The sequence below is a fragment of the Rhinatrema bivittatum genome, chromosome 2 (genome assembly GCF_901001135.1).
Source record: "Rhinatrema bivittatum chromosome 2, aRhiBiv1.1, whole genome shotgun sequence".
NCBI lineage: Eukaryota > Metazoa > Chordata > Amphibia > Gymnophiona > Rhinatrematidae > Rhinatrema > Rhinatrema bivittatum.
In genome coordinates this window covers 764,193,613-764,315,508 of record NC_042616.1, presented here as the reverse complement: position 1 = coordinate 764,315,508, position 121,896 = coordinate 764,193,613, and the positions used below count along the sequence as shown (strand labels likewise).

Here is a 121,896-nt window from a genome sequence, read left to right as displayed (position 1 = left end):
GCCTGCACCTTTGACATACCTCTCACACTGATCAAAAAATAATTCAACCAGGATAGGGTACCATGGGCTCTCGAGAGATGTCCCGTTCACCCGGGTGCAAGACTCACCACATGTCTATCAATTGTAGGGAGCGTTCCAAAACTAAAAAGTATTGTGATAGTTGTGGAACAGGATAAACTAATTTAGGTTAAGAGGGGAAATAACATTTTATTTATTTGTTTAGCTTTTATATACCGACTTTTGTGCTACATCATGCCGGTTTACAATATAACTGAAGGAGGAAAATACAAAAAACTAGGGTGGGGGGAGGGGGGTGCAGCTAGGAAGAGAGAAGGGGCGAGAGAAGAACATAGTTGGACTTTTTAGAAAACTGATTCTGTAGCTATCCCATCTTCCTAAGTTCAGCCCCTTTTTCACCATATCATAATCATAAATGGTTTTCTATGGTATCTTACAGTTAAACAATATAACAGTTATGGTTTGTAAATGGAAATTTATTTTTTTTTTTTTTACACTAGAACCTTCTATGAAAGAGATATTGGGAAGCCAAAGCATGGCTGGAGGCACACAGCGAGCTACAGGAGTTAAAAGAACCAAGGGAAAGGCCCAAAAGGGTTTATGGAATCAATTTTATTGTTCCAAAACAGCAAAAAATTCTAATCTGTATTTTCCATAACCGAAGAATGAGATTGTAGAAAAGCCATGCAAAAGGCTTCATAAGAACAAAAGAAATTGCCATGCTGGGTCAGACCAAGGGTCCATCAAGCCCAGCATCCTGTTTCCAACAGAGGCCAAACCAGGCCACAAAACCTGGCAAGTACCCAAACACTTCCCATGATTACTACCATGATCACAGCATTGAACTTCCATATTTTTTGTTATAACTGGAATCAAAGAATTGCCCTCCTGTATTAGTATTTGGAAATAATGACTTGTATGTCAAAAATACCATTGCAGAAGGTGCTAATATATTTATAAACACCATTATGTATGTTAACACACACTGCAATTACAATACTAATGATGCAGACAAAAACTGCATACAACAGCAAGAACCTGGTAAGCATATTCTTTATTGTACTGGACATAAACAGCATCCCTTCCACTGCCCTTTAACACACATCTGCAGGCTCTATGAGGGGCGTTCCCGGGGCCGAGTCACATACTCCCACCAGAGAGGGGGTAAATCGCCTTTCTTACGAGCAGGAGGTAAAGCTTCAGTTTTAGGGCCATCGGGTGGAGTTTCTGCTTGCAGCTGTTGAACCTGAAGGAGTAGAGAAACCAAAATCTGGCTTATTTGTATCTGCTGAGTGATTCTTTTGAACAGTATCAATCCCTGTCCAGAACGATTTTTTGTGTAAAAACATGACGATGAAAAAAGTAAAACATTTTTCCCTAAGTGTTACAATGTAGATAACAAGTAGTTCAACTTTACTCTTTGGTGGATGCAGATGAAAATCATAAAAAGGAAGAGAATGAAACATTGCACTGCTGAATGTTACAATCTTGAATTTGTTTGATAACTGAGTGCCTATTTTACTTTCTAGTCACAAAGTACATTCACCATTTTAGAGTAAGGAATTGGAAAATCTCTTCAAAATGCTGATGTCTTGTATGTAGTGTGTTTATAGCACAATTAAGGCCTAGAAAAGCAGTAAAAGATAAAGAGTACTGAACAATACAGGCAAACTACTTTTAAAATTCTTTGAGAATTACTGCTCCTCTGGGGAGGGTTTCCTAGGCCCCATCAGCATGAGAAGCAGCAGCAGAATGGTACTTGGAAATAAAACCATTGGCAGGGAGGCCAGGCTCCACTAGAATGAGAAGTTGTGGGACCAACCCTGAGGATAGCCACTGGTGGGGAGAACAGAGAGAGTGGGAACAGCCACCGATGGACACCACCGCTTGAGGGTGAACAGGGGAGGGGATGAGATAAAGGAATGAGAGTGAAGTGAGAGAAAGAAGAGAATGAGTGTGACTTGACTAGAGGGTGGGGGAGGGAATGAGAAGGAAGAGAGAAACAAAGGAGTTAGTGATATGAAAAGGGAGAGGAGAGTGGTGTAGAGGAGTGAATGAGAAGGGAAGGCTGAGTAAGAGATGGATGTGCAAGAGAGGTGGAAGAAGGTATGTGAGAGGGAAAGGAGTGGGAAGGTGAAAAGTAAGGGAATGGAATGAGAGTAAAGGGAAAGCAGGAGAGAGGGGAGTGGGAAGCAAGTGAATGACATGATGAAGGGGGAGGGGAAGGGGTGAGGCAAGAGAAAAAGAGGTGAGCGAATGAGCTGCAGGGGAGAGTTGAGATACACCTCAGTGGGTAGGAGAAGGGGAAGCTAGGATGCAGGTTTGCCAACTTCCACTGGCACTATCTGTCATACCACTGGGAACTCTGTCCCCTCTCTTTCCCTGCATTTGAAATCATCAAAAGGCCAGAGATGCATCCTCCCCACCCCCCTCCATCTTAGCAAACTCTGATGGGACTTATTTTCCTCCCCCTTCTGAAAACCTCAAATTCTGAAGGGGGCCAGACCCTTTCTCCCCCCAGTCCTCCTGGTGATTTGAAATGTCTTATATTGCCCTTCCCTTGAAAAGTGGTAGACTGTTGCTCTCTAGCAGCAGTACTAAAATATACTCGTATTATGTTTTAATATCTAAGGCCACCTCTCTCCCCCACCATCACATTTACTAAATGATCCATCCACAAATCTACTCTGGCTGTTTGTACCCCATGCCTCATTTTCTGAGTGTAGGTACATCAAGTATTCTTATGCCACGTGTCTGTCTGATCAGCAGAGCAGTACCTAGATTAAATTACATTAATTAAAGCTAAATAAGAGGGGCTTCCAAAATAGTTTCCCCCCTCAGAAATGAAATAAGTAGAACATAAAATTTGCCATACTGGATCAGACCAGATGTCCATCAAGCCCAGAATCCTATTTCCAACACTGTCCAATCTAGGCAACAAGATCCCAAAAGGGGTAGTTAGATTGATTCCATGTTGCTTATCCCAGGAATAAGCAGTGGATGTCCCAAAGTCTACCTTAATAATGGCTAACAGACTTTTCATCCAGGAATTAGTCCAAACCTCTTAAATCCAGCTACACTAACACCTTTCATGACATCATCTGGTATCGAATACTTGAGTTTAATGAGAAATTACTAATTACTAGATAATTTCCTTTTCTCTAATGAAGACAGGTTAATGCACCTCTACCAGCAGATGGAGACTGAGCAAAGCTGACATCACAGTATATATATATACCCCTGCTCTGATATCAGCCCACAAGTATTCTCTGCAAAAGTCAATTGTGGACAAACTAACAATACTTGGATTATAACCATTAACAGACAACCACTCAAGCACTCAGCAACAGGAAACACTGAGCTCAGCCTATGGGCCAGATTTTTAAACCTATGTGCGCGCAACCTGGCGCGCACAGAACAAATTGCCACCAGAAAAACCATCTTCAAGATAAGTAACTTCAAGGAGAGGGTACACAATGGGACCCATCAGAAAATCAATTGCAAGGGAGGATTAAGATGCTTCACCCCCTTCAAGAACCGGGCCACATCCGGATGGGCTGACAAGGTTCCACCATTCATCTGGCCCCGGAAATAGGCAATAGCTGCCACCTGAACCTTTAAGGAATTAAGGGCTAAGCCTTTAATCAACCCATCCTGCAAAAATTCTAAAATGAGTGGGATCTTAACCGAACGAGGATGAACCCCCTTGTTCCTCACACTAAACTTCAAACACTCGCCAAACCCGAACATAGGCTAAAGAGGTTGAGAACGTCCGAGCTCAAAGTAAGGTGGAAATCACAGCAGTCATAAGACAAAATAAAGTTGGATCCTCGTGACGAATAGGCCACTGAAGCAACAAACTTCTTTAGAGCAGAAACCAGAGAGGAGAGCTGGCCAAGAATCTCCACAGATCTGCATACCACAACCTTCTGGGCCAGTCGGAAGCCACCAGAAGCACCATCTCCATGTGCCTCTCGATCCTCTGAACCAACCTGCCCAACAAGGGCCATGGGGGGAGAGGGAATACAGAAGCTTGCCCTCCGGTCACTCCTGCATTACAGCATCGATGCCCAGAGACTTTGGATCTCACCTATGATTGAAGAAACAAGGAACCTTCGCATTGTGTGATGTCACTAGCAAGTCTAGATACGGTAGGCCCCAGCGGCCCACTGTGAGCTGGAATGCTTGTCTGACAATTCCCATACAGACTCTGCTGAGAAAATCGGTTCTCATTGTCTTTTCCCGCAATGTGGAAGGCAGAGATCTCCTGGAGATGTATCTTCACCCATACCATGAGCTGGTCTATTTCCCGCTACACTTGACGACTCTTGGTGCCTCCCTGACAATTGATATAAGCTACTATCGTCGCATTGTCTGACATCACTTGGACCACATGACCCTGCAAGTGTTCGGCGAATTGCAAGCATGGCAGCCAAAAGGCATGCGCTTCCAGACTATTGATGCTCCAGATAGACTCCTCTGCACTCCAGTGCCCCTGAGCCATCTACTTCTGACAGTGAGTCCCCAACACTGGAGGCTTGCATTCGTCGTGAGCACCAGCCAGTCTGGAGCTTGCAAGGAAACTCCCTTCCTTAGATGATCCGCCTGCAATCACCATTTCAGTTGGATGCCGATCTCTACCGGTAACTGAAGCAGTATCCTGTAATCCCGAGACTGTGGATTCCACTGAGCAAGCAGTGTGCGCTGAAGAGGATGCATATGCACCCTTGCCCATGGAACCACCTCTAGGATGGCTGCCAAACCAAGCACCTGCAGGTACGACCAATCCGTCGGGTGAACTGCTTCTATCACTAGTCTCACCTGAACCATCAGTTTCTGAATGCGGATCTCCGGCAGAAAAACTCTGCCTTGCTTTGTGTTGAAATGAATACCGAGATACTGCAGCATCTGTCACTTTGGAACTCGCTCCCTCCAGACCTTCGCCTGGAACCATGCCACGCTACATTTAAAAAGAAACTTAAGACTTGGTTGTTCAAACAAGCATTCCCCTAGAGATAAGAACAGGAAGAATAGTCTCTCACTTCCACTATGATATAATCAGATCATTCATATTCTTCCTTTATACAACCAGATATACACATATTCATGCTGACTATATACATATTTCATGTTGACTAACATATTACCATGTTATTTATTTATTTATTAACTGCATGTTTAGTAACGGTTTTACTATTTTATACTATTTGCTTACTTTGATTAATTTGTTCAAGATAAAACTTGTTTACCTCGTTTTTAATTATGTTCTATGTAAACCGCTAAATGTAGCGACAGTTACTGTTCCTTGTAAACCGGGGTGATATGTATATTATACAGGAACCTCCGGTATATAAATTATTTAAATAAATAAATAAATAAATCTGGGATGGCTGTAAATTGCTCTTGACCAAGTTCACCACCCAACCTAGCTCCCCTGCAACAAGTTCACATTGTGTGAGGCTTTAAGACTCTCTTCCAAGCTTTTGGCCCGAATTAGCCAGTTGTCTAGGTACAGGTAGACCAGAATGCCATCCTCTCAATGCTGCTGCTACCACTACCGTGATCTTGGAGAAGGTTCTGGGTGCGGTGGCCAAACTGAAGGGGAGCACTCAAAACTGATAATGTTGCCCCAAAACAGCAAACCGCAGAAACCGCTGATGCTTCAGACAAATGGAAATATGAGATATGCCTCTGACAAATCCAGAGACATAAGAAACTCCCCAGACAGTCAGCCATTATCCGCAAGTGTACTGTATCCATGCGGAAATGAGTCACTCGCAAAAGACGATTGTAGCCCTTCGGGATGGGCTAAAAAGAACACTCCTTTTTGGACACAACGAAATAAATGGAACAACGGCCTGTATTTTCTTGCGATTTGGGCACTGGGATCACGGCCTGCAAACTTAGAAGCCTCGACAATGTAGTTTCCACTGTATGCCTTTTGCAGGGAGACTCCATGAAGACATCCCGAGGAACGTTGAGAAATTCCAGAGCATAGCTATTCCTTATCACCTCACGATCCCAGTGGTCTGATGTGATCCTGACCCACCTCCGATGAGAGATATACTATCCCCTATCTCCTGATCTGGGAAGTGGGTCATTGCATCTTCATTGGGGGAGGGGAGGGGGGGTCGGGAGGCATCGCTACCCGAGCCTACACCATGTCTGGGCTGCCTGGGCCAAAAGGACTGAGACCTACCCAAAGGTCTAGCTCTCTGCAAAGCCACTCCTCTGTAGGGCCAAAAACTTCTAAAACTCCAAGTATGGCTTCTTGCACCGAACGAGCATGGTGCCTGCTTATCTTCTGGCACCCCGCTTATTGGCCATTTTTTCCATTTCCCTCCCAAACAAGAGTGATTCTTAAAAGGCAATTACGTAAGATTAGACCTTGAAATTGCATCGGCAGACCAATTCCGCAGCCACAGCTGACATCTGACTGCTATCACCAAAGCCACCACTCTGGCAGAAGTATGGACCAGGTTGCAGCCCGCATCCACCAAAAAGGTGGCTACCGGTTCCATCACAGCCCTGGAATTCAAACCAGTCTCATCGACCTCCTGAGATAGAAGCAAAAGAACACAAGCCACCAGGGAGCAGCAAGAAGCTTTTTGCAAATTCACTGCCACTGCTTCAAAGGCCTGCTTAAGGATATCCTCAATTCTCCTATCATAAGCATCCTTCAATGCTGCTCCTCCTTCTACTGGAATGGTTGTCTGCTTGGTGACAGAACACACAGTGCATCCACTTTCGGAAAATGCAACTACTACCAGGGCGTACAAACCTTCCAAGGCTTGTTCCTCTTTAAAATTAGCTTCCAGAGCACCCCATTCAAGATCAATCAACTTTTGAATAGCATCCATAAAGGGGAAGAAACATAATGCTTCAGGCAAAGTACCAAAATACGAATTTTCTTTGGCTCAGACATGGGAATCTGTACCCAGTACTCCCACCATCTTCAGTGTCTGAGAGATTAGCACCGGCAACTAAACTCTATGAAGGAAACGCAACGTTGTTCTATAAGGTTCCAACCTTGGAGAAATGTCCTTATCTTCCAGGGAGTAAGGATCACCTTCCTCATCAGTACCATCTGGGTCCACATCAGTGTGACCTGCAACAGCCTGAGACATATTCCAAGGTTTACCTGTGGCATCAGCCTTGCAGGATTCTGCAGCTTGCAATCCTGAACTTTCAGGTTTGGCCAGCTCTGTCGAACATGCCTGTAGAAAGGACTGCAGCCCTTGAAAAATTCCATCTAAGAGAAGGCAGAAGGGTTCATACCAAAACTAGGGGTCATTAGTCTGGTGCCCACTGAGTTGTCCTCCACTGCTGATGAACCAGTTAAGAGAGTCTCAAAACCAGGTGAAACTTCCTGCTGGGAAGGGCTCAGCAAGAGTCAGTTGGAGAAAACTCACCCTGAGTCTCCAAGCAGTGCTGACAAAGATTCGAGGGGAACCATGGCTTAGACTTTTTTTTTTTTTTTAAACTACCAGCGCCATGGAAAAAGGACGTCCAGAGGCAGCACGCGCAACACCTCAGCATTGAACAATTAAGCGTTCAACAGTGCATCCGTACTTGGCAAGTCCAGCCAAGACACCCAGTTATAAGACAGGTTGGAGAGACAGACAGGCAGATAGATATCAATATATTCCGTTGAACGTTCTTACTGTGCACGCCCAAAACTTGGACGTCCAACCATGCGGTCCAGTCAGACGCTTAGCCTGGATGCGCAGGCGTGAACCAACGTCAAGCACTGCTTTCACGAGCGACTTAAGCAGAAAAAGTGTGCAAACATCATCGCAGCCTTCCACGTAGCATCCCAGTGAAGCCTGAGAGAGTGGGGCCTAGCCCAAAGAGCCGCTCAATCCGCCAAAACAACGGCAACTCCCCAAGTACCCCACAGAGATGAGAACGTAGTTCTGATCGTCACACAGAGGTTCGGAGACCAGAAACAGAAGAGGGGAGAGGAATCCCTAAATCTCTCTCTTCTTACTCTTTTTTTTTTTTTTTTTTTTTTTTTAAGCTCTTTATCTGAGCTCAGCCTGTCCTAGCTGAGTACAGAGATGATCTCTGGAAGCAGGGGGAGAGGGCTAATGCCTTCACAGCCGTGCTTGGCTTCCTGCACCCACTAGACTCTCCTGGCAGCTAAGTCCACGCCTGGAACTGGCTACCAGACCAAGGCACTCAACTGAGGGAGTGTTCACCGGATATCACCTCAGGAGAACTCAACTGAGGGAGGGACCATAAAGGTATCACCTCAGGAGAAGCAGTGCGTGATTAAAAAAAAAAAAAAGGATTAAACAAGCAATCCCCAGTAGGGAGATGCTTGTCCATCTGCTGGAGACAGCTTTGCTTCGTTTCCATATGCTGGCAGAGGTGCATAACCTGTGGATTAACCTGTCTGAATGCTGAGAAATTGTGTTAATCAAAAAAATATTTTATCCTATTTGTCTTATATGTAACCTAGTAACTTCATTAAATGTCCTCTAGTCTTTGTCCTTTTTAAGAGTAAAATGGAGAAATTACTTACATAATAATTTCATTTTCCTTAGTGTTGACAGATGGACTCAGGACCAGTGGGTTTATGCTCCCCTCCCAGTAGATGGAGACTGAGCAACTGACGTTACAGTATATATAACCCTGCAGTGACCCCAGCCTGCCAGTATTCTCTTCAAAAGCAAATGTAGCCAGATTAGCAAAAAACTTGATTAGAAAACATGATTAAAAACAAGAAACCAGAACTGTACTCAACCAACCATAAACACTGAACTCACATAAGACTCTAGATACCCCAAGCTAGAGACTGGATGTACACTTACTAGTAATCCCTTGGGACCCAGAGCCCCACAGGATGACTATTGGCACACTCATGCAGCAGCTAAGGGTGGGAAGCTGAGTCCATCTGTCTACCCTAAGGAAAATAAAATTATCAGGTAAGTAATTTCTCAATTTCCTGGTGTGTAGACAGATGGACTCAGGACCAGTGGGATGTACCAAAGCTACTCCTCAACAGGGTGGGAGGCTGCCCACGGTCCAGTCAACACCGCATGTGCAAAGGCTGCATCCTCCTGGGCCTGCACATCCAGACGATAAAACCTGGAAAATGTGTGTAAGGAGGAACAGGTCGCAGCTCGGCATATATCGACAGGAGTCAGACACACCACCGCCCATGACACTGGCTGAGCACAAGTGGAATGAGCCCTAACTTGAGTAAGCAATGGCTTTCCAGCATCCACATACGCAGCCTTGACCACCTCCTTAATCCAACGAGCTATGGTAGTCCGCAAAGCGAGAGCACCCTGCCTACTCCTACTATGGCAAACAAACAGGCAATCAGTCTTCCGAAAAGACTCAGAGACCTCTAGATACTGCACAAGACACTTAACATCCAAGTAGCACAAAAAGCAAAACTCCTCTGCATTCCTGATCTTATCCACGGATGGCAAGAAAATGGACTGATGCAAATGAAAGTCCGAAACTACCTTGGGCAAGAAGAATGGAACAGTACACAGCTGTAATGCCCCCGGAGTCACCCGAAGGAATGGCTCAGGGAAAGATAAGGCCTGCAGCTCAGAAATCTGACTTGAAGAACATATAGCGACCAGGAACACAGTATTCAAGATCAACAACCATAAGGAAAGGCTACGCAATGGTTGGAACTTAGGACCCGCCAAAAGCCCAGCACCAAATTAAGACCCCACAAACAGAACTGGTAACCTCAAGGGAGGCCTATGATGCTTCACTCCCTTCAAAAAAATGGGCCACACCAGGATGAGATGACAAAGAAATACCATTCACCAGGCAAGAGCCACAACCTGTTCCTTAAAGGAATTAAGGGCCATTCCCTGTACGTACCGGATCAGTCTAGACTCTGAAAAAACCGCGAAAATCCAAGAAACGCTAGTCAGGAGGGAGGGGGGGAGGATCGGGTAAAAATCGCTACCGCGCAGAGTTCGGGGGATCGTCGCAAAAGAATATATATATATATATATATATAATTATTTTTTTAACCTCGCCGGCGCTGTCCCCCGACGAGTGCTGGATCGGTTCAGCTGGAGTGAGTGAGCCGGGCTCCCCGGTATCACCCCAGCTGGGTTTGGATAAGTGGGGTCCTCAACCCCTAGCCCCAGCGATCTGCTCGACCAGGGAGGATGGCCCTCTCAGGGCCTGGCAACCCCATGGGAGCACAGACCATTCCTCTACTAACCTGTGAGAAAAAAAACCCAGAAGACTAGAGCTTTATTTATTTTTTTTGAAAACTTAATTGAAAAGAGCAAGTAAACAGTAAGAGAAAAGCACACTATCTATTCTCAATCCCTAGTCCTCAAACCCTCTTATTTTTTTTTTTATATATCCAGGCTGTGAGCTATGCACCCATACCACTTGCTGGAAACAGAGAAATACTGACAGGCCATATATACCAGGTGGCACCCTGGTATATATGGCAGAGCTTGTCAAGTTTTGCTCTGTTTCCACCTGCTGGTGCTGGGGCTTCCAAGTCTCGTCTGGGTTCCCTTCCCTTTAAGGGCAAACTGCTTTTTGGTAAGGAACTGGATGACATGATCCAGCTACTGGGCGAGAATAAAGGGTACCATCTGCCGGAGGACAGGTCGAGGTCTAAGGGATCCTTTTCGTCTCGATCCAGGTTTTGGAATAGTCGTAAGCCTCTGACCTCTCGTCCTTGTACCCCTTCTTCCTCCTTTCGTTCGGGAGGCGGTAGGCAACAGTCTCAGTCCTTTCGAGGAAGACGCTTTGGTAGACCTGCTTCCAACTCTTCAGCACCGAGCGGTAAGTCGACTCAATGATGGCCTGCTGGTCCATCCCTTGGTCCCGAAGGTAGGGGGCAGGCTGTCCCTCTATTACGAGGCTTGGACCACAATCACAACAGACCAGTGGGTACTCTTGGTGATAAAACACGGCTACGCTTTAGATTTTTCTCGCCTTCCCCACCCGAGATTTTTTCCCTCCCCGTGCGGACGCGCAGACAAGCGGGAAGCGGTTCAGACGACGTTGGTCCAGTTGGCAAAGCTGGGGGCCATCGTCCCAGTTCCCACTTTGGAACAACAAAGAGGACACTACTCCATATCCTTCGCCGTTCCAAAGAAAGAAGGCTCTTTCCGTCCCATTCTCGATATGAAGGAGGTCAATCGTTGTCTCTGGGTCCCACGCTTCCGCATGGAGACCCTGAGATCCATGATTGCGTCAGTACGACCGGGAGAGTTCCTGGCTTCGCTGGATCTCACAGAGGCATATCTGCACATTGGGATCCGGAAAGAGCATCAGAAGTACCTTTGATTCTTTGTGCTGGGGAAACACTATCAGTTCCAAGCGTTACCGTTCGGGCTAGCAACGGCTCCCAGAACTTTCACCAAGATAATGGTGGTGGTGGCTGCCCAATTGCGCCGGGAGGGACTGTTAGTCCATCCGTACCTGGATGATTGGCTGATCCGTGCAAAGTCAGGGGAGCTGTGCCGGTCTGCGATTCGACGAGTCCTTCAACTGTTGCACTCGCTCGGCTGGGTGGTCAATACGACCACCCAACCCTCACAGTCACTGGAATTTTTGGGAGCGTTCGACACGTGGCAAGGCAAGGTTTTCCTCTCAGTAGACCGCTGTCGCAAGCTACGAGGGCAGGTCAAGGCTGTTCTGCAGATGCAGCCACTGACAGTCTGGGACTACCTACAGTTGATTGGTTCCATGGTTCCATGGCCTCTATGCTGGAATTGGTTCCGTGGGCTTTTGCGTACATGCGTCCCTTGCAGTCGGCGTTACTTTCCCGCTGGAGCCCGGTATCCAAGCAGTTCCAGCTCCCGTTACCTCTGACGACCGCGGCCTACGTGGAGGCAGGGAAGCCACCACCTCTACAAGTAACGCCGACACCCAGCAACTGTGGGTGTCTTGAACTAGAGGTAATAACTGGCTTACCCGTGCTTGTCTTGTTCTCGGGGTTTGTCACCTGAGGTTCCCGGATTCCGGGGCAGCCGTGTGCGGCATGCTGAGTCCATCTGTCTCAGGACTCAGGACCAATGGGATGTACAAAAGCTACTCCCGAACCGGGCGGGAGGCTGCCCGTGGTCCACTTAGTACTGCCCTTGCAAAAGGTTGTGTCCTCTCGGGCCTGGACATCCAGGCGGTAGAACCTGGAGGTGGTATGTATGGAGGACTACGTCACCTCCCGACAGATTTCGGCCGGCGAAAGCATCTTGGTTTCCGCCCAGGACACTGCTTGGGCCCTTGTAGAATGGGCCTTGACTTGTAGAGGTAGTGGCTTCCCTGCCTCCACGTAGGCCGCCTTGATTACTTCTTTGATCCAGCGGGCTATGATTGCCCGAGAGATCCCATCCCCCTGTTTCTTTCCGCTGTGAATGACGAATAGGTGGTCAGTCTTTCGCACAGATTCCAATCTTTCCAGGTATCGGACTAGGAGTCTGCCGATGTCTAGATGGCGAAGAAGGCATGAGTCTTCAGAGTCCTTATGTTCGTCTGGAGATGGCAGCGAGACGGTTTGGTTTAGATGAAACTGAGAAACCACTTTCAGTAGAAAGGAGGGGACAGTGCGTAGCTGTATGGTTCCCGGTATGAACCTGAGGAACGGTTCCCGACAGGATAGTGCTTGAAGCTCGTAGATGCGACAGGCTGAACATATTGCCACTAGGAATGCAGTCTTCAAGGTCAGGAGCCGTAGTGACAGAACGCGGATTGGTCTGAAGGAAGTTCCCGCTAGGAAGTCTAGTACTAGATTGAGATTTCATAGGGGCACCAGCCAGTTTAATGGTGGTCGGATTTGTTTAACCCCTCTCAGAAAGCGGGAAACATCTGGATGGGTTGATAGACTGATACCGTCCACTTTGGCTCTGAAGCAGGCCAGCGCGGCCACCTGAACCTTGAGGGAGTTGGGAGACAATCCCTTCTTCAAGCCATCCTGCAGGAATTCCAGGATCATGGGAATTTTGACTGTCCATAGAAGGATCTCGCGGTCCTCACACCAGGCTTCGAATACTCTCCAAATTCGTAAGAACATAAGAAAATGCCATACTGGGTCAGACCAAGGGTCCATCAAGCCCAGCATCCTGTTTCCAACAGTGGCCAATCCAGGCCATAAGAACCTGGCAAGTACCCAAAAACTAAGTCTATTCCATGTAACCATTGCTAATGGCAGTGGCTATTCTCTAAGTGAACTTAATAGCAGGTAATTGTCTTCTCCTCCAAGAACTTATCCAATCCTTTTTTAAACACAGCTATACTAACTGCACAAACCACATTCTCTGGCAACAAATTCCAGAGTTTAATTGTGCGTTGAGTAAAAAAGAACTTTCTCCAATTAGTTTTAAATGTGCCCCATGCTAACTTCATGGAGTGCCCCCTAGTCTTTCTACTATCCGAAAGAGTAAATAACCGATTCACATCTACCCGTTCTAGACCTCTCATGATATTAAACACCTCTATCATATCCCCCCTCAGTCGTCTCTTCTCCAAGCTGAAAAGTCCTAACCTCTTTAGTCTTTCCTCATAGGAGAGTTGTTCCATTCCCTTTATCATTTTGGTAGCCCTTCTCTGTACCTTCTCCATCGCAATTATATCTTTTTTGAGATGCGGCGACCAGAATTGTACACAGTATTCAAGGTGCGGTCTCACCATGGAGCAATACAGAGGCATTATGACATTTTCCGTTTTATTCATCATTCCTTTTCTAATAATTCCCAACATTCTGTTTGCTTTTTGACTGCCGCAGCACACTGCACCGACGATTTCAATGTGTTATCCACTATGACACCTAGATCTCTTTCTTGGGTTGTAGCACCTAATATGGAACCCAACATTGTGTAATTATAGCATGGGTTATTTTTCCCTATATGCATCACCTTGCACTTATCCACATTAAATTTCATCTGCCATTTGGATGCCCAATTTTCCAGTCTCACAAGGTCTTCCTGCAATTTATCACAATCTGCTTGTGATTTAACTACTCTGAACAATTTTGTGTCATCTGTAAATTTGATTATCTCACTCGTCGTATTTCTTTCCAGATCATTTATAAATATATTGAACAGTAAGGGTCCCAATACAGATCCCTGGCACTCCACTGTCCACTCCCTTCCACTGAGAAAATTGACCATTTAATCCTACTCTCTGTTTCCTGTCTTTTAGCCAGTTTGCAATCCACGAAAGGACATCGCCACCTATCCCATGACTTTTTACTTTTCCTAGAAGCCTCTCATGAGGAACTTTGTCAAACGCCTTCTGAAAATCCAAGTATACTATATCTACCGGTTCACCTTTATCCACATGTTTATTAACTCCTTCAAAAAAGTGAAGCAGATTTGTGAGGCAAGACTTGCCCTGGGTAAAGCCATGCTGACTTTGTTCCATTAAACCATGTCTTTCTATATGTTCTGTGATTTTGATGTTTAGAACACTTTCCACTATTTTTCCTGGCACTGAAGTCAGGCTAACCGGTCTGTAGTTTCCCGGATCGCCCCTGGAGCCCTTTTTAAATATTGGGGTTACATTTGCTATCCTCCAGTCTTCAGGTACAATGGATGATTTTAATGATAAGTTACAAATTTTTACTAATAGGTCTGAAATTTCATTTTTTAGTTCCTTCAGAACTCTGGTGTGTCTACCATCCGGTCCAGGTGATTTACTACTCTTCAGTTTGTCAATCAGGCCTACCACATCTTCTAGGTTCACCGTGATTTGATTCAGTCCATCTGAATCATTACCCATGAAAACCTTCTCCATTATGGGTACCTCCCCAACATCCTCTTCAGTAAACACCGAAGCAAAGAAATCATTTAATCTTTCCGCGATGGCCTTATCTTCTCTAAGTGCCCCTTTAACCCCTCGATCATCTAATGGTCCAACTGACTCCCTCACAGGCTTTCTGCTTCGGATATATTTAAAAAAGTTTTTACTGTGAGTTTTTGCCTCTACAGCCAACTTCTTTTCAAATTCTCTCTTAGCTTGTCTTATCAATGTCTTACATTTAACTTGCCAATGTTTATGCTTTATCCTATTTTCTTCTGTTGGATCCTTCTTCCAATTTTTGAATGAAGATCTTTTGGCTAAAATAGCTTCTTTCACCTCCCCTTTTAACCATGCCGGTAATCGTTTTGCCTTCTTTCCACCTTTCTTAATGTGTGGAATACATCTGGACTGTGCTTCTAGAATGGTATTTTTTAACAATGGTGGCTGAGATCCCTTGCAGGTTTGCTTCCGCCCACACCATGTGGGCGGAAGCAAAGTGTCAATCACTGCCTTAGAGTACCCACTTTTCTTCAGGTGAGTCCTCTCAAGGGCCAGACTGTAAGAGAGAATCGAGTTGGGTCTTCGTGGAGGATCAGTCCTTGTCAGAGAAGGTCCCTGTATGGGAGTAGGCACGAGGGTTCCCCGCAAGAAGTCTTTGCATGTCTGCGTATCATGGCCTTCTTGGCCAATTCGGGGCCACTAGCAGTACTAATCCCCTGTGGTGTTCTAGCTACTGCCAGGGAGGAACCAGAAGCCAACAGGTGTCCCTGGAAATAGACCCCCTCATGGTGTGGGCGGAAGCAAACCTGCAAGGGATCTCAGCCACCCACATCGTGGGAAAAGACAATGTCTCTGCGGACTACCTCAGCAGAGAGAGCCTAGACCCAGGGGAATGGGCCATAAAGGAAAAGCATATAGCAGGTCTTCCTGTGGCCAAGTCTGGACGAGGGCATCAATTCCCCGGGATTGCGGTTCTCGTCTGCGGCTGAAGAACTTGGGGGTTGGACTGGGTTGCCAGTAGATCCATGGCTGGGGTTCACCAGCGGTTTACTATCAACTGGAAAGCTGTGGTCGACAGTGTCCATTCCCCTGGGTCTAGGCTCTCTCTGCTGAGGTAGTCCGCAGAGACATTGTCTTTTCTCGTGATGTGGACGGCTGAGATCCCTTGCAGGTTTGCTTCTGCCGACGCCATGAGGGGGTCTATTTCCAGGGACACCTGTTGGCTTCTGGTTCCTCCTGGCAGTTGATGTAGGCAACTGTTGTGGCGTTGTTCGACATGACTGACAGACTCACTCTGGAGTCTGTGGCCGAATCATAGACAGGCTAGTCTGACTGCTCGGGCTTCCAGTCAGTTTATGTTCCATCCCGCCTCTTCCTTGTCCCATTGTCCCTGGGCCGTCAGTTCCTGGCAGTGGGCTCCCCACCCTCGCATCCGTAGTGAGCAAGATCCAGTTCGGTGGGGATAGTTTTACTCCCTTGCTCAGATGGTCTTCTTGTAGCCACCATTGGAGCTGGGTCCAAACCTCTGCTGGTAGCTGGAGGTGAATAGAGTAATTCTGAGACGCCGGGTTCCAACGTGACAGTAGGGAACGTTGTAGTGGGTGCATGTGGGCCCTTGCCCATGGAACGACTTCTAGGGTTGATGTCATGAGACAGAGGACTTGGAGGTAGTCCCATACCTTGGGGCGAGCATAGCTCAACAGTTTTCGCAGCTGACTCATAAGTTTCCTTCTCCTTGGAGGAGGAAGGACAACCTTGTCTTGCTTGGTGTCGAACTGGACTCCCAGGTACTCTAGCAATTGGGAAGGCTGCAGGCAGCTCTTGGCTGTGTTGACGACCCACCCGAGATTCTACAGCAGATTCTTGTCTCTGGTGGTCGCCTGGTGACTTTCCTCTGGAGATTTTGCCCTGATCAGCCAAATGTCCAGATAAGGATGTATGAGCAGTTCTTCTTTCCTCAGTGTTGCCGCTACTACCACCATGATTTTAGTGAAGGTCCGAGGGGCGGTAGCTAGTCTAAAGGGCAGCGCCTGGAACTGGTAATGATGATCCGGTAATGCAAAGCGTAGGAAGCGTTGATGGTTGTGATGGACCGGGATATGGAGATAGACTTCAGATAGATCCAGTGACGTCAGGAATTCTCCCAGCTGAACTGCCCTTATGACTGAGCATAGGATTTCCATGCAGAAGTGTGGTACCCTCAGGTAACGACTGACCGTCTTGAGGTCCAGGATGGGCAGGAACGTTACTTTCTTGGGAACGAAAAAATAGATGGAATAGTGATCAGTATTTTGTTGGTGCGTGGGCACCGGGGTTATCGCCTTTAGATTGAGTCGCTTTATCAGTGTGGTTTCCACTGCCATACTCTTGGAGAGGGAGTGGCACAGTGATCTCACAAATTTGTCTGGAGGGATGCTGTGGACGTCCAGATAGTATCCCTCTCGAATGATGGGTAGGACCCACTTATCCAACATTATCTCGACCCATCTTTGGTAGAAGAGTGGATGGGTCTGTTGATTCTCATTGTGGGATGTGGCCGAAGCCTGTACCTGAGCCTGCTCCCCTCTTGTTGTGTCTGTTCCGAAAGGACTGGGCCCTGCCTGCGGATCAAGGTGCTTGGTAGTATGTATTCTTGTATGGTCTAAAGCGCTGGGCTCCTCTGCCCTTGGTTCTTTGGGGGCAGGAGCGCTGGTTTCTTTTGTTCCTGTCTTCCGGTAGACAAGGTACTGGAGATTCGCCCCATTTGTTGGCTAACTTCTCCAATTCGCTTCCGAGCAAGAGAGATCCTTTAAAAGGCATTCTCATGAGGTTCGCTTTGGAGGTCGCGTCAGCGACCAATTTCGGAGCCATAGTTGCCTTATGGCTGCCACTATGGAGGAGACTCCCCTGGCTGAGATGCGCACCAGGTCTGAGGTCGCATCCGTGAGGAAGGAAATTGCCGGTTCTAATGCTTCAGCGGACGTGGTTGCATCTCTGGAGAGAAGCAAGCAGGCACGTGTCACTATGGCGCAGCAGGAAGCGATCTGCAGGGTCACTGCTGCTACATCAAAGGACTGTTTAAGGATGGATTCCTGACGTCTGTCCTGGGCATCCTTGTGTGCCACTCCTCCTTCGACTGGGATGGTCATGTGCTTTGAGATTGCGCAGACCATGGTGTCCACTTTTGGGAACTGTAGGAGTTCTTTGGCCATGGGTTCCAGGGGGTATAGGGCTTCTAGGGCCAGTCCTCCTTTGAAGTTGGCCTCCGGGGCATTCCATTCCAGGTCAATCAGTTGTTGTACGGCCTGCAACATTGGGAAATAGCATGAGGCCTGATGGAGGAACACCAAAACGGGGTTCGTCTTTGGCTCCGCTGTGGTACTCGTGCCTGGAATGGCCAGCGTTTTCAGGTTCAGGGACACGAGAGCTGGTAGCTAGTCTTTGGAGAAGAATCGCAGCATGGTTTGATTTCCCCTTCCTCCAGGGAGTCAGTCTCGTCCCCTGAGGTGTCTGTATCCCCTGAGGGGAGGCTCTTACTTAGATGGTGCACGTCTCAAGAGGCCCGAGAGGTGCTTGGAAGGTCTTGTGCTTCTGGTGGAGACTGGGACTAGGTCGCAGGCGGTACAGATTGTGCCTGGACAAAGGTTTGTAGCCCTTTGAAGAATTCCACCCAGGAAAAGGTCCCTGGGTCCATTCTGAATCCAGGCAGGGTTATGGTGGAGGCCCCCGAGGTGCCTTCCTGTGTAGGCGCCGAGTCGGAGGTACAGAGGTCCGGGGTACTATCATTAGTGGATCCGGATCCCTCTACTGGCTGGGGGGGGGGGGGGGGGGGGGGGGGGGGGGCCGAGCCTTGCTGAACTTCCCCCTGAGCCTCTTCGCACTGCTGGCATAGGGCGGAGGCCACTTCAGGTTGCGCAGCTCTCAGGTGGCAGGCTGGGCAGAGGGCTTGTCCCTTGGCTTTCCTGGCCGGCGGTGCCACGATTTGTGCGTGTGGAGTGACTCTAAACTCGTCTGTGCACGTCAATACTCATGCCGGGAGACTTAGTTGTGCGCTCCGGTTGCGCTGACGATGTGCGTGCGGGATGCGCAAGATGTGCGCGCCGCTATTTGTGTGGGCCACTATGTGCCCAGCACAGATGTGCACGCCCCTGTGTGCATGGCTCAATTGAGTGGACAATATGGCGGTCGGGAGGGGGGGGGGAATGGCGCCGACGACCATGCGGGCAAGATGGTGAACCCCCCCCCCCCGGAGGGTCTCCACGTGTGTGGACCCTCGCACCGGATCGGGGTCTAGCTCAGACGGAGCTGCTCAACCCGATTTAACAGACACCGGAAGGGATGATCTGTGCGGCTATTTGAGCCTCGGAGACCAGAGACTTAAAAGAGGTTTCTACCTTACCTGATCTCGGTGTTTCCCGGTCTTGTGCCGGGCAGTCTAGGGAGTTACCTTCACTGCCGTGCTCAATTCTGCACCCGCTGCCTCTCAGCCACTCAGGGGCTAAGTCCATGCCGGGAACCATGTATAGGACAGAGGCTTACCTCTGAGGGATCTCGGAAATCACCTCAGGAATTCTCGACTGGGGGAGGGACCCTTAGGTATCACCGCAGGAGAGCGGAGCTCGTCTTCTTGAGGTAAATTTTCTTTCTTTGTTTTAAAATTGCTAACGCTATTCTAGTGTGTGGAAGTGCACCTATCTGCTTTAGGAGACGGAGAAATACTGAAGAGCTAAGCTTCCTGCACAGGTATATATAGGCTGACATCAGCTTTGAGATCTGACTCCGTCTCCAATCTGCTATCAGGAGTACACTATACCCATCGGTCCTGAGTCCATCTGGCTACACGCTAGGAAATAGAACATTGCCTCCTATCCTAAGTTTTTAAAAATTAATTTTTCTAGCCCTGCAAAATGATTGTCTTAAGCTGCAACTAAATCATTTAAAATTATTTTGCAAGCACTGCCTGAGGTGGACTCTTTTGTACCTTTGCAGGAAAAAAAGTTAGGATTTCCTTCCTTCCTTCCCCACAGGATTCATAACCTGAACAGGTAAGTCTTTGAATCTGCACTAACCTCCTTGTCCCAGCTCTCAGCTTGCAGCTTCTTCCATTGCTCCCTTTTGGTGAAGTAATCAGGATACATTGCCTTCTCTGAAGGATGCCAGTAATCCAAGCACCACTCAGGAACCTGCAAGGCAGCACAGCAGCAGAAGGAAATTACTTCAGTAGCACATATACATAGACAAGGGGAAGAATGGTAAAAAGATAAGAGTCAGAGACCTAACATTTTATTTCCCCAAACCCCTGGTAGCCAGCACCCATCTCCCCCACTATGTAGGGGACAATCACCAACTGCCAGGGTCTGAACTGGCCCCATGGTTAATAGCAAGCAGAATTAAGTGTACGTTATCAAGGTACCATGTAATAAGAACAAAATTACATGGTGCAGTAATCAAAATGTCTAATTGATCGGTTGAAATAATTTTTTTTTTTAAGACATTCAGAAAAGGCATCCAAGTTCTTATGTGTATAGTCTAGTGTTAATTACATCTAATGATTTAATTTATAATCTGAATAGTCTCACAACACACATGTGTATAAGTGGACAGGTCCACACACAAATGTTTGAAAATGCCTTTAAAAAAGCAAACCCTCCAACAGTTTCTTTGTCCAACCATATTTTATTCAGCTGCACCAGGCTAAAGTGATGGGTATCAAAATGAGTAGTGCAAATAAAGGTTTTACAGTTTCTCCCACAAAGGCCACCAAGCCTCTATGAATTAAGGGTTTAGCTCAGGTTCCCATTTTGGACTATGTACTAAGCATTTGTCCCACTGACACAAAATTAAAGAAAACCTTTAGTGCATAAGCTATATTTATCATCAGATTTCGTTATAACATGCATATGTAAGCTTACAAATGGTGAAATTTACTCTGACCTGATCATTTTCTTTCCTTGATTCCTAGTAGATCAGTCCTTATGTATGGGATTTTTTTCCCTCATAGTTGACAAAGACAGAGGGGACACCTCTTTCGTGACCTCCCTCTGGGCTAAGGGAGATGTGGAGTTTGGCAGAAAGCTACTGGCAACTGCCTAAGTACTGTGACCAAGTACTTTGGCAGAAGATTTCTGGCAACTGCCTAGGACCCCTAAATGAAATATGATAAATAACAGGATCTGCCAAACCATTCTGAGTGAGACAAGAGAAGAAGAGAAAAAGTGAGGACATGCTTTAGATAGCAACATTGTTCCCTACCAACCCTGGATGGGCTCTGGACCGCGCTAGAAGGAATCAAGGAAAAGAAATTATCAAATTAAAGTAAAAATTTCCCCTTCCTTTTCTTCCTGCTAGACCAGTCCTTACGTATGGAAATTATCTAAGCTTCTTCTTACTGGAGAGGGCAGAAGGCAGGACTGACTTCAATATTCTTGGCCTGCATATCCAAATTACAATACTTTGTGAAGGAATGCAAGGATGACCGATTGGCAACCTTACAGATCTCTTCCAGGGAGGCTGAAGATGCCTCTGCCCATGATGATGCCTGGGCCTTATATGGAGTGAGCCTGAAGTGCCACCAATAGTAAGTAAGCTGATCCTAAATCTTCTTTAACCTATTATGTCCCAAATTTTTTTAAAAGGCTGTGCTCTAAATAGGATACTGAGACATAATGGGTTAACCCATCTAGCTCAAGTGGCTTTAGAAGCAGCCTCCCCTTTTGGGGGGCCACCAACAATACAAAAAGCTTGTCTATTTTCCTAAAGGTGTTCATCATCTTTAGGTATCTCAAAGGTAAAGAGCACACATCCAGCAGATGCAGGCTATTATCTTTCCCCTGAAACAGACTGGCTTACACGAAATGAAGATATCACCTTAGGCAAAAAAAGATGCTACTGGATGACAGATGACAGAGTTCAGAGTAAAAAAAAAAATAAGGGCCCCTATATCAGAGGGCCTGTAGCTCAGAGATGCACCTAACAGAACAGATAGCTCCCATTTCAGATAACTAAATGTTTTCAGAGATAGGTCCCTTTATAGATGCCTCCTTTATTAGTTCAAACTGAGATTTAAGTGCACATGAAAGTGCCTGAAAGGCGTAGGAGTATGTTTTACCCTTTTAGAAATAATATATCCTGATGAGGTGCTACCCGTTTGCCTTTCATTCAACTCTTATAGCATGATATAGCTACCACCTGTACTTCAAGTACTTGAGGGCTAACCCCTTGGTCCAGGCTGGTCTGTAGAAAGTTTAATATCTGAGATGAGTTATGCGTATAGGGAAAAATAACCCTTGCTGTAGTTACACGATGTTAGGTTCCATATTAGGAGCTACCACCCAGGAAAGAGATCTAGGCGTCATAGTAGATAATAAATTAAAATAGACAGCTCAGTGTGCTGCGGCAGTCAAAAAAGCAAACAATGTTAGGAATTATTAGGAAGGGAAGGGAGACATCTTACCTTACCTTCAGGAAAAGAATTAAGGCTTGGCTATTCAGACAGGTTTTTCCCTAAAGTCACTTCACAAACTGTGACAAAGACAACAAAAAACTCCATTCTATCACTCGGCTACTGGACGTTGATCATGAATCAAACCTGCCCGACTTCCTCTTGTTGACTCTTACTTCCCCTGGAATAGGTGCTCCACAGTTTTGGGGCATAGCAGCCGAATGCATGGAGTCTGATGCAAGTTAATCTGGCAGAAACCAGAAGGGGAGAGGAAAGGAGGACCATGTGGGAGGAACAAAGTTCTTTTGTTCTTATGGGAGAGATACTCAAAGATCATGTTTACACACCTAAAGACAAAGAAAAGAGTTTTGAATTGCATCCTGTATCTGACTTGAAGCCAGTGCAATCAAGATTGGTCTTATATGTTCAGGTGCTTTAGCCCCTACAAAGTACAGCTGCTAGAATTCTGGTAAGAGTTTGAGGTCTTCGAAATTATATTATGAGATGTCGTGGAATTCAGAATTACAGAAATCTATGCAGCTGGTTAATAATGTGTGTATCAAAGGGGCAAGATTATGTTTATCAAAATAGGGATAGGTGGCGATGTCCTTTCATGGATTACAAACTGGTTACAAGACAGGAAACAGAGAGTAGGATTAAATGGTCAGTTTTCTCAGTGGAAGGAAGGGAGTGGACAGTGGAGTGCCTCAGGGATCTGTACTTGGACCTGTGCTTTTCAATATATTTATAAATGATCTGGAAAGGAATACGACGAGTGAGGTTATCAAATTTGCAGATGATACAAAATTATTCAGAGTAGTTAAATCACAAGCAGATTGTGATAAATTGCAGGAGGACCTTGTGAGATTGGAAAATTGGGCATCCAAATGGCAGATGAAATTTAATGTGGATAAGTGTAAGGTGATGCATTTAGGGAAAAATAACCCATGCTATAGTTACATAATGTTAGGTTCCATATTAGGAGTTACCACCCAGGAAAGAGATCTAGGTGTCATAGTAGATAATACATTGAAATCGTCGGCTCAGTGTGCTGCAGCAGTCAAAAAAGCAAACAGAATGTTGGGAATTATTAGGAAGGGAATGGTGAATAAAACGGAAAATATCATAATGCCTCTGTATCGCTCCATGGTGAGACCGCACCTTGAATACTGTGTACAATTCTGGTCGCCGCATCTCAAAAAAGATGTAATTGCGATGGAGAAGGTACAGAGAAGGGCTACCAAAATGATAAGGGGAATGGAACAACTCCCCTATGAGGAAAGACTAAAGAGGTTAGGACTTTTCAGCTTGGAGAAGAGACGACTGAGGGGGGAAATGATAGAGGTGTTTAAAATCATGAGAGGTCTAGAAAGGGTAAATGTGAATCGGTTATTTACTCTTTTGGATAATAGAAAGCTTTGGGGGCACTCCATGAAGTTAGCATGGGGCACATTTAAAACTAATCGGAGAAAGTTCTTTTCACTCAACACACACACTCTGGAAATTGTTGCTAGGGGATGTGGTTAGTGCAGTTAGTATAGCTGTGTTTAAAAATGGATTGGATAAGTTCTTGGAGGAGAAGTCCATTACCTGCTATTAATCGAGTTGACTTAGAAAATAGCCACTGCTATTACTAAGCAACAGTAGCATGGGATATTCTTTTGTTTTTGGGTACTTGCCAGGTTCTTGTAGCCCGGATTGGCCACTGTTGGAAACAGGATGCTGGGCTTGATGGACCCTTGGTCTGACCCAGTATGGCATGTTCTTATGTTGACAAAACTGTCGTAGGTGCATAAAGGAGATCCCTTACCATCTTTGAGACGTCTGTTTCCATTGTAAGGCTGTGGGGTCAAGTTGAACTCCCAAACTTTGTATTGAATCTTTAGGCTGTAGAGGCACTCCTGATAGGGAGGGCAGAAATAGTAAGAGGTCACCTTGTTAGCAGGGGTGGCTCAAGACAAACTGCTGCCTGGGCCGAAGGATGAGATGGCGCTCCCCCGCCCCAGAAAAAGAATGGCACAGCTCAAAGTAGCTTGGCCCTTTTGATGATTTGAAATGCTGCAGAAAGTAGGGGTTCCAGAGGAGTTCCCAGAGGAGTAGCAGACTGAGTGTCAGCGATAACCCTGCCCTAAGTCCTGTCTTCCACCTTTTCCCCCCCTGAAGAGATGGGTGAGTGGTGAGGGACTGTGTGTGATGCACTTTCTGGGCCAGTCCAAGGGTATTAGTTGCCCTGGGCGATCCCCTCCTTCTGGCCCTCACTACACACAATTACAAATTCTGCATTTTAGAACAGATTTTCCAAGAAAAAGGACCTTCTGAAGTTTTCTGAAGTAAAACGATCACGTGTATATTATTTTTGTACATGCACTGCTATGGTGACAACCACTGTAGTGCATGCAGAAAAGACTCTTGGAACCCATATGGTATTTGTCATATTGTAAAGCATACCAAAACAGCACTATCTGCCAGCATGCAGACAGTAACAATCCTACCTATCAAAAGGCAATACTGCAAATAGTTCACCAAGCCCTAAAACTCCAATACACCTCCCATTAGGAAGACAGAACAAGCTAAACTGCTACAGAACCTTACCTTCTGTCACACATGCAGAATACAGACAGACATTCACCAAATATACAATACAGTGATCATAAAGTATAGACAAAAATGTGTAGACAAAAACTGAACTGGAAACCACAAGAAGCCAGACTCTATGCTGTGCAACACTGGTAAAAAAAAACCAGAAACAATACTCTTCCTCATAAAACATAATAAAATCAAGAAATATAACAACGGCAATCATAATAGTAAAAACATACTACTAAAAAAAATACATATTTCAAAACAGCTGACAAATAGATCATTCAATAAACTCATAAAAAAAGTTTTTAAAAGTTCTGAAAAAAACAATAAAATATTTGAAAGCAGACACTTCAACCACCCCCAATAATTAAAAGCAATAAGAATAAAAAATTGCATGCTCTCCATACCTGGGAACTTTGATTTCCAGTCACCCCGAGATTGTTGTGTTAATGGGAGAAGGGGACTGCACACAAACTTTCTAACACACATATGTACATTCTCACACATACACACAAGTGCTCGCAGTCTCTCAGATATTTCCTCACAAACACACACTCTTTTCTTCCCCTCTGGAGCTCACAAGCAGCAGCAGCAGTTTCCACCTTCCACCCACACAGCCAATAAGACTCCTCTTGTTTCCTGAGGCGTAGGCTGATGCAGCTCCTTCTCCTTTCTAATGGCCGTGCATGCTAGCACTACTCTTACCGCTTATGGCTGCAGTGGTTGTGCCTCCTCCTTTCCACCTGGGCAAGCCCATACAATATAATTTCCTTTAACAGGCCCCCGCAGGCAGGAAGAACAAGGAAGCACAATTATCACAGTCCTGGCACAGCAATGCTGCCTCCTAAACTACAGCAACGTAGGCAGCCTTGTACTCTCTATCCAACAAAAATACCCCCATACATTCTTGCTCCCTCTCTAATTCCCACCCTTTCTAATCTTTCCCTTTCACTCACCTCTTCTCCTCATGCACATCCCCTTCTCTTTCCTCCCCTCTTACTAACCCCTTTCCCTTCACTCTCCTCTCACTCCTGTCTTTTCTTTCCCTCACACCTCTTCTCCCAGCTCATTCACTCTCTTCTCATCCCTCCACCTCACCCTTTCCCTCCTTTTCTCACCCTCCCTTCCCTCCCCATTCATTGACCCTCTCTCACCCTCTCTACTCTTTCACACTTACCCCCTTTTGCCCTCAGGCCCTTCCCTTCCTCTACCTGTACAGGTCTTCCTTTTCTTTCTGTTGGCAGTGTGGAAACCCTAGACATGACACCATTACGACACCCTGAGATTCTTTTACTGGCCTGCATGAACAAGACTCCTCTGCAGGCCCGCAGGAACATCAAGCTGCACCACACCAGGCTCCTGTGCAGGCTTGTAGGAGAGTGGGAACCTCCATGGTTGCGTTGCTCCGCTGCAGGCCCGCAGGGGGGGAGGGGGCCTGGGAAAACCCCCACGGGCATGTCATCGAGCTCCGCCATGCTATGCCCACGGGCATGTCATCGAGCTGCGCTGTGTGAGGTTCCTCTGCGGACACATTGTCGAGCTGCATGCCATGAGGCTCCACTGTAGGCCCGCGGAATGTATGAACCTGCTCCGCGTCACTCTCAGGGCTCTTCCAGGCTGCAGCATCTGAACTTGGTGGGTTCTTATCTGGTGGCAAGGTGAGGCGGTCACCACAGGAGCATTTTGGGGAGCACTTTTTGCCATTCCCAAAATGTTGCTGCCTGAGGCAGTTGCCTCACCCTGCCTCATGATAGAACCGCCCCGCTTGTTAGATTAACTAGAGGAGTTCTGATTTGAAGGCATTAGGTTTTGAGTTTCTTGAGCCATTGGTCTACTGCTGCAAGACAGTGGTTAAGACTGGCAATTGAAGAGGTTTGGTCTGATCCTATCTTGATGCAGAGTTGGATGTCATCTGCAAGAAGGTGGCATTCAATTTTGAAGGACTGGATGTTGCAGATTGGAAATCTCTAGTCTAGTGAGGTTGCCAAGGGGATTCTAGAACATACTCATGAAAACATCTGAGCAACTGATTCCTTGGTAAACATTAATAGATGTCAAACAATGTAGTGCCATAAATCCAAAGATGATCTCAAACTACTGCACCTCACATGCTCAAAAGATAGTAGAAGGGATGGGACTATGAGCAAAGATTCCCCCCTACTCCCAGACTCACATACTAATCTTCGATTGTAATTAGATACAGATGGTTGCAATTTCATCTACCAGGCTATTATACATGGCTCAAAAATTCACTGTGAGCCTCCTCACCTTGTAGCAGTCATATCTCTCATAGGATGTGCCTCCTGGAGAGTCAGGAAAAATATAGGGTTGCGGGTGTTGTTTGGCCCAGAATTCTTCCTCTCCTGCTTTCAACAGTTCAGTGGCTTTAACCATATCTATTTCATTCTTATGCTCATCAAATTGGGCCCGTAGCAAACAGGCCCTAAAGCGATACTCATCCCTGTGGGTATAAAAACAAAGAACTTTTCAAGGAGAGAGACTACACCCAGATTTTTCATTCATAATCATTTCAGATTTTATCCACTGCTGTCATATGAAATAAAAATGGTAACATTATGAATCACCTGTACAACTCTCAAGAATTATATAAACAAAAGTCAATTCATTTCCCCCTCCCATCCCACTTCTTAGGCTACCACCATTTCTTCCTTTCTATCTCAGAAGAGGAAAGCAATGCACATCTCTGCTAAAAAGACGCAGCAAGAAGGCTGGACTAAGCACAGGACTGTGAACTAACATGCTCTCAAAGTCCCCATGGCAATCCTGCCTATTCCTCCTTTCTCAGACAGGAAACACATTCAGAGGGAGGGCAGAGGGCTGCCATGGGGACTGTGAGTACGTGTCAACTCACAGTCCTCTGTACAATCTGCCAATTCTGCATTTCACCATTTGTAAATGTCCAGTGACTGCAAACAGCTGTCAACTGTGTCTTAAATTAGAATACAGACCACCTAATCCAGAGATAAAGTGAACACCAGTACCTGAGTGGGGCAAACAGGCCTTGCTTTCAGAATTTTCACAATGAATATGCATAAAATATACTGAAGGTTCTGTATTTGGACCATTGCTTTTTAATATATTTATAAATGATCTGGAAAAGGGAGCGATGAGCAAGGCAATCAAATTTGCAGATGACACAAAATTATTCAGAGTAGTTAAATCACAAACAGAAAGTGATTAATTGCAGGAAGACTTTGCAAGACTGGAAGATTGAGTGTACAAATGTCAAATGAAATCTAATGTGGACAAGTGCAAGGTGATCCATACAGGGAAAAATAACCCATGCTGTAGTTATACGGTTAAGTTTTATGTTAGGAGTTACCACCCAGGAGAAAGATCTCGTTATCACAGTGAACAATGCATTGAAATCATTAGCTCAGTGTGCTGTGGCAGTCAAAAAAACAACAGAATGTTAGGAATTACTAGGAAGGGAATGGAGAATAAAATGAGAATGTCATAATGCCTCAGTATCGCTGCATGGTAAGACTGCACCTTGAGTACTGTATTCAATTCTGGTCACCTCATCTCCAAAAAGATAAGAGATGCACTGGAGAAGGGCGACCAAAATGATAAAGGGGATGGAACAGATCCCCTATAAGGAAAAGCTAAAAAGATTAGAGTTGTTCATCTTGGAGAAGAGATGGCTGTGAGGGGATATGATAGAGGTCTACAAAATTAGGAGAGGACTAGAAAGGGTAAATGTTAAATCAGTTGTGTACTCTTTCAGATAATAGGACGACTAGGGTTACTGTATTCAATTAGCACATTTAAAACAAATTGAAGAAGATTCTCTCTCACTTAACGTACATTTAAGCTCTGGAATTTGTTGCCAGAGGATGTGGTTAAGACAGTTAGCTGGGTTTTAAAAATGTTTTGGACATATTCCTGGAGGAGAAGTCCAAAACTTCTATTGGTCGAGCTGACTTAGGGAACAGCTACTGCTTATTATCGGCATTAGTAGTATGGGACCTATTTAATGTTTGGGTACTTGCATCCTAGATTGGCCACTGTAGGAAACAGAATGCAGGGCTTGATGGACCCTTGGTCTGATCCAGTATGGCAACTTTTTATGTTCTTATACAAACACTTTTTTCTGCAGGTATTTTTTCCGGACAAAGCTACATGCATTGTTGCTTCCCAAAGCCTAACCCCATTGGCAAACTATATGGGTAAAATTACATGCATTGTTGAATGATGCACATAGTTTTACTCTCACTGAAGATGGGCAATACTCAAAGAGTCCATTTTCCAGATAAAAAAAACAACTTTTACCCACAAAAAAAATGTCTTTGAACATTGCCATCAACAGGACCGGAAAAAATCTGGGTGCTTAAAAGGTTTCTTTCTGCAGACATTTTCCCCACAGACATAAAATGGGGAAAAATAGTATTTAAAGCTTTATTAGACAATAATCAAATTGTCTACATTGATAACTCTTTACCTAAGTGGTTTCCATCAATAATCAAAGCAAACATAGGCAGGTTATTTTGCTTTACTGCCCTGATAAAAGCGCCAGCTCAAATCTATACCTGCTTATTCTACAGGGATTTGTTGGCTAAAACGAAGCACATTGTTGCCTCCTCCACGGGATAGGTTTTTTGTTGTTGTTTTTTTTTAATCATAGTCGTTATTTAATCAGAATACAGGATGGGTAATTTAAAAAAAGCCCATTTTCTTTACCTGCTGAGGTGCTAAACTGCTACAAGCACAAACCAGCAGCACAAACCTAGTGATTTATTTCCAGGTCAAAGGCGAACCCTGGCCCTTCAATACTCGCCCATGACAGGTGTAGCATCACTAAAAACAAACAAACAAAACAAAAAGCTGAGCCTCGCATAGGAGCCCCCAGCTCTCCCTTTCTAGGTCTCGTTCTTGACGTCGCTCGCCCGGCCCGGCCCGGCCCGGTTGAATTCCGGGAGGAGCTCACCTGAAGACTATCCAGGACTCCAGGTGCCGCAGGGACTTCTTATACAGTCGCAGCACCTTCTGCCGGTGCGAGAGGTAAGCGCTAGCCATCTTTCCCTCCCCCGCCGCTTCACCTTCAGGAGGGGACGGGGAGTCTGACGGACGAGCTCAGGGCATGCTGGGATTGGGTTGACCCGCCGGGGAGGGAAGGAGGAGCGAGCAGAAGCACTTCCGGCTGGAGACAGGGAGAAGGGGTGGGGGGCGCGCGCAGAGCTCCAGCCTCAATGGCGCGGTTCAAGTTCATCGGTAAGCGGAGAGGGGCAGAGCGCGAGCGCAGGTGCCCGCGCGCGCGCTCATACACAGGGCAGTCGCGTGCGAAGCTTGGCGCCTCCGTAAAGCCTGGTGCTTAGTGCGAGGAAGGGTTCTGAGCCTGAACGTTCAATCGGAGAATTGTTTTAATACCGAGGAACGAATTAGGGGAAAAGAGTAAGACAGTCCAACCCCCCCCCCTCCCTAAACCTCACTCCAGCTCACTAAAGCGTTTCCCTACATTTGTATTCCTTCCATCGTTTTAGCACTATAAGCGTGCTCCGTATTTGGTTGGGGGTTGTTGGAAAGCGTGGCAGGCAAGTCAGTTTTCAGGTTATCCACAATGCATCTTCATCTGGTAGGTTTGCATGCAAATAGTCTAAGAATAAGGTTAGTTTGAATAGCTAGACCAGTTAGCGGCCCTTGAAAACAGAGTTGAGAATCATTTGCTTTAGCTTTTTTTGCATAGTGCAGTGGTTCTCAACCTTTTTTCCGTCATGACACACCTGACATGATGCTCACGTGCATGACACATTGCATACTACATTTAACAGCTATACTAATAAAAAAAAAATTCAAGATACTTTCTCCTGCATCATTTTCAACAATAAAATAACATTCTTTAATTTCAATAACTGCTTATAAGATGTTATTTTATTCAGAAAAAAAAAATCTTTGCTTACTGCATCAGTGAGAAATCTGGGACTGATATGCATATGCAGCACAGAGTTTTTGGATACAGACAAACTCTCATGCATTTCACTGTCAACTTCAGAAAATTCTGACCTCTTCTGGAGTTTATACAAAGCAGAGTTAGGAAATGTCCCCTTTCAACTCACCATACAAAAATATATTCAAATTCTGATATCCCCTCAATAATAGTACTTCAAAATCCCTTCCCTGCCAGCCACTTTGTGAAATAACATGAAACCCTGCTTTATTTATTTATTTTTTTATTTTTGCGAATTTCCATTATTACATTTATCCAGTATAATGTTTTAAAGGAAAACAGGATATACATAATTATTGTAATCTACTTCCGTTAGTATCCTGAAAGATAAGAAAACAAAAAAAATAATTTATAATTAAATACAACTTCTTCTTTGCAAAATTAAGTTACAGAGTATTCCTGTGTCCAAAACGATTCTAGGGGAGATCCAAGAATATAAAGGAGCACTAATTACCAAAAGAAAATATACACCATAAATAGTGAGAGGTAGCAGAAACAATATATTAACCAACTATTCGGAAGTTGTTGTAATTCCTTGCACAGTTCCTTGACTACGTCGGGTTTCCAGGAATTTCTCTAGTTGCTCTGGGTTAAAATAAGAATATTTTACACCATCTATGCGCATAACGCACTTACAGGGAAATCTAATCATAATTTGTATCCCTAATGTTCTAGCTTGATTTGCTAGAACCAAAATTTTTTTCCATCTTATCTGGGTGTCCTTGGAGACATCCGGATAAATCCATAATTTTTGACCCAGATAAAGAGAGGCACGATTATGCAAATATAATTTTAACAAGTTATCTCTATCTGAGGATAACTTGAATTTTACCAACAAGGTGCCTCTTCTTTCAATCTGGGAGGTGTAAGAAGACTCAATTAAATCAGTTACATTCAGTGACTCTCCTTCTACTGGCTGATTTTCTGTTTCTCCACCATTTTTCCAAGACACGAAATAAGCAGATGTTATTGAAGGTAATGCTTCTGTAGATACTTGTAACACATCTTGAAAATAGTTCTTCAATTGTTCTTTTGGAGAAACTAGCCTACACTTAGGAAAATTAATAATTCTAAGATTATTGTATCTCTGTAAATTTTCCAAATTTTCCACTTTCTTGCTTAGGAGTGTTTCTCCCTTTATAATTGAAGATTGTACCTGCTTCATTTGATTTATCTCCATATCGAATTTCTCCAAGGTCTCAGTATGTTGAGATATAACGGGATTAACATTAAAAAAGGCAGTTTGTAATTCTCTTATAGAGGTAGTTAGATTTATCACATTATTTTGCAGAGCTGTTATTGCTTGCCACAGTGCATCCATTGTAACGATCTTTGGTTTCTCAAACATTGTATAAGGTAATGTAGTTACCGACTGAATTGGAATTGTTTCCTGGGAGTCCTGAGTCCTCCGGAGCTGTGCAGTCTTCCTCCCTGAAGCGGCCGTTTCTTCACCGCTACGGATTCGAGTTCCCTCGATTTCACCTTCCACCAAAGGCGAGGAAGTTAACAGTCCTCGCGCTGTTTTCACCGCCAAAGATTCTTCCACTGCACTCTCCCCGATCGGGCTCATCACAGGCGACGCCATCCGTTGCTGAGAACGGCCTGAGTCAGTGCATTCTACGGCGCTTGGTGGTTGGGGTATAGTTGGAGCCCCGGGACTGAGTGAGACTTCTCCCATGAGCGTTGGTGCTTGCTTCTCACCTGGCGCTCTCACGGGACTCTCCGGGGTTGAATTTCCTGCTTGTGGGTAGAAGCCCGCTATCGTTGTTTGAATAAGAGAGGGTCTCGAGGGGGTCGGGGCGTCCTCTCTGACCCTTCCTTTACGTTTCGTATGGGGCATTGCACTCTACTATGCCCCAAAAATGAAGAAGAATAATTTTGCAATACTCGCGGATCAGGAGCTCCTTTCACCACACCTCTCATGGCAGCGCCATCTTGGATGCACATGAAACCCTGCTAAAAAGACATTTAGAAATTATCCAGCATACCAGCCATATCACAAGAGCACTGTCACCCAGGAGTTGAACAGCAACAACCTTACCTATGAAAAGCAAGACTGCAAATATAGAACACAGTACACTTACTATTGGAGAAACAGAGCAAGCCAGACTGCTCTAGATTCCTATACATAATCTGCATCCTAGTTAGCAGAATCCCTCACCTCTGTCAAACAAGCAGAATGCAGATGGACTCTTATCTAATAAAAGACCATAAATTATAAACAAGCATTCAGAGAAAAACTGAAACTCCAAGAAGCGAGGGGGAGAGCGAGGTGCGGCGGGATGGCGGAGCAGGATACAGCAAGCCTGCAACACTTCTGGCTTGGATTGGTGGTGGCAGTGATTGCCAGGGTTGAGGGAAAAGCAGCAACAGGGAGTGATGATTAGGAATTTTAAGTACCCGCTCCTTTCTCTGCACTCTCCTCAAGCAGTAAGCACATGTGGCTGTTATAGAAAGCATAAGCTTGCTGTATCAAATTTTTGGTGAGACACTGGTTGAGAACCACTGGCATAAAAAATATAAAGGATTTTTGCCCCTTGTTAAGATGATAATGATTGACAGGTTGGCTCATTGCATAGCACCAAACTTCTGTGAACTAGGTTACATTCTGATAGTGAGAAAATTAGTTTTATAAAAATCCATTATCGGGGGAGAGATAGGATCCTATCATAAAGCTAACAAATACTATGGGATGCTTGAAACTTGAATCCATTTCATCCACTTTTTTGAATATTGGCTATTATGATTTGCTGTAATACTCCCTGCCTATTTTTGATAGTAATGACAGGAGCTCTAGAACTGTACCAAGGAGCCTCTTGCAACTCAGGTGCTGTTAGGTTCATGAGCGCCAGTGATAGCAGGCCTTCGTTTTCAGATGAGAGTCCTGCCACAGGCACTGAAAGTGTGGCTCTGCCTGTGAGTGAGCCTTTGTCAAAATAACAATCCCGTCCCCCCCCCCCTTCTCTGAGAAGCACCCTTTATCATAGAGTAAAACAGTACCTGCACACTGAAGTGCAGAATTAAGTATACAGGGACACAAAAAATGTCATGCTGGGTCAGACCAAGGTCCATCGAACCCAGCATCCTGTCGCTGATAGTGGCCAGTCCGGGTCACAAGTGCCTATCGGGAACCCAGTAGTTGATCTAGTTTTTCCTGTGTCACTTCCAGGGATAAGCGCTGACTTTCTCACAGCTACCTAGCTAATAATGGTTCATGGACTTTTCCTTCAGGGACTTGTCCAACCCTTTTTAGAACTCCACTGTTTTGGTTACCTTGACCACATCCTCTGGCCACAGATTCCATAGCTTGGTTGTGCGCTGAGTGAAAAAAAATACTTCCTGTGATTTGTTTGAAATCTGTTGCTTGCTAGTTTCATGGAGCGTCCCCTAGCGCTAATGTTGTTTGAAAGGGTAAATAATCATTCCCTACTTACCCGTTCCACCCCACTCATGATTTTATAAGCCTCTATCACATCCCCTCTGTCATCTGTGCTATAGCCGCCAATGTACATAAGCTTCTTCCTTGTAAATTAATTTGAAGGCCCTCCTCCTGCCTCCCGCCTTTTGCAAATTTATTACGCAGGTCATCCTCTTGCCAGTTATATTTTATGCTCTCTGTATAAGCCTCCCACCTCCCCCTTTTAGCCTTTAGTCCCTTCCCCTTCGATTATTTCACATTTGCAAGGTTCTCATTTATTGTACTCATTTTTTTGTTCTCTCTTATCGTATCGTTTATTGTAAAGCCTGTTGCTGCTTTCTGTTTTTTGTTAACCGATGAGATGTTCACAACGACTGTCGGTATATAAAAAGATTTAAATAATTAAATAAAATACATCTCTTTTCCAAGCTATAGAGAGCCCTAATCTATTTTAAGCCTTTCTCCATAATGGAGCTTTTCCATCCCCTTCATCATTTTTGTTGCCCTTCTCTGTATGTTTTCTATGTCTGCTTTGTCTTTTTTTGGGATGGGGTGACCAAGTACCATATTAAGCTTGTGCACAAGGGCTTTTTTTTTCTAAAGCTGTATAACAGAAGGAGCATTGCCTCACAGTAATCATCTGTGTTGTTTTTAGATATTGGCATCAACCTGACTGATCCTATGTTCAGAGGGATTTACCGAGGTACCCGGAAGCATCCCGGTGAGTTGATCTCGTGGCAGCTGTCTGGTATTGCAGCTTCCATGAGCTGGACAGCAAACATGCGGTTATTTCCCCCCTGTGATTCTATAAATAATTTAGAATTTATGTAAGAATAAAAAGCAATCGTTTTGTAATTATTACTTTTTTTTTTAATCTTATTCTGAAAATATGAAAGGGTTTTCCTTTCTTCCCGCTGTCGCTTGCTGGTTAAGAAGCCCTGTACAAATATTTTAATTTGGAAGTTGCAGAATATTTTGCATTTTAAATAAAAATAAATTAATAAATACACCTTGCCGGGAGCCCAGAGGCTGGACTCTTCAGCGCTGTCTGTGTGCCCAGAGAGGTTGTCCTGCCCCTTGCGCCCCTGCTCTGGGTGAGCTTCCATCATCATCATCTCCTCCGGGGACTTGGGCACCTCACTGCTCTCCGTCTTGCTTTTGGGATAGAATCCCATTGCAGTAACACTATAGCACGATTGCAGGAGCTTGCAGGGTTTTACGGTTTGATGATTGAACTGTGAGTGAGGAGAACTAGGGCAGTAGGTCCGGTCATCTTCACTATTGACTCTCTCTGTGACCTTTGGCATGTAATTTATCTTCCTAATAAGTAATATTAATAACATTCAGGCTGATACAGTTGGACGCGCGTTTTCCCTTACCCCTTATTCAGTAAGGGGCGGAAAATGCGCGTCCAACCTGCCGAACCTAATAGCGCTCTCATCATGCAAATGCATGTTGAGGGCGCTATTAGGTATTCGCGTGCGATTCAGAAAGTAAAATGTGCAGCCAAGCCGCACATTTTACTTTCAGAAATTAGCGCCTACCGTTTCTACAGCCGGGCCTCATTTGAATACTGTATCGCACGCACAGGCGAGTGGGCGTTCGCCTGCTCTCCCGCGGACTTTACTGAATCGGCCTAATTGTTCTTTATGCCTTTAGTGAAGGCAACCAAGGCAGCAAAAAAAAAAAAAAAAAAGCAAGTGCAGAGAGACTGATTTTTTTTTTTTTTTTGCTTCCCAGTTGGTTGAATTTGGGCCACTGTAGCAAAAGTGGCTTTCTGAGCTAACTCTGGCGAGAGCTGGCCCCTTCCCTCGCTGCGGGCAGGGGGCACCGTTCTAGGATAGCTGTGTGTCTGTCCCCATTGGTGTCCCGTCTCCTTTACTGCTCCACACTGATTGTCCATCGCCAATGCTTCCGGCACAATCTCATCAGCCACATACTAATACATCACTGGCTTTTATTTAGAAATGAAGAAAGAGAATAGAAACCCAGTATCTGCATGTCAGAAATCTGTTCTGTAGTGCAGAGCTCTGGGAGCCATATTGGTTGTAGAAAAACCTGGTGTCTTAAGAATTATCCAAAGGAGTTTTCACTACATCTGAAAAGGGACCCAGGAGATCCCAAAACCTCTTGGTTAGGCAGAGAATCTCAAATGTTTTTGTAACAGATGCCAGAACCAAGGTTTTGGGCCGCCTCCTTCCATAAAGTCTTTTCCTGAACTCTCAAGTGACGTACTGACCCCTTTCTCTTCTCTGGGGCTTCTCACCCTACTGTCTCCATTTCATCTCTGTCTTCCTGGCCTTCCTTTCCCATCTCTCCCCATTTTGCCCTTCAACTCTCCACCCTTGCTCCTCATTCCTTTGTGCCCCCCTCTATTTTCTGGCTGTCATTTCTCTGTCTCTCGTCCTTGTATTTCCCCAGTCTCTGAATTCATTCATCTTTCTTCCCTCCACCTCCTTTACATAGTAGCACAGTAAATAACGGCAAATAAAGCCCAAAATGGCCCATTCAGAGGGGCCAGCAAGGTGTTTCGGGTTGTAAGTGCCGCTCCCTGCACGTTACCCCCATGCCGTCTCTTGCTTCCTGTGCTGCCATCTCGTTCTCGCTCCCCTCGCCCATGCCTCTTCCAAGCTGCTGTCTTTCACTGTCTCTTTTTAGGGCTGAAGGGATAATGCTGACCTAATTGCAGGAGCTTGGTTGGGTGGTGAACCTGACCAAGAGCAATCTTCAACCGTCATAGTCATTGGAGTATCTGGGGTCCAGTTCAACACAGAACAGGACAGAGTTTTGCTACCGGACGTGCGAATCCAGAGATTAATGTCTCAAGTGCATCAATTGATAAACACCATACGCCCGACGGTGTGGTCCTACCTTCAGGTACTCTGCTTGATGGCAGCTAGCCTTGAAGGGGTGCCTTGGGCAAGGGCGCATATGCGTCTTCTTCAGCGCTCTGCTATCTTGTTGGAACCCACAATCTCAGGATTATGCGGTTTGGCTTCACTTGCCAATGGAAATCTGCTCCCACCTCCAGTCTTGGTTGCAGGAGGATCATCTGAGAAAGGGAGTTCCCTTGCCTTTCCGGCCTGCTTGGTACTCACGACAGATGTGAGTCTCCGTGGTTGGGGGGCTCACTGACTGGATTTAATGGCCATGGGGCACTGGAATGCCAAAGAGTCCCGCTGGAACATCAATTGCCTGGAGGCCTGGGTGGTATGTCTGGCATGCTTGCAGTTCAATAGTTACATACACATAAAGAGAATAATTTGTGTGTATAATATATTCATGCAATGATTTTATTGATATCACACACTGTAAAATCACATTTCTTACTAAACAATATTTAAACTAACACACACCCACTCAACTCACATTCATACTATTAAAATACAAACACCTGAGAACATCGTGACACTGTATACATACATATACCAATACCTAATATTTAAATACAAATTATTTTAATACATCATTTTGTCCATGTGTGCCCAATATTATATGTTTTATAATAATTTCCTCAATATTTCATCTTCTTATAATACCATGTATCCAATCTTGTTTGTAGTATTTCCCTCAATATTCCTTCTCTTCTAATTGCCTTCGCACACCACGGGTAAAATCACCCCGATCCACTCGGGTTTCTCTCCAAATGTTTTTACACAAACATAATTCCTTGTAATTCGTATGTTCCGTCCAACAAAGATCCTTGTTTCACCCCCTCGTCAGGGCTTCTTCAGGGACTCATCAACATAACAGGTACCGACTTCCCACCTTCAAATACCTCAGTTCCTCAAACCCAATATCAAGTATCCAATCTGAATTTTCAACAACATTTATTCAGATTCACAATCTTATTTGTCAGTTTATAATCCAAATCTCTTTACAGGGTATTCACCTCTCCATCAGAACCATCAGATATCACATGTCAAAAAAGCTTGCAGTTCAGCCATAGGCTGTGGAATCGAGCGGTTTACATGATGTCGGACAACGTGATGACTGTGGCCTATATTAATTGCCAGGGAGGAGCCAAGAGCCAGCAAGCGTTGCAGGAAATAGACCAGCTGATGGACTGGGCAGAAGGTCATCTGCAGATGATCTCGGCCTCTCACATTGCAGGAAAAGATAACGTAAGAGTGGACTTTCTCAGCAGGGAGAGTCTGGACCTAGGAAAGTGGATGTTGTCAGCCGAGGCATTTCAACTGATTGTGGGTCACTGGGGCCTTTTGTTCCTTGACCTGCTGGTGACTTCTTGAAATGCAAATATTCCTCGCTTCTACAGTCGCAGGAGAGATTCGTGATCCCTGGGAATAGATGCACTTGTACAGGTCTGGCTAGAAGACAAATTGCTTTATGCCTTTCCTCCGTGGCCCTTACTGGGCAGGATAATTCGTAAGATCGCAGGGGGCTAGTACTCTTGGTGGCACCAGACTGGCCCAGGCATCCGTGGTATGCAGATTAGTGACGTCTTCTGGTAAACGCCCCTCTTCATCTTCCGCACATGGATCTGCTTCAGCAGGGACCGATTCTTCATGAGAATCTGACTTGATTCTGTCTTTTGGTTTGGCCCTTGAGAGGGCTCGCCTGTTAAAGCGTGGTTATTACCACTTTGCTCCGCTCTCGCAAGTTCTCCATTTCCTTGGCTTATATGCAGGTTTGGAGAGTTTTTGAGGTCTGGTGTGAGGAGCAGTGTGTTCTTCCTCATTTAGTTAAGATCCCTCTCATTCTGGATTTTTTGCAGGATGGATTGAATAAAGGCTTGGCTCTTAATTCCTTGAAGGTGCAAGTTGCAGCTCTTGCTGTTTGAGGCCTGGTGAATGGTGTTTTCTTGTCGTCTCATCCTAATCTGGCCCATTTTTTGAAGGGAGCGAAGCACCTTAGGCCTCCCTTGAGGTTACCGGTTCTATGAGGGAGTCTTAATTTAGTGCCGGACTTTTGGTGGACCCTAAGTTCCGACTACTGTCTAGCCTTTTCTTACGGTTATTGATCTTGGTGGCTGTATGTTCTGCGTGTCTGATTTCTGAGCTGCAGGCCTTGTCTTGCCAGGAGCTGTTCTTTTGGGTAACTCGGAGGGCTTCACAGCTGCGTACTGATCCATCCTTCTTGCCCAAGGTAGTCTCGAACTTTCATTTGAATCAATCCATATCCTTGCCATCCTTGGATAAGGTCAGGGATGCGGAGGAGTTTCACCTTTTGCGCTTCTTGGATGTTAAGCGTCTTGTTGTGTAGTATCTGGAGGTCTCTTGAGTTTTTCGAAAGACAGAACACCTGTTTGTTCTCCATGGCAGGAGGAAGCAGGGCGCTCCGGCTTTGCGGGCTACCATAGCTCGTTGGATTAAGGAGGTGGTCACGGCCATATATGTTGATGCTGGAAAACCATTGCTTATTCAGTTTAGGGCTCAGGCAGTGTCATGGGCAGAGGTTAGTCTGTCTCCCATCGATATATGCTGAGCTGTGACCTGGTCCTCTTTAGTCACCTTTTCCACATTTTATCATCTGGATGCAGGCCTGTGAGGATGCAGCCTTTGCACGTTCCTTGTTGACTGTTTTATTTTTATTTATTTATTTAGATTTATATTCCGCTTTTCACTTTTTTCAGTGCTTCAAAGTGGATTACATTCAGGTACTGTAGGTATTTCCCTTTCCCCAGAGGGCTTCAATCTAAGTTTGTACCTGAGGCAATGGAGGGTAAAGTGACTTGCCCAAGGTCACAAGGAGCGACAGTAGGATTCTAACCATTAGGCTACTTCTGCACTTGACTAGACCGCAGGCAACCTCCCACCCTGTTGGGGAGTAGCTTTGGTACATTCCACTGGTCCTGAGTCCATCTGTCTACACGCTGGGAAATGGAGAAATTACTTACCTGATAATTTTGTTTGTCTTAGTGTAGACAGATGGGGCTCTGGGTCCCAAGCAGTTACTGGTAAGTGTTCATCCAGTCCCTAGCTTGGGGTACCTAGAATCTTATGTGAGTTCAATGTTTGGTTTATGGTTGTCTATTTTTAATTATGTTTTTTGCTAGTCTGTCCACAGTTGCTTTTGAAGAGAATACTGGCAGGCTGGGGTCATTGCAGGGTGTTATGTACTGTAACGTCAGCTGGCTCTGTCTCCATCTGCTGGCAGGGGAGCATAAACCCACTGGTCCTGAGTCCATCTGTCTACATGCTAGGAAAACTAAATTAGCAGATAAGTAATTTCTCAGTTGTTTTTTTTTCTTTGAACAGTAATTTCAATTTTTCCTCTTCCTCAGCTAACATGAGCCTCCTGCCTCAGCTGGGGTTGGTAATCCTGGCATTAGGTTTCAGAAGGGCTGGGTGTATAGCCCATCCTGCCTCCTCACTCAGTGTGTTAGCAGGAGAAGGATTCTTCTTAGTAATATAACCTGAGGGTATGGATTTGTATGAGCATTTTTCATCTTTGCTTTGCTGCAGCAGACAGGTTTTAAATACCCTGGATTTTTGTTTTATTGTCTTTTTACAGATGACTTTGGGGATATAATAGAGCGTGCCGTCAAAGCAGGGGCACAGAAGGTAATGTTCAGGGCTCAGATTTTGGTATTCACAAGTTTTTTGTTCTAATGTGCTTTTATTTGGGGGGGGGAGGGTTTGCAGGGTGGGTGAGGAGATGGTGGTTTGGGTAATGGGAGGTTTTTGTTTCTTGCTCTGCATCTTGAAGGACAGATCTCCTAATTAGGGGATTTAACTTCATGGAGCCACAGCATTTCTCCTTTTTTTGAGTTGTAACATTTCCAGAAATGCAGAGCAGTACTCCAGAAGGTTCAGGGATAAAGACAGGAAACGGGGACTGCTGAAGCATCCGCTAGTAAAGTTTCCTTGTTTTTAAATACATTTTATACCTTTTTGCCACACTAATTTTGAGCATTGCCGGCCAAAGTCTTCCACCTGTAAGCCCCCTCCCACGTTACGGTCTTTTGTTTTCGAGTGGGGGGTCATGAGCTCTGCCAAGCGCAGCTCATGGCGTAAGGCTGAATACAACTCGTTCGGGTTCTGTTGAAAGAACCTTCCCCACTCCAAAGCTTAAGCAAACGTGTTACCCCACCCCCTCAGGTTTAATCTGTTACAGTTCAGTGACTTCCTTACAGAAATGATTGGCTAGAGGTGCTGACCCAAGGCGGCGGTTTCCAAAACCATCCACCGTGGCCCTCTTTACCCGTGGACTGTGCACCCTCATGCCCTTTCTCTTTGAGTCTGGCTGCACGGACGGCGCCCGGTGTTTATGTGCGGGGAGATTCTCCAGGGAAAATTAAAAAAAAAAAAAAAAATATGCCGTGACTATTACACAATGAAAACAAAAGCATTCAGGCTTGAAAAATAGCGCCTGTGCGCGTTATCTCCCCATCCTGCACAAAGTGCACGAGCACCTCCCCTAAGCGTGGCTCAAAGAACATCTGTTCAGATGGCCAATTTATGGGCACAAATCCTGGCTACCCATGTAAATGGTTTTGAAAATCGTCCTCAGTATCACAGTAGATATTGGCGGTTAAGGGTCATTTGGCCCGCCCAGTTGTCCCTCCCTACACCACTGGAGCCAAGGATATCTCTCAGCTGTTAGTGTAGGCTGTCAAGCTCGTATGACTGTTCTAGCTGTGTCATCGCCTTTCCTGGTCTTTCCCACTGCCCACTATACTAAGGAAAGGCAAGGTTTGGGGGGTTTTTTCTTTTTTTTTTTGTTCTTAGCTGGAAGAGTATACTTTGGAGACCCAGTGTTATGCAAATCTATCTCGTGCATTTTCGTTGTGGTGATCATGTGCCCTGGGAGAGGTTAGGGAAACTCTCTGCTAAATATTTCCCCTCTCCCTTCTGGCAAGAACACTTAGGGAATTCAAATCCTCTCTGTCAGGGCTTTATGCATCAGGCCCTGGCCTGTAACATTTTGGTAGCCCTTTCCTGAACTGCATCCATTCTTTCCCTGCTCTTCGTGGCCTTCAGAACTGTACACAATACTTAGGGTAGGGTCTCCCTAGTGACCTGCAGAAGGATAGTGTTACCTTTCCTTGTGCGCCTGAGCATACTGTTAGCTTTCTCTGCTGCTTAATGCATGGACCTTCTGATTACTTTTCCTAGCAAGTAAGGTGCTCCAGATTTTTGTGGTTTTTTTTGTTTTGTTTTTTTTTTAGACTAATTACCAGTCATTGTCAGTACTCGTCATGAAATAGACACAAAGGGATCTTTGTAGAAGAGGGAGGGAGAAGATCAGTAATCGAGTCGGACCTGTGACAGTACAGTAGGCAGGCGTGCAAGGGCAGAATGGGTGGGCCAGAAGGTTCTTTTCTGCCGTCATCTCTGTCATTCCAAGCAGAATGAAAGCCTAAGGTGGCCATGCTGGGGTCTGAACACACTTTATGCTGGCGTGAGGGCGGTGCTATTTAATCCATCAGACGGGTAACAGGTTCAGACCCCACAATAGATGATTCGGCCTGTCATTCCTCTGATGCACGCACATGTTATAAAATCGGGTGTACATTTGTGTGCGCCGGGTAGCGCGCACAAATGTACCCCGCACGTGCGTAGGATTTAAAATTGGCCCCATAACTATTAATAGTTTGCATGGTAAGCTTACAGATATTGCAGGCAAACACCTGAGACTGCAGATCTAACTCTCCTAACAGCTGTTCCTCTGTGCTTGTTTTATTTTTTTTTTTAATTATTATTTTGGATCCTGCTACTTCTAACCTGAAAAATGTTCAAATTAGTAGGGAGTGAGCAGAAGCATTTTACACTTTCAAAGGCAATGCAGAACATTGCTACAAGCAGAACCTTTCTTGGGCGAAGCAAGACATAAACCAAATCCGTTTGGAATGTAATCAGATAAAATCCATTCTACCCTGTGAGGATACAGGCAGAGGCCTTAGGATCTAGCAGCAGAGATGGATGTAGAGCAAAGGATCGTGCTGCACCAGCCCTGCATTTCCAGAATGAGTCAGTTGCTCATCCCCGGTAGCCAGAATGAGCTTGCTGTCTGTGGTAGAGATGAGCACAGATGAAGCTCAGTGCGCCTTCAGCTTCTCCCCCGGGCGGTATCTTGCATGTCGGAGGCAGGCTGCTCCTGGAAAACGAAAAACTAGATATTCCAATGCTTACAGCATTAAACCGCAGATGCCTCAGAAATAGACGCCATTATTTTTCTCTTTTTCTTTTCACACTTCATATAAAGCTGAATGCATGTTTATTGGCGATTTTTTTTTTTTTCTTCTTCAGTTTATGATTACAGGTGGAAGTCTACAGGATAGCAAGGATGCACTGCAGCTGGCTCAGACCAATGGTAATATTCTTTAAAAAAAAAAAAAAAAAAAAAGAAAAATTGGATTAAAAGTGTTTGATTAAGCAAACATTCACATTAGTCCTCGGTGGTGACACAGTCTGCATACTAGGAGACAGCTCTGTTTACTTATTTTTATTTAATTATATTCTTCTTTTCAGGTACTTCAAAGCAGGTTACATTTCAGGTACTGTGCCTGTTTCCTTGTCCTCAGTGGGCAATGCAGTTTGAAGTGATTTGCCCAAGGGTCACAAGGAGCAGCAGTGGGATTTGAACCCTGGTTTGCAGCTCGCTGCTGTAACCACTCTTAGCAAGCTCTGCTCACATGGCACAGCCCCAGAACTGCTGCCTTGTTAGCAGCTTGCCCCATGGCCTGGGGGAGTCTTCCTGCAGCTCTGATTGGCGCTAGTCCTGAGGAAATCTCCCAGCTGTGCCTGGAAGCATTTTTGCACAAGTGACTCGCAGCACAGCCCGTTTTTATTTATAAATTACGGCGGTGCGCACCGGTGCAGTTCTTTAACAATCACTGAACGTGCCACCAAGGAACGAGAACCGATGCAAGTCCTCGGATCCACTGTGAGGCCCATGAGTTGCACCAAACTAGGAAATGTCAGGGATGTCATCTTTCCTGTGCCTTATATTTTTACAGTGCAGTCATGCACCCGATTTGCATAGGCCCCAGTAGCATGAAACTTTGATAACACAATTTCATGGGCCAATGATGTTGTTATACAAAGACACTCTTTCTTGACGGTCACACTATCAAACAGGAATACTTTCTACAAACCAGCTGAACCTGGTTCATGCCACAGGTCTATAAAAGGGGTCAGTTAGTATATTAGTTCAGCAGGGCATGAAGTTCCAGGTTCAGTTGAAACATAGACCCACCAGACTTGCAATTAGTAGATTGGCAAAGAGAGGAAAAGTATATTCCATGTTTTCTGGTACGTGTTATATAAAGTTTGGTATTTAAATGTGTGTGTGTGGTGGGGGGGGGGGGATCTGCTTTTGGATTTACACATGGGATCTTGTACATTCTGTGTAGGGCTGTGCACAGAATGTACAAGATCCCATGGCTGTGCAGGGCTGTAGAGAAGAGGACTACAAAAACTGACTTGGATAAGGAGCTTTGTCTCTTATCCTCCCCTCTCTGTACTGTCTCTTCCCCACCACCTCCCACCGGTGTAGCTGAGGATATGAAGTGTTTGTGTGTTTAATTTGTATTGTCAGACAGGTTTTACAGCACAGCCGGCTGCCATCCTACCCGCTGTGGAGAGTTTGAGCAGCGTGACCCTGAGCAGTATTTAACTGAATTGCGAGATCTCGTTGAGAACAGCAAGGGGAAGGTTGTAGCCATCGGGGAATGTGGTCTAGGTAAGCGCTGTCTGAATTTTCAGCTTCCCTTATGCTGCAGTGGCTCTTTCCTGTGAGATTCACAATGCAGGTTATTAACACTTCTGCTTCTTTTGTAGATTTTGATAGATTGGAATTTTGTCCCAGAGATACTCAGCTCAAGTAAGGAGAATTTGTTTCATGCAGTATTACTTTGGGGGCAAGGCATTTAAAATGCAATCTTGTTGAGTTGCACTGTCATTTTTAGCACCAATAGAAATATGATAAATGGGAAAACTGCTGAATTGTGGGTTGCTTTTTTTTTTTTTTTAATTTTAGCTCACTGTTTCTCATAGGACAAGCAGGATAGTAGACCTCACATATGGGTGACATCACAGGATGGAGCCCAATCACGGAACACTTTTGTCAAAGTTTCTAGAACTTTGACTGGCACCTACTGGGCATGCCCAGCATGGCACTAACCCTGCAGCCAGCAGGGGTCCCTCTTCAGTCTTCTTTTTTTCCACACAGTAGTAGCCACGCGGGTTAAGGAGCTCCACAGAGATTCCTGACAGGAATTTTCCTCACGGAATTACTAAAACTTTCATACCCCATGGGGATCCCTCCTTCGAATTTTTTACTCCGTGGTACTCCGGTAAGTTTTTTTTTACCCGGTTTCGATCGATTCCCGTCAAGTTTGGCCCTCGCGGCCTACTGGCTGTCGACCGTACCACGGCTAAATTTTTCAAAGGCCATGGCGTCGATGTTCCGTTGGTGCCCGGACTTTACTCGCACCATGTCCATTACAGACCCGCATAAAGTCTGTGTACTGTGTCTCGGGTGCGAGCATGATGTCCTGAATTGCACCAAATGTGCCTTAATGTCACCAAAAGGTCGCAAGGCCAGAATGAAGAAAATGGAACTTCTCTTCCGTTCTCAAACTCCGACACAATCTATTGCATCGACGTTTTCTGAACCTGCACCGTCCACTTCGCGCCAGTATCGGCCACCGACTGGTGACCGTCCGGTGTCAACGACTTCTCGGCCTTCGACTACCTCTACTCCCCCTCAGGAACGAGGGGATTGTAGAGAGAAGCATCGACACCACAAGTCTCAGACCATCGAGGAAGGAAAATCTTCAACCTCACCATCGTCCGAGCCGCCATCGAAAAAACCCTGTCCAGAAAAGGCACCGACCCTTTCTGCAACTGGGTCACAGAGGCAACCCTCACCCGGGCGGGTATCAGGAGCCGCGACTCCGCCTTTAACGACGGTCCCTCCGGCTATGCCTCTGCCTCCTTCTTCCCTTCCGGAGCTGGGGCTGCTTGCTCCAGGTCTCCATGAAGAACTGGACCGGATGGTTCAGGAGGTTATCGATAAGGCGATGCACAGACTCCAAGTTCCTCCGACACCGAAACTGGTGTGGAAGCTACCACCAATCCGATTCCGGCAGCACTGGCACCACTGCTCTCAAAGATGGAAGCGCTTATAGCCGCTTTTCCATCGATGGCTCCGGTGCCCTCCCCGCTTACTCTGTCATCGGGAGGGAAACACCGTTCCGCATTCCTCCATCAGGAGTTCTTCTGATGCCTCAACCATTGATGCCGATGCGCCCATCAGCGCCACTGATCCATCCAAAGATGCCCTCGATGCCTTCATCGGTGCCTCCAGCACTTCCCTCGATGCCTTCGGAACCTAGACCGGGACCTTCAGGAATACCATCGTCCCGTCCTTCTCAGGCTCCTAGAGGAGCAGGTCTTGATCCCTATGACACCTGGACCAACGATTCTTCTTAAGACACCGATGACTTGCCATCGCCACCTTCTCCTACTGAAAGCAGGAAGCGTTCTCCTCCAGAGGACCTATCCTTCATAAATTTTGTGAAGGAAATGTCTGAATTGTTTCCCTTCCAATTGCAGACTGAACAAGATGATAGACATCAAATGATGGAGCTGTTACAATTCCTGGATGCTCCCAAGGAAATAACCTCCATCCCTATTCACCAGGTTCTTTTGGATCTCCTCAAAAAGAACTGGGAACACCCTGGTTCTGTTGCTCCAGTCAACAGAAAAGCTGATACCACTTATTTGGTCCAGTCAGCCCCAGGATTCCAGAAACCTCAGCTGGATCACCAATCTGTGGTTGTAGAATCTGCCCAAAAAAGGGCAAAAAGATCAAAACCCCACTCTTCCTTTCCCCCAGGTAAGGAACAGAAATTCCTGGATGCCATTGGCCGGCGTGTCTTCCAGGGATCGATGCTTATCTCTCGGATCGCCTCCTACCAGTACAACAGGGTCTTATTCAAGCAGATACAGGACTTTGCAGAGTTCCTGCCTCAGCTGTTCCAGGAACAACTTCTAACCCTAATACATAAGAGTTTTGAGGCAGGGAAGCATGAAATAAGATCTTCTTATATCTTTGACACTGCTTCCAGGGTATCTGCAACTGCTATTTCGGCAAGAAAATGGGCCTGGCTTAAGTCTTCGGACTTGCGCCCTGAAGTACAAGACAGATTATCTGATTTGCCCTGCATAGGAGACAATCTGTTTGGGGAACAGATTCAGCGGACGGTGGCGGAACTCAAGGACCATCATGAGACCCTTCACCAGCTCTCTCTGATGCCCTCTGAGTATTCCTCCAAACAGCCTTTCAGGAAGGATATTAAAAAGTCATTTTCCATCCAAAGAAGTCCTATCCACCACAGTCTAGGACTCGTTCCATGAGACCTTTCCAAAAGGCCCAGTCTCATCAACCTCGTAAACAAAAGCCACAAGCAGCTCCTCAGCTGGGCCCTGCTTCCGGTTTTTGACTCCTACATAGAGAAGCCAGTTTCCACTGCCTCAGATATCAGTGGGAGGTCAATTGTGCCATTTCAACAACAGGTGGCACACAGTCACTTCAGATCAGTGGGTCCTTACCATAATCTCTCAAGGTTATCGCCTGAACTTTCTCTCCATTCCACCGGACTCCCCACCTCTACAGGCGTGTAGAACATCCGACCACTCACTACTCCTGGAACAGGAGGTCTCCCTCCTCCTCCAGTCCAGAGCAATAGAACCAGTACCTTACTCTCAACAAGGCCTAGGATTCTATTCCCGGTACTTTCTAATCCCCCAAAAATTGGGAGGCGTTCATCCAATTCTGGACCTACGTGCCCTCAACAAGTACCTCCAACGAGAAAAGTTCAAGATGGTAACCTTAGGTTCCCTCCTTCCTCTTCTGCAAAGAGGAGACCGGCTCTGCTCTCTCGATGTCCAAGATGCGTACACGCACATTGCGATAAATCCATCTCAATGCAGGTTCCTGAGATTTCTAGTAGGCCCCAAGCACTATCAATACCGAGTGCTCCCATTCAGCCTGGCATCTGCACCACGAGTCTTCACTAAGTGCCTCGAGGTAGTAGCAGCCTTCCTCAGGACTCAAGGTGTTCATGTCTACCCCTATCTAGACGATTGGTTGATCAGGGATCCCACTCAGCAAGCTGCTCTGTCGTCCCTACGTCTTACTTTACACACTCTGATTTCGCTAGGATTTCTCGTCAACTACGCAAAATCCTGCTTCATAGGGGCAGACTTGGACCCCTTGCGGGCAAAGGCATTTCTGCCTCAACAGCAAGCTTGCACACCAGCTACAGTCTCAGCGCTGCACGACTGCACGCCACTTCCTCATCCTACTGGGACACATGGCGTCCTCAGTACAGGTTACCCCAATGGCCCACTTGGCCAAAAGAGTCATGCAGTGGTCGCTAAGGTCACAATGGACTCAGTCCGTCCAACCTCTATCAACCATTGTCCTCATCACCGACTCATTCCGTCAGTCTCTAGCCTGGTGGAAAAATCAGATCAATCTCCTCCAAGGCCTGCCCTTCCAGGCTCCAGACCCTCAAATAATTCTCACCACCGATGCTTCCAACCTTGGCTGGGGAGCCCATGTGGCCGATTTGCAAACACAAGGAGCTTGGTCTCCAGAGGAAGCCAAACTCCAAATCAATTTCCTGGAGCTTCGAGCAATCAGATATTCTCTCAAGATATTTCAGGATCGCCTTTCCAATCAGGTCATCCTGATTCAGACAGACAACCAGGTGGCCATGTGGTACATCAACAAACAGGGAGGGCCGAGCTCCAACCTACTGTGTCAGGAAGCTGCGCAGATATGGGCGGAGGCCCTCTCCCACTTGATGTACCTCAGGGCCACCTATTTGCCGGGAGTGGACAATGTGTTGACGGACAATCTAAGTCGCGCTTTCCATCCGCACGAGTGGTCCCTCATCCCCACAGTAGCGGACGCAATATTCCAACGTTGGGGTCATCCTCGCATAGACCTCTTTGCATCACCTCAAAACCGCAAGGTAGAGAACCTTTGCTCTCTCACTCACAGCCAACACTCACAGCCAAGAGATGCGTTCTCCCTCTCATGGGCAACCGGTCTCCTATATGCATTCCCTCCACTTCCACTTCTCTCGAAGACTCTCGTGAAGTTACGTCAGGACAAAGGATGCATGATCCTGATAGCACCTCACTGGCCTCGCCAAGTGCGGTATCCAATACTTCAGGATCTCTCCATTCACAGGCACATTCCCTTGGGAACGGATCCGCTTCTGATCACTCAGAATGGCGGGTGCCTACGCCACACCAATCTTCAGGCTTTATCCCTGACAGCCTGGATGTTGAAAGGTTTAATCTTCAGCCACTTAACCTTTCGGAGCCAGTTTCCCGTGTCCTGATTGCTTCACGGAAGCCTTCCACGAGAAAGTCTTACCGATACAAATGGAACAAGTTTAAGTCATGGTGTTCTTCTCAATCCCTTGATCCCTTTACCTGTTCCACCACGAAGTTTCTAGACTATCTCTGGCACTTGTCAGAATCAGGTCTAAAAACTTCCTCCATCAGAATGCATGTCAGTGCTGTGGCCGCCTTCCATAAAGGCATCGGGGATGTTCCTATTTCAGTACGACCCCCTCGTAACACGTTTTCTGAAAGACTTGCTTCACCTCAAGCCTCCACTACGCCCTCCGGCCCCTTCTTGGGATCTCAATCTGGTTTTGGGGCAGCTCATGAAACCACCATTCGAGCCTCTCCAATCCTGTGATCTTTGCTATCTCACATGGAAAGTGATTTTTCTTTTGGCAATCACATCTGCTCACAGAGTTAGTGAGTTACAGGCCCTAGTTACCTATCCGCCTTACACTAAACTTCTGCAGGACCGGGCAGTACTCCGCACTCACCCTAAGTTATTACCTAAGGTAGTATCGGAGTTTCACATTAATCAATCCATTATACTACCTACCTTCTTTCCCAGGCCCCACTGCAATCCAGGGGAATAGGCTCTGCATACCCTTGACTGCAAACAGGCTCTAGCCTTCTATCTAGACCGTACAGCCGCCCACAGGAAATGCACTCAATTGTTCATCTCTTTCCATTCCATCAAATTGGGGCAGCCTGTGGGTAAACAGACTCTCTCTTCCTGGTTGGCAGACTGCATATCCTTTTGCTATCAGCAAGCAGGCATTCCACTTCAAGACCATGTTAAAGCATACTCTGTGAGGGCCAAGGCGACTTCAGTAGCGCACCTACGCTCGGTGCCGCTTCATGACATTTGCAGGGCTGCACCCTGGAGTTCTCTCCATACCTTTACAGCCCATTATTGCTTAGACAAGGCCGGAAGACAAGATTCCATCTTCGGCCAGTCTGTCTTGCGCAACCTTTTTACAACTTGATGTACCAACACCCTTCTGCCTGCCTGTTAGGGTTCAGGATGCCCTCTACCAAATTCCACCCCAGTCCTTGTGCCTATTGCACATCTTGGGTACATTTGGTGCATTTCTCGAACATCCTCAGCTCAGTATGCACCCATGTGTGAGGACTACCATCCTGCTTGTCCTGTGAGAAAGCAGAGTTGCTTACCTGTAACAGGTATTCTCGCAGGACAGCAGGATGTTAGTCCTCACGAAACCCGCCCGCCACCCCGCGGTGTTGGGATCGTTACGTTTTCTTATTTTATTTTTCAGCACTTCCTGTAACTTTAAACAAGACTGAAGAGGGACCCCTGCTGGCTGCAGGGTTAGTGCCATGCTGGGCATGCCCAGTAGGTGCCAGTCAATTCTAGAAACTTTGACAAAAGTGTTCCGTGATTGGGCTCCATCCTGATGTCACCCATATGTGAGGACTAACATCCTGCTGGCCTGTGAGAACACCTGTTACAGGTAAGCAACATTTGCTTTTCTTCTGTTCAGTTTGCTCCATTTCTACCACTCCTTCCCCAGCTGTAGGAAACTTGCAAGGCGGCTCCAGTAGGCACCTGAGGACAGCCTTCAGGGTCACACCTACTGCCTCCCATTGTGAGAAAACCCAAATCCTCCTGCAGCAGCAAGATTTGCACAGTGCTAGAACCACTATGTGTGTGATTTTATGTAATTTATAAGTCGCATACCCTGGTGTAGGCTCTAGGTGGTGTACTCCAAAAAAAATTTTATCATTATATCGACATACAGTGCTAAAACATTTAATAAATTAATAAAAGAGCACACAAGAACAAAATTAAAATATTATTTATGCCGGAGATAACCACCATGCATAAAATGAGAATCAAAGCCAACCGCAGATGTAAAGGCTTCGCGGTGCCTCTTGTCTGCCTACAAGAAATGAATCCTAAGTAAACCACATGTACAGCAATACAACTATCTCAAAAGCAACACTCCCCTCTACGCAAAAAAAAAGGAAGAAATGCATGACAATTGTCCAAAAATCAGATCCAAAGTAATCATTAAAAACCCTGAGGTCCTTCCATCTGTCTCTACATCCGCACTGCTTTTTCACAGAGACTAGTTGATGATCCATTAACAACACAACATACGGATTCTACAAACTGCAAGTCCTAAAAAGGCTTAAACCCCTCCTGTTTTTCCATGACTTCAGGACTGTCCTCCAAGCCACACTCTTTGCCAAGATTGACTACTGCAACTCACTTCTTCTGGGGCTTCCACTCTCATCCACAAAACCATTGCAGATGCTCCAGAATGCAGCAGCTAGAGTCTTGTCCAATACAAATCGCAGAGATCACATCTCCCCCATCTTAAAGAACCTACATTGGCTGCCAATAAACTATCGAATCTTACACAAATCCCTTACCATAATCCACAAAACGATCCACAAACAACACCCGTTGGAACTCCAATTCCCCCTCAAACTTCATTCCTCATCCAGACCCATCAGAGAATCATACAAAGGATCTCTCCATGTACCTCCTAACAAAACTTCACGCCTCACTGCAACCAAAGAAAGAACATTCTCGATAGCAGGGTCCCTCTATTTGGAACAATTTACCTCCAGACCTCAGACAGGAACCCTGCCTACAAACATTTCGAAAAAAACTTAAAACCTGGCTATTTAGCCAAGCTTTCCCTTAATCTATTCACTTTCAGAACTCCACATCTCAAACCTACAGGACAATTTACATAGTGATACCCTTTTTATCACAATGGTTATCCCTCTGTCTTTCTCTTTCTTCTATTCCCAAGTTCGATCTCCTTGTTATATGTAACTTTTTACCTCCTCTGATTATTTTACTGTTAAATGATTGATAACAATGGTTTTTTCCCCTTGTTTCATGTAAACCGATTTGATATGACCCCTGTCATGAAGGTCGGTATATAAAAGAATTAAATAAATAAATAAATCTCTGGATAGTGGGGGGGGGGGGGGGGCTGGCTATTTCCCCATGGTTTTTCTTTGTCTATCTGTACCGTTCACTGATACCATTTATCATGCTAAGTTTCATGTCTAACGCTGCAGTCAGAGATTCCTGACAATAAGAAATGGGAGAGTCGAGTGTACCAGTAAGGCATTTGTTTTTTTTGTTTTTTGTCTTTTGTCATTTTGTGGGGTCAGCTTCATGCCACCAAAAACGAATTTTTCCCGAAATTTTGGGAAAAACTCGTTCGGGTTTCGGCCTCCCTGAACCAGGACGAATTAGGAATTTCAACTAAAATTCATTTTTGAGTTCAGTGCACACTAACCCAAAATTTGGATCTCCCCGAAATTAAAAGGCCTGAATCGCGGGAAATACGAAATTTCCCACGGCGGGCCAAAAAGAAAGCCCATCTCTATTGGCTATTGCTCTGCAGCGATCCCTTTAAGAAAGGACAGTCAGTGCCTCTTAACTGAGGATCGTCCCAGTGACAGGTGGGGGGGATAAGATAGGGGAAAATATCTTAGCACTCGTAGAGGTCAGCACAGTGTGTCTGAAGGGGCTGCCAAAAGCCCAGCCCTGGGCCACAGTGGAAAATGCCAGGCAGTAGTAATAATGTAGCTCTTACAAAAGAATTGAACTTCATTTATTAGATATAAAGTGGACAGATCAAGAGCACGAGCCTACACTCTCTGGAGATCAAATGCCTATAACCAAACGTCTTTTTTCCTTTCTATTTTTCTGTCGCTATTTAATAACCTGCTGCCTCCCCACTCCCCCACCATGACCATCATACCAGACCACATGCCCAGGTGACACAACTGTCCTCACTGCAGCTCAGTTCTTGGCAGGGGCACCACCGTAGGAACAGCTGCTGTCCCTCCCTCAGTCTCAAGCACGTGGCATGTTTGACGAAATTAATCAAGTGTATTCCACACCTTTCCTTGGAATGAATAAATAATGCATAGAAGTTGAAGATAATTTTGTGTTTTGTGTGCTCATACATGTGTACTCTCTGCATGTTTTGATGTCAGCTTATGCACCAAGAGCCAACTAGAATGCTCCTCTGAGACTGCGTCAGGTCGGTCTTACGCTGTGAAGGGTGAGTGCACCAGAACAGGCAGGGAAAAGGCAGTGCCCAGAAGGACCCAGGAACTTAAAAATAAATGGAAAATACAATAATTCCTCATTTACTAATACGTCGTCAAAAGAACGGTATAAAAATATTGAAGAAACAGTTTTACAACAGAATATGAAAAAAAAAAGTGAAGATGGTGGGGGAGGGGATGAAGCCCGGAAACCTGAATGCTGCTGATGTGATTTTTAGGTAGTGTCTTTCTCCAAAGTGCTTTGCCGATATAGAATACATTCCACATAGTCAGTTCCGCTTCCCATTATCCTCCCCCCACCATCTGAACAATTTCTGAATCAGTATGTCAACTCAAGACTCCCGTAAATAGTAGACCAGTAACCCCCCCCCCCCCCCCCCCCCGATGCATATTCTGATCTCCCGAAAGAGTTAGCCGCGCTTTCCCCGGAACCAGGCGGCTCTTTGGGGCGTGTAAAGGATATGGAAGGCTTGAGGAACACAGAAATCAAACTGTCGGAACAGTTCAAGCCAAGCACAGCCCAGCAGAGAGATTTCTGGAGAGCTCTTTGAGGGATTTATTGATTTAATTGTTTTTTCTTTTTTGCATTTTGAAATTGTTTCCATTCTGCAGATATTTTGAAAAACAATTTGACCTGTCCGAGCAAACAAAGTTGCCAATGTTCCTTCACTGTAGAAATTCACACAAGGAGTTTTTAGGTAGGTTCTTGTGCCCATTAGATATAGCATCAACAATTCTTGTTAGAAAAACTAAGCTTTTATTTTATTTAGTTGCTTTTTTTTTTTTTTTTGTTATTTTGACGTGACTGTTTTCCCCCCACAGATATAATGAGAAGAAATCGAGACCGGTGTGTTGGAGGAGTAGTAAGTACAATGCAGTGTGTGGACGTCTTTTGAAGTTGGATTTAAGAGCTTCGCTTGGTCCCATTCAACAGGTTCTCCCAGGGCAGAAGGATTTGGCTGATGGCAGCTCTTCTTGGTTGGCCTTTGGTGCCATTCAGAGCATGGTCTTTGCCAGATGAGCTCTTGCATGTGGTTAAAAGATAAAAATTAAAAATAGTACTAGGCCACAAGAGAGGAATACTGGGGCTGTGCAGCTGTACTGCCTTCTCCTCCCCCAGCAGCTTCCTTCACTGGGAAGTCTGCACTCCGAGATCATTAATGTCAGGATGTGGGGGAGGGTCTAAGGTGCCTGTGCTGACTGACTGGGCTGAGAGAGGCTGTCGGTTATAAAGGCAATAAAGAAGAACAGGGGGTGACCAAGAGCCACAAGCAGGTCGGGTTTTCAGGATATCAGCAATACGCAGGAGATAAACTTGTCTGCATTGCCTCTATTGTATATGAATTAGTCTCATGCATATTCACTGTGGGTATCCTGAAAATCCAGTCGCGGGGGGGGGGGGGGGGGGCAGTTTTCCGATGGCTTTTTTGCGCAGTTAATCACGTGTTTAACCTGCAAAAAATAACGTTCTGAAAATTTTCTCTCTAAATTGGAAATATTTCTGTCAAACAAAACATCAGAATAGCTGAGAGACCTAAAACCAAAGGTCATGATTTCTGATTTTCTGCTTTGCAGTTTACGAGTCTGTCCTTTTAAATAATTAACAGCTGCAGCTTGATTGGCCGAATGTTGTTCTTTTGGATGACTGTTCAGTGGATCATTCTACTGCAGCCACTGCATAGATTTCTCTTGTAAATGGTGAAGTACAGAAGATACTTTGGAGAGCTTGAAAGCGTGTTTCTAAAGGTTCCCAAGATTTAAGTGTCGCCTCTTTTGCTTTGTGTATCCCGTCATAGGTGCCCTATAGATCAGTTGTAGGAACCTGCAGTGGCTGAATAATTAGATATAATGGGGGCAATAATCAAACTGCCTGCATATATGCAAACACCATGAGGAATTTTATCTGCACCGTTTGACCCAATAAAGAAAAAACGTGTATAGTTTGGCTTTATTGCCATAGGAATAAAGTACTGGCTGAGATTTGCGCCCACTTTTTCTGCGGGTTTTTTCCAGACTGAATAACAGGTTTAGGTTTGAAAATCCCAAACTCTGAACGTTTGTTGTTGTCGTCATCACCGTTGCTACCGCCTCCCCAACGTAATTCCCATGCCCAGGAATGATGCCACAGTATGCGGGTAAAAGAACACGTGTTGAGGGCGCACAACTTTCAAAACACTGTTTTACCCGTGGAAATAGCTTTAAAAATTGCCCTCCCCAAATTTTAAAACTTAAAAAAAAAAAAAAAAGTAAAATGTTATAGCGATGGCAGATTCATTCGGTCTCTGCTGATTTGTGCCCCAGCATTCTTTTAACATGATCTCCCTGGGCTTTGGTTAATTAGAGATGCATTTAGGGCATTCACGGTCTCCGAACGGACTGTCATGTTGCGATTTCCTTTGATCCTCTGGTTCCTGTGGCAGCTTTCTCCCATTACCTATCCGCATCAAAGATCCAGCATCTCAGGATTCAGGCCTAACAGTCTTCTTCTGCACAGAGAGTCCTTGCGCACTGAATTTTCTGCCAGTGGGGGCTCTTACCGCCAGGTCACAGTCCGTCCCCTCCTTTACATTTCCCATCTTCCTCAGCGATGATCGCGCACCTCTGACCGACACAGACCCTGAGACGAAAGGAGAGCCAAAGTTTGTTCCCAGACCTGGACATTTTCAGTGACTTCACTATGCACCAACCACTAAAGACCACCAGACTGGTCCTGCATGAATGTACTCGTGATATTGTTTCCAGTAAATGTTAAAAATAGAAATACTTGTGATTTTAGGTTCATTCCTTTGATGGCACAAAAGAAGAAGCAGCTGCTATAATAGACTTGGATCTTTACATTGGCATTAATGGTTGGTGAGTTTTGTTTTTTGTTTTTTCCCCTAAGGTCAGCCTCCTCCCCTCCCCTAAATCAAAACCTCAGAGTCATAAGTGGTCTTCAGTGCTTACTAAAAGGTGAAATTACTTCTTACCTAAATTTCCTTTCCTCGAAATAGGGCGAGCCAGTCCACACCAGTGGTTTGAGTACTCTAACCAGCAGATGGAGACGGAGAACAATGATTCGCTGATGTCACCCTCATATAACTCTCCTCGGGTACCAGCCAGTCAGTATTTTCTTCAAAAGCAAACTGTGGACACTAACCACTAACCATCAACAAGAAATATCACATCCTACAAACAATATTCAAAATTAACCTTGTGTTGTTTTTTTTATTTTTTATAAATGGAAACAGTGGACTCAGCTCCGCTAACAATAGTCACCTAGGACAATCAGAAAACCAGAATATCCTAGAAAAAACGGGACTTACCCAGTTTTGTGCTAGTCCAGCTCCTTGGGAGATCTTTGAATCTCATTCCTTCCTTGATAAGGATCTAGCAAAACAGAAGAAAGTCAGCCACCCCAAAAACAGCCCAGGGTGGAATGATGGACTGGCTTGCCCTACTTCGAGGAAAGGTAATTATAAGGTAAGAAGTAATTTCATCTTCCTCTTCATCTGGGCAAGCCAGTTTACACCAGTGGGATATACAAAAGCTACTCGCCAAAAGGGTGAGAGGCTGCCTGAGGTCCAAGTAGCACTGCCCTAGCGAAGGCAGAATCCTCTGGTGCCGTCTCATCCACCCAGTCATACCTGGCAAATGTATGCAAGGAAGACCGCGTCGCCGCTCTACAAATCTCTGCCAGAGAAAGCAAACGCAATTCTGCTCAGGAAATTACCTACACCCGGGTCAAACGTACCTGAACTTGCCTCTGAAGAGGCATCCCGGAATCCACATAGGCCACTGACACCACTTTCTTAATCCAATGAGCCACTGTGCCCCAGCGATCCATGATGAGATGAAAAACTTCGGGAACCAATTCCCATTCTCCTGGATCTAACTTGTGATGACTGAGATAATCCGCCTACACGTTGTCGACTCCTGCTATATGTGAAGCTGACAGTGCCTGCAAATGAAGCTCCGCCCACAGAAGGGCATCCATTTCTAGACAGACTTGCCATCCTTGGTGATTTAGGCCAACTTCGAGACCCCCCTTTGGAGATTTATGTAAGCCACTGCGGTCACGTTGTCTCACCACCTTTCCTTCCAACTGGTCCACAAAATGCAAGGAGACAAACTGGATTGCTAGGGCCTCTAGCTAGCTGATAGATCAAGACTCCTCTTTGGGAGCCCACTGGCCTTGTGCCATCAACTCCTGACAATGCGCTTCCCAGCCTGGAGACTCACATCCATTGTGACCACCAACTAGTCGGGGGGAGGAGGGGTGTCTCCAAATCCATCCCTTTTTCGAGATACTCCCTTTGTATCGCCAAAGCAACTTCCGCCTCACCTCCGGTGGTAAAGTCAACATCACATTGTACTCCTGAGACTGGGGATTCTATCGAGTCGGAAGAGACCGCTGCAGAGGACACACAGGAACAACCTCTATCATTGCGGCCATTGATCCCAATGTCCGCAGATACGACCAGAAAGACGGTCCGATTGCCGTCTGCAGGGTCCGAACCTGACACCAGATCTTCTGGATGTGAGACTTCGAAAGAAACACCTTGCCTTGCACCATATCGAACTGGATGCTCAAATACTCCAGAACCTGAGATGGCTACAGGTTGCTCTTGGCTAAGTTCACTACCCATCCCAGGTACTGTAACAGCTGAACCACCCTGCTTGATGCCACCCAGCTGTCCTCTAATAACTTGGCTCTGATTAGCCAGTCATCCAAGTAAAGATGAACAAGAATGCCCTCCTTTCTAAGGGCCGCAACTGTGACTACCATCACCTTGGAAAAAGTCCTGGGTGCTGTAGCCAAGCCAACGGGCAATGCTTGAAACTGGTAGTGCCAACATAAAACTGCAAAGTACAATTAACACTGATGCTGCTTGCGAATCGGAATATGCAGGTAAGCCTCCAAGAAGTCCAGAGAAGTGAGAAATTCTCCCTTTTGCACTACTATGATCACTGATCTTATTTTCATCTGAAAATGGGTAACCCAAAGGGCTCGATTGACCTCCTTGAGATCCAGAATAGGTCAAACGAGCCCTCTTTCTTGGGAACCACAAAATAAATGGAATAGTGCCCTGTGCTCTCCTGAACTTGGAACTGGAACCACGGCCTTTGGGGCGAGCAGGCGTTGCAACGTGGACTGTACTGATGACTTATTTTCTTTTCCACGGAGTTGCAAGGGAAAACCAAAAAAGCATCTGAGAGAGGACGGATAAGTTCCATATCCATCGTGCACCACTTCCAAAACCTGCTGATCGGAAGAGATGTGGGTCCACTTCCGATAAAACTAAGACAGGTGTCTGCCTATCTCCAGAATCTGAGAATGGATCCTCTAAACTTCATTGGGAGAATCAGAGAGTTCCAGATCCAGAAGTGCTGTCCTTATCTGGCTTCTTTGCCAGAAAAGGACTGAGGCCTATCAAACATACGAGACCTCTGAATACTGAGAGCTCCAAAATTGCCCCTTTGCCTGGTAACCGAGGAAATTTCGACTCTCCCCATTGATCTGCCATCTTCTCTAACTCCTCCCCAAACAACAAGCACCACTTAAAAGGCAACTTGGTAAAGTTCGACTTTTGAAATAGTATCATCCAACCAGTTTCACAGCCAAAGGAGCCTTTGGGCTGCAATCACTGAAGTCACCCCACGAGCCCACCCCATGTACCAAAACATAGCCAGCACTAGCCAGGAAGCCTGCTTCTGGTTCCAGGCATGGGCCATTCTCTCCCAGAGCTTCCTGGGTCAACTGTAATCTGGCCCTTGCCACCATACAACAGCAAGTGGAGATTTGGAGATTCATGGTTATCACTTCAAAGGACTGCTTCAACATTGCCTCAGTCCTGTGATCTTGCACATCTTTCTACTGGAATGGTGGTCTGCTGCATCACCGTGCAGACCAAGGCCTCCACCTTGGGAAACCAGAGCTGCTCCCTAGCTTTAGGATCCATAGGATACAATCCTGCTAAAGAGCATCCTCCTTTAAAGTTAGCCTCCGGTGCGCTCCATTACAAATCTATCAGCTTCTGGACGGCTTCGTGCAGAGGAACAAACAAGGATGCCTTGTGCAAATTAAATATTACTGGGTTCTTCTTCAGATCCTTAGCCGTTGCTGGCAAGGTCTCCTTACATCCAAGGCCCTTCATCGTCTGCAAAAGTTAAACCAGACATGTTATCCCTGTGAAAGAACCAAAGCATTGTTCTTTGAGGCTCAGCATCTGGGGGAATCTGCCCCTCTTCTAAGAATGGCTCATCGGGATCCCTCACCAAGGATCCCAACTCCCCAACTGAGTCTCCTGAAGGATCCCTGTCTTCACCTTCTTCTCCTTCAGTCTGTCTCCTTCTCTTCTTCCCCCTCCTGAGATGGGACAAGGACCCCTTGGAACACTTCCTAGGACCCAAGGAGGGAGGCATCTGAAGCTGGTGATCCCTAGCTTCCTCCCGGGGCCCTTCCTGCCCCTGACAGCCTGAAGGCCCATAAAAAAAATTCCACCCACAAAATGGCAGAAAGATCCATCCCCAGGATAGGCAAAACCTTCTGAGCCCATTCCCGAGGGGATTGGTAGGAGAAGAGGTGGAGAAGAATAGTCACCCTTCCTGGTAGGAGCAATTGCCATACCTTCCTCCTGTAAAGCAAGAGCCTCTGAAGTCTCTGCAGGGACAAATTCCCCTGAGGAGACTTCTGACAAACATTGAGGGACTTCCTGGGACTAAGGACCCATATGTGGCATGCAGTGCAGATGCAAAGCTTCTTCCTGCGCTGCTCCCCCTGAAAGAGCTGAGTGTGACTCAGAAGCTCTTGCAAACCCCCAAAATGTCGTTTGCCGTGTGTCCCTGCCCTGCCAAGCTAATCCCAGCAGGTCCATAATTAGCCTCGCAGCACTCCTCAACCACGTGGCCCAGCGCGGCCGCGAGCGCAGCTGCCTCTTTGAACAGCCTTGTAAGAAGCTCATCTGCATCCATTCTGATGCAGATCAGGCTTTTTTTTTGGTCAAAACTTTCCTGGCCAGTCACGCTGTAGGACTGGGCCGGCCCGCAGCAGTCAGAATGGTAGGGAGCCGAGGGAAATGAGAAGGACCAGACAGAGAAAAGGACTATGCAGCAGGGCTGAGGTCAAGGCCTTCTTACCCTACCAGAGCTTTTCTCCTGTCGTGAGAAGCCCTAGAGTGTCAGCCTTCACCTCAGTCCTGTCCTGATTCATCTCCTGTATTTTTCCAGACTCTCAAATGAGGGAAGGGAGCGAATGCTATTCTACAAGCAAGGATGCATGTTCACCATCTGCTGGAGACTGAGAAATACTGACTGGCTGGTGCCTGAGCAGAGAGATGAAGGTGACATCAGCGAGTCATTCTCTGTCTCCATCTGGTTGGAGTGCACAACTCACTGGTGTGGACTGGCTTGCCCTGATGAAGAGGAAGTTGTTGTTAGTTTTTAATCACGTCAGCACTCGGGGGGCCGATGCAATATTTGTGCGTAGAAAACGGGCGCTCAGCATTAAGCACCTGTTTTCCTAACGCATGCCCAACCACCTCTCCTGGGCGCGTTGCAATATTCAAATTGGGGGTCACGCAAAAAAGGAGGCGCTACGGAAAATTTGTGCATCCCTAGCACCTCCTCGGCATCAGGTGCACAGGAAAGGTGGCTGCCAAATGGGTTGGGAAAATGGTCTCTCAATCTACGAGCGACCGTTTTTCTCCCGCTACCGGCATAGACACACACAAGATACACGACCTGGACTGTGTATCTTGTGGGTGTATAATGGGCGTCCAGAATTTTTTTTTTTAACTAAATCCTGCTTTTTGGTTCCTCCTACTTAGTATCGCTACAATACTATTAGGAGGAATCACAGAAAGCAGGATTTTTCTTTTTTTTTTTTTTTTCAGTATGTCATAACTTTACACCAGCCCGGGGCTGGCGTAAATTTTGGCGCGTTGCGAATCTGCATACACTGGAAACCCCCTTATATACCAATTTATCTTATGCGTATTGAATGTGGCTATCCTAGAAACTCGACTGGCTGTCTGCTCAAGTTTACTACATTAAGGGGCAAAACAGAGACCAGTGGTGGAGACCCGAAGAAGTCCTCGTCAAGCCCCTCCTCCTTCCTCCATGCATGGTCCCCTGTATCAGGACCATCCCAGACAAAAAGCTGGCCAGTCTCTCAAACTTCTGGTGACGAAGACACAAACCCCAGTGCGGAATAACTTCGTGCCGTTGAAGTTGTTTCTGATGATACTCACGATTGGTATTTCAGTCTTGGCATGGGCACACGTAGAGCACATGTACAACTGTTAGCTGTACTTAGCCCCGGGAAGAGAGAGAGAGAGAAGATGCTGTGACAGATACAAATGCACACAAGTTGTGACTGCACAAAAAAATATCAAGTTTCTTGTGCTCAGGCTGGGTTAGCACTGGCTTTCAAGATCAGGCTAGACAAAATTAATGGAAGATATCTGAATGAAAGCGGACCCCTGAGGAAGTACATGCACTGGGGTTTCTCTCTCCATCTCCATTTCCTCCTGGGATTTACTTTGCAATAATACGAAACGTTAATTCCATATTCTTTTGTGTGACTGTCCTGCAATGTACCATTACTGCTGGTGTCATATCTGCACTCTCTTTATATGGTGACAAATGCTGCTGACTTTTCTTGGAGCAGTGTTTGTATAAGACATTCACACATACACATGCAGTGCAGCCAGTTCATCTGTTTATGGCTTTAGTACTTAGCTGAATGTTGTCATAATGTGTAACAATCCCGGGGATCTATGTACTAAGCCTAGGAACCTTTGGTTCGTCAGGCTCCTGATGTGGTGGATACAGTAAACTAATTTTCAAGTTAATGTGGTGAAAGCTGCTGCAGTCCTGGGTAATGTAATGAGAGTGATGATCATACTATGGAATCCTTTGAAAGAAAGTGAAAAAGATAGAGCAAGAGAAGCATCTCAGCAATATGCAGACATGTTGGTACTTTTCTGAAGAAACCTGTCTGTAGGATACAGACCATGGGGGGACAATTTTTCAAGGTCTCCCTGGGGGGCAAGTTCTGCTGCAAGTATTACATTATCTGCTGGGGGTGCTGTTAGTAACCCCACTGTCAAGTGAGATTTTGTAATCTGAAGCACTTGCAATGGATTTTTTTACATAGTAGAATGAAGATTCAACCTGACGGAGCCTATTTTTTTTTTTTTTTATGTATGTTTTATGCTCAACTAATCAAGCAAACGGGCCGATACAGTACAGAGTGCACTGTTAACCCTCGATTAGACGCGCGTTTTCGACGCGCTAACGTTATCCCTTATTCAGTAAGGGCCGAAAACGCGCGTCCAAACCCCCCCCCCCCCCCAAACCTAATAGCGCCCACAACATGCAAATGCATGTTGATGGCCCTATTAGGTATTCCGGCGCGATTCAGAAAGAAAAATGTGCAGCCAAGCTGCACATTTTGCTTTCAGAAATTAACGCCTACCCAAAGGTAGGCGTTAATTTCTTCGGGCACCGGGAAAGTGCACAGAAAAGCAGTAAAAACTGCTTTTCTGTGCACCCTCCGACTTAATATCATGGCGATATTAAGTCAGAGGTCCCGAAAGTTACCAAAAGTAAAAAAAAATAAATAAATTTGAAGTCTGCTAACGGGTCGAAAACCGGACGCTCATTTTTGCCGGCATTTGGTTTCCGAACCCATGGCTGTCAGCGAGCTCGAGAACCGACGCCGGCAAAATTGAGCGTCGGCTGTCAAACCTGCTGACAGCCGCCACTCCGGTCCAAAAGGAGGCGCCAGGGATGCGCTAGTGTCCCTAACGCCTCCTTTTACCTGTTTTTACCGCCAGGCCTAATTTGCATACTGAATCGCGCGCACAGGAGAGTGGCCTGTGCGCGCGCCGGGAGAGCAGGCCTTCGCCCGCTCTCCGCGGACTTTACTGTATCGGCCCGAAAATAAGGGTAAATTTCCCATTTGAGTAGATGTGTTCTTATTTTATAGACAGCGTGACACTTGAGACATTACTTTTGGAATTCTTTAAGCTGCTCCCCTGGGAAGCTGCCACAATGGCTGTCTATAACAAAAGATTACATCTACTTGTCTGGACATGCCCTGGTCCTTCTGGTGACAGGTTTTAAGTATTGGCCAGCTAACATGTAACCAAGAAGCACTTTTTATATCCATGCAAATGAAAAATATTAGCATTGAGAACCAGAGTTGCAGTAATCGATCCGACATCTTAGCCCCATCTCTGGAATGGAGCCATATTGTTTGCAGAGTCGATTTGTAATTCAAAATATCTTGCTGGCATTAGCCATTAACAGCTGAATTGGCCAGTCTGATCAGGCAACTGGGTCATTGCTGATGAATGTCTCTGAGATTTGCCACTATGAGAGGGCGCTTTAAATGATCTTCTAAGTGTGTAACGCTTATTATTGGGTCTTTGTCCTGTATCATTTATAAATGGAATTTTTTTTTTTTTTTTAATTTTAAATCTTTTAGTAAGTCGGCAAACTACTTAAGCAGACTGCTCTATTTTCACATCAGGCTCGTAATGGAATATGTTGTGGGTTTGGTTTTTTTTTTAGTTCTTTGAAAACAGAGGCCAATTTAGAAGTACTGAAGACCATTCCTAGTGAAAGGTTGATGATAGAGACTGGTGAGTTACTATGCACTTTAATGAGAGAGTAAATAGGAAAAGGGCCAGACTTGGCAGTTGAACTGGTAGCATATTTAGCAGTTTCAGCATAAGACTGTGTCTTGGGAAATCCATGCATGCAGCATCAAGGATGTAGGAAACGCCACAGGCGGGGCTTCCCAGACCTGTTCCGAAAGCCAGTTGGGGTTTCCGGATATCCACAAATAATGTGCAAGGGATGCCAAGTCAAAATAAGGATAAGACTTTATTCAAGAGACGTGAATGCTCACAGGCTCTGGCAAGAGGGAGCTTGTCAACACTAAGGACGTTGCCTGGTGCCCAAATTTAGAGCTCATACAGGAGCCCTGGCTTCAGGGCCATTGCTACCCTGACCCGACTAATAGTGGGAGAGGAGGGCCCCTTAAAATAGGGGAAACTCATAGCATCAGGCTCCCAGTACTGGGTCCAATTTAGCTGCAAGGAAAAAAAAGGAAGGACTACCAGGCCAAAATATAAAAAGTGTGACTGTTGAGAACTGTCATCCCTGAAGTGGTATTTTTTTCCTATGCTGAATCCTAATGCTACATTAACTACAAATTCCAATTCTAGTGTAAACTGTTCTAATGCCTCTCTGCATTTAAATTTATTGTAATCTGCCTTAAGACCAAAATTTGGGAAAGGGTGACATCAAATGTTCATAATTACAAAAATGTATAATATGATGGGGGGGGGGGTACTTTTTGGGTGGCTATGAGGTGAGTGCAGCAGCAGTAAAAGCTTGTAACATCTGGATTAAAATTGGTGTGACGGATGTTAACATAACCCTCCAACCCCACAGCACCTAAATATGTTTGTGTTTGTACCCTAGATCAGTCCAGACAAGTGAGTTTTGCATCCCTACCAGCAGATGGAGGCAGAGAACAAAACATTTGAGGCACTGCTGCATATCTGAGAGTGCCACCTGCAGCCCCTCAGTATTTCTCTGTCTCCAGCAGATGATAGAGGTGTAAACCTTCATTCTGAGAGAGTTAATTTTTTTTTTCTTAGCATGCAGACAGATGAATCCAGAACCAGTGGATTATGCACCTCTATCAGCAGCTGGTGACACAGCAAAGCTGACATCATGGAATATATACCCCTAAAGTGACGACAGCCCGCCAGTATTCTCAATCTCCATCAGATGGTGGACGTGCATCTCCCTACTTGGGGATTGCTTCAAGTTTTAGGAGAAAAAGGAAATTTAATTTGCCCCGTTCTGCAGTGATGCTAAATGGTCCCTCCCCCAGTTGAGAATTCCTGAGGTAATTTCTGTGGTCCGTCAGATTAGTGCCTTGGTCCAGTAGCTGGTTATCAGCCGACGTGAACTTAACTGTTGAAATAGCTGAAAGGCAGCAGGTGCAGGAAGCCGAGCATGGTGGTGACTGTATATGCCCTGTACCGCCGCAGCAGAAGACCAAATCTTGTACTCAGCTGAGATGGGCTAAGCTCAGATAAAGCTTAAAAACAGAGGAGGGTTTTTGTAGTGCTTCCTCCTCCCTCTGGTCTTCGTGCTTGGCGCACTGATCCGACATTCATTCTCTCCTCCAAGGGAGTTTAAGGGACATGGGCAGCCTTTTTGGGCTAGACCCCGCTATTAGGCTTTTCTCTCCGTGCCGCGTGGTAGGCTGCAGCGGTGTTTTTGCGTGTTTTCCTGCGCATTAGGCTGCCCTCTTCAGGACTATTGGCTTGTGCAAGTGCATCCGGTTGAGCATCCAGTTTTTGGTTGTTTAGTTGGACGCCTGCTTGGGCGTCCAATTGGTAGCGGTGTCTAATTTAGGCGTGCATTTTCCTGTATGCACAATCTAAGCAGCATTGAGGGCACTCAGTTTATGGGCGCTTGATAAGGCACAGAGTTGTATGCTTAAATTTTGGAAAACTAATTTTTGGATACCTATTTTTTATAGCGCAAATTCAGCTAGATGCACACCTGCAGTTGCCTGTTAATCATACTGACAGATTGATGGCGCTTATAGCTAAGAAACCTAAGCGACTTATCCTCTGTGCTGCCTATCATATTCTCAGCCTGGCATTCTCTCTCTAACTTGTGCCAGTTCTGCTTGGAGGCTCAGGGAAAATTGCCTTAGTCTGATTTTACTAAGCCCGGTTCTTCCTAGCCTGAGGGCCTGGGTAAAAACATGTCAGAAAGGGCGTCTGACCTTAGAAATCCCTTAACTGGTTCATCAGCAGGGGATGTAGTTCAGTGGGCACAGGACAGGTGCTTCCTGGTTTTGGCATAGATCCTTCCTTCTGCCTTTTCTTGGATGGAATTATTTCAAGGATTGCAATCCTTTTCTGCAGGCACAGTTCTCAGCCCCGACCAGTCTTACCAGGTTAGAATCGCAGGTGGTGACCTCCCGCAAGCGTCAAAGTACACCTAGATTAGCAGCCAGCCTTCCCGATAGGAATCCGGATGGCACGGATGATGAAGCCGATCCTGACTCCCTGGAGGATGGGGAAATTCCTCTGGTATTGGAACTGTATAGGATGTTGCGGTTCTTTCATAGAGATGAGTTACCGGCTCTGATTTTCCAGACATTAAAGATACTGGGAGTCCCTGGAGCTGATTCCATGTCTGAGCCAAAGAAAAATCACATTTTGATTTCTTTGTGTAAAGCCTCTTGTATTTTTTCCTGTTATGGAGGCCATTCAAGAATTGATTGACCTTGAGTGTGGGGCACCCCAAAGGCTAATTTTAAAGGGGGATGAGTCTTGGACAGACTGAATCCCCCTGGATCCAGTGGCAAGAGAGCAGTTGCATTTTCCAAGCAGACTATCCCCGTGGAGTGAGGAGCGGCCTTGTAGGATGCACACGATAGGATTGAGGCCACCCTTAAGCAAGCATTTGAAGTGGTGGCAAAAACCTTGCAGATAGCTTCTTCGTGTTCCCTGGTGGCTTGCTCCTGTTTACTTCTCTCTCACGAGGTGAATGAATCTGTTGTGAATTCAGGGCAGTAATGGAGCCAGCAGCCACCTTTTTGGCAGATGCAGGCTGCAATTTGGTCCGCACCTCTGCCAGAGGGGTGGCTTCGGTAATCAGTTACAGCAGAGAAATTGGTCGGATGAAATGACCTCCAAGGCTAACCTTATGAAGTTGCACTTTAAAGCCTTGTTCTTGTTTGGGAGTGAGTTGGAGAAAATGGCCAATAAGTGGGGTGAGTCACTGGTTACTCGGTTGTCGGAGGATAACAAGCAGCCGCCGTGCTCCTTTAGCATAAGAGGTCGTGCTAGGGGATCCAAGCGTTTTCGACCCTACAGAGGAGCGGCCTTTCAGAGGACTTGACTTTTCGGTAGGTCTCAATACTTTCAACCCAGACAGCCCAGATGGGGGCACAGGTTCGGGTAGGTGGACCCCCTACCCCGAGCCTCCCAATGAAGGTGTGCCGACCCACCCTTGGGAATAGGAGATGGGGGTCACCTGTCTCTCTGTTATCAGAGGTGAGTCGAAATCACATCAGATCAGTGGGTCTTGGAGGTGATACGAGATGGATATGTGCTGGAGTTTCGCAGTGTTCCTCGGGACGTGTTCATGATGTCTCCCTGCCATTCCCCGCAGAAGAGGCAGGCGGTGGAGTGTACATTGTCAAGGCTCCTCAGTCTGAGGGCTGTGGTTCCTGTGCCTACGACTCAAGAAAATACAGGCTGATTATTCCATTTATTTCATTGTGCCCAAGAAGGGAGGGCTCTTTTCGTCCCATCCTGGTTCTCAAAGGGGTCAACCATCATTTGCAGGTGACTTGTTTTCACATGGAAACCTTGCACTCAGTGATAATGGCAATGCAGTCGGGAGTTTCTGACCTCCTTGGATCTGTCCGAAGCGTACCTGCATATTCCCTTCCAGCTAAAGAGAAAATGTTTTCTGTGATTTGTGGTTTTGGGATGTCATCAGTTTTGAGCACTGCCTTTTGGTCTGGCCACTGCACCCAGAACTTTTTTCCAAAGTGTTGGTGGTGGTGGCAGATTTGAGAGAGGATGGGATTCTGGTACACCTGTACTTGGACGATTGGCTGATTTGGGCCAAGTCTCTGGTGGGAGAGTCTCTTGGTGTCTCACAAGGTGATCTTGTTGCAGGAGCTCAGTTGGATGGTGAATCTGGTCAAGAGCAGTCTTCAGCTATCTTAGGCCTGGATTTATCAAAATGCAATAAATATCGCATGCGATAAGAAAAGGGGCATGTTTTATGGTAATAGGCAGTTTATCGCAATTTGCGCTAATACCTATGCGAAGCACTGAGTTACCGCAAATTGCGATAACTTTTTCACACTATACGATAAGTGCCAGAATTTTGTATTTCCTACATAAAACCACGACCATGTTTAGTAGGTCTAAGCTCCCGGAGAGCCAGCCTAGCTGTCAAGGCCCTTCTACAACCATGGGGGGGGGGGGGAGAGAGAGCGCGAGAGTGACTAGCCATAATGCCCTCATCCTAGGTAGGTATTTATATCTCTATAGGAGGCCCACCTAGTAACTCAAGGTGAGGTTTAGGTATTAGTGTAGGGGTTAGGAGCCACTTTGACATTCAAAATGAGACGTACGAACAACAGTGCTCTCTTGTGAAGATTTGATGACCTTCGGAGGGAGGAAACTCACCCAAAGATGAGATTTGTGCAATGTTCTCTTAACCTAGCTTGATGAACTCTCTACCTGGATTCCTTAACGCATGCGAAAATGCCTTATAGCAATTTGATAAATGACCCTGTTAGTTGATAGAGTATCTCTGTGTTTGGTTTGACACGAAGCAGGGCAGGGGTTTCCTGCCAGAGGATCGTATTTAGAAGTTGTTGGTCCATGTGCGTCAATTGAAAGAACCACACTGGCATATTGTGTTTATCTACAGGTGCTTGGATTGATGGTGGCGACCTTGGAAGTGGTGCAGTGGGTGAAGGTCGCATATGCATCCTCTTCAATGCTGCCTACTAGCTCGTTGGAGCCCTCAGTCTCAGGACTATTTGATTCAGCTCCACCTGCCAATGGAGGTCTGCTCTCAACTACAGTGGTGGTTATAAGTGGATCATCTGAGAAAGGGGGTTTCCCTAAAATCACCACACTGGCTAGTTCTCACGACAGATACGAGCCTCCAGGCTAGGGGAGCTCACTGTCAGGAACTGACAGCGCAAGGGCGCTGGAATGCAGAAGAGTCTCTCTGGAACATCAGTCACTGGAAGCCCGGATGGTTCTGTTGGTATGTTTGCAGTTCAGCAACAGGTTGCAGGGTCGAGCAGTCTAGATAATGTCTGACAATGCAACAACAGTAACCTACATCAATCGGCAGTGAGGAACCAAGAGCCAGCAAGTGTCACACACTAGACCAACTTATGGCATAGCCTCACACATTGCAGGAAAAGACAATGTAAGAGCAGCCGTTCTCAGCAGACAGCCTGGACCCAGGAGAATGGGTATTGTCAGACGAGGCATTTCAGCTAATAGTGGATTGTTGGGGCCTTCCGTTTCTGGACCTGCTGGCAACTTCTCAAAATGCGAAGGTTCCTCGATTCTTCAGTCGCGGGAGAGATCCGCAGTCATTGGGCATTGATGCTCTCGTGCAGGAATGGCCCATGTTGGACAGAATGGTTCGGAGGGCCGAGAGTCACAGAGGGATGGTGCTTCTGGTGGCACCAGATTGGCCCAGGAGACCATGGTATGTGGATCTGCGAAGGCTCCTGGTAGATTTCCCCCCCCCCCCCCCCCCCCCCCCCCCCCCCAGTTTCCAGCACTGGGATCTGTTGTGGCAGGGGCCTGTTCTTCATGAAGATCCAACTCTGTCTTTTGGTATGACCCTTGAGAGGGCTCGCTTCTTGAAGATTGGATATTCTGCTACGAGCAAGAAAGTTCTCCACTTCCTTAGCCTATGTGCGGGTTTGGAGAGTGTTTGAGTCTTGGTGCAAAGATTTGAGGGGTTGTTCCTCATTCGGTTACAATCCCACTCATTTTGTAATTTTTGTAGGATGGATTGAATAAAGGGTTGGCCCTTAATTCCTTAAAGGTATAGTTACTGGCTCTTGCCTGTTTCAGGGGTCAGGTGAATGGTGGTTCCTTGTCAGCTCATCCAGATGTGGCCTGTTTCTTGAAAGGAGTGAAACAACTTCGTCCTCCTTTGCAGTTACCAATGCTCTTATGGAGTCTTAATCTGGTATTGGATTTTTTAGCGGGTTCTACGTTTTGACTGATGCGTAACCTTTCCTTGTGGTTACTGACCTTGAAAACGGTGTTTCTTGTGGCGATTTGTTCTACGTGTAGAATATCCAAACTGCAAGCCTAGTCTTGCTGGGAGCTGTTCCTTCAAGTGACTCCAGGGGCAATACAGCTGTGTACTGTTCCTTCATTTTGTCAAAAAGTGGTCTCGGTTTTTCACTTGAATCAGTCCATTTCCCTGCCATCTCTGGATAGGGAGAGAGATGCGAAGGAATATCACCTGTTGCAGCCCTTGGATGATAAGAGACATATCGTGAGGTATCTGGAGGTTTCTCAGGAAGACTGATCGCCTGTTTGTCCTCCACAATGGAAGTAAACAGGGCGAGCCGGCTTCACGGGCTACAATAATTCGTTGGATTAAGGAGGTAGTGATGGCCGCGTATGCAGATGCCGAACAGCCATTGCTTAGTTAGTTTAGGGCTAATTCCATTAGGGCTCAGGCAGTGTCATGGGCAGCAGTTAGATTGTTGTCTCCTGTCAACATTTGCTGAGCTGCGACGTGGTCCTCCTTGCACACCTTTTCCAGGTATTACCGTCTGGATGTGCAGGCCTGGGAGGATGCCACCTTTACATGTGTGATTTTTGACTGGACCACGGGCAGCCTCCCACCCTATTCGGGAGTAGCTTGGGTACATCCCACTGGTTCTGGATTCATCTGTCTGGATGCTAAGAGATGAGAAATTACTACTTACCCTTGGTCTGACCCAGCATGGCAATTTCTTATGTTCTTAATTTCCTTTTCTTTAAGACAGACCTATTAATCCAGCTTCCTGCCTTTGGCTGCCGAATGATTAGGAGACCCCTTATCCCTCATTGTTGTAGGAGCTGGGGATCAAGGTTACCCAGCTCCTACAACAATAAGGGATAACAACGAGGGTATGGACCATGGTCTTCAGTACCATTGAATTCTTTTCCGTTGCCCAAGAAGGTGAAAAAGCTGGTGAATCCCTGGGAGTGGGATTCTCCAGAGGCCGGCTTGAAGGTCAGTAGGGCAATGGCGAAATTGTACCCGCGATCGGAGGAGACCTTAGAGCTCTTGATGCTGCTGGACTAATGTGGGGTATGAACAGGAAAAGAAGATTTTGGTTCTTACCTGCTAATTTTCTTTCCTGAAGTACCACATATTACTCCAAAGTATCTGTGAAAGACTGTTCTGATTGCAGTGACCAATTTGGAACAAATTTTGGTATGAATATATATTCAGAGCCTATAGGATGACCAGGTTTGGTTGGTTTCCTTGGTGTTGATGTGGGGCTCCAGTTCAGGGGTGCTCCATCCCTATTTTTGATGTTCACCCTGATAAAGCGGAGAAAGTTTGGTTTTACATTTACTTTGGGTACAGGTCAATACTGAGTGACTGCAGATGGCACTCTCAGATATGGAGCAGTGCCTCTATTCTCTACCTCCATCTGCTGGTAGGGATGCAAAACCCACTTGTCTGAACTGATCTGTTTTCAGGAATGAAAGTTAGCAAGTAAGAACCAGTTTTCCTTTACCCCAGTTAAAAGTGATGATCTTCCTAACTTTGTTTTCCCTGTAACATGCTAGATGCTCCCTGGTGTGGCGTGAAAAATACTCACGCCGGGTCCAAATTCTTAAAAACCACATTTCCTACAAAAAAGAAATGGGAAGCAGGACACTGTGTGAAGGACAGAAATGAACCCTCTCACATAATGTAAGTATATCAGATTTGTGCTCTAACTAATGCAATTAAAACATTCTGAATAATTTGTTTTGACAGAACAGTATGATGGGGCTCCTCGTTCAGTTTTGGGAGTATGCAGGAAGGTCACTGTGGACCCCATCCTGGGTTGGGTGTAGAAGAGGCCCTGTGCATAGTCTTTGCACAGTGCACCGTCCACTGTTCAGGGTGCCACCTGGTGACCTGAGATAGATATATATAAGTACATAGACCATAGAAGTACAGCTGGAGATGCTTTGAATCACATGCATCTGAAAGTTTAATCTCCAAGTGTTTTCGCAGTATACGAAAAAAAAAATATATTATTGACTAGCAGTAGTTTGCAGTACCACAGTTAAATGAGGCAACCTGGCCTCAATTCTAAAATATTTCCTGTGAAATATTTGAGAATTGTTTTCATGAGCATATGTACATTATTCATTATACCAACAAATCATTAAAAAAAAAAAAAAATTAAATGTGCTGGTTCCAGCAAGCTCACAGTCAGTTATGATTGTTTCTCGAGTTGCTTAGGTGTAGCCTATTGCTTTTTTTGCCTTATTGTTTATTACCTTCATTCTTATATCCAAGATGTGACAATTGTGTAATTTGAGGGCATGGTGCAATTATGAAGTGGTATCTCAGAATGGGGAACCACCATAAGTTTACAAGCAATATACCAAATTCCATATGCCACGGAATTCATCAAGTTGAAACGTGGCACATCGGGGGTTATTTGGAGTCATGTTCAAAGGCTAAAGTGGAACTTTATTTATGAAAGGCATAATGTAGCAGGAGTGTTTTATTTTTCAAGAGGCTGCTTTGGTCTTACTGTGAAACGAACTTTGAAATGTTGTGGCCTCTGTTCACTTAGGGAACTTTTAAAGGCAATAATTCAGTTTCCACTGCCCTTTAGCTCAGACCGCAGGAAATAAGAGAACTCTGTAAAATTTCAAGTCTTGCCACTTTCTTTGTATTTCTGGTTGGTGTACATGCGCCATCACCTTACACTTCATCCGTTTCTCACTTACTCAGTCTCATATGACTCTAAACCACAGACACTCGTAGAATAGACCAGGGGTCATGGATGCCATCTATGTAACGTGTGCAATAGATTGAAAACACTTTTTTCTTTTATAAAAATTACTTTTCCAAATCCATGCTGAAGGCGGGGTTACAAATCAGGTCAGTCCTTGTTCTGGAGTTTGCAGGCAAAGGGCCTGATTTAGTAAGGCTTTTCTCCCATTCTGTGGCTGTGGGAAAAATGCTTAGTAAAATAAGGTCCGCAAATAGTTCCTGGGGCAATGGAGGGCAAAGCGACTTGCAAAAGAAGGGATTTCAACACTGGCTCTTAGCCCATAGCTGTAAAGGTGGGATGGCAGATGTAGTCCAAAAGTTCCTTAACCATGCTTCAGCAAGGTCACCCTTAACAGCAACTGAGGTTTTGTCTACCACTTTCTCAGTTTGTTGACTTTTAGCTGTAGCCGGGTGAACAGAATAGTCAGATCTGTTAAAGTACACAAAACTTTCTGAATAGGAGCAATGGAGTAGGAATTCCTGACCATACATGTAAGCTGTTTACACACAGGTATACTACCTCCACTTGGTCTATAATCATGCTGTTGAACTCTAAAAGGCTCTCAAGTTGAAAGCCACCCTCTCATCCCTTGCTGTTACTGAAGACATTCCTTCATAATTAAAAAATAAATAAATAAATAAATAAATATTGTTTTATAGGTATGTATTCTAATGGAAAGCAGAGTTGCTTACCTGCAACAGGTGTTCTCTAAGCGCAAGCCAGATGATAGTCCTCACACATGGGTGATATCATCAGATGGCGCCCCGACACTGAAAACGTATGTCAAAGTTTCTAGAACTTTGACTTAGCACACCGAGCATGCCCTATATTATGTGACCACGCAGGGTCCCTCTTCACTCTCTCTCTCACCACGGAGCTGCAAGCATCACAGTGTGAGCTTACTTTGGCTTTTTTGGCCTTTGTGGAAAACTTTTTTTTTCTCGTGTTTTTCACAGGTTTTCTGCACAGTGTATAAGACACTGGGTCCCTCTCAGTGCTTTTCTGTAGTATTCCTAATTGAGGTTTTCGACCCTTCTGGTAAGTTTCCTTTCGCGATCAATTCCCCTCGGTGCCTGCCAACATTGATTTTGATTTTGCATCCTTTTTATTTCATCCCATCATGGCCACATCTGGTTTTCTGCAATGCCTTTGGTGCCAGAGGACCATATCCATTACAGATCCCCATGAGACATGCGTTCTCTACATGGGGACATCACATGACATCCGATGTTGCCGCTTATGCACACAAATGATGCCAAAGGGACGTCATCTTCGGCTAGCCAAGATGGAACAGCTCTTCGGCCCGAAGAAGACCGAGGCATCGGCACCGTTGGCGGCTAGGGGCGCCGGAGACAGACCACAGTCTCTCTCCTCCAGGCTGAGGATGTCAGGTTCCTCGTCGTCAGCCTTGACACAGGGGAAGGACCAGGCTGACGAATGAGGGAAGCCAAAGAAACTAAACGGTCACCATTGATACATGGGGAATGCACTTGCTCATGCCATGATGTCCCCGTAGCGAGGAACACCAGTCCTCTATCGTCCGCAACTGTCTCCACTGGTTCTGATGCTAGTCATGGATCCGCCTTGCAGGGCTGAAGAGGATCTGGTGACCCCAGTATTGGCATCAGCAGTGTTCAAGGAGGAGCTGGAGCAGTGAGTCCAGCTGGCGGTGGAACTTCTGATGCAGAGCATTGGTCCTATGGCATCGATGCCTGGAACCGCTGGACAAGCTCCATGTGCTCATTGGTGTGTTACCAACCCAGCTGGCATCTGTTCCCAGGACGACATCGGGGCCTCTCCCTGCTGAGATGGTGGCCGTTGCTGGTTCCTCATAGGATGAAGCTCCACCCAGGCCAGCAGACACCAAGGCCTCTAACCTGCCCCCCCCCCCCCCCCCAAAACCAGCTTTGCTGGTGCCTGCACCTCTGGATAAAGGCTGAACACCTAGGGCCCCATCCCCTGTTGCTTACAGTGAGGAGGAGGTTCCCTATGACCTCTGGGGGGGATGCTGGCTGCGAGGGTCTCCCATCAGACCGTTCTCCTCCAGCAGAGGGCAGGAAGCCTCCACATGAAGACTTAACCTTCGCAGGGTTTGCAAGGGTGATGGGATGGCTTTTGCCATTTCAGTTACTGACGGAGGAAGATACCAGGCACAAAATGCTTGAGATCCTCCACTTCGTGGAGCCTCCTAAGGAGATCTTAGCGGTTCCAGTACATGAGATCCTTAAGGAGTTGCTGCTGAGGATATGGGAACACACCCCTCATCGTGCCTCCTGTTAACAAGACTGTTACAGTTTACTTCATCCAGAAAGCTTCTGGATTCGCTACAACTGCCCCACCAATCAGTTGTGGTCAAATCCACCCTAAAGAGAGCTAAGAACTCTCTGACCCATTCTTCGCCAATCTCAGGGAAGGACCACAGAGCAATGGACGCACTTGGGAGGAAAGTGTTTCAGAGGGCTATGCTCATTGCCTGCATAGCTTCCTATCAACACTACAGGAGCCAGTACTCACAGGCCATCTCAGTGTGCCAAGTGAAAAGTTGTGGAAACTTTCACAAATTTTCTGTGTTAGGGCTCTGATAATGTCACCCATGTGTGAAGATTCGCATCCTGCTGTCCTTCGATAAAGCAGAGTTGCTTACCTGTAACAGATGTTCTCCAAGGACAACAGCATTTTAGTCCTCACACATGGTTGACAAAGCTGACTCCATCTGCTGGACGGGAGGCATAACCCAGCAGTCTGGACTAATCCTGGTACATACAGGGAACATAGAATTATACATAAATGAAAAGATAGGAGAAACCCACCTGTGCGGGCAGCAGGTTGCTTGAAGACTAATATCCTGTTTTCCTCTGAGAACACCTGTTACAGATAAGCAACTGCTTTCTCAGAGGACAAGCAGGATTGTAGTCCTCACAAGTGTGAATCCCTAGCTACAAGCTGTCCCTCCAACAAAAAAGGGGACCAACAGCAACCCAAACCAGGTACCAATGGTGCTATTGGTAACAGAGGGGGAGATAACGTGAACCCAAACGACTGGTCCTAGGCAGGAGAGAATGGGTTCTATACCTGAAACAGATTCTGAAGGACAGTTTGGTCAAACCTACTAGCGAGTCAACCATACCTATTACAGCAATAGTGCGATGTGAGCGTGTGGAGAGAACACCATGTCGCAGGCATGCAGATCTGCTCCTATGTGAGGCACAGACGCTGCCATGGTTCAGACAGAATGAGCTTTGAGATGACCCCAGATGCAGTCTTGCCTAGGCATAACAGGAGATGCAAGCTGCTAGCCAATTCTATAGTGTCTGACAATAGCAACTCCCAATCTACTTCTATCAAAAAAACCAAAAGGTTTGGTGGTCCACGCCAGATAGAAGGCTATGGTTCTCTTACAATCCAAACTGTGCAGTGCTTGTTGGCATGGTGCAAGTGGGGCTTGGGCAAGAATGTCAGCAGGATGATGGACTGGTTAAGATGGAAGTCCATCATCACCTTAGGCAGGAAATTAGGGTGCATATGCAGGACTACCCTATTATGTAAATACTTAGTATAAGATGAATAAATCAATAAGGCCTGGAGCTCTCTGTCCCTGCGTGCTAAAGTGACTGCCACCACAACTATGACCATTCAGGTCAGGTACTTCAGGTCAAAGTGCAGCTGCTCAAAAGGAGCTTTCATCAACTGAGCTAACACCATGTTGAGGTCTGAAGACATGGCAGGGGGCCTTAGTGGAGGCTTCATCTGAAGCAGGCCATGCATGAAGCATATAACTATGGCCTGTATAGAGATTAGCGTACCATCTATATGATGGTAATAAGCGCCACTTGCATTCAAATGAACCCTAACAGAATCGGTTTTCAAACCAGCTTCTAACAGGTATAGAAGGTAATCAAGCAGGTTGGGTTTTTTTTTTTTGTGGGGGGGGGGGGGGAGGCATAAGAAAGTATCTAAGGCCTTCTGCTCGCTCCACACCGGAAACATCCTCCAGTCCATAGTACTGTCTCGTGGAAGGCTTTCTAGAAACCACCAGGGCCCGAGACACATCCTCTGAGAGCTGAGTGGTTGTAGAATTAACCTCTCAAATTCCAGGCTGGGCATGAAAGGGCCTAGAGTTTGGGATGCTGCAACATGCCTCAGTTCTGTGTGATGAGATTTGGGGAAATCCCCCACCTAATCAGTTTCCAGATGGACGACTCCTGTAGGAGTGAAAACCATACCTGTGCCAGCTAATGATGGGCTATTGGGATCATAGTATTTGTCCTTGCGAAGCTTCTAGAGTATTTACTAACAGTGGAGTTTGAGGATATGCGTACAGAAGGCCCTTGCCCCAATGTTGGGTGAAGGCGTCAGAGGCTGGTTTGACACATGTCCTGTACAGGGAGAAGAAGTGAGAAATCTTCATGTTCTAAGGGATTGCAAATAGATCCACATCCGGGTTTCCCCAGAGGCAGAAGATCCAATGCATGACCCCTTAGTCCAGAGACCAATTGTGGGGACTAAAGGCACCATTCAGTCTGTCCTCTACCACATTCTCTGTTCCAGCCAGTTACATTGCCCTGAGTATCAGCGTCTGAGACAGGGCCTAGAACCACATCTGAGGTGGCTCCTGCCACAGGAGGTAGGAGCCCCTACCTCCCTGCTTGCTGACATACCACATCCCTACTTGGTTGTCTGTTTGATTGTCCAATAAAGTTGTCCTGATTCAATCTCTGAAAGCCCATAGCTGATTGGCTGGAGCTCTAGGAAGTTGATTTGACAACAGTGTGCCTGGCCAGACCTGATGCACTGAGTGCTGAGAACATAAAAACATAAGAAATTGCCATGCTGGGTCAGACCAAGGTCCATCAAGCCCAGCATCCTGTTTCCAACAGAGGCCAAACCAGGCCCCAAGGACCTGGCAATTACCCAAACACTAAAAATATCCCATGCTACTGATGCAATTAATAGCAGTGGCTATTCCCTAAGTAAACTTGATTAATAGCAGTTAATAGACTTCTCCTCCAAGAACTTATCCAAACCTTTTTTGAACCCAGCTACACTAACTGCACTAACCACATCCTCTGGCAACAAATTCCAGAGCTTAATTGTGCGTTGAGTGAAAAAGAATTTTCTCTGATTAGTCTTAAATGTGCCACATGCTAACTTCATGGAATGCCCCCTAGTCCTTCTATTATTCGAAAGTGTAAATTACCGATTCACATCTACCTGTTCATGACCTCTCATCATCTTAAAGACCTCTATCATATCCCCCCTCAGCCGTCTCTTCTCCAAGCTGAACAGCGCTAACCTCTTCAGCCTTTCCTCATAGGGGAGCTGTTCCATCTCCTTTATCATTGTGGTTGCCCTTCTCCATCGTAACTATATCTTTTTTGAGATGCAGCAACCAGAATTGTACACAGTATTCAAGGTGTGGTCTCACCATGGAACGATACAGAGGCATTATGACATTTTCTGTTTTTTTAACCATTCCCTTCCTAATAATTCCTAATATTCTGTTTGCTTTTTTGACTGCTGCAGCACACTGAGCCGATTTTAAACTATTATCCACTATGATGCCTAGATCTTTTTCGTGGATGGTAGCTCCTAATATGGAATCTAACATCATGTAACTACAGCAAGGGCCGTAACTATCGCTTCATTTAGCGGTTTACATTGAACATTTAGCGGTTTACATTGAACATAGTTAATTTGAGAAAACATAATAAAACATAAATAAACATAAATAAACATAAAATAGTTAATTTGAGAAAAAGTATATAATATGGTTAACCAGTTAATAACTAAAAGGCAGGTTAATAAGTACATAAGTAAGTAAATAACATTGAACTTGATAGAATCTGGTAACAGGATAAAATATAGTGTTGCATATGCTTAAGTACAGTTTCGTGTTAATTTCTTCAGAGAGATATAAGCTGGGGAAGATACGGAGGATATGAAATGCCTTTTTTCTTGCTCATTAGTTCTATGGGAAAGCTTGTTCGAACAACCAAGTCTTAAGTTTCTTTTTAAATGTAGAGTGGCACGGTTCAAGGCGAAGGTCCGGAGGGAGCGAGTTCCAGAGAGAAGGGCCCACTGTGGATAGAGCACGTTTCCTCAGGGAGGATTTCGCCTGTTGTGTGGTTAGTCTGTACTGATATGCGCTTCTAGTTGGTTTCACTGATGTGTGTAGCTGAATTTGAAATGTTAAATTGAGTGGAGCGATATTATGTAAGGCCTTATTTATCATCATTAAGGACTTGAATTGGATCCTGTATTTTATCGGGAGCCAGTGTAGATGATGCAGGATTGGGGTGATATGGTCTCTTTTTTTGGCATTTGAGAGAATTCTTGCCGAGGCATTCAGGACCATCTGAAGTGGTTTGTGGTGCAAGCTGGTAGGCCAAGGAGGAGAGAGTTACAGTAGTCCAGTTTCGGGAGTATGATGGCTTGTAGAACCATGCGGAAATCTCTGTACAGAAGGAGTGGTTTTAGTTTCTTTAAGGTTTGTAGTTTAAAGAAACATTCTTTTGTTGTGTTATTGACGAATTTGTTGAAGCTGAATCCACCGTCTAAGATGACTCCCAGGTCCTTTACTTGTTGAGAAAAGGTATCCGGACTTTGGTTGGCGTTCGGAGGAGTGGATGGGACATAGTTTTCCGGTGCTATAATGAGGATTTCAGTTTTGTTTGTGTTTAAGACTAGGTTGAGGCTGGTGAGAAGGTTGTTGATAGCTGCGAGACATTTACTCCAGTGTGACATGGCTTTGTGTAGTGTGTCCTCTATAGGGATGAGGATTTGTATGTCATCCGCATATAGGAAGTGTATAAGCTTGAGGTTGGTGAGTAATTAGCGATAGTTACGGTTCCTCAGCGATAGTTTTGGTTCCTTGTAAACCGGGGTGATATGTATACTATACAGGAACCCCGGTATATAAATTCTTTAAATAAAATAAATAAATAAATGTTTCCCTATATGCAACACCTTGCACTTCTCCACGTTAAATTTCATCTGCCATTTGGATGCCCAATCTTCCAGTCTTGCGAGGGTCTCCTGTAATGTATCACAATCCGCTTGTGATTTAACTACTCTGAATAATTTTGTATCATCTGCTAATGTGATAACGTCACTCGTCATATTCCTTTCCAGATCATTTATATATATATATTGAAAAGCACTGGTCCAAGTACAGATCCCTGAGGTACTCCACTGTTTACCCTTTTCCACTGAGAAAATTGACCTTTTAATCCTACTCTCTGTTTCCTGTCTTTTAACCAGTTTGTAATCAACGAAAGTACATCGCCACCTATCCCATGACTTTTTTAGTTTTCTTAGAAGCCTCTCAGGAGGGACTGTCATACGCCTTCTGAAAATCCAAATACATTACATCTACTGGTTCACCTTTATCCACATGTTTATTAACCCTTTCAAAAAATGAAGATTTGTTAGGCAAGACTTCCCTTAGGTAAATCAATGTTGACTGTGTTCCATTAAACCATGTCTTTTTATATGCTCTACGATTTTGATCTTGAGAATAGTTTCCACTATTTTTCCCTGCACTGAAGTCAGGCTCACTGGTCTATAGTTACCCGGATCACCCCTGGAGCCTTTTTTTTTTTTTTTTTAAATATTGGGGTTACATTGGCCACCCTCCACTCTTCAGGTACAATGGATGATTTTAATGATAGGTTACAAATTGTAACTAATAAATCAGAAATTTCATTTTTTAGTTCCTTCAGTACCCTAGGATGCATACCATCTGGTCCAGGTGATTTGCTACTCTTTCGTTTGTCAATCTGGCCTACTACAACTTCCAGGTTCACAGTGACTTTGTTCAGTTCATCTGATTCATCACCCCTGAAAACCATCTCCGGAATGGTATCTCCCCAACATCCTCATTGTAAACACAGAAGCAAAGAATTCATTTAGTCTTTCTGGAATGGCCTTATCTTCCCTAAGAGCCCCTTTAACCACTCGGTCATCTAATGGTCCAACGATTCCATCACAGGTTTCATGCTTCGGATATATTTTTAAAAGTTTTTATTATGAGTTTTTGCCTCTATGGCCAACTTCATTTCAAATTCTCTCTTCGCCTGTCTTATCAATGTTTTACACTAAACTATACAATGCTATTGTATTATCCTATTTTCTTCAGGTGGATCCTTCTTCCAATTTTTGAAGGATTTTTTTTGGCTAAAATAGCCTCTTTCACCTCACCTTTTAACCATGACTGTAATCGTTTTGCCTTCCTTCCACCTTTCTTAATGTGTGGAATACATATGGACTGCACCTCTAGGATTGTATTTTTAAACAATGTCCATACCTGTTGAACACTTTTAACCTTTGCAGCTGCACCTTTCAGTTTTTTCTATTTTCCTCATTTTATCAGTTTCCCTTTTTGACAGTTTAGTGTTAGAGCTGCAGATTTATTGTCCCCCTTCCAGTTATTAGTTTAAATTTGATCATGTTATGATCACTGTTGCCAAGTGGCCCCACCACCGTTACCTCTCTCACCAAATCCTGCATTCCACTGAGAATCTAAAATAGCTCCCTCTCTTGTTGGTTCCTGGTCCAATTGTTCCATGAAGCAGTCATTTATTACATCCAGGAACTTTGTCTCTAGTAAGTCCTGATGTTACTTTTACCCAGTCAATATTGGGGTAATTGAAATCTAATGTAAAGAGTATCTCTTAATCTATAAACCCACAATTAATATAACATCAAAATAGAGAACGTGGTTTTATATATTTTAAATTCACAATGCTGTATGTTATTTCCAATAGATTTAGAAAAATCACAATTATATGAGATTAGGGACCACTGTGCTTGCAAGTTAAAACTTGTGTTTTATGCACTTTGTTGGGTCTCTTTTAATCATCTGTCCAAAAGTCCAGTGTTTAAATATTCAATTTTAAATTTTTTTCAAAACGTATATGCTTAAAAAAGTACAGGAGATATAACTTCCCTTAAATGACTGTCGGGGTCAGTAGTAATTGAAATCTCCCATTATTATTGCACTGCCAAATTGGTTAGCTTCCCTGATTTCTCTTAGCATTTCATCATCTGCTGACCACTTTGTCCATGTGGATGGTAGTATACTATCACTATACTCTTACCCAACAAATATGGGATTTCTACCCATATAGATTCTACAAGAAAATTAGGTTCATACCTTTGATCATTTTCGTTCCTGTAGTACCACAGATCAGTCCAGACTCCTGGGTTTGGCCCCCCCCTCTAGCAGATGGAGACAGAAGTTTACAAACAAAAACTCCGCCTATATCTAGGCTGGTGCCACCTACAGTCCGGCAGTATTACTTAATGTCAGAGCAGGAAAATCACAAATCAAACTGGCTAACGAACTTTCTAACCAGGACCAACAACACCAGTCCAACAGAATCCTCCTTACCGGTTCTCAACGCCCAACTGGGAAAACGAACCCGAGATACCGATAACAGACAGAAAAGGAGCAAAATATCAAACAGACAGCAGCACGTACGCTATGGCCTCTCCCGATAGTAGCACTTATCCGGGTGGGACTCTGGACTGATCCGTGGTACTACAGGAATGAAAATTATCAAAGGTAAGAACCTAATTTTCTTTTCCCTGTATGTACCCGGATCAGTCCAGACTCCTGGGATGTACCCAAGCGCACTTCACCTGGGATGGGATCCGGAGAGGCCCGCTCTAAGCACACCTTCTCCAAACCCTCCCACACCGGGAGCCTTGACATCCAAACGGTAGTGCTGGGAAAAAGTATGCAAAGATTTCCACGTGGCCGCCCTGCAAATCTCTTCTGCCGAGATATGTTGACATTCCGCCCAAGAAATGGCCTGAGAGCCAGTAGAATGGGTACGCAGCCCCAAGGGCAAGGACCGACCCTGCAACATATACGCCGAATTGATGGCCTCTTTCACCCATCGCGCAATGGTAGTCTTGGACGCCGCATTGCCCCTTCGAGGACCACTCCAGAGCACAAACAGATGATCGGAAACCCGAAACGCATTAGTTATCTCCAGATAACGTAACAGGACGCGCCACACTTCCAATTTACGGAGGTCCTTAGCCAAAGGATCCGCATCATCGAGTTGCAAGAACGACGGTAACTCAACCGACTGGTTGACATGGAAAAACCACCTTGGGTAAGAAGGATGGAACCGTACGCAAGGATACCCCTGACTCCGATATCCTCAAAAAGGGCTCCCTGCACGACAAAGCTTGAAGCTCGCAAATCCGACACGCCGAAACAATGGCCACTAAGAACACTACCTTCAGTGTCAAATCCTTCAAGGTGGTTTTGCGAATAGGATCGAACGGAGTGCCACACAAGGCCCGAAGAACAAGATTCAAATTCCAGGACGGACAAGGCTGACGAATCGCAGGCCGTAGATGTTTCGCCCCTCGCAGGAAACGCGCTACATCAGGATGAGCCGCCACTGGTTTCCCCTGAATCAAACCACGTAAGGAACCCAGTGCCGCCACCTGAACCCGCAAGGAACTACATGAAAGACCCTTAAACAAACCGTCCTGCAGGAACAGAAGGATATCCAGGACGGTCGCTCACGTAGGAACCACGTCCTGGTCCAGACACCACGATTCAAACAACTTCCAGACCCTAACATAAGATAAGGAAGTAGACGTCTTCCGGGAGCGTAATAGAGTAGTGACCACCGGTTCCGCGTAGCCTTTGCCTCTCAAAAGCCAGGCCGCTAGACAAAAGCAATCGACCTGGTCGAAACACACGGGTCCTTGGTGCAGAAGGTCCGGAACATACGGGAAACGGAGAGGCTCCTCTACCGCCAGGTTCAGGAGGTCTGCGAACCACGGGCGCCGTGGCCACTCGGGCACCACCAGAACAACGTCCGCCGCGTGTGCCTCGATCCGTCGCAATACCTTTCCTATGAGTGGCCATAGAGGAAACACATAGAGTAGTACGTCCATCGGCCATGGAAGAGCCAGAGCATCTACTCCCTCTGCTACCGTCTCCCGCCTTCGAGCAAAAAACCGAGGCGCTTTAGCATTGCGGAAGGTTGCCATCAAATCGATCGCAGGTGTGCCACACCGAGCACAAATGAGCCGGAAGGCATCCTCCGCTAGCTCCCACTCTCCTGGATCCAGCCAATTTCGGCTCAAGAAATCCGCCTGAACATTGTCTACCCCGGCTATGTGGGAGGCTGCGAGACAACTGAGATGACGCTCCGCCCAGGCGAACATGAGACTAGCTTCGGACGCTACAGCCTGTCTCTTGGTTCCATGTCTGTTGATGTACGTCACCGTGGTCGCGTTGTCGGACAACACTCTGACTGCCCTGCCACAAATGAGTGGTAGGAACTCCAGAAGAGCCAGCCGAACCGCTCTGGTTTCCAGACGATTTATGGACCACGACGCTTCCTGAGGCGACCACTGCCCCTGTATTGATCGCCGTAAGCACACCGCTCCCCAGCCGAGCAGACTGGCATCCGTGGTAATGACCGTCCAAGACAGGATCTCTAAAGGAACCCCGCGTCTCAAGTTGGCCGGACACAACCACCAATCCAAGCTGTCCCTGGCTGCCAGAGTCAGGGGCAGATGAAATTCTTCCGAGACCGGGTTCCATCGGGAGAGCAACGCTGACTGTAAGGGCCGCATATGAGCGAACGCCCAAGGTACCAATTCCAGTGTTGACGTCATGGACCCCAACACCTGCAAATAGTCCCAGACAATGGGCACCTGCTTGGATAACAATCTGCGAACGCGCGCTTGCAATGTGAACATTCGGTCTTGTGTAAGAGAAAACCATTCCCTGATGCGTGTGGAACAATGCTCCCAAAAACTCCAGGGACTGCGACGGCGTCAACTGACTTTTGGGGTCATTGACTATCCAACCGAGCTTGTCCAACAATTGGAGAACCTGCTGGATCGCTGCTCGGCAGAGCGTCTCCGATTTGGCACAGATTAGCCAATCGTCCAAATACGGGTGCACCAACAGACCTTCCCTCCGGAGGTGCGCTGCCACTACCACCATAATCTTGGTGAACATTCGAGGCGCTGTGGCCAGACCGAACAGGAGCACCTGGAATTGAAAATGCTGCCCCAGCACTGCAAACCGAAGGAACTGTTGATGCTCTGCCCGAATGCCGATGTGGAGATACGCCTCCGTGAGGTCCAGGGAGGCCAGAAACTCCCCTAGACGCACGGACGCGATCACCGACCGCAAAGTTTCCATTCGAAACCGAGGAACCCACAGACATTTGTTGACCTCCTTCAGGTCCAGGATAGGCCAAAACGTTCCTTCCTCCTTTGGTACTACGAAGTAAATGGAATACCAGCCCCTGCGAAGTTCATTGACCGGAACGGGAATGATCGCGCCGAGCTCCCTGAGACGATCTATTGTGTGGCCCGTATCGCCCGTCGCTTCGCTGATAATCCCGCAAGGGGATACAAGAAAAAACGGAAACGGCCGGTGTAAAAAATCTAACTCGTAACTGTCTCTTATCACATCTAGGACCCACTGGTCCGACGTGATCCTGGTCCATTCCTCGTAAAAACGGCCAAGATGCCCCCCAATTCTGGGAACGGAGGAATGGACCGGCCGCCCATCATTGTGCAGGTTTGACCCCTGCACAGGCTGACCGGCGCCCGAACGACCGAAACGGTGCCTGCGAAAGGACTGCGAATAAAATTGTTGATGCTGTGCACTGTGACGAAAAGAAGAAACGGATCCCCGGGAGCCTCGAGGTCGGCGACTACCGCGAAAACGCGACCTGGAAGGCCCAGCCCCCCGAGACCGTGGCCTGTTCTCCGGTAAATGGTGAACCTTATTCTCCCCCAGGGATTCAATCAAATCTTCCAATTCTTTACCAAACAACAGTCTCCTCTTGAAGGGCAAGGAATCTAGCCGTGCTTTAGAAGTCACGTCCGCCGACCAATGTCGTAACCACAACAGCCTCCGCGCGGCCACCGCCGAAACCATCGTCCTGGCCGAAGTGCGAAGAAGATCATAGAAGGCATCTGCACTATAAGCGATCACCGCCTCCAAGCGACTCGCTTGCCGTGCTTCTTCCGGCGACAGAGACTCATTGGCCAAGAGCTGCTGTGCCCAGCGGAGACCTGCCCGAAGGGAAAAATTACTACAAATCGCCGCACGAATTCCCAATGCGGAGACTTCGAAGATCTTTTTCAGCTGCACCTCCAGCTTCCTATCTTGCAAATCCTGGTACCTCCGGTGACCAGGATGGTGGTTTTCTTTGTGACCGCCGCTACTGCCGAGTCTATCTTCGGCATGCGCAGCATGTCCAGGGCGTCCTCCGGTAAGGGATAGAGTTTATCCATCGCCTTCGCCACCTTCAGCCCCAAATCCGGAGTGTCCCATTCCTTAAACAGTAAATCCGAGGCAGAAAAATGCAAAGGGAAGGCTGAAGGAGGCCCCAGGAGACCCAAAACGACCGGGTCCGTTACTCCGAGCCGGGACTCCTGCGGCACCTGGATCCCTAATTCCCCCAGAGTTTCCGGGATAAGAGGTCCCAGCTCCTCCTTTCGAAACAAACGGATCACCTTCGGGTCATCCCCCTCGGTAGCATGGGCCCCTCGGGAACCCGAGGCCCCTTGGTCTCCGTCCCCATCAACCCCCCTCAGGGGCTGGGATGGAATCTCTGTATCCCCGGACGGGTCCTCCGGCTCATCCGTGTCCGTGGTCGATTCCAGCTCCCCCCTGGGAACTGAGGACCGGAGTGGTCGAGCCCTACTCTGGCCCTCCGACCCCGGACCTGGCTTGGACCTTTTCTCCACCAGAGGCCCCGAATCCGGAGTGGAGGGCTCCCATGCCCTCTTCTTGGCCCGTCTACGGGCCTTGAAGGCCTTATGCATAAGCAGAACAAACGCAGACCCAAAGGACGAGTCCGAGGCCTTTTCTTCCTCCCCCTCAGAAGGATGTGGAGAGTCCCCATGGCAGAAGCGCGACTGTCCCCCTTAGGATCCCCCCCCCTGCTGCGGGGATAACCTCGGCGGAGGGTCGTCCTTTCCCTCACACACTGGCAACGAGCCTGCCGCAGCTTCCCTTGGACCTAAAATGGCCACCCGGACCCGGCGTCCCCGAAGCCGGCCTGGCACTAATCGCCGGCCTGCCGACCTCGGGACCGGCGCGTACCTGCCTGCTGCCCTGGGACCCTGCCGGCGTCGCGGACCCCCCCCTCCCCGCCAGAAACGCATGACGAACACAGGCTGTCCCTTGACAGCCGCGTGGCCGCGGACCCGCAGGCCTGACATGCAGCTCTCCGCGGCATCGCAGCCCTGACGAGGAGAAAAGGGTAGGCACAGTACAAAGAAGAAAAGATCTCCCTGGCGACGGCGGTCCTCTACCTCCCCCCCTCCCTCCCCCCTCACAGGAACAGGACAGGAGAGACGAGGCACAGACAAAAGAAGAAAAACAGGCAGTACTTTTTTTTTTTTTTTTTTTTTTAACACACAGACACAGTGGTAGATCAGGTCCGGGTCCAGCTGGGGGGAGGGAACCGGGCACCCCCAATGTCACCCCCAGCCCTGATTGACGCTGGCAGTGGAGCTCCCCACATAACAGCAGCCTCAACCAGACGGGATGGTCCCCTCAGGACCTCACTACCCTCTGGGAGGCAGGCTCGGTGACCAGCAGGCAAGCCTCTGCGGTCTGAACCCCAATCCATCAGCTTCCTACTCTCAAACTGCTTTCTCTTCCTTTTTTTTTTTTTTTTTTACACACTACCATCTAAATCTAGGCCTTAGCACAGACTGTAGGTTTGGCACCCTCTTCCCCTGCTAGGAGACAGAAGAATACTGCCGGACTGTAGGTGGCACCAGCCTAGATATAGGCGGAGTTTTTGTTTGTAAACTTCTGTCTCCAGCTGCTAGAGGGGGGGGGGGGGGGCCAAACCCAGGAGTCTGGACTGATCCAGGTACATACAGGGAATGAGTCTTTAGTCTCTTGTATGATCTTTATCCTGTTGGACTCTACACCCTCCCACACATAAAGTGCCACACCCCATCATGTTGGTCCTCCCTATCATTGCGATGTAATTTGGACCCGGATGTAGCACTGTCCCATTGGTTATCCTCCTCCCACTGTTTCTGTGATGCCAATTATGTCAATCTCATCATTTGCTGCAATACACTCTAACTCTCCCATCTTACTTCTTAGACTTCTGGCATTGGCATACAGACATTTCAAAGTGTGGTTTTTGTTTGTATTAACAACCTGCTTTTCAGTTGTTAGGGATAATTCAGAAATCATTGGCTTCGGTGATTTTTTTACTTATAAGCACATGGACTACATTTGCCCATGTCTATGAGCTCTCCAACCAGGGTAGGACAATTTGGATAGGACTTTGAAAGGAAATCTCCTGTTTCAGATTTGAAATTACCTGCCAACATGTCATAGAGGGGCTGAGTGATACAGATATGCTCCTGGAGGCTCTGCCTGGCTTGACAACACTGCAATCTCAGGGTCTTATTGGGCTGTTCTCATGTACAAGCATGCCAAGTGAGTGACATGAACTATTGCAGCCCTGTGACCTAACAACCTAAACATTGTGCCAAGGTGACAGCTGCTGGCTCTGTTGAAGCTCTGCCACCATGGCTATCAGGTTGATGGCCCTTTGTTGAGCCAGGAAGGCCTTGGCCTGACCCCTGTCTAGCCAGGTTTCTATAAATTCTAGTTGTGGAGATGGGTTGATGATGAACCCTAGTGGCTCTAACACATGGATGGTCAGGCATGTTGCTGACAGCCCCTGCCTGAAAGGGAAGATATGCACTCCCATCCTGCACGGGTGTGCCATCATCATGGCCAGCAGGCATTTTGTAAAGACACATGGGCCTGCCATAAGCCCAAACAGCAGCAAATGATCCTGGAAGTGCTGTTTTCCCACCCTGAATCTGAGATACTTGCAGTGACTGGTGAAGAGCTCACTGTGGGTGTACACATCCTTCAGACTGAGAGAGCAGAGCCAGTCCCCTTTTTTTTTTTTTTGCAGTCCAAGGATCAAGGTGCCCAGAGAAACAATCTTGAATTTTTCTTTTTGGAGAAATTTGTTCAAGGCCCACACATCTAGGATGGAACAGAATCTTCCTGTTTTCTTTGGAATCAGGAAATACCTGGAATAAAATCCCTACCTGCACAAAAACTGCAAAAAAAAAAAAAAAGTTTTCCCAAAGTAGGCCAAAACCATGCTGCACCTCCGTGGAAAAGAAGAGACTAAAAAGAGCCCCTGCGTGGACACATGATATAGGGCATGGTCAATGTGGCCAAGTCAAAGTTCTAGAAACTAACATAAGTTTTCTTTGTCTGAGCACCATCGGATATTACCTATGGGTGAAGACGATGATGTTGCTTGTCCTCTGAGAAATAAGGAAGTGCAATAAGTTTTAAAAAGGGCCTTTTTTTTTTTTTTTTATAGTCCTCATTATGGTAAACAGTGTAACCCATAGCTAGAGTTGTTAAATCACTCCAGATTTTCAGAACATGTAGTTCTGGTTTTATTCTCATTAGATGTAAGCACCTGTAGTTATGGTTTCTTTATTGCATTCTCTTAAGAAAAGGAAGACTGCAAATAAAGCCATGAACTGTGATAAAACCAGGACCCGCTCAACCTGTCCGAAAAATCTGGAGTCATTTGGCAGCCCTAGATTTATTAATTTATATCTTAACCCCTGCCCATTTGTATTTTAACTATTGCTGAGAGCAGTGTAAAAAGCTGAGCAGTAACTGTGCATTGAAATTAGTACACAGTTTCCTAATGCATAAGCAGTTTTTAAATTTTTTTTTTTAACTGCCCCACCATAACCTAAAAATATAATACAGTGGGAGTTTAAAAAATGCATAAAGCAAATGATTTATGCACACACGTTCAGTGCAAAAATCATTTTATTCATGGCATACATGGTTTTTGTGCATAAAATACTGACAACAAATACTCCAAACTTTAATATTGTAATGTATATTGTTAGAGGACCATCATAGACTGGACATAGGCATTTAAATAAATGGTGCAAGGAGCAAAGCAGATATAAAATCATTGGGCCAGTACTTTAAAAGGCTTTCTTGAAATGCTTTGATGTGATATAAAAATTCACTTTTGTCAAACAATTCTCAGGTACTTTCTTCAAATTCTAAAATGCTTTGTTCAAATTAGCTAAATATAAATTGCTTATCTCATCCAATATTATTTCCAGAACATTACTTATCTCACACCATCTGTTCCCCACTTGAATTCATGGTTCAAAATACTGCTTCAGGTGAATTTCAGGTGCCCTTGATCTCAAAACCTCATTCCAATTCATCAAACAGCTTCATAGCACTGGGTCTAAAGGGGACCCTATTATTGACTTATCAGTAGTCTGCAATACTACACTTAAATGAGGCAAACTCGTTTGGTTTCCTGTGAAATATTTGAGAATCATTCCAGTAAACATATGTACCTAGATTAGTCATTATACCAGTGAATCATAACCAAAAATAGTTTGCATAATGCAGTGGACCCTTTAGACCTAGTACTGTGAAGTTTTTTGATGACTTGGCATGACTTTTAGAGATGGAAGGCACCAGAAATTTCCCTGAATCAGTATTTCAAAACTTGGCTTCACGTCTGGAACAGACTATGTGAGATAAATAATGTTCTGGGAATAATATTGTGCAAGATAAGCAACTTGTATTGAGATAGTTCGATCAAAGCATTGTAGAGTTTAAAGAAAGTACCTGAAAATTATTTGGATACTTATAACAAAAATTCACTATGTATCATAATGAAGTACTTCAAAAAAGACTAATTAGTGGACTAATGCTTACATTATATCTGATCCTTGCACAATTTAAGTGCCTAGTTCTGGCATAGGATAGTCCTGTAACAATATGTATTATCATAGTCAAGTTTTGGTTTATTTGTTGCTAATTATTCTTTGTTTCTAAACTTTAAAATGTTGGGTTATTTGACTACACATCCTGACACTAGAGCTCCAGCTGCTGCCCATAACCTAACAATAGCCCTAGACAAATTGTACTGCATCTTGGCCTAGGAGTTGAGTTTCCAATGCAGAGAAAACACAAGGTAAGCCAGTGTATCTTTCCCATCATGGCGGTAAGAAAAGATAATAGCACCCTTGCATTGAAATTCCATGTTACTCATGTGCTGCATGCACTGAATTACATCGGCCTCCCCTCCTTGTAAGGGTGCCTGTTTTCCTTGCAGTGGACACATTATTAAATGCAAGTGCTTTCTTTCATGATGGCAAATGGTTGTAGTAAGAGCACAGCAAATGTCTGAGAGAAGCTTAAACACATCTAACCTAAAAATGAAATGCAAGCAAATGAAGTGTGACTATTTTGTACTTGCTGAAAAATAACCTAAAATAAATGCCATTCAGTCTTTTGGGTAATGATTTGCTTGTAATTAGCATAATCACTTTCTCTCTACTAATGGAATCTGATGGGTCTCTCTAAGCATAGATTTCTCTTTTTTTTTTTTTTTTTATTTAGCTCTAGAATTTTATTAAATTACTGGGGGTAGAGTCCTCATTGTAATAATTAGGTAGAAATGTATTAGAAAGGAAGGGGGGTAGCTGAACAGCTTAAGACAGTGCTTCTCTACCTTATGCAGTATGATCCCATTTTAACACAGAGTTGCGCAACACTACATGACAACCAAAATAAGAAGGTAACTGTGCAAGCAGGGAAGACGGCTGACGCATGTGTAGGTCTCTCTATGCTCTCCTTGAACCTGCATTGACCATGGCTGCCAGCTGCAGCTGAGTAGGGAAGGAATAGCCCTTAAGGAGCTGAAGATTCAAAGGTCTATGACAAGGCTAGGCAACCAGTCCTGTATCTCATGCATACTTATTGTATATATCTGATTAGAACAGAGCCAGTCTATGCAAATATACCATTTTTATTGTGGCTATCCTGAAAACTAGACCTGCTTGTGGGACTCTGGCACCAGAGTTGCCTACCCTGGTCAATGGGGGATCCCTTCTTCCACTACCACCAAGGTGAAGTTAAATGCAGCAGTGGTAGGTAAGGCTGCAACAAGATCATAGCACAACCATTTGCATGTAACTGCAAGAGGTAGTGCTGCCTTCCATTCATTAAAGGCAGAGTGAGTGACAACAAGGCAGCTGTTAGTATAATTCATGAGACTGCTGCTGCCATAGAGACAGTTTTAGCCTGTTACTGTCTCTAGAGTATAATACACATGCACAGAAAGCTAAAAATTTCCTTTTACAGGAGTTGTACTTGTTATTGCATAAAGACTTGGCTAAACTGACAGGTTTGTTCATTTCATATTGGAGCAGCAGTCATACAGCTCTAATTTCTTCTGCATCCTATTAAAATAATTTGTAATCACTTCTGAGCCCAAAAATTACTACTTGCAAAGGAAATTGGTCCAACTCTATGCTGGAGGGGGAGTGCTACTGCACACGCAGAAATAAAAATGGATTACACTCCATGTAGAACATTTTTACTCCACTTTCTATGGCTGTGGGAAGTTTGAGCACACTATCCTATTCATTTTATTTGAAATGTCACAGTGCTGAAGAAGCAAATTCTTGTTCCTTCAAAAACAATTTTGTGGATCCTTCTTACCATCATGCTCTGTACTGAATTCACACACTGTGTTATACTCCTACGCACTGTTCATTGAAAGTTTTGTTTGGTTTTTTTTTAGTCAAGTACTGGAGATAATGGCAGAAGTAAGACAAGAGGACCCACTTGAATTGGCCAACACCCTATATAACAACACCATTAAAGTCTTCTTTCTGGCGATATGAAACTGTTCCCTTCTCTGCACTGGCTGGACATTGCTTTCCGCATACAAACCAAGGCTCAGACTTGGTTGCCTGGCTGAAGTTGTTACTCAGGCAGCCATTGTTTAGTGGGGGTGGTTCTTGGAGACAGTGGGAAATCTCCATCGCAGAGCTGTACCTTTGTTAGCCAAATTATTCCCCTGTGCACCTATACTTCTCAGATGTTCCATGTGGGCATCTGCTGAACAACAAGTGACATGTTTTCCATTTCAATCACAGTATTTTCCTTAACCATGGCCCATTGCCAGTCTGATCCAATTACCCACTGTATTGCTCTTGTAATATATATTGAAAAGGCTGTAATAAAGTAACATTAATGACATTTTACTTGGTATGGTAGAACCATAAAATAAAATGATTAACAATATAGCTCAAGCTTCAGCACAGCATTGTGTTACAGCATTCTAGCTCTTTTACATTACACTGAACTCAGGATTCCACCTACCTTTATAATGGCAGATTTAGGTCCTTAATTACTCTTAAACCATGCAGGTTTTCAGGATACCCCACATAAATATTTATGAGACATTCCCATGCATTTGGTCAAAGAATAAAGGTTAATCTGCAAAGCTTGGTGATCCTGAAACCCAGAGCTGTTAGAGGAAGCTGGGAACCACTGCCTTAAAGAGTTCTCAATGACAAAGCTGATCTGCTCATGCACATTAAACTGCCCTCTGCCTAACATACCCAACTGCACAGGTGAGGGTCCAGTGTGCTGCCTTTATTTTATAATTTAAATAAATACAGTAAAGTTTCTACAATCCTGGTTTATTTTGACAGCAGAGTGAATAGTGAGAGGCAAATTTCTCATTCATACAGGTCACAGCTCCAGACAGGGAAGGTGTTGTTCACTTCAAAAAGGTGACTCCATCCTTTCAAGTTTAATTTATATATATTTTTACATTTCAGATTCACATTTTGACTTTGTAAATAACTTATTCCAACCTCATCTTATACTATCATTTCCTTTATTATACTTAGAGATTTAATATGGAAGGTCCCTATTTTGTAATATTCAATTTTCTCACATCTTTCCTTTTGAAGATCTTGGATTCTGGCATTTCTGGTGCTAGATGTAGGATTTCTTTGGCACAGTTTATACACTGCATTAGTATAAAAAGCTGCTCTTCAATTTGTCTGAAAGCAGATTTCGTGAAAGCAACCTTTTATTCCATGTACAATAATGTACATAAGTTTAGGCAGGTCACAAAAGAGACCAGCAGTAATGAGAGGTATATTTACAGCAGCACACAACAGTAAACCATTCACAGACTGAACATTAAGATACTGTTTCTTTTGTGCTTTCAGAATTACAAACTGGTAGAACGGAACTTTTGCATTAAACTCAATTTTTAAACAAATACCTCAATGATTCATAGAAAAAAAAATCTTTAATTCCCCTACAAGTCTGTAACCTCCTGAAGATGTTCCTCAGCTGGCACGGCCGCTGGGGCAGGCCAATCTTCTTCCTCATACTCTGTACTGTCATTGTCTTCATTGAGTTCATGCTCAGGTTCGGCCCCTTCATCTACTAACAGCAAAGGATTATTTTCATTTGGTGCAGCAAAGCCATTATTAGCTGAAAAGGGCGTGTTCTCCTTGAGATCATCCTCAATGTAGACCTTTTGATGGCACATTGGACAGGTGTCTTGTATGTACAGCCATTTGCGAAGGCAAAGTGCATGAAAATAGTGATGGCATGGGGTGATACGAGCGGAAGTGTGAAACTCGTGGTAGCAGATTGCACATACATCATCTATTTCACTTAACTGATCTCCCTTTACTTCCGGCAGCGAGTTGATCTTCTTGACAGCAGTTCTGCGGTTCATGAAAGTCTTCCAGCCATTCTTCGCTTGTAAATAGATGTTGAAATAGGCATGTAGACACATCATGCATGCCCGAATCTTACTTCCAGCCTCAAACATCATAGTGTATGCGCCATTCCCAAACATGATTACCCCAAATATAAATTCAATAATATTGCCTGTTGAACGCACATAGTAGACATAATCATCAAGCTTTTCCCATAGCACATTATAGTAACCATCAATCATGAACAGTGTATAAACAGTTAGAGAAACAATTACTTTTAAGCAAAGTTCAACACAAAAGGCTGTCACTGCAAAGAGCCACGTGTTTAGTGCATAATAGTGCCAAAGGATATAACTGAGTAAAATGGGAAGAAAGAAAAGGCAAGCAGAAACCAACAACACTGGGAAATGTCGGCGGAACGATGACACATGGGAGGCACTGAGGGACATTAATACAGGGTCAGTCATTCCATGAATAAAATGTAGAATCGCAGTTAGCAGAAGGCACATATTACGACTTAGACGAACAAGTCTTTCTTCTGGCTTTAGCCCACTCAAACCAGTTTGAAGAGCCAAAATGAAAAACAGAACAGGTGCTACAAAGCCAAGTCTCTTGTCTTCTTCTTCAGTGGACCCAATGAAGGCTAAAATGCCAAGTCCCAAGTAATGAGCGATTGAGGAAATAACAGCACTCATCCCTAAAACAGTTAGAGTAGAATCACAACCACTAATGATGAGGTTGCAGACCAGTTCTGAAAAGTCCTTCCAAGAAATTATGTAGGATGCATTTCCTGCATCACTGGCTGCTACCTTTACAACATACACTAAAACAACAGCTTGAGCAGTTAGTCTTGTCAACCAGAAGACACGCAATATGTCTGGAAAATGGATTCTTTTCCAAGTGTCTTCAACCAGAAGCTGTAATCCATAGACGCGGTACATGTGCTTTATCAGGAGATAAACATACCTGGTTGAGTAGTAGAGCCATTTCACTTTCACAGATAAGCAAAACGTGGTAAACACTGATAGACCCAGGCCTGAAATAAAGACCAACATCTGTTGGATATCAAGAGGCAGTTCAATAATCAACCCTATTACAGGAATCAAAAGATCCAATATGATCAGCTGTGAGAATATGGTTGGAATTTGAAGCAATGTAATAAATCCAATGCCAAAGATAAGTTGCAGGACAATAAGTGCCATCCAGAGTGAAGGTCCATTATAAGGAAGGAATTCTAGTCCAAAAGCTGCTCTGTAGTAGGCACGGTAGAAGTCAATGTGCAAAGTGGCATAATAATTCACCAACACTGATGTTGCAGCCAGTAGAAATGCCAAACTGAACATATAAAACTTGAGAAGTGCTCGTTGTGGCAAGATGAGAACACCACTGGATACAAGCACACCTAAAGAAAACAAAAAGGATCATTTAGTATTTGGCAGAAATCATATGTACATGTTATTTTGACAGTTTGATGATACCACCATTTCTCTCTTGCAGACCCAGCAATTTCTCCTGCTCCATTGGGCCTCCTTTGGACTCCAGGGCTATGAGCCTTCATTCACAACTACCTGAGGAGTGGGGGGAGGATAGATGTACCCCTAATTTATATCTTCCTTTCAAACAGCCATCACTACGAAAGTGGTTCCAGATAACCAGAAACTGGCAAATGTAGTGCGTTTTCACAATAGTGAAAGTGGGAAGAGACTGGTAACTGTAGGCCAGGTAATCTGCTCTAGGTGCTAGGTAAATTAATGGGGTCACATTGCAGAAAAGGATAGTGGAGTATCTTGAATCCACCAGGGTATAAGATCTGAGAGATCACGACAAACATATCTTATCAATTTTTTGTAGACTGGGGACAAGCACTATTTGTGGTGCACTTAGATTTTAGATGATAAATAGAAGGAACCCTAAATATAAATGATGGTCAACAAGTGTCTTATAATGGTAAAAGGGATCAGCAAGCCTGACAGCGTGTCCTGCCAAGAAAAAGGCCCAGGACTGCCCAATCATCCACCTTCAATATATATGCTATTTTAAGAATTTTTTTTTTTTTTTTAAAGAGTATGAAAAATCAATGACAACAGTCATAAGTGTAGAGAAAAGCCTAACTCAGCCAGTGTTTCGCTAATGTTAGCTTCTTCAAGGGTACAAGATTGTTTGTAATCCAAATAATGACTGTTGTCATGAACTGTTATTGTGCAAAGTGGGACTCGTTGTCTCTAGTCCGGGTAGTCTTCAGCCTTTTCCTTGGCAGGACACGCTGTCAAGCTTTCTGGCACCTTTCACCATTATAAGACACTCATTTATATATTGGGCTCCTATTTCTCATCTGATTATTTGTTTGGGTTCCTTTTTTGACTCTTGTTTATGAGTTAGTACTTAGATTTTAGCAATGCTTTTGACACTGTTGCATATAAAATAGCTGAGCCGCCAAGGATGGATCCCATGTTGGTTAATTAGGTTAGAAATTGATTGGGGGAAGAAATTTAGTAACATTTTAGAAAGGTATAAATAAGAGGTTTGTTCTTAACGTGGGCTTAATGAGGTGGGGAAGAGGGGGAGGTTTTCTTTTGCTACTTTTTTCTGTCTCTGAACATCAGCCCTATTTACTATGCATTTTCCCTATAGACACAAAATGGGAGAAAACATTCAGTACATAAGTCCCAGAGTAACATAGTAGAATGTAGCAGAAAAAGACCACCTGATCCATCCAATTTGCCCAGTTATTCCTCTAAGGATATATTCCAATTGTGCCTCTAAGATCTCACTTTATCCAGGGCATTATTTTCTGTCCAATTTGCCCAGTTATTCCTCTAAGGATATATTCCAATTGTGCCTCTAAGATCTCACTTTATCCAGGGCATTATTTTCTGTCCAATTTGCCCAGTTATTCCTCTAAGGATATATTCCAATTGTGCCTCTAAGATCTCACTTTATCCAGGGCATTATTTTCTGTCTTCCTCTATCTTGGGAAGATGAGCATACAAGATTTTTTTTTAGTTTCGGCCCACATCCCAATTGTCTCATGTCTAACTGCAAAGCTCTGTAATCTAACTAGCAGTTGTTGCCTAAACATCTGGCCTCTTAGATCCCTTGCCTAGCCTGCCAGACAGACCCAGATACACAAGTGCCTGCAGCTGTGCTAGGTCTTCTATTTATTGCAGGACATTCAAGCTGCCAGTCAGACCCAGCTTATTGTTCGATTCCATCATCATCACAACCTGATGTAAAGAGCAACCATTACTAGTGAGTCTCCACAGTCTCTTGTGCAGCCTGCCGGATAAGACCAGGCTACATGGGTACCTGTGTTTCTCCTAGGACTATTACAGAACTTGCAGCCTGCCAAACACATCCAGCTACCAGCTGATCCTACCAACCACGGGCAAGTGGTTGCCTGCTTCCACTACTGCTAACATTTCATAGTACGGTACCAACTTGGCCATTCATTCTGGCCACTCATGGTTGATCAAGTCTAGTACAACATCATAACCATTTAAATACATGCAACTAGGTACACTTTTCACTTTTAGCAATTAAGTATCCTCATCCCTTTGATGACAGGCAGTTGATTTTTTTTTTTTTTGGTCAGGAAGAAGCAACAGTTTATGTTGCTACAAGAATAGGTATCTCCATAACAAAATGGAAAAAATGTTGCGGGAACTAATAGGGATATAAAGTCCTAGTTTACAATATGATGAAGGTTCTGACTATTCTCTCTTCATATATATTTGGACTGAATTCCCAATACTTTATTTATGCAATTCACATTTAGTGAATATAATATGAGAGGATACTACCACTATATCATAAAACAGTTATCTAAAGATACGACAAAAGGCCATAGTCATAGCAGCCCAGATGCAATGATCCACAGGTATCCAGGTTTTCTGAAATTTTCTAAGTTTATATTTTGCAGCTGCAAGAGCTTCATATTTGTTATTCATACTCTACTCCGCCAAGTCCATCTCTCTAGGAAGGAACTATCCTTCCAGTTAAGGATACAAAAAGAGGGTGAATAAGCAAAAGTGACACTTCTGAGGAGTAGTGCCAATTGTCAAGGCTTCAACCTGGGCTACAGTCCATTTGCACATCTTTCATATACATTTATAATTCAATCATCTCTACAAATTATTTAAAGTGAAGTTTCTCATTTACTTATCTTGGACTTGGATGGCTAGTCAGGCTTCAAACTCTTAAGGAGTTTCCTTGGGAAATTTAAATATTACCAGGGGAACACAGTTGGTAGGTGAATGTGATTGTCCAGAGAGGATTTTTTTCAAGTAGTAGAAATGATGTCCTGGGAACAGAGGCTAAAATCACAAAAAAAAACAAAAAAATTGCAAGATCCAACATAGCCATGATCTTGCCATGTAGGATTCTTACTATTTTTTTTGTTTTGCAAAAGAAAAAGGTAAGGACCTCCACGTAGAAGACAACTCTTGCAATTTAAACTGCAAGGCTTGTTCATTTTAGTACAAGGCCTGGGGAAAAAATGCTGAAAGCTCAACTGATTGGTTAATGTGGAAATTCTAAGATGTTGAAACTTAGTATAAGGTGGGTAAAGTTGTTAGGGCTACAGCAACGGCCACCAAAAACATGACCTTCCAGATCAGGTACTAAAGCCCACACTAGTTCAGAAGCTCAAAAGGGCTTTCACCAGCTAACCATACTGAAGCCTCATGTCACAGCAGGTGGCCTGTTGGAAGGCTTCCACTGAAGCACAACTAAAAGATGAACAGATTTCCTTCTGCATGCTGGCAAAAAGCACCAGTGGTACTGAGGTGTACCCTAACAGTTGAATTTAAGGCCAGACTCTGAAAAGATGTATAAAGTATTCAAGCATTTTTTGAAACGAGGGAAGGCATCTAGAGTCTTGCCCTCACACCAAACATTACTGCCATTTAAACCCATAAGATGTTCTGAAGGATTCCTTTCTAGAAGCCAAAAGAAAGACTTCATCTGAGCAAGAACAAACCTGTTCCCTCTCAACATCCAGGCTGGAATTTTAAATTAATACAAAAAAAGTTATTACTTAGAGATGCAGAATTTTAAATATTTTGAGGGGAATTTCCCCTAGAAATTCACTGTAAGAGTGTCCCTTCCACTCGCTTTCCCTACTCCGCTGGCCACTTTGCCCTCTCAGGCCCCAACTCCACCTCTAGGCTCAACCCCTTCCACTCTTATCGCCAGTCCCAGAGTTTGACCCCGTTCTCAGTACTGCCTCTCACACAGGCTCCGTCTGTCCCTCCCTCCCTCTCACACACATGCTCCCTCTCTCTAGTACACATACACAACCCTCATACAGGCTCCATCACACACACATACCCTCATACAGGGCCCTCTCTCTTGCATACATACCCACAAAAGCTCCCTCTCTCTCTCACACATACATCCTCACACAGGCTACCTATGTCTCTCTCTCATGCACCCCTTCACACAGGCTCTGCCTCACACATACACAATCCCTTCACACAGGTTAGCACCCTCACATACACACCAGCACCCAATCTCTCACACACATACACACTCCTTCACAATCTCCTCATATAGGCTCCCTCTGGCACCCACATTTAAGATATTCCCCGCTCTCCTCTCACACACACACATACTCTCACCAGGGCCTTGATCTTCGCAGCAAGCAGAGCGCATCCCGTGGCACACGGGGGCCTTCATCTTCGCCACGAACGGCGTGCCAGGACCTTAATCTTCAGCGCTCTGTTCGCGGAATGCAGGGGTCTCCTCTGCCATTTTCTGCACGGGGGGGGGGGGGGGGGGGATTCTGCGCTCCGCAGTAGCGCAGAATTCCCCCAGGACTAAATAATACTTTTAGCAGGAAATTTAATAAAGAAATCAGATCCTAGAGCTAGCAGACGCTGCTAAAGACTGAAAAAGGATCTGCACTTGGCCTGGGTTTCTTTGCTCTAGTCAGGGTAAACCCTGACCTTATCACCATGGAACAGAGTCTTTATGATGAAAGAAGGACCTGAATACATAATCCCTTATCAGTGAAGCTTCAGAGCTTACTTCTGAGGAGACTTCCAACAATGCAGTCAAATTTCAAATTGTCCATTGTGAGGTCACCGTCCCAAGGCGCCCCCCCTCATCCTCTTAAAAAGGGTCATCATAGAACCAACCTAATGACAGGTGGAAGAGTACCCATGAGGTAGTTCAAAATTTCCCCACAAATTCGTAACATATCAACTGAAGAATAGTTAGCGATTTAGGGAAATTAGTTAAAAAGTTTTCCCTTATGGGTTTCTTCAAAATCTCCATTTTCTTAGAGTGCAACATTATTTCTAAGTAGAGCCCCCTTCCAAACTCTTCAAGCAGATACTTTTTCCCTTACAAACGACCAAACGTTCCTCCCATTCCCAAGTCACCATATCCTGTGAAAATAGTTTGTTTGTGACCACCAAAGTAAATTCTCATAGTCTGTCAGTGAAGTTTCCATCCTGGCTACTATTGCTCAAGCTTGCCCCAAGGACACATCTGATGAACCGGCCATCCAGGATAGGAAAAACCGACAGGATTTGGCATAAGAGGGATACTCATTCTGGCAACAGCAGAAGTCCTTCCAAGGTCCCCTCCAGACTATTCAAGCCTGCCTCCTTAAGTTTCTACTCTCTGCATCTTAAGAATATAAGAACATGCCATACTGGGTCAGACCAAGGGTCCATCAAGCCCAGCATCCTGTTTCCAACAGTGGCCAATCCAGGCCATAAGAACCTGGCAAGTACCCAAAAACTAAGTCTATTCCATGTTACTGTTGCTAGTAATAGCAGTGGCTATTTTCTAAGTCAACTTAATTAATAGCAGGTAATGGACTTCTCCTCCAAGAACTTATCCAATCCTTTTTTAAACATAGCTACCCTAACTACACTAACCACATCCTCTGGCAACTAATTCCAGAGTTTAATTGTGCACTGAGTGAAAAAGAACTTTCTCTGATTAGTTTTAAATGTGCCACATGCTAACTTAATGGAGTGCCCCCTAGTCTTTCTATTATCTGAAAGCATAAATAACCGATTCACATCTACCTGTTCTAGACCTCTCATTAAACACCTCTGTCATATCCCCCCTCAGCCGTCTCTTCACCAAGCTGAAAAGTCCTAACCTCTTTAGTCTTTCCTCATAGGGGAGCTGTTCCATTCCCCTTATTTTGGTAGCCCTTCTCTGTACCTTCTCCATCGCAATTATATCTTTTTTGAGATGCGGTGACCAGAATTGTACACAGTATTCAAGGTGCGGTCTCACCATGGAGCGATACAGACGCATTATGACATTTTCCGTTTTATTCACCATTCCCTTTCTAATAATTCCCAACATTCTGTTTGCTTTTTTGACTGCCACAGCACACTGAACCAACGATTTCAATGTGTTATCCACTATGACACCTAGATCTCTTTCTTGGGTGGTAGCACCTAATATGAAACCTAACATTGTGTAACTATAGCATAGGTTATTTTTCCCTATATGCATCACCTTGCACTTATCCACATTAAATTTCATCTGCCATTTCGATGTCCAATTTTCCAGTCTCACAATGTCTTCCTGCAATTTGTCACAATCTGCTTGTGATTTAACTACTCTGAACAATTTTGTATCATCTGCAAATTTGATTACCTCATTCGTCTTATTTCTTTCCAGATCATTTATAAATATATTGAAAAGTACGGGTCCCAATACAGATCCCTGAGGCACTCCACTGCCCACTCCCTTCCACTGTTAATATTGTCCATTTAATCCTACCCTCTGTTTCCTGTCTTTTAGCCAGTTTGCAATCCACGAAAGGACATCGCCTTTCGTGGATTGACTTTTTACTTTTCCTAAAGCCTCTCATGAGGAACTTTGTCAAATGCCTTCTGAAAATCCAAGTACACTAAATCTACTGGTTCACCTTTATCCACATGTTTATTAACTCTTTGTTATTTGGGGGGTAGTCAACAAGAAATCTCCCAATCTACCATTACTTTCAGACTTTGTGGCAGCCTCACCCCCTCTCTCCAGCAGCAGCAGTCTTTTCCATTCCCAGATCCGCTCCCACTATCATGGCCACATCAACTTGCAATGGCTCTATGACATCACTGTTGGCTGCCAGCTCTTACAGCATTTGTGGGGGAAATAAAGGAGTCCTCCTTCCAGAGTTCAAGGAGACCTTGGCTTCAATTCAGCCCAAACACTAAAAGTGCAGATCAAGAGAGTAAAGAAAGGTAACACTCGGCAACTTCCCTTTCCTGCCCATGATAACAATAGAGCTAGTGAGCCAGGAGTAACAAGTTTGCCATCTTGATGACACTCCGTGTGCCCTGATTTTACCATGATAGTAAAATGCCCACATTTACCTCAGCCAATGAGGAGCTATAAGAATAATTGTTCTTTGGACTCCTGAATTTTATTAATGTTCTCACAATAAGAGGTCCTGAAGTATATACATACCGAAGATTTCTCCCTCAATGAAGGGAAAAGGTATCTGATGCTAGTCTGCCTTCTGACTCTGCCCTAGGGCAGGTCAAGACCGTTCAGTTGTGAAATAACCCATTTGCTAATTCTTGGTTCAAAGACCATTTGTAGGAGTGTAAGAACCAACTAAGGCTGTGTTGTACTAAAATGTTCTTTTCCTACCTGGTATATAGCCTTTAAGGTCGTCCCATGAGAGAAGGCCCAGTTCTACATCTGGACAGCTTCCTGGCACAGAAAGATTGATCTGGTTCCTCTCAGATTGTTTAGGTGCCCATCTTCTTTCCAACAGGAAGTACAGAAAGTATGATTTCTTACAGTCTCTTCAACGTATCCTGTAGCAACTAGTGGGCAGATACTGCCACTAGTTTTATAGGGATATTGCAATACCCAAGAAAGTCTAATAATGGCGCCCTGGACTCAGCTTTTCTTTGCATATAAACAGGGAAGAAAATGTACTCAGGGACGGGGCATTCTATTCCTCAACTGAGAAGGGGAGAGATTCAAAGGGAGGTGAGGAGAATGCTCTTATTCAGAACTCGATTTTTCAGATGTGCACATAAATCTCTAGGACTCTACTGAGATTAAAACTGGAGCAGATGTCTCAGACAACACCATCCTTATTGTTATAGCCTTAACAGATGTTCCTGATGCCTCTTTGGGTGCTGGACCCCAATAGCACTGGATAACTGGGAAGGCTTCCCACTTTGAAGTTATTTGACTTTGACTCCGCTTCTGAAGTTGCAACAATAAATCTTTCCTATTGATGTATTGATTCTCTGTTTAATTTCTCTTTCCAAACTGTGTAGTTCCTCCTCCTTCCACTTATTCTTTCCAGAACTAAAATTCATAAACACTCCTTTAAGAGTTGCTTTAGAAGCATCCCATCAAATAGTGGACAAAACCACATATGAATCATTAAATGAAAAATAATCCACAACTGCCTAAACTTAAACTACCAAATTGGATATCTCGAGAAACCTAGAGTTAAACCAACAAATCAGATTGGAAAGGCTTATTCTCTCCCAGGTTAAAATTAGAGAGAATACAGCAAGTGTCAGCAAACCTTTTGAGCCACACCACGCCCCCTTCCATCCATGCAGTTGGTTGGTGACCCCTCCCCAAGTTGGATTACATCATATATAAAATACGCACACACATATTTGTACATACACGCACATGAAGGGCTTCCTGGATTCCTGACCTGGTGTCACTTTTTTTGCCAATGCAAGAAGCTCTTGAACCAGGTGCCAAGCCACATGGAACCATGCCGCTAACAAGTGACTCCCCCATTTTGTTTCTCTTCGAGTGGTGGCAGGGAGCAAGCACACACACACACACACACACAGCAGCACAGACACCACACCCAGAGAGAGAGAGAGAGAAACAAGTAGGCAGAAATCGCCACCTATAGAGGCCACACCAGACAGACAGACCGACCCAGATCCAGAGAAAGATACCACACCCAAACAGGCCATATACCACAAATTGTAAGGGATGGAACTGGTTTTTTTTTTAAAAACTTGAGTGCCAGCCACAGTTTTAGGAGCTGGGAAAAACTCCATCGCATCCTGCTCCAATGGCGGTTGATTTTGGTTCCTTTGGCTTTCCTCTCAGTATCCCACCCAAAACTGTCCTTTGGAATGTTAATTGAGAAAGAAATGCTATTAAAATCATTTTGCCATTTTATGCAGTTCCTCTGAATGAGATTTTGCATGGTGTTCCAGCTTCTCCGAGAAGTTATGTGCATGGTGTTCCATGGTGGGGACACAGTATGAAAGTAGGTGCTCTGAGAGGGGTTTGGTGAGCACATGGTGTGAAAGTATGTGCACTATTCATGGGATTCTACATCCATTATCAAGAGAGGATCTCCAGGTAGCTGCATGCAGTCCCCCGTCCCCCATCTTATTTTTAGACTTTCCTACTAGTAGTATTTTATCTGATCATGCTGTAATATCCAAGATTAAGCAAATGGGAGGAGGGGGGAGGCACACTGGCTGGCTGATGAAGGGTGGGGTGGGGGGGGGGGGGGGGAATGGCAGCATTTTCCAATTTCAGCCCTGCAAATTCAGGAGGAAGGAGCACAGTGGTGTTATCGTAAGCAAGCCATGGCTTAGCTATGGTCTCTTTCCAAAGGCCCTAGAGAAGATCTGCTTCCACTCTGGTGGATCTAGCAAAGGAGCTGCTTCTACTATGGCAGGCCTACATACGGACGGAGCTTCTGCACTATTCCACAGCCCAGAAAGAGTTGCCACTCTCAAACCTCACCCCAGGCACAGTTCCTGCTGCTGTCCCTCCAAGGAAAAAAAGTGATGATGTAGGGGAGGAAAAGGGGGCAGAGAGGCCAGAGAGAGGGATAAAATGGAGGAGAGGGAGAATAAAGAAAAAAAATTAACAAAACATGGCAAAATAAAGATAAGCAAAGGAAAAATAAAAAAAAGAGTAAATGATAAAGCAAAAATAAGTGCCCCAAAAGGTGATGGCAAATATCCTTTTTCGAACATGACACACAGTTATCAATTCATACATCTAGCAAATTATAGAGAGACTGAAGGCATAAATCTTCTTGGATATCAAGATACAGTCTATGCTAGTATGTGTCAGATTTTAACAAAAGAGAAAAATGCTATGCCGCTGAATATACTTGGCTAAGTTCCTAGTTAGCTGGATATCAAGCAGGTCTAGTTTATTAACTGTTAACATGAATATCACTATCCAGTTATGTTAACCAGATAAGTAACTCCTCCCCATTATGCCCATATCCTGGCCATCACTTAGCTGGATAAGTGGCAGCCACTAAACACAATCATATTCAGCCACCACCACTTAGCTGGATAAGTCTGTCTTTATCCAGCTAAATGGTGCTGAATATCTATCAGATTCGAAAGATGTGAAATTGGGAGTCAATCTTTGACCACGCTATAAGCAATTACGCATTATATATGGTCTACAGTGCATATATAAAAATCTAGGAGTAGAGATGAGAGAAAGGTGCAACAATCCAACAAATCAGGAGACTGAAATGGATATTGAAAAGTGCTTTAAAAGCACAGAAGATAAAAACCATCAGCTTGTAATCCCCACACTCTCATACAGCTTTCGAATCACAGGCTCACATCATAAAGATCTTGAAAAATTGGACCCGAGAACAAAAACACTTCATGTCCACTAGGGAATCTATAAGAATCAGTGTGTGTCAAGATGGTGCATCTCAAGAGCTGAATGCAGTAGGGGGGGGGTCATATAGAAATAGATTACACACATGTAGACTAATGCAATATCTGCGTGCACTAAAAGGGCGCTCATGATTAAGCGCCCGCTCTCTTAACACGCGCCGATCCACCTCTCCTGGATGCCAGATTTTACATTAAAATTAGGTGCTGCAGTAAAAAGGAGGTACTAGGGGAAACTGTGCATCCCGTCAACAGCCGCCCAGGAAAGGTGGCTGTTGACGGGTTAAGAAATGGAAGCTCAATTTGAGCGTCTGTTCTCTCTCACTACCGGTCCAATATACAACCACAATATACATGGCCTAGACAGTGTATATTGTGAGTGTATATTGGGCGCCCAGAAATTTGTTTTCTTTTTAATAAAATGTTTCTGCTTTCTGCTGTCCCCCCTACTTAGTATTGCGATGATACTAGTAGATGGGATCACAGAAAGCAGGAATTTTGGATTTTTACAAAGCGCCCTTGAGCGTGGCATAAAATTTGCTGCATTGCAAGGGCGTAATGACCACGCGGAAAATTTCTGGAATCCCGGGGGAGTAGGTAATAGTGCTCAGCACATGCTAATCCCCATTTTGTATTGGGGGTTATGGGCACGCATCCAATTGCATGTTGAGCCATGTGTTGGCCTGTTGATCTGCAATCATAGGCTTCCAGGCACACTATATTTACAAAGCTTCTACACTACCTCTCCAAGTCAAGACATGTCTGAGACAACTCACAAAAGCATGCTGTGGTACATAATTGAATATTAAAAACAAACATTGCATAATAGACATACTTAACAGCATCAACAAATCCAAATACTAAGTGAATGGCCAGCATTGATCTCCATGCTTAAATCTGGACAAGAGTTCTAACAAACAGAAGGAATGATTGAGAATCCTCTAGCACACTTGGAGAAAGAAGCAACAGACTTTGCAAAACAAGAGAAACACTCTTTAAAAAGCTAGATAGTGAACAAGGAAAACAATTGGCAAAAGCATAAATACAGCAAGAAATACAAAGTTACTTCAGCAATTACACATAGGCCAAAACCTGAAATAGAAATGGCTAAGGAGAGATGAACTTAAATTTAAAGGTGAAATACTGATAACTGAAGCACAGAACAGTGGACTACGGACAAGATGGTTCAAAACTAGCATAAGAAAATATTGGTGAAATGTGTTATTTGCGGATGTCAGAAGGTCTGTAAACAGAGAGGCATAGAGGTCATATGGCTTATTAACTAGAAACATCGATATAACTGCACGATCCTGACAATTACAGAGAAGAAAGAAATGGGGATCCCCTGGGACATTCTCAATCCAACAGATAAGCTCAATGCAAGAAAAAACAGACACTGTAGAAAAGAAGACAACCACAAGAACAGTGCTGCTAATAGAAGAATCAGTTCCAACCTATGGAAAAAGACAAGATCCTCAACTACATGTAATCAGATACCAAGAAAATGTGGCTGAAAGATACAGAAATTGTCCCCAAAGCACTAGGCACCACCAGCCTAATTGAAAAGCTTCCAGATGCAACTGTTACCTATATTATATATGTATGTTACACCCTGTGAACTCCATGAGGAGCTCTTTGGCACAATGCAAACAGTAAGAAGAGCACTAGCAGTAAATTTGAGAAACTGATAGAACTGAACATGCTTTGGCTAGCGAATAAGTAACCCAATTTGGAGATGCATTTGTTATAATACTACCACCTTGGAATTCTCCTCCTTAACATTATAGGGGCCGATGCAATACAGTGCACTCAGCAGAGCACACTGGTTAACCCATGGCTGGACATGCGTCCAAGTTTCCCAAGCATTTTTACACCTTTGCACATCCCAGTCTCAGTATCTAAATGTAAATAACAGCAGAGAAAGACTAAAAGGTCTATCCAGTCTGCCCAGTAAGGTGGGTTACCCCCCCCATGCTTTCGGTTTATGGTTGTACATTTAGCTTATCCCTATTGACATTAAGGATATTTCATTATAATACCTCCATGACGCTCTTACATTTTTTAACTTGCCGACTCTAATGCCATCCCCCCTTATGTTAGGTTTTAAGACCCATGCACCCATTTTCACAGTCTCATGTTTATTAATAAAGCTCACTGAATCAATTTAAAAATCAAGAGATGATTAATAGTTGCAGCGAGTGTCACTACTCTACATGTTCACAATATTTCCCAGATCTCTGGAAGCCATTACACCAGGGATAGGCAACTCTAGCCATGGACTGCCACAAACAGGTCTGATTTTCAGGACATCTACAATGAATATTTATGAGATAGATTTGCATACAACAGAGGCAGTGCATTCAAATATATTTTTAAAGTAGACAAAACAAGAAAATACAAAAAGCAAAAAAAAAAAAAATTATACACACATAAAACCAAAAAACAGCAACAAAGCCCAAAAAAATCTCCAAAATAAAAGATATGCAAAAAAATTAAAAATGTTTGCCCTGGCTCCTAAAATTGGTTGGTATCCAGGTTTTCTAAATATGTTTCTACTTTTGCCTGCAGGTTTACAGGTCTCTTCCTGTTTCATTCTACTTACTTTGCTGAGGACACCAATCTGCTAGAAAAATCAATTGAGCCCAGCATCTTATCTCCAACAGTGACTAGTCCCCCAAATAGCTCCAATTCCTCACTTCTCACTCCCTATGACAAAGTGCAGGGTCACCCTGAGTCACCTGGTTAATAACTGTTTATGGACTTTTCTTCCAGGAACTTGTCCCAACCCTTTTTTAAACCCTGCTATGCTAGTTGACTTGGCCACATCCTCCGGCAACAAATTCCAGAGAGAAAAAATACTCTCTCCAATCTGTTTTAAATCTTATACCTGTTAGCTTGAAGGAGCATCCCCTAGTCCTAGTGTTATTTGAAAGGGTAATTAACCACTACTCCACTCACGGGTTTGTATACCTCTCTTCCCCAAACTAAAGAGCCCCAGCGTATGTATCCGTTCTTTATGAAGGAGCTGTTCTAACCCCTTGTTGCCCTTCTCTGTACCTTTTCTCATTCTGCTGTATCTTTTTGAGATGGGGGTGACCAGAACCGCGCATACTACAGCCGCACCACCGATCTAGAGAGACATTCTGATGGTCTCCTTGTCATTCCCCATTACTTTTCTATTAATTCCTAGCATTTGTTTACTTTTTTTGGCTGCTGCCACACACCAAAATCAGGATTTCAACAATCTCAGTGTAAAAACTTTCTTCTAGATGATAAACTCCACTTCTTCCTCAGGGAGGGCAGAAAATGAGCCCAGAATGCTGGGGAGGGAGGAGGGCCCCTCTATTCTAAGCAACACTCAACTGCTGGCAAGCGCAGAGCTCCTATGCAAATGTTAAAAACAATCTTGGCTCTGTATTCCCTCTCGCCATCCATCTTCTGTCTTTTCTTTAAAATGTAAAAGGATCTAATTTTCAGCAGGGGCACGTTCTAAATAGCGTTCCAAGTTCCAAAACAGGCTATTTATCTGCAACAGCACTAAACAATGCTAAAGACTTGTCTAGGAATGTCATATTTAACATGCCTAGAAATAAAGTTTCTTTTATTAGTTAATATAGAGCAATTCATTGTATATCAAACCGGTGAATTGATCAGGAACGGGATGAGTGAGCTAATAAAATCTGCAGATGACACAAAGTTATCCAGAGTAGTTAAATCACAAGCAGATTGTGATAAATTGCAAGAGGAACTTGCGAGACTGGAAGACTGTGCGACCAAATGGCAGATGAAATTTAATGTGGACAAGTGCAAGGTGTTGCATATAGGGAAAAATAACCCATGCTATAGTTATACAATGTTAGGTTCCACATTAGGAGCTACCACTCAGGAAAGGGATCTAGGCATCATAGTGGATAATACATTGAAATTGTCTGCTCAGTGTGCTATGATGGTCAAAAAAGAAAACAGAATATTAGGAAAGGAATGAATGAATAAAATGGTGGATGTCATAGTGCCTCTGTATTGCTCCATGGTGAGACCACACCTTGAATACTGTGTGCAATTCTGGTCGCTACATCTCAAAAAAGATATAGTTGCACTGGTGAAAGTGCAGAGAAGGGCGACCAAAATGAAAAAGGGCATGGAACAGCTCGGCTCCCCTATGAGGAAAGGCTAAAGAGGTTAGGGCTGTTCAGTTTGGAGAAGAGACGGCTGAAGGGGGATATGATAGAGGTCTACAAAATCATGAAAGGACTTGAACAGGTAAATGACTCAGTTATTTACTCTTTCATATTACAGAAGGACTAGGAGGCACTCCGTGAAGTTAGCAAATAGCACATGTAAAACAAATTGGAGAAAGTTAAGCTCTGGAATTCATTGCCAGAGGATGTGGTTAAAGCAGTTAGTATAGCTGGGTTTAAAAAAGGTTTGGATAATTTCTTGGGAGGAGAAGTCCATAAACTGCTATTAATCAATAAGGAATAGCCACTTCTTGTTACCAGCATTAATAGCGTAGGATTTATTTAATGTTTGGGTACTAGCCAGGTACTTGTGACTTGGATTGGCCACTTCTGGAAACAGGATACTAGGCTTGATGGACCCTTGGTCTGACCCAGTACGACAGATCTTATGTTTTTATGTACAATAAATCACAAAGTAATTTATCAAAGTTCAGCAGTAGCAATTACATTAAACAATCTATAAAGAAGCGTATAAAATATATAAAACCACAGAATCCACATAATGATAAGTAAACAAAATAACTACAAGTTCAGTCACAAAAAAATATATACCCTTGTTTAAAACTAGTTTGAAAGCTAACAAAAAATAATATAAAATCATATAATGGGATCACTTATATAAAGCCAGCAATTGTTTGAACACACAACTGGAGAACTTCATTAACACACTGTCCTGTTCAATTCACCTGGCATGGTCTGCTACAAATCCTGTACAGAGAAACATAGGACAGACAACCCGAAGGCTCATCTAGTGCTTCCTGTTCCAGTACCATAGAAACCACTTAATCTCTGGCTTTACTTTCACTTCTAAATAACTAAAGATCCCCTGTTCTTATCCTAGTCTTTCCCTTCACCACTTCCAGGCACCAAGCAACTCTTCAGTCTCATATCTGCACCTTATTCTAAAACTTCCTTTCCACTGAAAAACGTTCACCACCACTTCCATAGGACTGGAAAAGTCTGTGTGCCTGGTCACACGAGCACCTAAAATAGGATGTGCAGTGCTTACCCAGATGACCTGCCACTGTTGCAGCCCGGCCTGGGTCATGGGGACCCACTGCTGCTGTGGCCAGGCAAAAGATCCATCACTGCTGCAGGTAGAAGAAAGACTGGAGGAGAGCAGCACGTTTGTGGATATGAAGAAATGCACCCCTATCAAACTCTTCATGCCTCCCCTCCCCTTGTCCTGAAAGTTTGGTGTGGATAGGACACCAAACACAAAAGGAGGGGAACGGGTTTAGAGTTGGAGAAGAAATACACCCAGACACACAAATCCCATAAGCCTTCTTACCCTTCAGAAACTAAGCTAATAAAAAGAGAACAAAACATAAAGGAAAAAAAAGGTTCCCTAGCTCCTAAAAATTCTTACTGGCATCCAAATCTTTACAATAATTTCCCATCCCTATATAAGCCCCCCTCTTTCTAGCAAATACATATTTAAGTCTAAGTTTCATTTCATAGTTCATTGCAATGACACTGAAATCTGCCCCACCATTAGCCATAACCATATACAAATTTCTATAGCAAAAGGAGGAAACGTGACACCATGAAATGTTTCTACTGCTTATACCTTTCCCCTTAAGCAAAATAGAATTCCTCTAGTTACTACCTCTGGCACGATTTTGTAACCTTCAGACCATCAGATGTTACGGTCATGAAATCTCTTATTTAGTATACACTGGAATTTCTCTCTCCCCCCCCCCCCGTGCTGCTCCTTAAAGTTTCTGCAAACTAAAAGGTAGGACTAAACTTTTTTGCATTAAATCTAAGTTTCCAAGCATCTGACTTCTCCTCCGCTTTCTTGGACATTCCTCATTTTATCTATTCTGCCAGGAGTGGCTGTCTCACTGCAGAATTTTAATTACATCTGCAAAAAGATAAACCTTCCCCACCTGCCTCTCTGTAATAACAGTTAAGAAAATATTGAACAGAACCTTCTGTTCTTTATCACTCAATTGGTTTCTAACGCGAAGGCACCCCTATATCCCTCAAGCACACAACTCAAGTTCACACATTCTGGGTAGTTTTCTGGAGATACGAGGTGTGCTGGGTGTTACTGCAGAACTTAGTACTGTGCACAGGACAGCAAGTTCATACGCCCACTCAGTCTGAAGTTCCTGCCAGCTCTAAGCAGCAGCACCCTGCTGTGGGAGGACCAAGGTGGAAGAAGGAACCATAGTTTGGGGGGGGGGGGGGGTGAGGAAGGAGGAGCAGCCAGGGGAATGCAGGACTGAGAATCTGATCTGTGTGAATTTATCTAGAGTGTGTATGTGTGTTCCCCCTAGGCTTCTCATTTTATTTATGAGCTGTGGGACTTAATGCCAAAATGGAACTATATCATATTCAGTGCATCTCTCTGACCTAACTCTCTGGTCACCCAAATAAATTAATAAGAACATAAAGAATGGCCAAGCTGGGTTAGACCAGTGGTCCATCTAGCCCAGCATCCTGTCTCCAACAGTGGCCCCAGAGTAACTAGATGAACACCAGAGTTCATCCAAGAGACTCTGTAGATCTAGGAAAGTGAAACCACTTGACCTCTACCAATTTATACTATCTGTTTAGGTCCTCCTCTCCCGGGAATGCATCCAGACCCCTCCTGAACCCTGCTATGCTGCTTGGTGGCAGTAGATTCCACAATTTAACCACTCACTGACTAAATATTTTCTTGCGTTCATCTTGAAACTGTTAGCACAGTCTTACTGGATGCTTCCCTGGTCCTAGTATTGTCAGATAGGGCAAACAACTACTTGCTTGTGGTTTGTTCTTTTCCATCCATGATCTTGTAAACCTCCATTATGTATCCCTCAGGCTCCCTTTTCCAAGCTAAAAAGGCCTAATTTTTTTTATCCTCTCTTTATATGCAAGATGCCCCCATCTTTTCACCTTTCTTATTGCCCTTCTCTGTACCCTAAGTGCTGCCATATCCTTTTTGAGATGGGGCGACCAATACCCCAGATGTTGTCACACCAGCACTCTGAGTAAAGACAACTGCCCTTCTCTAGTCCTCTGGAAATACTCCAGTGATTTAACAGACCTAGACATAGACCTACCAGAACCTCCCCGAGCTCCCTTTATATCCTAGGAATCAACCCATGGGGACCCACTGAGTTGTCCACTTTCAAATTTTCCGAGTTCTAAGTGAACCCTTTGAAACGGCCGCCCTATGAGGTAAGGCTAAGGAAGTTAGGGCTGTTCAGTTCGGAGAAGAGACGGGGGGGGGGGGGGGGGGGGGAGATATGATAGAGGTCTACAAAATCATGAAAGGACTTGAAAAAGTTAATGTAAAATCGGTTATTTACTCTCTCAGATAATAGAAGGACTAGGGGGGGCACTCCATGAAGTTAGCAAGCGGCTCATTTAAAACAAAGAAAATTCTTTTTCACTCAGCGCATAGTTAAACTCTGGAATTCATTGCCAGAGGATGTGGTTACAGTAGTTAGTGTAACTGGGTTTAAAAAAAGGTTTGGATAAGTTCCTAGAGGAAAAATCCATAAACTGCTATTAATTAATAAGCAATAGTAGCTTGAGATTTATTTAAGGTTTGGATACTTGCCAGGTACTTGTGACTTGGATTGGCCACTGTTGGAAACAGGATGCTGGGCTTGATGGACCCTTGGTCTGAGCCAGTATGGCAGTTCTTATGTTCTTATATATCCTCTTGCATGGCATTTCTTAACCATGAGTCGGTGGTGGCAGAGGAAGAATTTAGCAGCACGACTAACAAGGAGCAGCTGCTTCCTCCACATGGCTCCTTTTCTCCAGTTCCATGTTTTTCCAGTCTTTTTTAGTGTTTTATTTTCATCTATATTCCATTTATGTATGCAATTACTTGTAAGCCGCCTAGAGCTGTTGTCGTAGGCAGCACACAAATAAAACACCATACCATGCATCTATCCACCCTTTCACCTGCTCCCTAAGCTCCCTAAACCCAGCCTGGCCCCTGCTGCTGCAGCAGTTGAGGTGAAACCACACCCCATTTTCTGTCCCCACCTCCTGCACAAGCCACAGATCTAGTAGCCCAAGTGTGGTGAGGAAGCTGCAGGGGATGAACCTGACATACTGGGTTAGAAAATAAGCGCTGGGAGATGAGAAGGGGAAAGGGTGGGATACACCTTGTTGACATGGCAATTGGCTGTGGTCCAAAAGGGAGGGAAGAAGCAGCTCGGAGGGCTCTCTTGGGAGCTGGAGCCCTGAGGTGTGGGCTGGGAAGGGCAAGGAAAGAGACCCACAGAAAAGCACTGCTGTTAGTATTAGCTTAGTATTTATGATATTCATATTGCTTTCGTTAACCTAGAGAACCTTAATTTGGAAAAATGTATTGGGTTTTTGTTTGTTTTTTTTAATATCACAAAATAAAAGGAAGGCAGTAGTCCTCTTTTCCTTTAAAAATTAGTCTCATTACAATTTTAGTCTCATTACAATTTTAATTTTATATAAAAATAAACATGAAAAGAAGTTACACGCATATTTTTTTACTTCAAAAACAGTTTAACAAAATTTGTTTTGAAAATGAGACCAGGGAGCAATGTGAGTAAAGCCAAGACTGGATCTGCCTTGTCAACCCAATTTAAAATATATTCTGTATATTTACATGTAGGAAACTAAAAATGCTTGAGACCTGTTGTGACCCCCTATAGCCACAGTAGGGGAAGGCCCCTACCCCCATTCTTCTGTTAGCTGGTCCATGTCAATTTGTGAGAGCAGCCATCCAGTCTCAGGCATCAAGAAGGTTGAGAAACACTACTCTAGCATACCCTGTCATCAATGTTCTATCCCAATCCCTTCTTTGGTAGAAACTGAAGAAATATTCAGTATATTTACTTTTTCATCTCTCAGTCTTACAAGTCCCTCACTTCCTTCTTTCAGAGGAAATTATATCATGTATTGTCCAAGCCATGTGAAAAGAAAGTACTTCTTAACCGATCTGAGCAGAGATAGACAATTCCAGTTCTCAAGGGCAGCAAATAAGTCTCATTTTGATAGAATCAAAACGTGCAAAATTAACCAAACTCTTAAATGTACATAAATATAGCCAAAGAGTAATCACTGTAGTTATCTTAGAAGTTATCTTGTGTTGCAATTCAAGGATGGTTGCTGCCAACCTCTAATTAGCCCAAAATGGAAACAATCTGGAGAACATTTTTATCTAAAGCAACACTTCCAAAAATAATGACAGAACTTTCAATAGATGAAACAAATTTGTAGAAAAAGTAGTTTTGATATCATTTAGAAAAAAGTCTTACAAATGCCCCATCACAACATAACTCAGAGTGCCGTTCCAATTATCAGAAACTTGTATTAGTAGTACCCTGATAACTGAGGTACTCTGACTTCAAAGGTATTGGTATGGAAATACAGAGATATGATTGTAATAAAACATGCAAGACTAGCAATCTACATATAAGAAAAACAAGCAGTAATGTTGCTTTGAAGCAGCCAAAAATGTCAACTGCAAAAACAGATGATGCCAACAAAAAAGGACTACCTGGTGAGTTCAGTCTGCCCATGAATTAATTCATCTACCTCATTCATCTGATAAAATCTCTCTCAGGATAAGAAACAAAGACCATGCATACCAAGACTTTATACTTTGTCAGAAAGGGACCTGCAGAGGGCCAGAGAATGACTTTCATTTCTACTACTTAATGTTTTTATAGTGCTACATGATATACCCAGTGCTGCAACAGAAAATGATGGGAGCATCACACCACACAGTCAGTAAGACAGCAGTCTCAATTTCCAGAAACAAGGCAACCAGAAGCAAAAAGAAGCATCTTCAGGAGCCAGTGATACCCTACAGAGGAGGCTCCAATGTAAAAAGGTGCACTTGGCTGTGCACACATTAGCATGCAATTGTGCACACATTTTTGTGCGTACAGCTTTATTCTTAATGTTAACAGGAAGTTTACCGCACAAAAAAGTATATATAAATTAGTGTTCCTCCATGCAAATCCCGCATTAATCAAGACTGTTATTACTCCCCAATGCAGACAGTTCACTGGCTTAACTAATATTTTTTGGCACTGGAAGTTTAACTGTCAGAGGTGGTGCAGTTTCTGGGGCTACTGTCCATCTATGGAGTTAGACACAGAATTCACAGTACTCACTGTTTGTGAGTATTGTGTGCACAACAACTTTGTTGCATAAGAGTTGTAAACCTAAAAGGTGTTTACACAGAACATATTAGGCGCACAAAATATGTGATCCTAGAAGTTAGGAACACAATAGGAGTTATTATAAAAGCTGCACTCATAAGTCTGGAGTACAACGTTTGTGCTTCCAACTTGTATTGTGCCCCTGCTTTTAAGGACATAACTTTTATGCTCCTAGCTCATGTTTTGTGTACACAACGTTTATGAGCACAAATGTTCTACACACAATGCAACTATGCACAAATCATGCTTACTGCATGCTAAGCATGTGTCTGTATACACATTTTTGGGTTAATGCATTAGTGTAAGTCCTGATTTCATTTATTTTACTAAAATGTTATATCCCACTTGTAAAACGTGTTACCCATGCAGTTGTACAGATATGCATTAGCATACCATTAGATTACTGCATCAGGAGTTAGTTGTTTTGGGTTTTTTTTAGCATGAGTAAAGAAAACATGCACAAAGATTCTTTTTTTTTTTTTTTTTAACTCAAATCGTTACATTGGGCCCGAACGAAGATCAGGAATCCCGGCAACTGGGCACATGATCTTACATGTCTAACCCTTTGTAGAACCCAACATCACTCTACTGACCCTACCAAGTTCCTTCCCTCTCCTACGTGCAAGTGACCACAACTTGACAAAACTAGATTCTGTACAGCTATTATAATATATATTGTGATTTTTAAAAATCGCACTACATCTTTTTTTTTTTTTTTTTTGGAAGAGGTCAATAAAATGAAACTGACTCTTTGCAGACTGACACTTTCCATCGGACCACTATAAAAACTAGCCAGACATAACCATGTCCATGAGCACTTAAGCCGGCCCAGGCCGCTGCTTTTGGTTTCTCTCCTGGGGGAGGGAGTGGGGGGGGGGTTGTTTATTCTCACAGTGGTTGCCTCCGCTCAGGGAACGGTCCTGCGGCGCTCCAACAGAAAACGGAAATTCAACACTTTCAAGGGCGGCAGCTTTAATCCCCTCCCCCCGCCCGGGCGCTCACCCGTCAGCCGGAGCAAGATGTGGCCGGCCGTGCTCAGGCAGCCCGCGCTCGGGTCGTGGTACGAGTTAAAGATGGCGTCGATGGTGAAAACGCAGGGAGCCCGGAGCACCACGTCGAGCACGGCCCGGACCCGCTGCGCCACCCGCACCGGAGGAGCCGCCGCCATGAGGAAGCCGCCCAGCCTCAGCTCTCCCCGGCTACTTCCCCTCCGCTTCCTCCTCCTCCCGCGGCGCCTCCATCTTGACCTATCGGCGCTTACTCTGCCGGGCGGGGAACCGCCAAGCAGCTCTCGCGGCACCTCACGTCATAATCGAGCGCTCCCGGGGTCATCACTTCCGCTCTCTCAGGAGAGGGGGGCGGAGCTTTAGTGGAGGGGGCTGCTGGTGGGCGGGGTTTAGGCGAGGAGCCGCTGCTCTGCTCGTCATCATCGCAGACAGGCTCGTCGCGATTGTAAAGGATGACGTGTCTGCGCACCTACTTCAAAATTACAGGATGAGGGAGGGGGTGGCTCTTCTCTCCATGTCTAACCATATTCTCACCTTTAATTCCACCTCTCCTCCTCCAGTAACACTCCATAATCTTCTAGCATCAATGAAGAAAATTGGTTTGATGGCCAGGCTTTTATAGCTCTCCTGGGGGGATTGGTAGCTCTTTGGTTGCTGCTATTGTTTGGTCCAATTTGACCCTTAGGGTGGTCGACAGAATCGCAGGTCACTTGAAGGGATGTGTTTAGATTTAAAACTAAATTTCCTATTTTTGTTTCATTTTGTTTTGAAAACATGAAAAAAAGTTGTTGTTTTTTAAGAGTCAATAGCAGCTAGCCCTGAGGCACTTCTCTCCCTGTGCAAAAATCCTCTTTAGCCTTTCCTCATTAGGTAGCTATTCCATCCCCTTTTTCATCTTGGTTGTCCTTCTCTGTGCCTTTTTTGAGCTGCAGCGACCAAAACTGCACACAGTACTCTAGGTGCCATCAAACCATGGAGCGATACTGAGGTATTATGACAGTCTCCATTTTATTCACCATTCCTTTCTTAATAATTCCTAACATTCTGTTTGCTTTTTTGACCACAGCCATCGATGATGCACAGATCCTTTTTCCTGGGAAGTAATTCCTAATATAGAATCTAATATTGTATGACTACAATGTGAGTTATTTTTCCTCAAGTGCATCACTTTGCACTTGTCCACATTATACTTCATCTGCCATTTGGATGCCCAGTTGCCCAGTCTCCCAACCTTACACGGTCTTCCTACAATTTGTTACGATCTGCATATGATTTCACCACTTTGAATAATTTAATGTCATCAGCAACTTAGATCACCTCACTTGTCATTCCCCTTTTCAGATCATTTCTAAATATATTAAAACACCAGTCCCAGGACAGATCCCTAAGACATTACACTATTTACCTTTCTCCACCCAGAAAACTGACCATTTATTCCTACTCTTTGTTTCTTTTAACCAGTTTGCAATCCACAATAGGACATTATCCCCTTCCCATTATTTTTTATTTTTCTCTGGAATCTCTCATGTGTGAATCTGTTAAATGCCTTCTGAAAATCCAAATATACTATATCCAGCAGGTCACCATAATCCACGTTTATTAACCCATTCAAAAAAATGTAGCAGATTGGTGAGGCAAGACTTCCCTTGTATAAATCCATACTTGCTGTACCCCATTAAATCATGTCTTTCTATATGTTCTGTGATTTTATTCCTTAGAATAGTTCCTACAATTTTTCCTGGCAGTTAAGGGCCTCATTTTCCAATATCGCATTGGTAATGCATTAAGGGGCATTTCCCATGCAAATGAGGCTTATTTTGTGCAGCGGGGAAACTGTATTCGCGAAAACATCTTCGCGGTGCGCAATAAAACAACCAAAGAATCATCACAGTGCAGAGAGAGAGAGAAAGAGAGAGACTTGCTATAGTGTCTTTTCCCTAGACAGGTATTTGTATCCCTATGAGAGGCCCACCTAGTAACTCGAGGTGGGGATTAGGTATGAGTGTAGGGGGTTGGGGGCCACTTTCACATTCAACATGAGACGTACGAACAGAACAGTGGTCTCTTGTGAAGATTTGCTGGCCTTCGGAGTGAGGAAACTCACTCCAAGATGAGATTTGGACAATGTTCTCTCCACCTAGCTTGTTGTTGCCCAGGTAGAGTGTCCATCAAGCTAGGTGGAGAGAACATTGTCCAAATCTCATCTTGGAGTGAGTTTCCTCACTCCGAAGGCCATCAAATCTTCACAAGAGACCACTGTTCTGTTCGTACGTCTCATGTTGAATGTGAAAGTGGCCCCCAACCCCCTACACTCATACCTAATCCCCACCTCAAGTTCTAAGGTGGGCCTCTCATAGGGATACAAATACCTGTCTAGGGAAACGATACTAACCGCAATCAACCTCTTGCACACAACGTCAACTAACTGGCTCCCTGCTTTGGATATATTTAAAGAAAGATTTTATTATGAGGTTTTGTCTCTACAGCCAGTTTCTTTTCAAATTCTCTTTTTGCCCACATTATAAATGTTTTACATCTAACTTGCCAGTGCTTATGCTTTTTCCTATTTTTTTCATTTGAATCCTTTTTCCAGTTTTTTAAAGAAATTCTTTTGGCTAAAATAGCCTCTTTCACCTCACTTTTTTAATGTTATTTTTATATAATTTTACAAAACTAACACAAATGCATACTTGTGACAGAAAAAGGAGGTTCTCTCAAAGTATAACTGAATACAACATAAGCATCTCCATTACACATTATATTATGAGTATTTCCTCCTAATTTAAGGAAATATTGGGAGGGAGGCAAGAGGCCAGTAACAAAAAATTAAAGTGAAATTTTTATGTAATAAGAGTATTAAACTAAACAGAGATTGAAACTCCTTAATCATATGCCCTCCGACAGAGTACATAGCTGTTCATCTAGGATGAGACTCCAGAAATGCCCTTAATTGAGATGGTTCGAAAAAAAACAAACGCAGAATTCTGCTAGAGCTACCTCAGGAAGATGAAGTAACTGAGAGAGGGATACTCCTTGTGAGTTTTGCATTTCTACAGGATAAGAATACTGTTCTTAGATATTTTTTTAGGAACAGGAATTTTTTGTATTATGGCTTTTCCCAGATATTGTATGCATAACTCAGGAAAGGAGGAAAAAATTCCTCTCAATGAGAATTGGGAATATGTTCTAAGTTTACTCTCCTCTACCCATGCAAGTGTGTAAAAAATTCACCTCTCAATTTAACCATGCTGGCTGACATTTGGCCTTCCACCTTTTCTAATGCATGGAATACATCAGGTCTGAACTTTCAATATGGTATTTTCATATAATGTCCATGCCTGATGTACACTCTTTATCTCTATAGCTGCACTTTTGTTGCGCTTGGCAGACTGCAGGCTATTCCCACGGCCTGCCGTGCTCAACTCCCGACCTGTCAAACGGGTCTGCCACGCTCCTGTTGCCAATGCTGCCTTGCCACCATGCCCTTGCAGCACCTAGTCTTCTGCTGGTTCACTTTGCACGGCCGGCGCTGACACTGATTGCCTCCCGCGGCTTTGACGCAGTTGACATCTCCCTGCACCCAACACCTCTAGGTACGCGCGCATGCCTCTCTTGGAGATTTAAAGGGCCTGCAGTGGAAAAGCCCTGCGGCTCTTCCTGATGATCCCAGCAACTCTGCCCTATAAAAGGGCTCCTCAGCTATTCCAGCGTGCTCTCAGGTAGAGAACCAGGAATCAACACTGGTTGCTTGTTCCAGTGTTGATTCCTGGTTCTTCATTCCCTCTCGTCTTGTCTGCCCTTTGCCCTCTAGGATCGTCTCTTCATCTTGGACCTTGGATTCCTCTTGACTTCGCCTTCTTTCTAGACTGACTCTTGGCTGATCTTGGACCTCCTCTGGGCTTCGCTCATCTGCTGCTTGCCCCGACCTCTGGTATGTCTCCGATTCCGCCTACCACGAACCGACCTTGGCCTGAACTGACCACTCTTCTTGTTGGCCCTCTACCTTCGACGGATCCTTCGCCATCCAGAGGTCCGCACCTAGGTCCAGACGGCCCTACCACTCAAGGGCTCAACCTGCGGTTAACGTGGGCTGGTATTGATGAATGTCCCATTGGGC

At 44.9% G+C, this 121,896-nt stretch overlaps 3 protein-coding genes across 5 annotated transcripts; 1 reads left to right on the top strand and 2 right to left on the bottom strand.

Moving 5' to 3' along the window:
- Nucleotides 1-946: 946 nt before the first annotated feature.
- NDUFB9 (NADH:ubiquinone oxidoreductase subunit B9) lies at nucleotides 947-29,847 on the bottom strand. The gene is made up of 4 exons (XM_029592007.1): nucleotides 29,715-29,847; nucleotides 27,035-27,227; nucleotides 19,812-19,925; nucleotides 947-1,264 (listed from the first exon to the last, which is right to left on the bottom strand). The coding sequence occupies exons 1-4, from the start codon at nucleotides 29,801-29,803 to the stop codon at nucleotides 1,133-1,135; spliced, it is 528 nt and encodes a 175-aa protein (XP_029447867.1). The 5' UTR covers nucleotides 29,804-29,847; the 3' UTR covers nucleotides 947-1,132.
- Nucleotides 29,848-29,883: 36 nt separating this feature from the next.
- TATDN1 (TatD DNase domain containing 1) lies at nucleotides 29,884-93,686 on the top strand. 3 transcript variants are annotated; one of them, XM_029592003.1, is made up of 12 exons: nucleotides 29,884-29,998; nucleotides 34,805-34,870; nucleotides 40,624-40,673; nucleotides 43,362-43,425; nucleotides 44,653-44,796; nucleotides 44,895-44,937; nucleotides 54,162-54,247; nucleotides 54,372-54,412; nucleotides 56,326-56,402; nucleotides 64,110-64,180; nucleotides 71,936-72,062; nucleotides 92,793-93,686. In XM_029592003.1, exons 1-12 carry the CDS (start codon nucleotides 29,977-29,979, stop codon nucleotides 92,893-92,895), a joined length of 894 nt encoding a protein of 297 aa, XP_029447863.1. In that variant the 5' UTR covers nucleotides 29,884-29,976; the 3' UTR covers nucleotides 92,896-93,686. The 3 variants fall into 3 exon arrangements, with proteins under 3 accessions (XP_029447863.1, XP_029447864.1, XP_029447866.1); XM_029592004.1 differs by lacking the exon at nucleotides 29,884-29,998 and adding an exon at nucleotides 32,088-33,161; XM_029592006.1 differs by lacking the exons at nucleotides 29,884-29,998; nucleotides 34,805-34,870 and having other exon boundaries at nucleotides 40,623-40,673; nucleotides 44,657-44,796.
- Nucleotides 93,687-93,885: 199 nt separating this feature from the next.
- RNF139 (ring finger protein 139) lies at nucleotides 93,886-118,122 on the bottom strand. Its single transcript, XM_029592002.1, has 2 exons — nucleotides 117,775-118,122; nucleotides 93,886-96,145 (listed from the first exon to the last, which is right to left on the bottom strand). The coding sequence occupies exons 1-2, from the start codon at nucleotides 117,938-117,940 to the stop codon at nucleotides 94,332-94,334; spliced, it is 1,980 nt and encodes a 659-aa protein (XP_029447862.1). The 5' UTR covers nucleotides 117,941-118,122; the 3' UTR covers nucleotides 93,886-94,331.
- Nucleotides 118,123-121,896: the final 3,774 nt, after the last annotated feature.

Excerpts from the sequence above, each read along its gene's own strand:
- RNF139 (XM_029592002.1), bottom strand. The coding sequence starts at position 117,940 with ATGGCGGCGGCTCCTCCGGTGCGGGTGGCGCAGCGGGTCCGGGCCGTG. Across the intron at positions 96,146-117,774 it reads CATCTTGCTCCGGCTGACGG|GTGTGCTTGTATCCAGTGGT; the intron begins GTGAGCGCCCGG and ends TGTTTTCTTTAG.
- NDUFB9 (XM_029592007.1), bottom strand. The coding sequence starts at position 29,803 with ATGGCTAGCGCTTACCTCTCGCACCGGCAGAAGGTGCTGCGACTGTAT. Across the intron at positions 19,926-27,034 it reads AGAGATATGACTGCTACAAG|GTTCCTGAGTGGTGCTTGGA; the intron begins GTGAGGAGGCTC and ends GCTGCCTTGCAG. Across the intron at positions 1,265-19,811 it reads CTGAGAGCTGGGACAAGGAG|GTTCAACAGCTGCAAGCAGA; the intron begins GTTAGTGCAGAT and ends CTACTCCTTCAG.
- TATDN1 (XM_029592003.1), top strand. The coding sequence starts at position 29,977 with ATGGCGCGGTTCAAGTTCATCG. Across the intron at positions 54,248-54,371 it reads TTCACACAAGGAGTTTTTAG|ATATAATGAGAAGAAATCGA; the intron begins GTAGGTTCTTGT and ends TTCCCCCCACAG. Across the intron at positions 64,181-71,935 it reads AAGGTTGATGATAGAGACTG|ATGCTCCCTGGTGTGGCGTG; the intron begins GTGAGTTACTAT and ends GTAACATGCTAG.